Source organism: Aythya marila (genome assembly GCF_965140915.1).
Source record: "Aythya marila genome assembly, chromosome: 15".
In the NCBI taxonomy this organism is placed as follows: domain Eukaryota; kingdom Metazoa; phylum Chordata; class Aves; order Anseriformes; family Anatidae; genus Aythya; species Aythya marila.
This window is the reverse complement of record NC_139056.1, coordinates 17322385-17465155: the sequence shown is the minus strand read 5'-3', so window position 1 is coordinate 17465155 and position 142771 is coordinate 17322385. Positions and strand designations below refer to the sequence as shown.

The 142771-nt window shown below is 50.0% G+C and overlaps 1 protein-coding gene across 3 annotated transcripts; it reads right to left on the bottom strand.

Moving 5' to 3' along the window:
- Window positions 1-63410: 63410 nt before the first annotated feature.
- On the bottom strand, window positions 63411-136877 carry HS3ST4 (heparan sulfate-glucosamine 3-sulfotransferase 4). Of its 3 annotated transcripts, none has more exons than XR_014318517.1 (3): window positions 136043-136877; window positions 74729-77996; window positions 63411-63538 (listed from the first exon to the last, which is right to left on the bottom strand). XR_014318517.1 is itself a non-coding variant. In XM_082772372.1 (2 exons), exons 1-2 carry the CDS (start codon window positions 136684-136686, stop codon window positions 77360-77362), a joined length of 1281 nt encoding a protein of 426 aa, XP_082628498.1. In that variant the 5' UTR covers window positions 136687-136877; the 3' UTR covers window positions 73952-77359. The 3 variants fall into 3 exon arrangements, 1 of the variants encoding a protein (XP_082628498.1); XR_014318518.1 differs by lacking the exon at window positions 63411-63538 and having other exon boundaries at window positions 73952-75558; window positions 77211-77996; XM_082772372.1 differs by lacking the exon at window positions 63411-63538 and having other exon boundaries at window positions 73952-77996.
- Between the last annotated feature and the right edge of the window lie 5894 nt (window positions 136878-142771).

The following is a 142771-nucleotide window of genomic DNA, read 5'->3' as shown; positions in this document are numbered from 1 at the left end:
GCAAAGAACAGGTAGCACCCAAAAGGCGATCAAGACCACAAATACCTGGGTGGCACAGCTGGGTGGCATTTGGTCATCAAGGTGTGTGTGATGGGGATACCAGTGAGATGAGGAACAGCCTCAGGGCAGGGTTCTGTGAGGCATTGCTAGGCTTTGCTGGAGAAATTAATGGTTCCTGATGGAGTGATGCTGGGTGTGTATGCCTGTAGCAGCGCAAGCTCACAGCTCTGCAAAAGCTGGAGGGAGACCTGACCTGTCTCCACAGAAAAATGTGCAATTGAAGTTGCTGCTTTTGACTAAGATAGGTGATGGTGAGTGGTGTAGCTGCTGGAAAGACAGAGACTGAAAACCCCAATGAGCGTGATGGTGTTGGGGACAGCAGGCAGCTGAGGTGAAGTGCTGGCCCCCTTTGGCTGAGCTGGTCATCTGGCAGAGCTGCTTGTTTGGCAAAGCTCCTGGGGCTCCCTGCTGATGTTCCCAGGTGGCAGTGCTGGTGGACCAGGCCTGCTGGCTTATCTGCTGTGTCTTCCCAGGAGCAGCCACATTGCAGGATCCTCCCGCATGTGGGGCTGTAGCTCTCATTGGGCTGGAATCAGGTCTGCATCGAGGAGCAGATATAAAACATCCTCAGCACAATTTCCCCCTGGCAAGATACATGCACATATGTATGCACAGTCTCAGGAAGTGCCTGTACATGAGGAAGAAAATGTACAAGGCATAGTGATTTGCTATTTTTAAATCCTAGAGAGGCTCCTGGACTTTCTGGTGACAGGGCTGTGTAAGCAGGTTGGTAGAGTTGAAATGTGTGAAAGGAATTCTGTCCTTGTGCTGAATACAAGATGTCTGTGCTGAGCTGAAGTTCTGAACCTGTCACTGCCAATGAGGAAATTGGCTGTCTCCAGAAAGCAGGAGGGATCTGCTGCTGTTAACAGCTTCCAGCAGGAAACTAAGCCTAGAAATACTTTCCAAGAGTGGGCATGTCCCACAGTGCTGGCTGTGTGTGGCCCTGAGCTGTGTGGGAGAAGACAGGGCCAGCTGGGACCTGTGGCTGCAAGGAGCCCTGAACCTCCATGGAGATGCAGCATCTGATGTAAGCAAGAAGCATTTGCCCAGTTCTCCCTTGGGCAACCCCCTGGAGGCACCACTCTTTGCAGGGCCAGATGCCTCTCCTTGTTCCAGGACATGCCAGCCCTGTGGCCTCAGTGACCTACCCCCTTGGTTCTGTCTCCCCACACCCAATGTGTGGGAACATCTCCCTGTTCAGGTGTGTGACACAATGGCTTGAGCCTCCTGCTGCTGTAGAGGGAGGCTGCCTGGGGCAGATCTAGGTGGAAGCTGTGTATCGGCTTGCAGCAGACCTGTGGACTGTGCGAATCTAGCCTGGGTGGTCTGGAGGCCTGGCACATTAGGTCCTTCCATGTGTCTGTACCATACCAGATAAGTTTATTGCACGTTTGTGCATGCTGCTTGCTGCACAGTATTTGTGAAGTGCAGTCCATGGGGGTTCCCCTCACAGCTTTGCCTGAGAGGTCAACACATTATTCTTGAAATTATCAAGGGGCTGAAAGTGCATATCCCAGGATGGTGACATGAGATGGATCCCTGTGCTTTGTCTCCTTACAAATAATGATTTAGTGATTTGGTTACAGAGCAGCTACAAAACATGTACATAGTTAAATCTTAAATCTTGCTGATATGGTAGTCTTGTGGGGGAGTGAGTGTATGTTGTCCTCCTTTCGTGATGCTTTCAGTGACTTCTCACAAGTTTTGAGGAAGTTATATACACAAGCCACTGTCCTGTGCAGGCAGAAAGTTTTAACTAATTAGTGAAATTAAAACTTGAACTTGGTAGGTCTGAGAGACATTAAATGAGTTCAAGTTTACTTGCAGCTCCCAAACTCAGAGTGCAGTGTGATGTTCTGGCACAGAAACCAGCTGGCAGCCAGGTGCAGGCAGCTTAGGGAGAGTCCTGGCAACCCTGAGGCACCTGCATGTTGGCATGTTGGGCATGGTGTGTGCAGAGTGTGTGTTGGTTACAGGACTGGGTCTTGACTAGGACAGTGAAATTGAACATTCTCTAATGTTCAAAAGCAGGTTTAAATCAGAGTGCTTTCAGAAAGGCAGAAGGAGTGCTGTGCTATCTGATCCTGTACTGGCAGGCTGTACATGCGCTTCAAGTCCTGCGCTATTGATTCAGTTGGTAGGACCTGTTTACTTCTTGCTGTGCACAGTAATGCTGTGGAAACACCATAAAACTCTAGTTTCTGATTCCAAGACGCAGTTTTCACCTGTCATTTTCTTCTTGACCTCTGCAGAGTTATAGGACAGAAGTGAAATTCAAATCAGGCAGCTGCTTTATCTGCTTGCCCTGCATTTTTCCCCTCCAAACTGAAAATGAGCAAGTACTATGAAACCTGCACAGATGGACTGAGTCAGGATGAAGATTTTAAACTTTGAGTAAAGTGTTGAAGCCAACCAGGAAAATCTCCAACATGGATGCTCCGAAGTGTTTAGGGACTCGGATACATCTTCCCCAAGACTTGCAGGAATTTGTCGTTATGCCTTGTAGAAGGGACAGTGCTGACATCTATGATCAGAGCAATGTGGGGGTAATGATGCCATAGGCACTGGGTGCTGGACATATGGGCTGGCTTGTTTGTGGCTGTCTACCTCTGAACCTTGTGTTTCTAATCATCAGAAATGTGTGAGCGTGGAAGCATCCCTGGTAGGATGGCTTTATTGGTGATGAGATGAAAGATGAAATCTTATCCTTTAATGATCTGTCAATTCCAGCATCTTCTCCACAGAGAATATCTCGTATAGTGCACAGAAACAAGTACTGTAGCTCCCTGTAACTGAATTTAATTTCAGTTCATAAGCAAGAATAGTCTCATGTATATTAGGATCTAGAGATTAAGCTTGGCTGTGGTCAGGTAGATTTTTTTTTTTTTTTTTTTTGCTGTGATGGACCTCAGGTGAGGGCAGGATAGTCTGTATGTTCTATGGGAATCCCAAGGTACTATCCAGTACAAGGACAGACAACTGCACTGTGAATAGTGCAATTGCAAACACAAGGCTTGTCTAATTCTTTTTTTCTGATAAATTGTGGATTACCCCATTTTCTGAATTAATTTTGGGAATTCCCCTTGACTCCTAGCTAACCACATGTTAGCACTCCTCATCTGGTACTCTGAAGCTGTTTTTAAGGACAACAGTAATGTTCATCAAGTAGAGGAGAGTGGAAGTCCAGTGACCCTCCTCCAAGGAAGGAAGCAATGTTTATATTCTTTAGAAAGTCAGTGATGCTGAATGAGGAAATGCAAACACCAGGACAAGGGCTTTTGGAGTTTGAGTGTGGGGGAGAAGTGTGGTGAGCCCAATGTGAGTCCAGCGGTCAATGGGGTCCAGCATGTGGTGACTCCTTATGACTTTGTGCTGACAGTGCCTCAGGTTCAAATCATTAACATTAGTGAGCTGCTGCAAAGTACTGGAGTGCAGTTCTTTTGGTAGTGTCTAAGTTAAGGAAACTTCTGTAGACTGCAGGGCTATAGCCTTGACCTAGACTAAGGTCAGGCTGAGAAACAGTGGCTCCTGTGAGGGTCCCTGAGCTGTTCAATTCTGCAGCTACCTCTGGAGCCCTGCAGGATCTGCAGCAACTTTGAAATGCTATGAAAGAAGAGCCTTTCCTCTCCATGTGGTTCTGCATGTACGTGCTCTCAGATCTTGTTTCAGTACATTGATCTCACTGCTGCCTGTGCAAGGGCATGCTGACACATCAAAGCTACCACAAGGCAGACACCCTCTGTCCTGCAATCTCCAGAGGTTTGGGGATGGCAATGTTAAGCAAGCCCTATGCTGCCACGTCCTGTTGTGGGGGCTCGAGGACCTGTTGGCCCCCTCACAGGAGGGGTGAGGCAAGAAGTGCTCCCAGGTGCCTGTTCCCTTGCTGTGCCAGAGCTGCCCATGCTGCCTATGCTGCCAGGCTTTTCCCACTCCTTTGCAGACCTGTGTGCGTTGGCAGCTCAAACCTGCAACTCGCCTCCAGATGGCACAGACCAGCAGTGCGGGTGGAGGGCTGCCTGAGGCACTGTCAAAGCTGGCCTCCAGCCATGCTGCATGGAGCTGTTTTCCCTGGAGCAGAGTACTGGGGTGGAGGAGGTAGGGTGCCCTTGGGCTGCTCACCTGCAGGTGCCTGGGGCACACAGACGTGACTTATGGGACTTTCTGTGCCTTTCTGCATTTTTTGTGGCTGCTGTGCTCTGAAGTGGTATGTATAAACATATCTACAGACATGCCTCTGCACTGAAGAGGGAACTTCTTGTGTCCTTGTGCATAATGTGTCTGGATAATGATCACGGATGCCAGAGAGATCAGTGTTTCAGCTGTGATACCTGAGTAAAGTGTTAAACTTTGGGGCTACAGGTCTGTCTAAGAGTCACGTGAGAACAGCTCTGTATACAGCAAGCCTATAGTTTGGAAACAGGCACCTGAAGGTATAGCAGCTTTAGCCCTGATTCATCTGGGAGTAGTTATTTGCTATGTGCAGTGTCCTTCCCATCCCCAGGAGATGCCTGCTCTGCTGGGTGAGCTCCCGGCTGAGCCAGCAGTGGCTGCTGCAGTGAAGAAGCCCAGAAACAGGCTCTGAGGAAAGAGGTGGCAGACACCTGCATGCTAGGCTCAGTAGTCGAAGCTCAAATGAAGGTCTTCTGGAGAAGTTTTCACTTCAGATGACTTTAAAACTTTTTATGCAATATCCTCATGCTTTTTGTGGGTACAGGTATAATTATTTCATTATGCTTTCCTGTGAAGTGTGAAAACTATCTTGACCAATCCTCTTAAATTAGTTAAATATAATATTCAGTGAGACAGGAGATAGAGAAATGTTAATTGAAACTAGAGAGGTGTTTATAGGGTGATACAGTGTGGCCAACTGTGTCTAAAATTAATGTTCAGGGTCCTTGATAGTGATTCATATTTCAGAGTTTATTAAATATTTCCAACAGCAGTCAAAGCCACATGGAGCGGTCCACTACGTTTGTGAATATCTCTGGATATATGGCACTTACCAGGAGTGGGCCAGCCAAAATCATTTTTAATTGTATCAGGTTTTCCCTGGCATACTGCAAGGACACTTTTAAGTGCTTTCTGTATTAGTGGGTTTACAGGTCCATCTCATCCCATATGTGTACTGGGGCCAAATTTTTCATAAACAGTCCTTTCCATCTTTCCATTAATGGGATTTCCATGGGCTCTTTACAAGTAAGTTGAAACCAAGGTTTGTTTTTCTTTTTTTTCCCCAGAACAGAAGAGCCTGCTCATGATGTTGCAGGGTAGCATGAGCTCAGTTCCTCCTTGGCCCCACTGCAAAAGCTCAGCCTGTCCTGCCATCAGTGGAAACCATGTTTTGTATTATATGAGATGGCAAGTCCTCCTCTGAGATCATCCCTGTCCGTTCCTGCTCTGCTACATGTCCCCCTTTGGAGGGAGGACCTGGGGACAGGCCAGCATCTTCCTACATCCTCCTACTCGCAACACCTTGGCCCTTTGCCACCGGGTGCTGCTGTGCTGAACAATGTGTTTCCCTGTCTGGGGCCCCAAAACACCTGGAAGCTGCTGCTGGCTCTAGTTGCAGTGAGGTCTTGCTCGGTGCATTGCTGCTGAGCTTGGGCAAGTCCAAGCTGGGGTCCCCAGCAAAGGGGCCCTGGGCAGGGCACAGCTGCGGGGCATGTCACTACCTTGGGACCCTTTCATCTGCCAGCAGGTCAGGGAGGTCTGCATGCAGGCAGGCAGTTTGCCTTGTCTGTGCGGATGTCTGATTCTTTTAGGGTAACCAGTGATGCACTGAGTATTTCCTTTTCTTTGCACCTAGGTATCTGTTGGTTTCATACATCTGTCTCTGAATAGCAGAAATTAGACTGTCCTCCTAACATTTAGTCACTAGGCAGCTCTTGCTAGCCTGGAGATATCTCTCTAATTCACTGCTGGGGCCATTCAGTTACACACGCTGCATGGAAAGGAAGAGGAAATGCAACTTAGCAGCTGATGAGTGACAATGATACATCACAGGCGACAGGCTCAGCATTTCTGCAAATCTTCTGCTTGCCTAAGGCACCAGAAAACATTTTAAGCTATTGAATACTGCAGCCAATAAGAGGCTGCAGTAATTTATTGATGTTCCCAGCTTGCCTTATTCCTTTCATCTATCTTTGCCTGCCCTGGAAGGCTGAAATAACTAATGCTGCTATTTTTTAATGAAGTTAGGTGAGCTGTTCACCTTTCACTAGGAAGACCTGAGCTCTTATTTTTTTTAAGGGTCCTGACAATAATGAAGGTCAAGAAGCAATCTTCCTTTGCTTTTCCTTGGCAAGAGGTGCAGTGTGGAAATGCCTTTGTGGGCTAGAGCTCAGCGCTTCCATACAAGTGGGCTGACCAGCCTTCTGTGAGCTGCTGCTGCAATAGTTGCTTGTCAGAGTGTTGCTGATAGTTTCTTTATGCATGGTGCTGAAAATTCCTCCCTATCTGAGGAAGCCTAGCTACTCCAGGGATGCCCGCTGTTTGTGGAAGCTGTACTTTTTCACAATGAAATATTGAAGATGTTCAGGCTCTGTGTCTTTTTGCTCTTTACCATAAGGCTTTGAGGCTCAGATCTCATTGCCTTTTCAGTTAGGTCCACGCACACTTGTGTTTCTGGCAAATGACATTTCACACAGCTACTGAAAACCAATTGAAGTGATTGTGCATAATCCCATTGGCAGTTTGTTAAACTGATCAACACATCCCATTGTCATGGAGAAAGCCAGCTTCCATTGGAGGGGAATGTACTAAAGAAGAAATCAATTTCCCATATAGCGCCACCACAGCTGATGCTAAAACTCATGTTAGATCAATGTCCTTCTATGAACTTGTAACTGGCAGGAGCTGCCAGGGCACAGACTCATTGCTATTTGTGCTATTTTTCCATCTTTGGAACAGAATGCCGTCATGGCACTTAGACTGCTCAAGCTGTCTGGTCTTTGTTCTGGTGTCTGCTTCTCTGATTTTGGACTGTGCTATTTGTGCAACGTCTGGTTCCGTTGCTTAAAAACAATGGAATGAATTATCCTTGTCACCCTGATAAGTCAGGAGATCCGTGGTAGAGAGAAGTAATGTGAGGTTAGTGTACCAGCAAGTCCTGTCCTTCCAAACATACAGATGCAGATTAAATGATTATCTTCCTGGGCAGTGTCAGTGTCCCTTGGCCTTTGAAAACACAGATGCAATGGGATTGTTTTTTTTTTATGAAGTATTTGTTATCCATAACTTGAATTATTTTTTCTACTAACATTATGGCAGTAAGTGCTACCTAAAGAAAAATTCAGTGATCTCAAATTCCAAGGCACTTACCACTGGAATATTCTCAAATTATTTAATGGTTGTTCTCAGATCAGTAATCATTTTCAGTGTTTCTTTTGAACATGCAAGTACTTATGTCTGTTCTTCCTGATGCTATTGGTACCAGGAAGCAACCTGCATCATCACTGTACTTAGAGTGAATGGGGAGTTTCCCTCAAATTTATTGTAGACAGCTATCTACAAGAATATACTTGAGGTATTCCTTGAGGTATTATGAGGCACCATGTTTTTTCACCCATCATTCTGAGTTCTTTGCATTAATACACTAATTGCACAGGGGAAGAATACCTTTGTTACAGAGCAGTGTTTTGGCACATGAAACGTGTTTGAGCTTCTGTCTTTGCAGGTGATCATAGCCTTTTCACAAAAGGAAGCAGTCATGATATTTTTAGGCTATAAGAGGTTAAAAATCAGGTCCTTCAGGATATAGAGAAATGTGTTGCCAGATAAATTAATTTTCAAGCTTTCATGACAGAAAAAACAGCAAATTTGGATTTGCAGCCATGTTACTTTTCTTTTAGAAAAGCCTTGCCATTCTATTGTTTGAGAGTTGGATGAATGTTTTGTCTGGAAAAGTGTTTCAATACAAGAATGAAATGTCACTTTTCTACTGGAAGATAAATCAGTAGAGCAGCTGGGCTGTTGCTTTTTTTTTTTTTTTTTTTTTTTACACTATTGTTACTGCCCTCAAATTTCTGGATCTGGTATCTTGATTCTTAACCTGTGCCTCATCCTGGAGATTTGCAGCGCAGCCCCTTTTCCCTGCCAGTCTCAAGGCCCAGCCTGTGACATCCAGGTATTGGATAACTGGTGTGATCTCCATGCTCAGGACAGGGAACCTGTGAGTAACAGAAACTTGTGTAGATCTTTATAATTCTTCACTCTTACTGCATATAATACATTCTCGTTGTGGATTAGCATTAGTGGTCATAGATTAATCTGGGAGGCAGCTCTGCACCACACAGCTGTTTGTTCACTCCTCACCCAGCGGGATGGGGGAGAGAACTGGTGTGGTGGTGCGGTGCAAAATTCCTGTGTTGAGATAAAGAGTAATAAGAAAGAAGGGAGGGGAGGTGGGGGGTAGGAAGCCAAAAATATAAAAACACATACTGCAAGTGATGCACAGTGCAGTTCTCACCCCCAGCTGACTGATGCCCACTTAGCTCCTGAGCAGCGGCTGCTCAGCAGGCCAACCCTGCCAGTTTTATTGCTGAGCCTGATGTCCCATGGTATGGGATACCCCTTTGGCCAGTGTCAGTCGCTGTCCTGGCTGTGTCTCCTCCCAGCTTCTTGTGTACCCCCAGCCTGCTCACTGGCAGGGCACCATGAGAAACTGGATAGTCCTTGGCTCCATGTAAGTTCTGCTCTGCAACAACTAAAACATTGGTGTGTTATCAGCATTATTCTCATCCTAAATCCAAAACATGGCACCATATCAGCTACTAGGAAGAAAACTATCCAGCCAAAACTGGGACAGCAGTCTTATTTCATGGCAGAGGATGGGAAATGTTTAAACTACTTTCAGGAAAAGTCTTACTCTCTGAGTCTGAGTGCTGCTTTATGAATCAAGGTCAGCTCGTGTAAGCTGTGCAAATGTTCCAAGCCTCTGGAGTTTTGGAAGGAATTTAGGAGGCTTTGAAGTGCTCTTGATCTTCAGAAGGACATCTGCAGCTAATGGTCTGTACTAGCATGCCAAGAGTTGTAAGGTTACAATGTGACTGTCTTGAGCCTTCTCAGTCCCAGTTGGTTTCCAGGGCCCTTTAATGCAAGTTCAGAGAAAAGCAAGTTGTAAAAAATGCACTCTCAGCCTAACAGTGGATAATCTAGTGCTGGTTAAGTCAGGTGTAAAATGTCATACTGGAGTTTTAACTATGGTGTTTAAATGCATGATAAAGTATAGCACACAGTATTATTAGGATTTCAATGGAAAGTTAAGTAAGCAGAAACTCCATACTCTTTCCTACACAGCTCAAGATTCACTTTGTAATCTTATCCAAACAGACAAATACCTGTTTGTTAGCTATGCAAAGCAGTACAATAGTTTACTAGATTGTTTTAATTCCAAACATAATAAGCCCAAAAGACCCAAACTTTGCTGTTAATTCAGGATTGATCCAGGTTTTCAGGAATGGCTTTTTTTTTTTTTTTTTTTTTGTCTCCCTTCTCTCATTAGCTGATAGTGCCAGGATGTTCTTTGCTAATGAATGGCTGCAAAGTTCTGTGAGGTCTTCAGGTGAAAACATCTATAGAAGCCCAGCGCAGGGCATAGTCACCTCTCAAAACAAACTGATGCAAGTCAAGACGTAAAGGCTTTGTTCTGCTGGATTCAGTTCAGATATGGAGCTGTGATCATCTTCTAAGGGTGGGGGAAAGATCCTGCCTGACAGTCCTGAATGTAACGGGTTGAGTACATAACAAAGTGGCACAAGGGCCTTGCATGTGGTGTCTGGGACACAGGTGTGTCTGTGACAAAGCCTTGACTCTTAGTTGCGGTGCTGGGACAGGAGGAGAAGCCTCTGATCAGACCTAACACCCAAATCCCTGTTTCCTGTACTCCTTTTTCCCTGGCCCGTCTCCATTTCTCACAGATGGCAGGAAAATATTTCCCACCTTCCTTGCAGCTTCTGGTCCTTTGTCCCACCTGGGCCTCTCAGACAGTACGAAGCTGCAAACCCAACTTTGAAGGTTAGAAGTGAAGCAGAAGTATTAAAGCCAAGCACAGGGTCATGCAGGCCTCTTGAGGAGGATCCACATCTTCCCCAGGAGCTTGCTACAGGACCCCAGAGCTTGGCTCTGGTCCTGGCAGAGGGCTGAGGGGAGGGATGGGGAGGGAAGCGGGGGGCAGGACAGCTGCAGTCCAGCTCCTGGTAGAGGTGGTAGAGGCTGTGGGGGGGACACCGTGCCCAGCTGGCCCCAGGCAGGGGAGAGGTGCCTTTGCAGCAGGCCTCAGCAGGTCTCTTTGGCAGCCCAGAGGATTGCTTCTGCAGGGGAGGGCACAGGCAAGGCTGAGGCCACTGCTTCCAAGTCCTGCAGGGCAGCTCTGGCAAGGTGCAGCAGGATGTGCTGGGTGCTCATGAGGGCAAACATGCTGCAGAGGAGATGGCTTTTCCACCCCTCAAACCATTAAGTGTTGTTTTATTAAGTAACAAGTGTATTATAAATGCACAAAGTCACTGGACTGAGTATCAAAGTCCATGACAGAAAGACAATTTGGACAACTAATAGGTTATGTGAGTGGCAAGTTTTGGTGACAGGCTGACAGTGTGGCACAGCAGAGTTGGAGCAAATAGATGATTTGGTGGTTCCTGAAAGGTCATATCATCAGTGGGGAGAGCTGCTGTTCATGGCTGCCAAGTGGGAAGTGACAAGGGGCTTCAGTGTCTGGGATGTTAATGATGGACTCTGTTACGTGCTCTGAGCACTTGTGAGTAACAAAGATTCTTCGTGACATTTCCAAATAGCTGCTCCTCAATCAGAGCTGCTGCTAGTGCCTCTGTCCTGGCATCCTGTGGTGAGGGGGACTCTGCCCTGCTTGTCTCCCAGCACCTGCACTAGGCTGGCCAACTGAGCCAGATTTCTGGGGTTTTGACAGGTGATGGCAGGTGCTGAGTCCTTTCACCTGGTCTTCAGCTGCTGTTTTCTGCTCAATGTGTCAGCAAGCTGCTGTTCCTCATCCATACCATACTTGGGGCAGGACCCTGAGTGCTGCATGGAGGCTGCAGGTTCATGCCATGCACCAGCTCATATCTGCCAGAAGCCCCACTGCAGGAGGGACTGAACAGAACATGCAGCATCCTACTTCTGCCCCAAAGAGCTCATGTTCACCATTTGCCTCGCATCTGCATCACTCACCATGTCTGGGCAAAGCTGGTTGTTTTATGGCTGTTGCTGTTTGTTGCAGAGGGCAGATGATGAGCACGGGAGCAGGAGGCAAAGAGGGTTTTGTGCTGGTGTTGGCAAAGCAGAGAGAAGCAGAGGAGGCTGGTTGGTTGGAAAGAATGGTGTGTGAAGAATGAGGTGCTGCAGGCTGGGATTTGGATTGTGGTCTTGATTCAGTAGAAAAACAGATGCAGTGTGTTGATTATTTGGTGCTTCTTGGCTGTTTTTGACTGGGAATTGTAACTGAGTACAGCAGCAGTTGAGCCACCCTTCAGAAACAGTGCAACTAGGGGAGGGAAGAGCTTCCTCCAGGCAAGAAATAGTTGCAGGACCACTGGCCTCTCAGTGCTGCTTTGGCACCTTCCTAGCACCTATGGACTTTGCTTGGCACAACATGGGGCATCCTGCATCTGCGAGGAGCCTGGCTCCACATCTTCTCTTTCCTGCACAGCTAGCATGACCCCTGTCACTGGGCTGTTCACTTTGAGTCATCAAAATTTTAATAAAACTGTATATCTCTTGAGCTCACTCCTATCCTGCCGGGTCTGTTTGTCTCACTGGCAAACTGACTTTCTCTAGGGGGAGTTCTGTCATGTTAGCACATCGTGATCGCCACACATGACTCCTATCAGTGCTGTTTGCCTCGGAGTCTTTGAGAATTGCTGGCCTGGTACAGTTCCTGTGGCTTGGGATGGGCGAAGTCCAGGTGGTGGCCTCACAGGAGGGGTCCATCCGGAGTGCTGTGGCAGTACTGGCCTCGTCTGTGCTCTGAGTGCAGCAAAGTACACTTGGCCCTATTTTGTTTTGTTGCTGCTCAGCTGAGTTTTCATGGGGGCACTTGTTCCTGGGATGGGGGAGCCAGGTCCTCCAGGAGGGAGAATCTTTGCAGTGCTCCTGTTTACCTGGACAGGACAGGGATCTGGCTTTCTTGGTATGTGCATGTTGTAAGTGAGGACAGTCTTAAAGCCAAAGCCCAAATGGAAGTGGGGTGTGCAGGAGCTCGTGGAAGCTAAACTGAGCACCCAGAGTAATCCAGCTGGGTGTAAGAGTTCAAAGAACTCTCTAGGCTCTTAATTTTATGTCAAATAGTCACTGGAGGGTTAATGTAATTTTGGTTTTAATTACATTGCTGGAGGGCACACTTACCCAAGGGAAAAGACATAATTACCAAGACATTTTATTAAGATATTATTTAATTTTATTGATGTGTCACAAGCAAATGCGCAGGAATGTTCAAATCAATATATACTTACATCAATGTTTAATCTACTTTCAGCATTTTTGCCTGTTCTATTTATGCAGTTTCTAGCTGATAAATTAACTTACTGGGAATATGTGGAAATTTAATGAATTTCCAGCAAAATCACACCCTGTATATTTGTTTCAGTGTAAAATCAGAATAAGAACAGGTTTTCATCTTCTTTGGACAGTTTTTTTTGACAACTCCCTGTCCCCCTTTTCCTTTACGTGGTCATGTGTGCGCTCTATTTTTCCTTTATTACATTGTCTGAGCAGGCTTTTAGACCTTCCAGGTCAGGAGCACCTATGTGGGGTTAAATTAGGGCTGGGCAGCATGTCATCTTGATCTATTTCATCAGTAGGACTACTTGCAGAGCATGGTTTATCCTCTGGTTGTGTAATGGAAGGCACTATTCTGACAGGTGGTATGTCTGCTTGGGCTGTGTGGTCTTCTCCCTGCTGTACTTCATAATAAACACAGTTCGGATACTTTCTTACAGGCCACCTGGGATTGGACTTTGCTAGTAGCAAAGAGGTATTTATAAGATGTAAGCAAAAAAAACTACATTTATCTCTTACTCCAGCAGGTAAGGTCTGCTTAGATCTTAAAGGAGGAAAAAAAAAAAAACAAAAAAAAAAAAACAAGCAACCTAGGGAAGTATAGAATATCCCAAGCTGGAAGGGATCCTCAAGGATCAAGTCCAACTCCTGGCTCCATATGGTTGTGCAACGTAGTGTTGCACAGGGACTGGCCTATGAGCAGCCCATACTGTTGCCTCCAGTACAAGGGTGGCAGGGACACAAAGCCATGCGAACTGGCAGTGACAGGGAAGTGGGACATGATTCAGAAAGAAATCTGAGCTCCTGGAAAACATAAGACCAGTGTCTGACACAATCTTATTTGATCTGCTCTTGATGCTGAGGCTGATGTAGTACATGGTTCCATTCAAATAGACATACTTAAGATCATGATGGATTACGGAGCAGTGAAGTAAGAGCTTCCTTTCACCCTGTGTTTGCATCTGGGAGAAGAGCAAAAATAGCCTGAGTGGTCAGAGAAGCATACCCAGGAAGAAACATGTGGAATACTGGTGTGTTTTTCATATTCTACTTTTTTTTTTCCTGCTTGAGAAGCCTGTCTTGGCTTCTCCAGTCCTTTGGTACAGGTTATGGACAGCCAGCTCAAAGACAGACCCAGCGTGAGTGATGTCTACTTTTCCTTTCTTTGCAAAGGCAGTTGCCTCTCTATCTTCCCAGTCTTCAGGGTCCTCAGTTGTGGCTCTGCTATACATAGTTCCTTTCACACTTGGACCCTTCAGCACATTGCTGCTCACTGCCATTTGCATCCAATTAACTTGTGGGTGAGAAATCTCTGATGTAATCTCTGATCTAGCTAGCTGCTGATTTACCCTGTCTCCAAACAATTTGTCACGAGTGGAAGGATTGATGTTGGAAAGTGAATTTTGAGGTGCCTTTTATCTTCGCACATGCATAGTGCTGCAACACAATTGCTCTGTCTTCATCCATCAGCTGCCCCAAGTATATATATTATCTACTGGTTCAGCTGCTCCTGCTTCCTGCACGAGTGTCTCTCCCTGCTGCTTTCCTAGATGTGCAGATGACACTTGTCATGACAGACTGTTTCAGCTTCTCTGTGCATGGGTGGGTGTGCACTGCTGGGTCTGATTTTCATTAATGCTTCCCAGATGCTGCTTTGTATGGTCAGTTTTGAAGGAATTCTGGCTGTGTCCCTTCCCTTGCTTCCCTGCTGAATTGAGCCATCTTTTTTTCCCAGGCAGTAGCTGCCATCTGCACCAGAAGGTTAATTTGTTCCTCTTCCCCATAAGTGCATTTATCACATGGAAGTGGCTGTTGTGGAAAATATTGATCAAACACCGTCTGTTCCCTGGCTGGACTGAAACAGCGTTACAGTTACTCAATTGCTTAACATCTTGCTTTGTGTGCAGCTATAGAAGAGTGTAGGGGGGGGTGGGCATGTGGCAGGAGCAGGTAGTGGCTTCTGGGGTTTTTCACCCTCCAATGCTCCCAGCAGTACTTCTGGAGTTGGGGTATGGCTGATCCCCTGCTGCAGTGGCTTTCCTCCTGCCCAGTCTCCTCATCTTGCACTTGCTGTGCCTGCAGAGTCCTGGAGTGTGGCAATGAAGAGGGAAGGTGGCATGTGTGTTTAGAGGAAAAGGTTTCTGGTGTTTGGGAGGAGAGGATTTGGAGTGTTTCTAACTCAGTAGTAGGCTGCCACATTCAAAGCTGTGTATTTCCAAGGGCATTTGGATCTGTGTTTTGGCCAGCAAGAGTGCTTTGGCTTACTCTGCTTTAGACCTGAAACTCAATCCTTTGTTTGTGCCTGTGCCTGTTGCAGCCCTGGGCCATCACTCTGAGCTCCCTCTTGTTTCCTAGCACAGGCACAGATGATTGCTACCAGTCTGTGCACTGGAGCACACTTGTCTCTCTATTAAAGAAAAATACAATAATAACAACTCTTTGTAGCAGCTGCACAAATATATGCTGTTTTGACAGCACCTTATTTCTGCACAGTGCTCTGGAAGGCTTGTGTGAACATTTCTTGCAGGCAGCTTCACGGTGGGAGAGCTGTGGCACAATGAAAACATATGAGTCACCCATTTAAAAAACATAGTGTTTTTAGCACCAGGACCCATCTCTGCTCTTGGCCATCTGTCGTGGCCTCACTATGTCTGTGCAGTGGTGCCCAGACTGCATTCAGGTGAGGGCTGGTGTCATGGCAGGAGGAGCAAGGGGCACCCAGAAGCAGTGAGCTTGTCTGCCTAGCTTCTTGCTTGTGTCCTGGTGCAGGGAGCTGCAGAGCAAGTGGTGGGAGCATTTTTTTGGTAGGCTCAGGCCTATGCTGAGCTCTGTCCTGGCGAAGCAGGGACAGGTGTGGGACCACCACTATTCTCTGGGTTGTGGATGGCGGGAGCCAGATGCTGCTGGGGCCAAAAAAAGGAGCATGAAAAGAGCAGCTTCCTACCACATGCCCAGGACACTTCAAACTGCTGCGGAGTAGTAATGTCCCCCTGGAGTGGCATCAGCCCTTGTGGCAGCACTTTGCCCATTAAAAAATGAGCAGACAAGCCCATAGAGGAGTTCTCATTTAGCAAGCAAAAAAGGGCAGCACTATGAGGAAGGGAAAGCTAATTGGCTTCAGATACAGCATATTGGCAAGCAGTGGAGAATAAATAACAAACTGAGATGGGAAACTACAGCAGCTGTGCATGTGGCAGACCAGTGTCCTGTTAAAGATCAGCCAAGTCCCTGGCTCTGTCTCTGCTGTCCTTCAGATCTCAGGAAAGTGTACCTCTGCCACTAGAGTCACGTTCCGTTCCTGCATTGGAGTGCATGTGTCTTGTTTCCTGATTTCTTTTTCTGTGTAGACTCAGATTCCCCGGGTGGTGCATCCATGTGCAGAAGCAAGCAGCACACTGGTGTTCAGTGATGTGATGTGCTCCCTGTGCTGCAGGATGCTTTGCTAGCTGGGAACAGGCACTGGTGGCTGCAGGCAGCTCTGGGCCACTCTTTCTGCGCAGTCTGGCATACTGTTCAATGCAGATCCCTAAGAAGAGCTTGACTCTGCCAGTATATTAAAATTTAATTAGGCAGTAAATGCTTCTTTCTTCCAAGCCCTGAGGCTGAAGAAAGCCAGAATGTCTTTTTGGTTTCTTAATGGGACAACTGTCCCCTCCAATAGGCTATAAATGGTTTTAGTGACATTGGGCAAAATCCTGCCCTCTGTTTTACAGTTATGTGATTACTGGTATGCTCAATTCCTCTTAATATACCAGGTGTGTGTAGTGGGGGAAGTGACAGCTTTTTCCTGGGAGCAGCTGGGTGGGATCTGGAGGGAAGGCTGGCAATGCTGTTTTATCAGTTGCTGGGAGATACCAGGGCTGTTGTGGTTGATGATGAGGCGCTCACAGCAGTGCCAGCACGGGGGGGCTTTTACAACTTGTTCCCATTTCTGAGGGTCTGTGAAGGAGATGTGAAGGCTAAGTCAGGGTGGGGGCAGCAAACCCCAGCTCCCTGCTGCGGTTCCCCTTATTTCTAGTGCAATGCCACCCTCACCAGAGTGCTCACTGACAGCCTGGGATATTAGTATTTGTCATTACTTTAATAATCACTTTCCATGCTGTGGCAGAAGCTCATGACTCCAGCAGACAGATTTTTCTATCTTGGTCACTGTATACTCTACCCCCATTAAGTTAAATACAATTTCTTCCTCAGGAACCTCAAGGTGTAAAATAACTTAGAATGTAAAATAACACCCTCTGGTGAGGGTGGAGAGCATGGTTCTGCCAGAGCTACAGCTGAAACTTGCCCCATGCAGCAGCTTGTATGTAAGGCATCTGCTCCCAGCTCTTTTTGTGAGAACTAAGCTCTGCTATTGAATCTTTACCTGAAGAGTTGTTTGTAAATTCTGAGTATTGATTCTGAAAATGCAGCTCCTCCTTTTAATTTAAAGAAATTAAGAGATTCTTAAGCACTGAGAAAGCTGCCAGTTATTTAAAATTCAGCTTAAAGTATTTAAGAAGGAGCATTTTTGCATATTTTGGTATCTCTTTCAGTGAGGGCAAGGGAGGATTGTGCAAAGCCTTTCCAGAGGAACCCAAAGGATGTGTATTATGGGAAATTCATTTTAAACACATTTGTTATCCAAGGGCCATTCTTAATCACGCCCTAACCTGCTGCTTCAGGAAGCATTTCCAGTAGGCATGCCTCACTTCTGGGGCACTTTCTGTGCACTTCAGTGCTTATTCTCCTTCCTTCTAGGGCAATATATTGTTTGCATCTGGATTTCAAACCCATGCAAAACTTCAGAAGGTGATGCTGAGTCAAAGGCTAATTGCAAGCAGCCACTGCAGTGTGCACCCCGTGGCTCTGGGTGACCTGGCATGAAAAGCTATTGGTCCTGTGCCTGTCCTGAGATGGATCCTGCAGCAGGTGTGGTAGTGCTGCTGCTGTGCTGCCAGTGGTTTGGGGACAAGGACACCTCCATTGGCCAAAGAAATTTCTGTAGTGTGCTGGGACCATGGGTGCAGGAGTGCTCTCTTCTCTCTGCAGACAGATCTGGACTCTGTCAGCACCAGCCAATGCCTCAGGCTTGGGGATAATTGTGTTCTGGCCAAGCTGTGCAGCTACACTGTGTGCGGCTCCTTGCCAGGGGGGGACGATGGCATCAGGTGGCATGCAGGATCCCTCCCATCCAGCAGGGACAAGTTATGGACGTGCTCTCATGAACTTTAGAAGATTAAAAGGAATGTTTGGGGCTTAGGTACCCTGAGCCCAGACTTAAGTCTTGTGGAAAGATGATGGAAAGAAATGGATTTTTTTTTTTATTCAATTTCATCCCATCTCAGATGAAAGGAAACAATCCAGAAGTGTTCGGTTCAGTCAGCAGCAGCTACTGGTTGGTTCCTTTCATACCTGCATTATCCACCCCCTTGTGATTGTCTTGCCAGGCACCCCATGGAGAGAAACGCTCCGGGCTTGCAGGTTGTTGCTGGAATCCTTCTGGTCTTGGTAGGATTGTTGGGGGTGTTGTACCCTCACAGACTGTCACAGGAGAAGAATCGGCATAAGAGACAGGGAGCTGATACATGTTAGGTTGGTGGATAGAAAATTGCTACTGTTTTCTTCCTTTGGTTTAATGCAGAAAATATTTTGACCTCAGGGTATCTGGCACGCACTGGGAGGTCTGCCAATGAGGGGAATTTGGAGGTGAGTGCTGCTTGTCATTCTGGATACTGGCAGGACCCCTTTGCAGTGGTTATGTTCCCTGGATGGCAGCATCTGTTCATGAACCTTCATTCATCTTTGTCTCTGGAGCCAATAAGGAGCATCTGGAAGACCTATGATTTCTCTGCTTTGCTCTGACTAATGCCAGGCTCCTTCCTGAGGCTGTGCAGGTTGCTGCTGAGATCTCACTCCTTGCGTCTGTTCCTGAGATGTCAAAAAGACCCTCCCCCAGCTTTTACTATCAACAGTTGAGATGTGTCACTTTAAGAAATGTCTTCATTATTTTAAAATCAGGTTTTTGAGAGAAGCTGTTGTTATTTATAGATTTCTATCTGCTATCAAAGCACTTATCACTGTCATATCCCAGAGCCTCCTAGCAAATGCTGTGTTGATGGCCACTTTGGAAATATGGCTAGACAGGGAGGGTAATCGCTCTGCGCCTCTCGCTGCCAGGCAGCTGCCCCTGCGAGGGTGTGTCATCAGCACACTTCGATTTTAGAGCGGCTTTCTGTGAGAACAGAAAGCAGCTGGCAGGTGGTTTGGTCAGCCTTGGGTGAGTTCCTCACAAGGCAGTGGTTGCTGTATCAGCAGTGGTGACATTTGGGACTGCTGTAACGACCTGGCCCAGGACGCCAGTGTGGTGTGGTGCAGGTGGCTGTGATGGCTCCCCTCGGAGCTGCTGGGAGGGTGGCCACGAGCGCTGCATGTGTGATGCTGGAGGTACCTGGGGGGACCCATGTGCCTGTGTCTGTGCTTGGTGCCCAGGGCTGTCTCTGTTTGCTGCTGGGCTGTGGAGCCCAGGGTGCAGCCTGGGGTCTGAGCTGGGTCCTGGGAGAGTGCTGGTGCTTCAGCAGCTGTTTTTCATCCTGAGGCAATCAATTCTCCTCATGAAACAGCCTGTTAGTCAGTCACAGCTCTGTCTGGTTCTATGAAATTAACTGCTGTGAGAGCGACTTGGAGGGCATTTGCTGCTGCAGTGCTGCTCTGGGTTTTGCAGAGTGGGATCCCTTGACTGCATCTCATGGTAACATCTCCCTGGGGATTCCTTGTCAGAGCGTCTCAGCCCCGTGCTGAGTGTTAATGTATAATAAGGAACAATAAGCATCTGCTGGCTATTATTTTCCATTTGCATGGTCAGCTGGAACAGACATCAGTTTCGAGTAGGATTTGATATGCGTATATTGATTTTCTTTATAGATTAGAGTGATTCAAGCAGTTATAAGGTTAATTTCAGATGATTAACTTCACCATATTGTAATATTTGATTTAGATTGGCTTTCAAACACTTTCCACATATTGATTTTCAATACCATACTTTTAGCACTGCAGCCAAATGTCATTTAAATAAAGGGTTGACAGAGTAGAAAATATTCACAACAGAGTGGAAAACTGCTACATGCCAGCCTGGTCCTTTCCTGCAGGGTGCCTGATGTTCCTGCGGCCAGAGAGGAGCACAGCCTGTGTCCTCACAGCAGTGCTCAGCCTGGCCTTTGGCGCATCCCCTGTGGCGAGTGTGGTGCTGGCCTTGGAGGGTCCCTCTGATGGACGGGTCCATTGCTGCTCCTCACCAGCACAAGGATTAGCTGTCACTTGCCAGCACACCCACCACCCACATCCCTGACAAATGAACTACAGGGACCACTCCTACTGGTAGGACTGTTGCTGCTTTGTGACACTAAAACTCCTTGATAAAAATCAAACCATGAAATTGTTGGATATGAGAAGTTTAACCTGCCAGTTCCTCCTCCTGGCTTGAGGTGATCCTCCTGTCCTGGGGGCAGGTGCCAGAGCCTTCTGGTGCAGACTGAATACCCAGGTTTTATTGGCACCAACTGGAAGAGGCTGGGGATTTAGAGACTGTACGAAAATTACATTTGAGATTTCTGCTGGAGCTTCTTCCTAAAACATACACTTGAGACGCTAACATCTTTTCTTATCAAGGGATCCTCACTTCCTCACATGCCTCCCTCCCCAGGAAGAGCTCACAGAGCTAATGTTTCTCATGATGATGCCAGAGATGTGAAGCATTAACAAGCAGTGCTGGTGGAGCAGCTGTGGCCCTGTTCCCAACACCCTGCCCACTGATGTTCCTGCTGCATTGGTGTGGCTGCTGTGGGCTGGTCCCTGCATAGGCAGAGAGCCCAGTGCCAGGGGGCCATGGCCCTGTGGAACTGCGCTTCACCCCAGCACAGGAGCCTGTGGAGAACACTTATTTTGTTCTAATAATCCCAGAAGCTGACAGCACTGCTGTCTTACATTGGTGGTGCCTAACCTACCCGCTACTGTCATGTGTAGGGTCTTGCCATCCAACTATCCATCTATCCATCTTGCCACCAACATCTTTTGCTGTGGCCAAAATTTTCCTTCTCCTGGACACTTACAAATCTTCCAGCCATTTTGGTTAAGCAGATGGGCTTTTTGATGGAGAAACTTCCAGCTTGTTTGCTGGCAGATCAAAACTTCATGAGTTGCTTAGTAGCATCCCATCCTTACTGTCATGTTATTGCTCTAACCTGCTGTTGTGGGGGAACAGTAGGTATGGCTTTACTTTCAGCTGTCTTGGATGATGGTTCTCATTCCTCCATCAGGTAAAGCCAAAGCTCTGTGATTCTTCATTGTTAAGAGGGGCATTGTGCCCTTGATATCCCTTGAGACCAGATTGTAAAAACAGTAGAAAACTGGCATTTAAGCTATTGGAGGCAAGCACTATATAGATAGATATTAGATTGTTCTGAGCTAAAACGTGCAAAGGAAAAAAAATCACCAAAAATATGCTGTTTCTTGCCTATTTTACATTTCAGTATGGATAATATGTGCACATCTCAGAGAAGATTACACTAATGTTTCTGAACATTCATGAGTCCAAAACAGCTAAGAGCTGTACACAGCAGCTCAGAGGGTGTGGGAGTGACAGAGACACTGGGAAGTCAAATACAGGCAGAGAGCTGTTTGGTTTTTTTCACAGTTCTCATTTCCTCCTATCTCCCATAGTTTTATTTTTCAGGGGCTATTTTCTTCACATTTTAGTGATGTGCTGAATACAGATGAGACACAATGTACACAGCTATTAGACTGACACACTCATTTTTGTGTATCTTTGTGAGGGGAGAAAAACCAATCAGGTTTGCCTGGCATACTTTGAAAATCATGACACCTAAACACCCAAGTAGCCATAGTCCCTGAACTTGCTGAAATCTCTGGTCTGCTCATAAGTGCCCCTTCCAGGGAAATACCAGCGCAGGGGGCGCAGCATCTCTGCCAGATTTACAGGTGCTGCAGCAGGCAGCTGTGTCCCCTGGCCTCACGCGTCCCCTGCAGGCAGGAGACCTCTGCTTGTACAGGGCTGCTTCTGCTCGTCCTCCTGTGTCCTGGGCTGGGGCTGCCTTTGCACTAGGAACCTTCTTCTGGAGCTCAGAAGCCTGCTAATTGATGATCTGGCCACTTCTCTATCTGCTTGCATGTCCTGAGGTGAAGTGATATTTTTTTCCATAAATTCCATATATTTAAGGAGCTCTCGTTACAGGGTGCCTGGCTGGCCAAAGTGATTCAGACAGAGCTGATCAAATACTTATTTGTCAAATGAATTGTCTGATTTATTTCATCATTTCAAATAATTTATTTATAACTCATCTGCAATAACAAATATTTATATTGCCTCCTGACCAGCAATTACTTGCCCTTCCTGTTTATAAACTGTTATATGCTTGTGGCAGCTGATGCTAGTAGTCTAAATTTTGGAACAATATCACAGAAACATGAAGGAACATTCTGTAATTCTCTACAAAATCTGCAGAACATTGGTATTATCTTGAGCTCTTTTCCAGGATTCTTCCATGTATACTTTTTTGACAAAAGGATACTGCACAGAACACACAAAGGTCAAAGCTATTAAAAATCTTTTCAGTGAGCAGTGCTGCAGATCTCCAAACACTTGTAGCTCTCCAGGGAAAGTTTAAGCTTACAATTTTTCACCTCTATTTGTTCCAGTCCAGTCTGGCACCCACCAAAAGAAATGAGCATGGAAAATAACTTTCTCAAGCACCTCAGTCTGTCAAACCCGATCCACGGAAATAGCCATTGTACTGTACCTGTTGAACCCAGAGAGGTAAAAATCTGTTTGTGTAATACATGTGACTGGGAAAGTACAGGGCATGCCAGATGCAAGATGTAGGAAAATACAAATGAACGTTTGTTGAATATTTTTTCAGGTATGTATTGAATCTGTCTCAAACTGTAAAAATCATGTGCCTTAATATACCCTGCAATGGCTACTCTTAAGACTGCATGTATGTGGCATGATTTTGTTGCTCACCATCTTTACCTGCCTCCAGCTCATGTGGTGAGGTGCCTTGGAAGCTCCCTTCAGGCACATCTCATTTGAATGATGTAAATACTGTTGTCAGCTGTGTGCTTTGCTGAATTTTCATCCTACCTGCTGTCTCACTTGTCGGTGTGTATGTTAAAAGAAAGCAACTCCTATACAAGCTAGGATGGCACCTTGTTAATAGCCTTTGTCCTGCAAACATCTCTGATTTATACCTGCTCTGTTACTACCTCCTTGTTACCAGCTGGGGGTGGACCTTTAGGGGTGCTGCAGCACCTTGCTGCCTATGACCAGTAATGTCACATGCGTATGATGTTTCTCAGACATGATTTGAGGATGACATTGCCTGCAGCCTCTCTGTCTGAGCCAATTAAACAGAGAAATTAAACAATGTCTGAGTCAATTAAAAAGAGAAATTAAACAATGTGACAAACACCACAATGGAGGCAAAGCTCGGTGCTGAAGTCTATCTTCAGCAAGGACACAAAGTACGCGTACAGCAGTCACTGCCTAGCCCCAGCGCTGCTGTGCCTCCTTGCAGACCTTTAAAATCGTCTCATGGGAGAGTGGGAATCAGGTGGTGGTGGGGCTGGCAGCAGGAACTGCTCCATGCTCACTGTTCAGGAGACTTTGCCTCCTAGGTCTTGCCTCTGTTCCTGGTCCCTTCTCTCCTGCCAGCAGTGAAGTCCAGTAAAGTCCCTTCTTTCTAAGGCATGTCAACAGCTGTCTTCTGTTCTTGGTTTGTGTGTGGGGCTTGTGAGGGGCTCCTGGAGAAGGCTTTGGCAAAGTGGGCACCCTCCAGGCTTGTGGTAGTGAGCAGTCCCAGCTTGGAGCCCACAGTTGTAACCCTGCAATGATACAGACTGGCACTGCATCCAGAGTGACTGATGCCACATTCGTGACCACAAGCTTGATATATGTCAGGAATCGCTTAGCAATTCTTCTGGTGAGCTTGTATGTCTGGTTACACTACAGCATCTTTCTCAAAGTTAGCATTCCAAGACTAAAAACTTAAACAAAAATAAAAATCCACAGTGTCCCTCACTGATCTCTTCTCCCTGCTCAGGGAAGGGAGAGCGTCCACAGAGAGCATGACACAGTCCTGTTGTGGTGGTACTTGGGAATCATGTTTGGTGTAGCTGGAATGTACTTTCACAAGAATTCTAGGAAACATTGTAGGGAGTGGCTAAATCTGTGCTGAGCAGCTGGTACAGGTGCTTAATAATGTACTAGCAGGTGTGAAAGCTATTATGTTTCAAAAAACCCAGAACTATCTCTACCTTAGGAAATGCCAGGCAGCTCTCGGGACCTGTTTTAGAAGGCTGTTAGGTCTGCAGAACTACACAGGCAATCTCATCATTTAGATGTTTTGCACCCTCAGAAAGGAAAAGTCAGCAGACAGACCATCATGACTTCTGTCTGTACTGTAAACAATCTTTATTTTTTCCACAGTTTATTGAATGGCTTTTCTCTTCCAGAGCTGTTAAGAGAAGCAGCTAAGCCAGGCTATGTCTTTGCTGTATCTAATTGGTCCTTTCAACTGTAAGTAAAGTGATCTACTAATCGTTTTGATCTCTGTTCAGTTCTTTGATCTAGCTGTTGTGTGTATAGTGGCAGCACGATTAATTAATTGTAAGTTTACAATCATGAAGATGAAGCATTCTCTAGTTCACTCTTGCAGTTTTAGTAGTTGAAGTTCCAGGGTTTGTCATTAATTCTGGTGCAGAGACACAAAATGCCATTCCTAGACCTTTTAAATTTCCTTAAGTCCTCAAGCAGAGGGTATGCACCAGGGACAAGCCCCATTGTCCTGTGAGGTCTCCACATGGCAGCGGTGCTGCTGCTCTTGGGCACCTGGACCTCACTGCAGAGTGAGAGACCCAGAGATGGATCAGCATTTCCCAGAACTGTTTGATTATTTATCAGTAAGTGCTGTACGAAGCACACAATACAGCTTACATAGTAAGAGGAGAGAGCAGGGGAGCACTTAGGGGAATAACCCAAAGGCCTTTGCTAGCATTAACTATTCTGTATCCCTCAGTTTGGAAGGGAATTAGTCAACGCCCCTGCTGTACAGTCTTGATCAGTCCCTGCTGCAGGATAGGATGTGGCTGTGCACAGGAGCAGGATATCCTCCGTTGTGTTCTCTTCTCTGAAATGTCTGGCAAGAAAGTAAAGCAGATGCATCACAAATGTCATTTGTTTGTGCTGTTCCTCTGGCTTGTCTGTTTTCCACACCAAAGAGATAATGTTGCTCTTCTAGCTCAGCAGCAGAGGGGCTGGGATGACCTTGCATTTTGGGCAGGGAGCCACAAGATACCTGTGGATTGAGGAGTCTACATTGTGGGAAAGGGCAGGAGAACCTGTTTGTTAATACTGGTGGCTGGGGGACCTGTTAGGAGCAAGCTGCTGCCCTTTGAGGCCAGGTACACACATGGCATGAGCCAGTTCTGCCACTGTTTTCATGCTCTGACAGGGCTTGTTCAGCTTCGATAGGCTCATGCTCCAAGAGCTGTCAAATCTCTTTGCCAGGAGAGCCAGTGGACAAAGGAGTCTCATCTGTATATTTTGCTTCCCTTAGAACAAGGCAAATATTTCAGTATCTGTTGAAGAGTATTTGCATTTTTATGGATAAATTCAAGAAAAAAGGCACCACGCAATCCCAATTTGCATCCCTTATTTCCATAGAAACTACAGGAGCTTTGATTGCTTTCATGTGCTTTTGATGAAAATTGAGTGGGGTATCTTTATCCTGCCATAAGGTGGGAAGAAAAATTGGCATTCACAATAATATCTAATGGTTCAAAGGATACTTTTGCAAAACAACTTGCTGTGATTTATTAAATAACTTGGTGTTTTTCAAATAATTGAAAAAACTCAACTTTCTAGAAAACTTGTTGCAAACCTTTGCTAAACCACTGTAGATTAACATCTGCTTGTGCGAAACAAGGATTGTTTACCAGTATATGACTGCTGCTTGTGAAATTGGGGTCATCCAGCTCCCAGTCAAAGTTCAGACACTAGCATGAAACAATAAACAATTTAGATATCATAATCTATACAAATGTTTTTAAATTGTGGGGGGAGAACACAGTGGTGTACCACTGCAAGCAAACAGCTTTGCCAAACAAGTCGAGGCCATAAGCGAATGAGGGACTGCAGTGCTCACTTGGGCTCCTTGTGTCCCTCACAGTGCTGGAGGCAGCTCTGCACTGACCGAGCTCTGCGCTGGCCGCTGGCAGGGGGACTGTGGCCCAGCCTGGTGCACCAGCAGGGCAGCTGGCTGTGGGGGCTGACCACTGCTCTGGTCCCTGCTGTGGCGTGGGGAAGGCATTGCCCAGCTTCCCACGAACACCATGTCTGCTAACATGCCATCTGTATGACTCATTTTGCCTGCTGTTTGTAAATATTGATCAGGCTTTAAAAGTAATGTGCTTGTTTGTTTGTTTGACAGAAGACCCAGACCAATAAATCTCCAGACCTCTCCAGCCAGTTATGCCCAGCACTAGCAAGGAGCCTGGGGGCTGGTCAGCAAGGACAGGGCCAGGTATGCCTGGGGAGCAGGGGCTGCTCTCAGGTGGCTTGATCGTATCATCATGTCCTGCTTAGGATGCTCCTTGGACGTGCTTTGGTGCATGATCTCATTAATGTGGTAAGAGGCATCTTCACAGTTTCTGTCTCCTAGAGCAGGTTGGATTTGCTGTGCCTGTACTGCTCATCCTGACACAAGGCCATTTATATTTGATGGTGTTTGGATGAATTATGCACATAGCCACTAAGAGAAATTTAATGATGGGTTTCGTCGTCTTTTTTATAGATTTCAGCCTTTGAATTAAGCACCAGTTCACTCTAAGTGCTACAGGGGATAAAGAGAATATTCTAGTCCCTGCATCCATCACAGCTGCTCTGCCAAGCAAAGTTAACAAGTAAACAGTAATCACCCACAATTATTGCCCATTACGTGCTCTTTTCACCTGAGATCACACAACAAAGCATGAGTGTGGAGCCACAGGAGGAGCTGGGTGGCAAGGAGCTGTCAAGATGAAATAACAGCAAAAAGACCTGTCAAATGCTGGCTCTGTGAAAGACCTAAATCCTCTCCTGATGGCCCCTTGGTGCAATGTACAAGAGCTACTTCTGTGTAATTATAAATTGTCTGCAGGGCTTATCTGAGAGGTTCAGAGTTGACATTACAATAATAGGGTGGGTGAGTTTTATTTAAGGGATAATGTTCCTGGCAGTGGTGTACACATGGCAGTAAATGAGTGTGGCAGGTGATTAACACCATCGAAGCCTTCGCGGGCCCTGCTGGCTGGCCAGAAGCAGAGGAGCCTGGCAGGTCCTGGCGTGGCAGGGAGGTCCTGCTGGCCACCAGGGCTGGCCCGTGACAGCCTGCAGTGTGGCACATGCCACTTGGGGCTCTGTGCTGAGTGAGCTGTGGTGCATTGCATGGGGTGCGCGGGGTCCCATCCAGACAGGTCAGGATTCGTGTCCCCTAACTCTGGGTGTGTACCAGTGCAACGTCCCCATGAAGCTGTCTGCCTGGGCTCTCTTTATAGCTAGCAGAGAGAGAAGGGTGATCTTGTGGTGTGGTTTACCTGACCTGCTTTAGTTGCTTAACCTAAGGTGAACTGAATGGCTTCAAAATTGCCTTTACTCTCCATTTACTTTAAAAAGCAGAAGGCGATCAGCTCAGATATGGACCAGGAGGAATTCATCCCACTGGAAATTCCTTACTTGCTTTGGCCAGCCTTTTCTGAGCATGCTTCTCTTGCTCTACTTTATTTTAAGGATAAATTTTCTACAGCATTTCCATCGAAGTATTAAAAAGGGAAAGTGCAGAAAACAAGCCTTGCACCTGTCCCTTCAGGGGAATGGTTTGTCTCCTTGAGTCAGATTTGTCTTGAAGGCAGCCTGGGACAATACCAGACCTTACCCAAGGCACTTTCTCCTCTCACCCTGCTACCACCCTGCAGAAGAGGGATGGTGATGCTGAGGGGCTGCCGTGAATCCCGTCGCTCCCTGGGGAAGGTCTATGTTGGCTGGTGTGTGTGTGAGCCTGACAGCAGCGAGGTGGGGCTGGCCACCAGCCCTTCATTAGAGACAGCCCTGCAGCTCGCATGCTGCACATTCTGCCGTGGAGCCAGTGCCTGAATCTAGCGCTTTGTATTGGGGGGGGGGGGGGAGTCGATCCTCAGTCTCTGGTTCCAACGGGTCCCAAGGCTACAAGGGAGCCGGTGCCTGGAGGCCGGGGCGTGTTGTTACAGCCTGGGGCCGGGGGAGGGCAGCCCGCCCCCGGAGCTCGGAGCAGGGCGGCAGGGGGTGCAGCCACCCGCAGGGACCCTTCGCTCCTCTTTTAAGGGGAGAGAAAATGTCCCTGCTCCTGAGTGCGTCGGCCGGGGGGGGGGGGCAGGCACATGCTCGCAGGATGAGCTTCCTGCCGAGGAGGCAGGCTTCCCCACTGCCCTCGGTAATTGGGAAGCAGCAAGAAGGCAGCGTGCCCGTTCGGCGAGCTATGATCCCATCACCAATCAAAGAGACCCATTTAGATCGGTGGAGCTGCCAGGCTGGTCCCACTCGGGAGAGTTAGTGGTGATATTAACTGGAGGAAATTCTACAGAGTAAGTATTAGCCTTGTATTATGTAGAATTTTTAAGTGCTTCATTAATTTACAATTCTACTTTTTATTAAATTAATTTGCATTTTAATGAAAAAAAATAAGTGGATCTAGTTCTCTTCTTGGAGCAGCAATACCATGCGTCCTGTATGTGAATGAGTGCGCTTGAGCAGAAGGTGAGGCAGCTCTGCGTTCCTGGGTGCAGGAGTTTCTGCCCGTGCAGGGGGCCTGCCGCTCTTCCTGGCAGTGCAAGGTGCTGCGCCAGGCATGTCCCCCCTCCTCTGCCCTTGCTGAAGCCCCTGTGGTTGTTGTGGTCCCGTGCAGGGACTGTAATGCTGAGTGTCTTGCTTCAGTGTGCCACCTTCATCACGAGGGGACCTTGCATGCCCTTTTGTCTCTGCGCAGCACGGACTCCAGGTCTTCTGCCAGCCTGGAGGCCTTCCAGGCATGTGGGCTTTGTCTTGATGCACATGCTGACCCAAGGGCATCCCTAATCCCTGGAAGAGTCTTTTAGTCTCATCCACAGGCAGTCTGAGGTCTTCAGGAGAGGGGTGCTTGGCATGGACCCTTGGCTTGCAGCAGTGCTCTCAGACCATGGGAGACTCCTGGGCTTCTCTGCAGAGCCACAGCCTGCCTTCACGGTGCTGGGCCGTGTGAGCAGGGAGCCAGGCACCACAGTGGCCTTGAGCATCTGGCAGCTAATGGAGATGGGATGACACGGCCAGGGATGTGTCTGCAAAGCAGCAGGCACCTGGGGCATTTGGGCTGCTAAGGAAAGTCTGTTCCTCTGGGCACAGCAGCCTTGCCCGCTTTGATGGAGCTCTCATACAACTCTGTCATCAGGTTTGTCTCTTCTCCAAGATTTCAGGGCTGTGACAGTAAAAAGCCTCAGGGCTGAGGAGCCCCTGGGTTTTCTCCTCTGGGCACACTGGCCAAATCGAAGTATTTAGCTGAAGGTTTAAAAAAAAAAAAAAAAAGATTCTCCTCGAGATGTGCACCCGCTGTTCCTCACTGACACGTGTCAGCCCGTGGCCCTGATGAATGCCCTCAAACAGCTCTGTGTCTTTTCTTGATTGGGGACCGTTGCTCCTCAGGGAAATCGACATCATGCCACCTGTTGTCTGACGGTGATCAGTTCTGGAGCGAGGCAGAACATACTTCTACTTCTGCAAAGTACATAGCAGAGATCACTCTGAAATCACTGGTGTCAAGCAGTTTGGCTGGTATTTAAAGTAGGACAAAGGTGGCATTTTTCCCTGCAATTTTCTTTTTTTTTTTTTCCCTAGAGAGTTTCAGACATGGTTAGAGCCAGTCAAAGTGAAAAATCCACCAACCTCTCTGCCCTATGCCCCTAGCCCTCAAATCAATAAGGAACATCTCTGGTACCTCCACAGACTCCTAAACTCTTTACTGACATGACAGCATTTCCTTCAAGGCCCTTCTGCACTGCTTCAGAGAGTAATAATTTAATGATTCTATTCTTCAGGGCTTTACTAATACAAGTTAACTGAAAAGGAAATGCTTGCTGCCAAACCATCTTTGCTTCCAACCTCTTTTATCATCAGATTTGCTGTTTATCTCACAGGCAGCAATCATGCAAGTTCTTTTTCCATCTTAGATTAATTTAATGAGCTTTTTATTATTGTGTTTTTTTTTTTTTTTTTCTTTTCCAATAGCATCCACTTGTCTGCTAAGAGAACTTTGACTCTATTACCTCATGGCTTACATGCTGGGATGACTTCAATAGCTGTAAGCCACAAATATGGATCTTACTTTGACCTGTGCACCTGGTAGGTGACAGTATGCTTCTGGATTCCAGGAGCAGGCAAACCAGTTCCCCAGTTCCTTGCAACTTAGCAGAGGAACACCAGGGGCATTGTGTGTGTAGGGTGCTTTTTTTTTTTTTTTTTTTTTTAGAAAAGAAAATTGAGCAATAAACATCCAGAGAAATGAGACATTTAAACATTCAAAGTAATTGATATCAGGAAAAAAATATGATGGGATGAAATCTATTCCTGCAATAAACTGTCCATTAGTTGGGCCATCAGCATAACCCTAATCTAAAGTTACGAGGATCCATTACAGATATAATCAAATACAATTTTCTATATTCCATGAATCAAAAGCACCATATGTATTAAGAGCCTAGTTTGTCTTTTTGTTCCTGCTTTCTCCTGGAACAGCATATATCTGATTTCTTGTGTTATATTGCTCTGATGTCTGCTAAGGGCACCATGCCCTAGAAATTCACATTAAATAACTGAGAGCGAGCACTAGAAATGAAAAAAGTGAAATACTATCTAGACAGCTGGAAGTAAAAATATGAAAAGTGTTGCACTTACAGAAGGAAAAAAAGCCTATTTTTATGACTTGAATAGACAGTTTGGTATAAAGAGAAATTCCTCACCCAAGATCAGACATACAGCTGAGCTGCAGCAGGCAGACTGAAATCTTGTAATCCACAATATGCCAAGATACAGTAGAGATCTTGACTTCAAAGAGCAGGCTAGAATGTGGCACAGTTGTATGGCATGCAGAAGCACAGAGGTTTCCTTGCTTGCTGGGCTGATGACTGCTGCCAACCCAGGATGAGTTTTGGCTTCAGAGGCGGGTAGATGGGGTGAGAGGCTGCAGCCAGACGTGGTCTGCAGGCTGTGGACACATGCTCACTGACACCAAGGGATGCTCCTTTCACTCTTGACGGCCTGGCTTCCAACTTTTCCTTTCCCTCCCTTTGTTTTGTAAATTTTTGCTTTCTGTAAGGGCTCACACTTTCCATCTGGAAGCTCACCATGTCTTCATGTGGGCCCTAACACAGAGTGTTAGGGATGGGCAGCAGTCAGCAGGAGCCTGTGGTATGGAGCAGTCTTCCTGTCTTCGCTACCACATCAATTCTCCATTTTTTAATTGCATCTGGGAATAATATAGCTCTTCTACCTTCCTGACCTATCCTACCAATGTATCTCTGACTCAGTTCTTCCCAAGGGCTGTCTGTCTGCGAGAAGAGATGCTTTAACTGATTCATTACACAGGACTTTTGCACTATTTCCACCAGTATTATATACGTATTTCCACCACTGACCTGCGTTATTTAGCTCTATAGAACATCTTGGGCAGCCGCCAGCAGGGCAGCCACTCTCCAGAGGAGCAGTCTGACACGATGTTACTGCTGGAGCTTGGTGGGATTTTCAGCGAGCTTCGGCTCCATCCATTTGGCTGACTCCAAAGGGTGTGGGTCGCTGTCCTTGCTCCGGGGAGCTGCCTCACGCCTGACTCGGCTCTTGCCCTCTGCTGTGCTTCGCCTTGCAGCATGCTGCCAGTGGCCGCGGGCTCCCTGAGGCGGGTGCCCCTTTACACTGGCCTGGCCTCGCCCTGAGTGCAGCCCGTGGGGCGTTCTCTCAAGTCAGGCAGGAGCAGCAGCAGTGGGTCTTGCAAGCCAGTGCAGGGATCAGCTTTCAGGGCTTGTTGTGGGCTTGCTGCTAAGTTCTAGGGAGAGGAGCAAAAGGTTATAAGAGGATAATATTCTGCTGTTAATTAGGGCACATGTTAGTGGCCCTGTAATCAGCACGAGTAATGGATGTGAGATGCTGTGAGAGTCCCACTGCGCTCAGTGCAGGGGAAGGAAAGTGAAAGCCTGCTGAGGGCATTGGGTGGGAGACGGATCCTGTCTCTTGACTGAGCAGGATGATATGAGCAGCAAAGATGAGAAATACAGAAGTAAAAAAGAATGAAATCTGGTTTTGGGTTTCCTTCCTCAGAGATGGGGATCAGCCAGATAATGAGGCAGCAAGTTCTGAGGGCAAAGGAAGAGCTCAGGACATGGTTAGCTGCTCATTAGCGGCTAGAGACATGTTAGCTCTCAACACAGTTGGTAACTCTTTGGTCTGGCCAAGTCTTTGAATGTCCCTGGAAGGAGGGCTTGCACAGTGCGCCCTGCTGCAGCTGCTTCCAGCAGCACCGGCTGCTCACAAGCAGGCAGAACAGCAGCTCTGATGATGCTGTGCTAAAGGCTTGAGAAATTAATTTTGCCTGTCAGAGATTCAGGTGTAAGTGCGTGAACTGAGGTTCAGCAAGGTAAGCTGACCCACCTGGCTGCGGTCCAGGCCCAGGAATGCTGCTCACAACAGGGAAGGGAAGACAAGCAGTACCTGCCTGTGTAAACTGGTATTGTCTTCCACATAAAACATGCCCTTAATTAATAGCTAGGATGAACCTAAGCCACTATCTCTGTTATCAATTTGTGGATGTGGTTGGATTGTCTGTCTCCCAGGACAGTAATATCCCTTCATCTTATTGCAAATTGCTCGCAGCATCCTTCTATTACACAGGCTTAATGCTTGAAAAATAGAGATTTAATACTCCACCATATCAGACTAAGTGAGGTCAAAGCAATTCATATTCACGATCCCACAGAGCTCCCTGATAGTGTTTCCTCTGAGAAATATGTATGTGGAGGAAACAAACTAGGGAAGACCTGCCCTCTGCTTCACGCTGTCCCACGCCAACAAGCACTGCACCAGTCACCCTGTGGCTGAAACCTTTGGATACTTCTCTTGGACAGACAGCAGGCAGCTCTGGGTGCTCCCAGAGGATGGGGAGTAGTTGTGGGCCCTGTGGTGAGGCTCTGCCATCCACACCAGTGCTCCTCTTTTCACCTCCTGGCCCAGCAGCTCCTGCATTACAGTGGTAGCTTCCAAAGTGTTGTCATTCTGCAGTGGTTTGCTAGATCAGAGTGGCACCAGCATGCGTGTTTTGTGTGTGATGTTATCATAGTGCACTGTGCATGTTTCTAGGGTGCTAACTCTTCCCCAGGTGCTGGATGTTTTATGTGTGTTTAATAAGTGGCTTGCAAGGAAGTTGGGTGCAAGTTTTTCAGGAACTGTAAGTTGTCTGTTGCTTCCTGACCAGAAAGTAATAGCACGTCATGTATTTACATGTTTGTTTGTGTCCTGAAATGTATGTGTTTTGAGAGAAATTCATAGCAGGTGTGTATGAGCCTTGAGGATTTCCTCCCCAGCAAAGACAGATTTGTCTCCAGGAATGATACCTTATATAGCTGGGACGTGTTCCTTCTGCATTGCTTTTATGTGGATGCCAGGACATGGATTTCACCTGCGACTCATGAGGAAGTATCTAAGCTCGTAAAATAAATGGGAGGTTTAAGTTTGGAGGGATTTATGTGCAGAAATTAAAACTTGGGTTAGGAGAAATATTCCTTTGCTTTGCACAAAAACAATGTAACATGTAATTCTCCTGTTGTGAGCTGAATAGACCTGGAGCTACCTCCTTCCCCAAACTGCAAGAAAATAGTGGGCTGATAAACAGCCTTGCTGGCCGTATCTCACCGTTATGAGGATCTTGCCTGGAGGCATAGTTACAAAAAACAGCCTTTGATGGCACAAAACGGGGTGGTCTGTGAAACGTGTGGAGGCTTTGTATGACCGTTCGGACCATACAGAAAGACTTGACACAGATAAAGTAGGATTTGGGAATCTCAGAAATAATGAGACTCTTTGTAATAGAGCTGGAGGACTGTCATGAAAAGAAGAGACCTGAACATCTGTCAGGAATGTGCCAGACAGGCAGCGTGGCTCTCTCCATTCTGTCCACAAAGGAATGGGTCCTATTGGGAAGCATCAGTGATGCCATGCCAGAGCAAGCAGTGGGCTTATGCATGGACAGTGCTCAGCAGCAGCACTATCAGGAAAAAAAAAAAAAAAAAGGCAGTGATTGTAAAAAAAAAAAAAAAAAAAAAAAAAAAAGATTTCATTTATTTCCAGTTTTGCAGAATTCTTAAATTGGAACCACTGGACTAAAATTAACTGGGTTAGTTTGCTTGTGAGGTCTATGAAAATACCTTAATTACAGAAGGAGAGGTGGCTACAGAGAGCAACTGAGGTTTTTCCTGCTGGGAGCATTCTGCTGGTGGCAGCAGGTTACACCAACATGATTGCGAATGGCACCTGTGCAGCAAATGCTTCCAGTAAGGGAACTGTCAGGAATGTGTGGTGTCTTCTGTAGCACCATGACACATTGATGAGCTCTGACGGATGGCTAATTGCTCAGGGTACTCTGACATAATGGAGCAGTTCCGAGAGCACCTCAGCTGCAGAGGTCAGTAGTGACTCAGAAGGCATAATTTTTCATAGCGTGCTCCTTGTATCCTAGAACTCCTCCTGTAATGGACTAGCAAATTACCACACTATTTAAAAGGTAACAATTTATAACATTTTGATAACTGCATGCTCCTGAGGCTATATTATCTGTGCCTGGGGAGAGAATGAATGAGATAGCTGCCCTTCCTACAACATGGATGCTTGCATTTAGAAATACAAACATGTGTGTCTCTCTGCCATCCCAGCACCTTCCCTCCAGCACAGACCCAAGGATGATCAGGCAGGATCCTGCGGAAGACCTCTCCCTCTTTGGCACATTTGTCTCTCTTCCATTCCTGCTCCTTTCAATATATGTCTGGTTTGGTGAAGAGGGTAAGGTTCCAATGCCTACCTAGTCTTACCATATTCTAGCTCAACTCCCCGGAGTTCACGTGGGCTATACTCATTTAGGTGCATTTGGCAGCTCTCCTGTATGCAGTCTTACATCAAAAGATAATTTAATTCCCAAGAGGTGTCAAGGTAACTGCTCCCATAGAGAAACTGGAATCGTGACAAAGTGGCAGGGCTCATTGAACCATGAGAACCCTATTCACAAAGCCCCAGAGCCAGCAAGCAAATTTTTTTAAGATCTTTTCTTAGCTGTTTCTTAGCTGTTGTTGGGAACATACCTTGGGGCTCCATCCCATGCACAGCAGCCGTGGTATCTGTGTGCTGACTGCAAATGCACTGTGACCACCATGCACACATTGAGATGTCCCTTTCACCATATTTTACATATACGCTGCCCTTCTACTGCTGCTGCTCATCACCGATGTCTCCTTTGCTGCATGGGAAGCATCACTCTTCATTTCTTGTCGAGAGGAATCTGAAGAACTGAGTGCCTGAAGAATTTGCATGGAAGCATTCATCCCTCTCAAGTAAATAAAATCTCACCCCCAGGTCATGGCAGCAGGTCAGCTCTTTCTGCACAAATTGGGCCCTGTGCAATTTCCTTCACTGAAGCCTTTGCTTTCAGCAGAACTGCCAGGCTCTGTACCCAAGGAGGAAGGGAAGCAGAAGGATCAGAGCCCACTGGTGTGACGTCCAGGCAACTGGCAAGTTGCCCTGTCACACAGTGGTAATTAGCAGAGCACAGGGACAAGACATCCAGCCACACAAAGGCAGCAGTGCTTGGTGTGTGTGATGGAATGCCCGTTTGTTGGCTCCAGTCAGTGCAAGGGCTTTGTTACCCCGTGCAGAGCTGCCTGGGAGTTGTGGGGCAAGGGACTAAAGTCCCAGGAAGCAAAGAAAATTGGATGATAGCACTGGACTTGAAGGACTTCTTCTGGAGTTGTTGATGCTGCAAAACATGCAAGCCTGCAGCAATTCATCCTTTCCAAGAACGGATATGTGTTTGCCTGCTAGGTGTGCTTAACTACGTGTGTGTAGGTAAAACCATGCATCTGTGCTTGAGTAGACAATTCGTAATAAACGTGCATGTAAGCGTACGTGCTTGATAGCAAAGTGTTCCTGCATTAGTACCACAACAACACTTTTTATTAACTGTCTGCTTTCCCTCTGGAGTGATGTAATTCTGTTCAATGCAGTAGAGAGGGGTCCAATTAATCGGATGGATAAAAGCGGTTAATGCACCTTGGAGAAACGTAATTTAATTGAAATGGTTATTACGTGCTGTTCCAATGTAAAGAATATGAGAATCGGCACAAATGACTCTGTTATGAACATGACTTTTAATTGCTGTATGGTTCTGTGATTTAAGTCTTTCTCTGGATACGCTTTTGTTTCCCAGAGATTTCAGTTGGGATGCTGATTGCAATGACACGCTGGGGACAAGCAAGGCACATTCCAGCGAGTTGGGGCTGTCAATCCTGTTTGTGCTGATTCTCAGATGGAAGTAGAATTGCTGATTTGCCTTTGAAATCTGCAGAGGTTGGCTCTGCACTGTGCCAAGAACTCCTCAGAAGCAGTGTTCTTGGCTAGTGGCATGAGCCCACACCCTGCCTCCTTGCTGACTGCTGATTCCCTAGTTCCCCCTTTGCCCGAGGTGTGCTTTCTAGCAGTTCTGCCCACTGGGGCAAAAGCTGCTCTCTGCTGCGCTGTTTGCCTTGTGGGTTGGCATTGCCTTTCACACCACGTCTCTGATGATTCAAATGTAATCTGTAGGACAGTGCTCCTTCCCACACTGTGTGCAAACTGTGTTACAGCAGCATGAGCAGTTAGGCTGTGCCGAGTTGAACATGCGCTAGAGGCAGTTGTCTGTTACTCTCCCATAGGTTGTGGTTGCCATGAGATTAAAGCTGGTGAAGTTGGTAGTATTAACCAAACTCCTGTACCTCCCCTTGCCATAGTACAAATTGTGTGCAGGAACATTCACCCATGGAGCCAATAAGCAACAACTGGATGAAAGATGGAAAATTAAGCCTGTCTAACCTGCAAAGAACATAGCAAGCCAAAGAAGGGGAACTTTCTTCCCCACAGAACTGTGAAATGTTCCCAGTTCACAAGTCACTTGTGTCTTTTACAGCCCCTCAGATTTTGCTGCAACACATGAATGGTGCTTACATGGATGGTGAAGATATGTTTTTGTGAAGGCATAGAAAATGTCTATGAGTAGGCAAGATATCAGGCTGTCATCAGCACAAAGGTACTGTGCATTGTTTTCCTGTTTTTCCAGGCTCCCAGACAAATGCCACTACAACTAACAATTTTCCTGTCTTTTTTTCCCTTGCCCCTCTTTCCCAGCAGGAACAGAATGCACCACTGGGTATAGAGCTAATAAAATTGTGATTTGGGATCTCTGTTGGATTTAGTGAATGCCCACTGAGATCTCTGCGTTCCCCCTTCCCTGTGCCCAGGGGCTGGGGAGGAGCTCAGCAGCATGAGGAGTTAGGGCGCTGTGCACAGCCACCTGCTCCCCTGCTCCACTGCATCAAGTCCTGGGCAAAGGTGGGGAAAGCAACGCGTGTCTGGGACAGCCCTCGCTTTCCTTTCTCGGCTGCCTGGGATGGAGTCCCATACAGGGATTAAAACTAGCACCAAGTGCTGCAGGCTGAGCCTGGGTCATAGTAGGAGCACGCAGCCAGTACTGGGAACCACTGTCCAGTGGCTTTGTCTTTCCATTTTGTCCTCCCATGTGGAACAAAGAAGAGGTAAATGTAAAGGGGGGGTAAGAACATGCCATTGCAGGTTTTCCTTGTAGGAAAGTTCTACAATTTTCTATAGAATTGTTTTATTCACTAGAGTAAAACACACATTTTAGAGAGAGAAGAGACATTCATTTTTTTCTGCATCGGGGCAGGCAGAGGGAAGAGGCAGCAGGGGAGCACAGAGGTGACCAGGCTGGTGCGGCTGCCCCCTGGGACGTGGGTGCCTCAGCGGAGCTGCTGGGAATCTTGCATGTTGCCTGGCGTGCTTATATCCAGTGCTTTTAGGCTCTGTTTAGGAGCACTACATTTGTTCATAGATCTGAAAGGAAACAAGAGGTGCTCCTTTAAAATAAAAATGCCATTCACGGGTTCTACACTACTTACTCTATTTGAACCCATTTTAAAAAGTGACCTTTAGGTGTTTAGTTCACTCACTCAGAAGTTAGATAAAGTTCTCTCAAATAAATTTTATTTTAGCTGTTGCTTTAAATTAAGAAAATTTTACACCTTCAGGGCTGCTGGCCAGTGGACACATCTTGCAGAGATTCCTGAATTGTTCAGTGGAAGTGTGATGTGCTGATCTGTGAATTTCAGCCACCAGCTCTGAGCTTAGCTGTGAGATGAACCCTGACATCCTGGTGTGTTTGCTTTGTTATTCAAACTCAGTGCTCGCCATGTGAGAAGTGTTCTGCATTATCTCCTAAATATGTGCAGGTCTTCCCACAGAGCTTTAATTGATTTTGCTTTAATCATTTTAATTGATTTCAAATTGTTAAAAAATCATAATCAATAGTGGAGCTGCGGTCCTTATAAACATGATGTAGGCAAGCAGGTAGTGCTTTTGCTACTGAATCCAGAAACATCAAGGCTTTGCAAGAAGTGTTTCTTAATTGTTTCTTCTATATTATTTCTTAAAGATGGAGTTGTATATTGCTGAAGAGACAAAGGACATAGCTCATCTGTTCCTGTACCTAAAAAGTGACAAACATGACATATGGAGAGCCAGTGCTTCCAAAGTGCAATGAGACTTGGTCAAAAGGACTGCACTTGGAAAGGTACTCGGGAGAGGAACATGCCACAGCTGAAATAAAATCAGGAACATGGGATTTGTCTAAGCAGAAGGTGGAGAGGCTCCATCTGGAGGCAGTTGCAGACCTCAAGGCCAGGGCACTTCAGAATCGTGCTCCTGGATGCTCACCCCTTGAGCTTGCTGGGTTCCTCTGGAATCTCCTGATTGTCATCCCAAGGGCTTGTTTCTTGTCCTTTGGCAGCACAGTAAAGGCAAGAAACTTATTAGCTCTGATTCAGGGTCCCTTCTTTGACTCTTAAGATGCTCGGGGCAGCCCTTTCCCTTGGCCAGGCTCCCAGCTGTTGACATTATCCTCTTTGCTGGGCTGATGTAATTATGCCCACATCTGTTGATGAATGCACAGTGATGATCAGTGAAGAAAGAACATGCTGAGATGCATGAACACCCGTTATCACCCAGCATGGGGTGGCAGCACCAGGCAAAGGGAGAAGGAGGCTGCTGCTCCTGGGAAAGAAGAGGAAGGGCTCTCCTTGTCCGTATGTCACAGTGGCACATGTGCTGCGGCACTAATGCTGCCACTTGCAAACAGGCTCTGCCCACGCAAGGCAGGAGTAATAAGTAACAGGTAACGACCTAAGGAGAAGGTTGCACCAGCAGGGTACTTCTGTGCTTACATTTCAGATTTGTGCATTGCGAATGGTTCAGTACAGAGGGGAGAGGGAAGGACAGAGAGATGCCCAGAGATGGTGTATCTGAACTGGTCCCTGGCTTTGTATTCGTGCCCCCTCTCCTGCCATTCCCTGTCTGGCATGTTCTCTGAGAAAGGACCTGTGCAGAGGAATTATGGAAGACACAGCCCATAAATAAGAAAGCACAGGGTGTCCTGCATGGATTTAAGCACAAGATGGAAAAAGTCAGTGTGGGCTCACCATTTGCCTTGACAGTCTCTGCTCTGCACCTTGAATTTCATAAGCCATTTTTTTCCCTCACTAGTACTGATGTACAACAGAGGCAGAACGAGCAGGCTCCTTGGGATCACAGGCAGCTCTCAAAGCAGCATCTTTGCCATGCATAATCAAAACCCAGCTCTTGTTATTTATTCACCACAAAGAAAAAAGACTTCTGAACCACTGTGAGGAAAAAAGCATGTGCGTGCCTGCGTGTTCGTGCCTGTACGTGCATGACTGCATGCAACCACCTGTGCGTGCACAAGAGCTGGGAGCCATCTGCAGCCGTAGTCCCTGTGCTGCCCAGCAGAGCCTCCAAACACGTGCGGAGCCCCCAGCACTGACAGGGAGCCCAGGCAGCTCCAGGAGCTGTGGCTTACTGTCCTCTGTGCAGCCCGGCTCCAGCCCGAGGAGCTGGTTATTTATTTAAGTGCATTTGAAATGTGCACAGGAGTTGTCTGCCCAGAGCCCTGCCAGGCGGTGCCTGTGGGGGGGCAGCCGAGCACGGTGCAGGCTCTGCCCCTCCATGACATGCTGGGGCTGAGGCTCTAGGGCTGCTCGTCCAGCACAGGACACATGACGGTGTTGGGGGTGGCTGTGCCCCCCCCGCAGGGCACTGCTCTCCCCTGCTCCTGCTGGGTGCCCAGGTGATGCTGTGGTGGGCTCATCCCCCTGCCTGCTGGGCAGTGCTCCCTCCCGGCGGGCTCCAGAAGGCTGTGGTCTGGGCTGCTCTGTGATGCCACTAACACCTCCTCTGTCCCTTTATTTCCATATTTTTGCTTTTGGCTTAAATTAAAGCTAGAAACTGATGATAGATGTGTAAACTAAGCAAGCCAGCCTGCAAAGACACTGCAGCCCCTGCTGGAGGTTTAACTTAAGCGCAACAGATCTGATCTTCCAAGCCTTCCCTCTAATTGCGCTCTCCACCTGCTGTCCATGGTGCAACAACTTCTGAAGCCACCCTCAGCATAAGAGAAAGCTTTGGGCTCTTGCACCTCGGTGGTGACAGGAGACTCAAATGCAGCTGGCCCATGGCTCTGGCTGCAGGCTGAGGCTTGCAGATGCTTGGTTTCCTCTTGCCTCTCAAAATCACAGGCTGGGCAGCAGGAGGCCCGTTCTGTGCAGCCCGTTTTGTTTCCAGCATTAGGTGAGAGTGAGTGCCAGGCGCCTGGCTGCAGTGACAGCATCGATCGCTGCCCTTGGGACCACGTGCAAATAAAGACAGAGGGGAAGGAGGCAGCTGCAGAGCATGTTTTCATTCTGCTCTCGTGGACGCTGAGGGAGGAAGGTGGACAGGCTAGACAGTCACAGCGGTGTGGGGTTTACAGAGGGACACAGCTAATTGTGTCTCCAGGTCTGCCTCTTTCCCAGTGGGCGCCCGGAGCTTTCCTGCTGCACTCCCTCTCAACACAAAATCCTTTTAAAACCTGTTTCAGGAGCCCATGCAGGGAAGCTGTAACCTCGGGCAGTGCAAGCCAGCTAGCGTGAAAAGTCTTTGGTCCTGCAGCTAGGGGAGGCATCAGGAGGCTGGCTGGGGCTGGGGCAGGGGCAGGAGAAACGCAGCTGTGGCTCCTCCAGACCTGCCAGCAAAGGGTGCAGGGCAGCAGCGATGCTCCTCTGAGTACACTTGTGAACTGAGCTGATTTAATAAACAACAGGAGTGTTTTCCCAGACCACATGCTGAGCTGTATTCAAAATACATTTGTACGAACATCAATTTTTAATGCAATTTATGCCAAATGTTGTTGCAAAAGGCAGCCGTTAACATGACATTAATTCAATCACTGGAAATACAGTACGTGCTGCTAAATGAAAACATGTTATTAGTCAATTAAATTAACTAGATGTAACTCTTCCAAATGCAATGTATTATGGTTTGTATATGGTTAATTACGTTGTACAAATTACATGGCAATAAGGGTTAGCACCGGACACACATGCAATTAATACATATGCAGAAAAAAAACAGCTTGCAATTCGCAGTTGAGATCTGTCAAAATTATATAAAATATAAATATAGTGCAAGCTTGAAATAAAGAGGTAGAATTATTCTGGTATTATAAAGTGAACAGGGCAATTTCTATAAGAGCCAGGAAAATCTTTGCTGTGAGATCACAGCTGTTCACGGTTGCTTTCATAATGAGTTTTAATCTGCTTTAAAAAGACCATTTTAATTTTAAACAGAAATTCTCCTGGCCCTGGTGTAGTCCCTCCCTATGCAGGAATCTCTCGGTGCCCACACAAGCGATGACTGCGCTACCTCCTCCTTTGTTTGTGTTTTAGGATGAATTTGTGCCCACTTGCAAGGAATCGTGCCAGACTTTGGCACCAAGAACGGGCATTGAGCCTGACAACAGTGCGACACGCCGCAGGCACTACAAACCCACTGCACAGCATATGTGCCACCGTAAACACTGCCGGGGGCGGCGGCAGGCGGGCAGGCTCTGGCTCGGGCTCTTGGCTGTTTACAGCGCCCTGCAGCTCTGGAGCCGCTCATTCCAGAAGTGCCCCATGCTGAGGCCCCTGGAGACAGGAGGCTGTTTTCCTGGGGAGGATGTGCTCTCCAGGGGCTTGACGGGCTGGGTGGTTGGGCTGTGCCAGGAGCTGGGGGCTGGCTCCTGGGGGACTGCACGCCCCAGCTGGGCAGCCCAGAGCAGAGCTGGGAGTCCTCAGCCTGGTTGGGTGCTGGGTGGCTGCAGCTCTGCGAGAGCACCAGTGAGAACAAGGGCAGAGCAGAGTGAGGCTCTTGGAAAACAGAAACACAGCACGGAGCACTATGGAATGAGAAAAACACCACTGTAGCTCCTGCTTGATGGCAAAAGTCACCCATAGCTGCTTGAGTATCTCCACTGGTCAGGGAGTGGGCCCTGATTTTCTTGGACAGGGCAGGGATAAGCCTCGCCTCGCCTCCCCTCCCCAAGCTGGCAGCCTGAGTCACAGCAGTCCCTTTGCAGAGGCCACCAGCAGTGGTCGGTCCCATCCCAAATGAGTGTGAACATGCAGCTCGTGGCATTCTGGAGATGTATTTTTATTGCTATTGTTGCAATAATTACCACAGTTTATGTAAATACATTTTTTTCTCTGATACTTAGTCCATAATCTCAACAGTGCAGCAGGCAGGTGCTCCAAAGGGCGGGAGAGCAGCAGTCGAGCAGGCTGCATGTGGGGTGTGCTCTGCCCAGGCATTGGTGCCTGTCGCTGAAACACCCCTCTGCTGCTGGGCCGGTGAGGATGGGTAAATGTAAGTAAGGGGAAGAAAGGAGAAGTAGAGTGATGGGTAAATAAAATATGAGGTGCAACACGTGGCTGTTTCCAGTTTGTAAGAGGTGTGCAGCACTATGTGAGAAGGATGGAGCAATCCTCATTGTCTCCGGGTACCTTTGTGGCAATGAGTCTCTTGAGCAAAACCAGAGGCGCTGCACAGAGCAGAGTGTCAGGTGAGACGCTTGGGTGCCCCTAGGTGTGATGGGCAGCAGTTCAGTGGTGCCTGTCCCAGATCAGCCCGTGCCAAGAGTGCAGTTCTTGTGTTAGGCAGGCATGCCGTGGCACAAAGGGGTGGCTGAGGCAGAGGTGTGCGCTCACCTGGACAGGGTGTGAGAAACCTCCTCGCCCCCAGAAGAGCACATTCACTTCCACGCAAACAGCTCCCACGGGCAGAAGCGCCGGTGGGCTCGGACCCCTACAGCCGTGCTGGAGGGAGGTGGCTGCAGGCAGACGATGGGCAGCGCCCTGTGGGCCGCGGCTCCCTGTGGCTCCACTGGGCCGGCAGCTGCAGCCCCCTGCAGCTCCCCACCGCCTCCTGCCAGGCCTGTGCCCCCCCGTGCCCTCCCTGGGGGGCAGAGGCTTTGCTTCAGTATTGGAAGGCTGCTGGTGAGGGGGTGAGATTTAATTTGACATAACCACAGGGCACGGCTGGGGAGCCAAGGCGAGGCAGTGGAGTATGGCTTATTGGTTTCACCGGGAGCGGAGAACGATTTGAGCAACCTCTGTGCTCTCCGGTCCAGACACACACCACCGCACTGTTGACTTAGCAGCAGCCGCTGACAGAGAGAAGTGATAAAGCTCTTTGAGATATTCCTGTCTCATCTGTCTCGTGTAAATCAGAGGAAGGCTGGAGACATCAGAACAGACAAAATGCAAAAGCAATAAAAACCTCCTGACTCTGACCGAAGGCAGAATCTGGTCTGACATGACCACTGGCAACAGAAAGATTTCATATGAGCAGGGAGTTGCTTACTTGAGGAATTGTTGATTATTTAGTGTCTGCTTAAGGGGCTGGGAAAAAAAAAATAAAATCAAAGCTCCTGCTGCTTGCAGGTTGATGGAAGGACTGCATGCTGCCCCTCTGTAGCCCTTGTTTACCACCAGCTTTACCTGCTTAAAGTAGTCAGAGAGATTTCTGACTGCTTGCTCAGAAATAAAAGGAGCCCAAGAATCAATCGTTTGTTTACATTGTATAACTTGTTGAAAATCAATTGGCTCCACATGTTGCAGATCTGATTGCATTTTGTTAGTGGTCACAGGGAATGGTTTTCCCTTGACATGCCTATATTCGTGGTTTCTTCAATGCATCAGTTGTACCCAGCTTTTAGGATAATTGAGACTGAGCAACAATCCCCTTTATAAATATTAACTCTGATATGCTTGGGAAACTCTGCCTCTCTTGGATGAATTTTTAACTAGCTTTTTAATCTATTGCTTCTTGTTAGAAAAGCAATAACACTTCTTGGTGCTTGTTTGTGCACCTCCAGCTCCCATGTCCCTGCCCTCCCATGGGCACACTTAGGCACTGCTGCATGGGGATGTGTCTCCCCTGCCACCAGCAGGGAGGTGGCTACAGGCGGTCGGAGATGCTCAGCAATCCCCATCCCTGCCGACTGGCTTCTCCTAGAGATGGCTGGAGGCAGGGACAAGTTCCCCTGCAGTTCTTTGGAAAATGCCTTAGGTGGTTCATGGGGAAAGCAGCGTCAAGCAGACCGGGAAATCTTTGGGAAGGGGCTGACAAAATCTGTAGTCACCTGTCTCTTTGTTCCTTTCCCAGGCCCATTGCAATCTGAGCCTTGTGAGCAGTGTAACCTCACTGCCTGTATCAGCAGTGTAGCTGTGCCCAGCGCTGGATGTGACAACAGCTGATTTCTGAGCACGGAGTAGGGGGGTCCAGCTGGCAGAGCCCACCCCACATGCCTGCTGCTGCCCTCCTCTTGTGCTGCTTTTTCTGCAAAGCATCACAGTCCTTTTGCAACCTCATGTGTCTGTATTTCCGTATCTGACTTCAGCAGACAACTGCGCCATGTTGCTCAGTGGTTGGTGATCTTCCTGCATGCTGGACATCAGCTCAGACTTGGGGAAGCACTGCCAGCCCCTGCCCCTGTCTGCCCTTCTCAAGGGACACATCCCAGCGCACTGCAGCACCCTGACCTGGGCCTGGTGGCAGGCCTTCTGCAGAACCATGGCTGTGGAGGGGACAAGGGTTCGTGCTGCTGCAGGCTTCAGTGGGGAAGCTGGAAGTACCTCCCCCTATTGGAAAAATGTGAAAAACTCTGCTGCAACCATTGGACACCGTGGGGACACCCCTCGGAGCCAGAGGAGGGGTGTCCACTGGGAACACAAGCTGCTGGTGGTCAGTGGGAACTGGCCCAGCGCCACAGGCAGGGGGTGTTCTGCAGACCTGCGGGCAAAAGGAGAGCAGCGGGAAGCATCCTGGAGCACCCAGCCCCAACCGAGTTTGGGAAGTGTGGGGAGGGCTGTGGTGGTTTTGTGCCTCTCTGGCAGAGGATGCAGCTGCAGCGCAGCACCATCGGTCTTTGCATAACCACCTGCCTTCGTCTGCTGGCTTCTACAAAGCAGCAGGTCGGGGTCAAACAGTGCTAGCCCGGCTCAATTAAACTGTTTCTTTTCCCACACAATCAGATTATGCCTTCTTTAATATCATCTGAACGTCTGTCAAACTGTGTATTTTCTTGTGAAACCTCTCTATAGAAAAAGACAAAAGGAATAAGGGATGCTGTTAAAATGAAAGCCCTGCTTTACATTTCAAATACTTTAAAAGATTTTTCTCTCTCTCTCTCTTTTTTTTTTTTTCTTGGATCTTTAATAAAAGCTTTTAAAAGAACTTTATTATTATTATTATTATTATTATTATTATTATTATTATTATTATTATTATTATTATTATTATTATTATTATTATTATTATTTTCGTGGTGATTGCTTGCCAAGGGATGAGTCTATGAGGACATGGGGAAGACATTGCAGTCAGAGGTCGCACAAGTCACTGCCCCAAACTGCTCAACTTTCCGGGCTGGTGCTTGCCTGTTCCAGCCCAGCGGCTGCACATGTGCTTGTGGGGGAGGCCAGAGGAATTGCCTGGAGAACCGAGGCACTGCGGCTGCAAGCATTTGCCTAATAGGCGCCTCAGGAGTGCATCCTGGGAGCTGTGCCTCTTTCCTGAGCGGCAGCTGTTTCTCTCCAGTAACTACGCAAATCCCAGCACTTTCCCAAATTCCTGAGGTTTCTTTCAGGCTCTGGAGGCTGCACACTGCATGGAGGCTGGGAGACCCCAGAGTAAAGTGGTGCACCACAGTGTGAGCAGCACTGGGTGAAATAACTGTTCCTGGCATTAACCCGTATTTTAAATAAACTGTATCATGCTATGAATATTATTAAAAATGTTCTACCAATCAGTAAAATCACAGCTTACTCTGAACAGTATGCAGAAGTTTAAGAGCCAGCAAAACATTTAATGTTATTGTGGACTATGCTGGGGAAAGTGGGTGTTCACCGGACGGAGAGACAGACTCCTGCACAGCTGTGCTGCAGGCCGTGCTCTGCCATGCTGCTGGGAACACAAGCGGCTGCTAGGGCCGGAAAGATGCTGTGTGAAGGTGCTGGCACACACCCTGCTGCATTTGATCAATTCCTGATGTGGTGTGAAGACATCTGCGTGGAGGTGGGTGCCAGCCGTGCACATGGTGCCGTGGCTGTAGCTGGAGGGCTGGCGCTGGCAGGAGCGGTGTGGTGGCTGCGTGCTGCTGCCGGGTGCTGCTGCCCAGCTTGCGGCAGGGAGGAGGGGGCACTGCAGCTCTGCAGCAGCCATAACCCTTGGAGCTCCAGAGCCCTGGGGCTGGGGCTGCTGGTGGCTCCATGGATGGGCTGCGGAGGTTGTGCTGTCAGCAAGGGGACTGAGAAGCAGCCCTCATGTGCTGCAAGGCGGCTTATATAGACCACTCTCCCAGAGGGTCTCCAACTCCACAAAACATGTATGGGACCATGTGCAGGAGAGGGGCTGTGGTCCGAGCAGGTGCTGTGGCTCTGGGGTGCAGCCTGAGCCTGCAAGCTTGGCTGGGAGGGGATTGTTCAGCTCGGCTGGACAAAGCCTGGCTGCACTGCACAGCTGCCCCACATGCGCTGCCTGCTGGAAACCTCTCCTGCTCCACAGGGATGCTCCCAGCCCTCTGCCATGCCCCTGCGTGGAGACTGGGGAGGGGGCATCTCCTGTGAGGGGATGGAGAGGTGCAGGGGGAAATGTCATTCCTGACCAAATGAGGGCTGAAGGCCGGTCTGTGTGCTGTTCCTCAGCTCAGCTGCAGCCAGGCAGGACAGACAAGCTGCTCTCCGGCTGCCACCTAGGCCAGTCCGATCCATATTTCAGCATTTGGGAGGGCAGGTTATTTCCTGGCTGCTTGACATGGTTGCAAAATTTACTGGAAAAGCTAAAACAAACAGACTGTAGAGTGTCACATTCTGTTAGCGCTGCATGGAGAAGGGTTGTCAAACCAGCAAACAAGACATGGGAGAAGCCTGAAATCAACACAAACACCAATGTCTATCTCCATTGAAATTGTTCTGCAGTGAGCGGGAGTCAAAGCAGGCACTGGAACACCTTTGCTTGCTGCCAAACATAATGCTAAAGTCTGGAGCACTAACCAAAGCTGATGTAAGTGTATTTATATAAATTGTCAAGATAAATTAACTTTTAAAGCCACAATGAAAAAGTCTTAAAACTCTGTACTGCAAATCAGGGGCATGAATATTCAGGCACATGCACTGATTGAATTAGTTTGTTGCAAACATATTTGGAGGCAGCTGTTCATTTAATAATCAGGGATAATCACAGAAATAGACGACCAGTTACTCCATCTAAATTGCATGGTTAAAATTATAATTTTATAACTATATCTCAGCAATTAGATTTAATAGCCATGAAAATCCTGCAAAACCCAGTTAAAGGAAAGCTGTTATTCTTTTAATGCAGAAAAGCCAAGGTCAGATTTGGGCTGCTGCTACATGTAACCAGCAGCGGACTCCCCAATGTCTCCTCTGTTTCCTGCACAGCTCTGAAGTTCTGGACCAAACAGCCTAATGCTAACACTGGTCCAGGCAAGGGTTACTTTTTTGTTTGGCATTTCCTGTCTTCATTACAATATTTGTCCCAAGAACAGATTAATTCCTCTCATTCTTCCTGCCTTTCCAGCCTTTTGTCACGGGAATGCATTTCACAGGACTGTAATGTTTGATACTTGCTCTGAGTTATAGCTGTGCCGTATGCTGTAAAAATTTGACTCTCTCAGTATTGTACATTTTGATTCTACCCCTGCAGGCTATAAACAACCCAAATTACCTCTTTCTTTAGCTTCCAAGAGGACTAATCCTCTGTCTAGTGCTTTATCAGTCAGTTGAGAAAGAGTGAGACCAACCTGCCAATCCAAACAGAATATATTGAAAAAATCATATTACCACAATGCAGAACCTTGCTGTAATTCACCTAACAGCTCAGCTGGTGAAAGCCTAGCACTGTGTCCACCTCTTTTAGTGTAATGAGATGAGCAACAGATGCAATATCCCTCCATCCATCCACCCACCCTTTACGCACTGTTAACCTCTTCTAAAACACTGTACTGAGCAAGGAGGGTCTGTGGATGGCATCAGCGGCTGCAGACTGCCACCTGGGACCCCTTTTAGCATGGCAAACCCTGTTCTGATGATGGACGCTGTGCTGCTAGTGGCTCTTGCAGTGCAGCCTGCCCACATCTTGCAGCCACTGCATGCCACAGGAGTGTGGGCTGGTGCAGGCGATGGGGCTGCACAGGGATGTGCCGGGGGGAGCATGCAGCTCTCTGAGCTGCTTCACACCCTCTGTTTTACTCAGCTTGCTTTTGGTTCCCCTGCCCTGGTGAGCTGGACAAAGTGAGCCCCTTGCTGAGCAGGAATGCCTCAGCACTCGGCCTGGTTTTCTCTACCTTGCCAGCCTGAGCCTCCCCAGCAGCCCAGCTGAGGGATAGGGACAGGGGCAGCTGCCACCTGGGTATGGGGCTCTCCTTGGACAGGGAATTAGAACTAATCGTTGCTGTGCTGGGAGGGCGGTGCTGGCCCAGAAAGGTGTGCTCCAGCCAGCGGCAAGTGGCTCATCAGCTCGGCTGAAACTCAAGCACCACAGCCAGTGTGGCTTGCTTCAAGGTTTAACGCTTTATTAGAAAATGAGAGGTTAGCGCATGTTCCAGAGGAGAAGGAAATTTATTGTTGCCCTGGCCCTGCAGCAAAGCAGAACTCAAATAACCCAGGCGCAGGAAGGGCTATAAATCCCCCAATGGCAATCGTGCTGTGAAAAGGACGGTGACAGCAACAGCAAAGTTTGGCCAGTTAATATTTCTCTCATCTGAGTGAGAAAATAGCAACATTTAAAATGAAATCTCTGCTGAATTATGCAAGGAGAGAAAAAGTGAAAGCTGTGAGCCCTTTGCAGACTCCTCAGTTGACATGGTGCAGCAGGAGGCGCAGGTCTGCAGAGGTGCTCCCCAGGAGCAGCCAGGGCTCTCCTGGGCTTCCTACACATCACACTCCTCTCTTGCAGGATGCCAAGGTGCCTCCAAGCAGTTCTGGGCAGGTAGAGGCTTTCTGTCCAGCCTGCCCTCACGAGATTTTCTGCCTTGCACAGGGTGAAGCAACTCAGCCTACTCTGCATGCTTTGTGAACGTGAAAAATAAAGGGAGAGTGGGCTTAGGAGTGGAACAGAGGAAGAGGGAGCTCTCTGACAAACCCCAGGCAGGTGGTTAAAGCTCTCGAAGGGTGTGAGAAGATGCCAACACCCCGGTGTGAGCGAGGCAGCTGAGCTCTCAGAGCAGCACGAGCTGGAGCCTTCCTCACCACCCAGGTCTGTCCTGGCAAGCGCTCTTGTGCTGCCACGGGAGCTGCCTGCAGGCACCTTTCTTTCCAGTACTGCCACTACCTCTGCAGCAGGATGGAGAGGTTCGCTCTCATCCTGAGAGCTCTGCCTAGCTCTTTTTCCATTTAAAGACCAATTAATTGTGAAAAACTTTTGTTAATTTTTATTTTTTGGTAGTAGTAGTTTTGAATTTATACTTGCCCTCACATTAAAATTAAAGGTTCTTGTCTGATAGTCCTGGGAACTGTAGGGAACACGTAGCACAAGGAAACATTTCAGCTCAAAGGACCCTGTAAATTTCCAGAATATATTTTTGTTTTAAGCTTCAGGTGAAGGGAGCAGGAGTAATCAATTCTCCCTCCTGGCTGGCCCTGAACTGCTGATGCTGTGGGCAGACTAGGCAGCATCTACGCATGACACTGCTGGTGGCACTGGAGGTCAGTTAGACATCCTGGGCCATTTTGGTCTGACAGGTTTGCCCTTAAAAACTGATTTTTCATGGGCACAAAATACAAGCCAGTGGGAGCATACCAAGGGGAGAAATCTAGATCTTTCTGGTCTGGCATCTGAAATGACTAGCTGTTAACCTTTGAAATGTGGCCAGTGCTGGGGATGGGGATGGTTCACATGCCCCTGTTCCTCCCTGTGCCTGCCTGCTCCGTGTAGCAGCAGCACAATTTAAAAGCCTTCACATCTGTGTCATTAGCCCGTTAATCCAACACCTTCCTCCAGCCTGGTACCACAGTGAGGATTTATGGTTCTTACAGACCAATTTTGCTATCCCAGGGGGAAAATCAGCATCTTGTTATGGATAAAATGACAATAAATGAAACGGCCATTAATTTACGATCTTGCCACACAGTGGCACTCAAACAGATTCCTATTAATGGTTTGTTATTACCACCATCCCATACAGGGCTAATAGCAGCTCGTGGGAAAAACTGTGTCTGAGTCCAGAGACAGCTCTGGCAGCTGGGGCTGCGCAGGGCATAGCCACGTCCCCTGGGATGGCCCCAGCAGGAGCTGGGAAGGGGCTCGGTATCCAAGGGCAGGCTGGAGCTGGTCACTGTGCTACAGGCCCAGGGGCTCCCCTGACCCCTCCGGACACCTCCTGGGAGGCGACCAGGGGGTGGCAGGGTCCCGGGGCTGCCCGGGCTCTGCCCCATTTCCTAGTGCTCAGGGCCTGGCCCTGGCAAGGACCCCTTTGCTTTCTCAGGGAAGAAACACCTCAGCACAGCTCATGAAGCTGTCCTTCCCTACACAATTTGTAATTCAGAACCTTCCTTATGCAAAGGCAAACCAAAAAGAAGCTGAGCCAGCTGCATCCTCCCCAGGGGCAAATGGAGCCGGAAATGCACTTGTAAAGATGCGTGGTGGACCAGCAGGGAAACCTCGTACCTCTCTGCTCTGCTTCCCTTCACACCGTAGACAATCCCAGGGGATTACTGCCTGCTAACAAGTAGCTCTGTTGGGCAGCAGCTTGATTTCTGATGCATTTTATCCCACTCATGGTAAATGAATTTGTGGAATGTTGCAGGCGGACAGGAGTGATTCCTGCCCAGTGGAAAGATGAGGCCCGGGGCTCCTCCTGCCAGCCCTGTTGTTGCGAGCCTGGCCTCCTGCACATTCAGTGATGGTGCTGTTAGCATTGGGGCAGTCTACGTGGAGCTGGAAGCCACACTTCGGTGGATGCAGAGCTGAGGAACTGCTCTAACAAAGATCAATAGGCCAAGGATGGAGGCTGCCATATAGAAAGCAGAGGAAAAGAGGGCTGGCTGCTGGCTGGGAGTGTTCCAGAGGAGCAGCGCAAGCAGCTGATTTTTCTGTTTGCTTGCAGCTCAAAAAGCCCAGGAACATTGGCTTGGCATTAAAGAAGTGTTCAAAAACTTCAGCAAAGAAAAAGCACTGTAAAAAACTCAAAGGCTAACCTTTCTATGTGGTCAAAGTGCTTAATTTGGTCCAGAATAAAGAACAAAGTTTCCTCACTGAATGTACTTTTTAAGAACATTAAGTTGCTTCAGATGGACACCCCCTCAAAACTTCTGCCTAGAATACTGTCCTTTTTAAAGGCAAATGAATTGTCAAAACCAGACTCAATCTGTGAGAAGTTTCACTTCATTTCTTTGCCAGAAAATACTTCATTTGAAGACCATCTCCCGGCTGTTTTCTTGTGCCTGCATGGCTCCCTGTAGTAAGAGCTTGCCCGGACAGAAAGGTGCCAGCTGGACTCGGAGCTGCAGAGCTGCCCCCTGCTTCCTACAGGGCCCCGAAGGCAATGGGGGGGGCCTGGTGCTGGGCTGGGCTGAGGTCCCCGACTCAGGACCCCTGCAACATGGCGGGGCTCGGCGTGTGCCCCTGGGGCCGAGGCAGAGCTGTGCTGTGCTGGTGGCAGTGGCTTTGCACCCCCAGCCCAAATCCAGTGCTCCTGCTCCTGCTGCGTTATGTTTAATGCTCAGTTTGCCAACCAGCTTTCTTCACGACAAGGAAACGTGCTAGGAACTGGTCTTCATAAACACACTTTTGCAGTAATAGAATGGAATAAATAAATGCTCCACTATATCTCCCACTGCCACCTTTATTTACATTTTAAGTGACCTGTTATTGCTGACCCCTCTGCCATAAACGCCTAATTGAGAGGAGGCCACTGAGCAAGCAGGGCCGATGTGAAAGTGCATTATGCTAAATAATTCATAACGAGCCCTGTGGTTGTTTCAGTGATATATGTAAATAGGGGAACCTTATTTTTTAACTCACCGTCTATGTTGGTTTATGAATTTTAAAAGGAGGAAATCTTAATTCTGTAGTTCAGTACTGAAGAGTTTCTTTCTCCCTGAAGTTGCGTCCCCAGTAGCCAGCTCCCAGCTGTGAGACAGGAAAAATGTGCTCACAGACCTCTTTCTGCTTGAGCACATTTTAAATCTATTTATTCCTGTGTTTTATCTGTGACTCAGTGACAGTCCCTGCGGGTGCCACCAGCAGATCCAGAGGATAGAAACTGGCACCTGGGCTGGGAACACAGCATCTACACGCTGGGGCACCTGCAGAACACCCTTCCCTGGCTTCTGGCTGCAGAGATCACAGCCCTAAAATCCCGAGTACAGGTTTCTCTCTGGTTCAGGATGGATGCCTTTCCTGCAGAAAGGGGGCCATAAATGAGCTCAATGTGAAAGAAAAAGAAATGCCAGCCACTCCAGAAGCAGACAAGGTTAAGCACCTCTCTGCCATGATGGAGGACCTGAGTCAGGTCCCCAGACGCCCTTCACTATGTCCTGGGCCTGCAGACCACGTGGGAGCACCTGCTGCACGGTCAAAGGATACGCAGAATACTGCTGGAATTAGTTTTGTCTCCTGACATCAATGCCTGTGTTGGACAGGCCTGAACACGTGCGAGTGGACCCCCACAAATATACCAGCCTCAGTTGTTGCAGTTCCTTTCTCCACACAGGAAAGTTTCTTTCCTTACAGGGGACACTGTCCTGGTGTCCCCAAGCTTAGAGCTCTCTGGCTGCATAGTGCAGCTTGTTCAGATGCCTCTACAGGATTGTGCAGGTGATCAGGGCAGAGACACAACACTAACACAATGCTTTTGGATAAGCAGCCCAAAAAGAGGCGATTGCTGATGTGCCAGAGTCTGCTGTGCCTTGCTTCCCTGCCCTGCTCTGCTCCCTGCTGTGTCTAACAGGGAAACCACAGCACAATGGCTGGTGCGTGCCGCTGTGCTTTACAGACAAGCAATCCCACCTGCCAAGGCAGCCAGCAGCATATTGCCTACACAAGGTGAAAGTCAAACCAGTTCGGAGGCTGGACAAAAGCCACGTGAGGTTCCCTTGTTCTCCCCCAACAGCCCCCAGGTGGGGAAGCACTCTGCACATTTTGGGCAATGCAGAGCAGCCCCATGGAGCACACCTGGGCTTTGCACTGGGACCTTGTGCAGTGCTGAGACCTACCCACTTGTTACAGCTCACATAAGAAAAGTAATTCCCTTTTATCACCCTTTTATTCCACCTTTTAATTCAAAATCATGTTTCCTCTTCGTTATGTGAATGGGATAAGAGGAGCTCCCAGACTGTCTTTTCAAGACCATTCATTATTTATTCATTCTTTTTACATTGTTTTTCTGTCTGTCCTTATTTGATTTTTTTTTTTAACCCTTGGTATTATTCTTGTCCCTCTCTAGTTGTCATCTATTCCTACAATACCCTCTAGAGATAGAGTAATCACTCCAAGAAAATTGACTTACATTCAAAGGCAAAAAAAAAACAAAAACACAAAAACAGTTAAGGTTCCCAAAGGTACCTTCCATTCCTCAAAAATATTCAGCAAAACTGGTACTTTCCACAACACGAACTGAGGAGTAATGGTGCCACCCAGGCAGGGCTGCAATAGCCCTGTGCAGGTGGACACAGTCCCTGAACCCGACCGCTCTGCAAAGCACGTGGCTGGTAACTTTATTCCAGCAGCGCAGGATGCTGCGCACAAGCCTGGCAGCTCCATGGCCCTCGGGGCCGCCCAGCCAGGCAGCTGCAGGGAGAAGCGCTGCCTCCTGGCCAGGGCTGAAGGGTGCTGTCCCGGGGAGGCTGTGCTCACCCCCGTGGGGCTGCTCTGCTACTGCCAGCCTCGACTGGTGTCTGCACGTTTTGTACATCGCTGCTCGCCCTCCCTGCCCTTTACAGCTCATTAACACGTTTGTTAACAAACAGGACCAACTGCAGAGCTGACACCACAGCTGCCAACACTCAGCGAGGTGTGGATGGATGCTGCCTCCTGCTGCAGCTGCTCCATGGCCAGCTAGGGCTGCTGGTGGGAAGCCTTGTGCCTGCCCGTGCAGAGCGGGGCAGGAGGGCTGGGCCGGGGCTGCCGGCCCCCAGCACCGCTCAGCCTTCAGGGCTGAGCAGTGCTTGTGCTTGGCACAGGGAAGCAGAGGTGCAGAAGCACTTATCCACAGCCCTGAAAGAGGCTGCAGGCACAGTGAGCGTGGATCTGGTGCTTGGCCTTGTGCGGCAACCTCTTGTGCTGGCCTCGTTTTCAGCAAAACCCCCTCTGGGCTGGGAGGCAGCTGCCTGTGGTGCAGAGGGTGGGAGCCACAGCTGGCTGGGACCCTGGGGCAGCGTGACGCTGCTGCACAGGAGACAGAGAGGGGCAACTGGGAAGGGAACTACCCCCCTGCTTCTGCTGTCTGGAAGTTTTCCTCGGCTTAAAGTAACACCAGACCATCACCAGATCATGTCTCTGTGCAGTAGTGAAGTGCTCCCCTCCCTGCAAGCATGGCAAAAAAAAAAAAAAAAAAAAAAAAAAAAAAAAAAAAAAAGTGATGACAATCAGGCTGTGCATCATTTAGATACAACAAATGCTTTTATAAATGTCAATAACAGCATAATCGAAGTGTCCAGCCTGGCCTTGCCACTTCTGCTTGCCTTACTGGAGGCAGAGGCCGCTTGTCTGGCAGGGGAGCAGCTCCAGAGGGGCCGCAGCTGCTGCCTGGCAGGGCTCAGGGGCTGCAGCTGCTGGGCAGCTCACAAAGGGAAGGGGCCAGGGCCGGGTGCTGCTGAGGGTTGTGCCCTGCCCGTTCTGGAGGCTAATGGTGCTGGGGCTTGTTCTCCAGGTGGGTGCTGAGGGTGTGCTGCCATGGGTCCTTCCCTGGCATGGGGTGGGGGTCCTGCTCGTGGTACACACTGAGAGCGGTGCTACCAGCTACCTCTGATTGCTGTTGGTGGCACTGGACTGTGCAGCTTGCTTGCCTTGCTCCAAAACAGAGCAAAAACTGATATTACGTAAGTGGTGTGGGCTCTGCAATTGATGCTTTGCACACTCTGAAATGAGGATGCACTGGGAAGAAAAGAGCGTCTGTGTGTAGTGTGGCCCAAGAATGGTGAGGCAGGAAAACTTACCTTAAAATAACTTAGAAAGTCAGTCTCTTTCCTCCTACGGCAGAGGAGTAATTACTACTTTGTAAAGCTTTTAATTTTTTTTTAACACTGCATATAAATACTGCTGCTCAAGAGTTCAGAGGCAGGCATTTTAAATCTAATCCACATTTAACAAGGCTATTAAAGAAAATGTTTAAGCTGCCAGAACTTAACTGATTACAATATTTAATAAATCTTACAAAAAAAAAAAAAAAAAAAAAAAGTCTTTTAAAAAAAAAGGCAGCAAGGAGCCAAGATCACATGGCTTTTATATATGCACTACTGAGAATGCTTTAATGGGAAATGGAAACCCAAAAGATGCAATAATCCTGCCAAAAAGGCCCGCAAATGTATTATAAAAATGTTTAAAGCTCCATTTAAGTTTTTCTAATTAACTTGATAATGACACCAGCATCCCCTCTCTATCAGCCTCCTGGCAGATCAGATGCATCTTGATTGTTAGAGCAATCTTAAGAGTGTGAGAAAAGTGAGATTTTTTTCCCCTTTCCTCCAGGAGCCTAGGGCAATGCTTGCAGCTGTCCTGCGGCACTCGGATTGTGTTGGCTGCAGTTGCTTGGCTCAGGGTGGGAAGGTTTGCTCTGGGGAGCAGCTGGTGCCCTGGGCAGGGGGTGCCCTGCTTGCCTGCTGCCTCCAGCAGCTGAGGTCTTTCTGCTGGTAGTCAGCAGAAGGCAATGGCCAAAAGCTGCTGCTGTCGGGTGCTCAGGGCAGGGGCTGCGGAGCTCCGTACAGCTCTGGTCTCCAGAGGGCTGCAGGGCTCTGCTTCCTGGGGATCTCAGGTGGAGCAGGACTCCGCCAGGCAGCCACCCGTCCGCCGGAGTTCTTGGCCCACTTCTGTAGGCCATGCCCCATTCTCATGGACAGCAGGGGCCCTGAGGGGTCACTGCCACTGTCCTCAGAGAATCAGGCATAGGCTTTAACAGCATCTGTGCCTGGTTGGGCTGCTGGGGTCAACCCAGCATGTGGATGGGGCAAGGGGAATCTGGTCTCTGTCAAGAGGTGTCAGCCCCAGGGGAGCTTTGCTGCTGCCCTTGCCAGAGCAAGCCTGTTTCTGGTCTTGGTGCTGAGAGAGGGGAAAGGTATTTGAGAAAGGCATCCCAGTGAATTAGTGTAGGCATGTTTTGAGACTGCATTTCTTGTTGGCTGAGTCAGAGAAATGGCCCTGAGCTGCAGTATATATTCTGCAGGAGATATTAACTGTAGAAAATCAGAGGTCAAGGCAGAGTCATATAATTTCATGGTTGAAGACTCGTCTGTAGCAGAAACCTTGCTGATCAGGTGTTCGGTGTTGTGGGGGAGTGCCCCTGAAGGAGCACTGACTGCATTTGGGGCTGGGGTGTAGTACCAAACACCCAGTGAGCTCTGACCCTGGCAGGAGCTGAGGGCGGGGGGCATACCTGCTGCCCTGCAAATCCCATTTCAGGCCTCCCAGATCCCCGCATCTGGGCATAGATGTGCATTGCTGCTGCTCCTGGTGCCTGTGCCAGGGGAGGTGTGCTCTTGCTCTCAGCCCGGGCAGAAAATGAGGGTACAGAAGCAGTGCTGAATCTCTTCAGATGCCCCCTGGAATGGACCTGAGGTCAATAGCTGACTTCCAGGGCTCCTGCTGCCATTTGCTGCCTGGGGCCAGTCTGATCCAGGCTTTTCAGTAGCAGGTGTTCTCCTGAGCTTTTCATCTATATTCTTTGTCTCTCGTTCCCTCTCTGCAGCTTTCACATCTCAGGGCAGCACAGGAGAACAGCTGTGGTATCCTGTGGAGTCCCCCCAGAGCTGCAGGGGGAAATCCTCCTCTGCTGGTGGTGGTGCCTCTGTTTGCACACCAGCCTGCCTGGCCGCCACCTCACGCTGGGACCTGCTGCCATGCTGCTTGTCACCGTGTCCCAGGTGCTTTGTCAGGCTGCTGCCCGGCAGGCGCAGCTTCTGGAGGAGCTGTGTGTGCCCGGGCCCTGCTGCCTCTTGCCCCACGCCTGCTGCAGCCGCCGGCCCCAGCAGCGCCCTGGGGAGCAGCACCCTGGTGGGGATTCCTCACTGACAGGAGACTCGGCCGCTGCTGCATCTGTTCAGTGCGGGCTCTTGCAGAGCACGGTATTTCGATTGGAATGGCACGTGATATGGAGCCAAACAACTCGCGGAAGTCTGTTACATCAATGTAATTGCCTTAATCAGCCAAACTTGTGATCTCTGCAGAAGGAGGTAGGGACTGCTTGACAAGACCTATTTTCTATTGCTCCGTGTGAACTGGACTTATCCCCACCTGTTAAATCTTTATGGGTCCCCCCCCCAGATTTTCCTATTATTTTTCCCTTGAGACTGTGGTTACTCCCCAGTAGTTTATAAAATATCTCTGACTCCCCTAAGGGCAGATCTTCTGTTCATCCTTTCTAAATATCAAGGTCCTTGTTAGTCTCCTTATTTTCCAAAACACTAATTTATTTCCCCTTGACTCCAAACCTGAATAGAAACAAGCAATGGGGCTAGGCGCTTTGCTTCTACCTCTTCCAACGTTTCATGGAAGTGAATTTTTCAGGCACGGGATATTGTAAAAATTATCACTATTTCTGTGACAGCCTCAGCTAGTAACTGATTGCACGCACTTATCTGGGTGTGATAAATGAGCATAGTGGTTCTGAGTACTGACAAAAGTAACTGCTGGATGTGTGGAGGAGGTGCACACAAATCATGTATGTACATTTGCTGTGCCACTGGAAATAAGACGTGCCATCGCTGGAGTTCTTGTCACCAAAAGTCTGTAATCTCCTTTTCTTGAACCCTATGAGGATATGTTCTGCTATCCTATACCCTTTGTCTGCTTCCTAGATCTCATCCGCTTCCTAGATTTCCTGTCTTTGCTTGCACAGGTGATGATTTCTTTCCCTCCCATCTGTGTATACACCTCTATACCCAGTTGCACTCTCCGCATCCCTGTGAGACACACACTGTGTCTCAGTTGCACTGTGAGAGTGCAACTGGGTATAGAGGTGTACACACCTTTCAACCAATGTTATTGTTTTCTGCCTCTCCAGCCACCTGCTAGCCAGCCCAAGCACAACTGGACCAGGGCTGTGAAGGGGAGAGAATATGTATGGGGTGTTGGGACTGCATGTCCTCACTGCATGCTCTGTGGTGACAGCAGCACGTTGCTTGTGTGCCTTCGCTATTTACATAGCTTGCCTGCAGAAAGTGATGGATGTGCTTGTAATAGATGTGGGGCCTGCCAGATGCGTGGTCACAGCACTCCTGTATGCCTTTAGAGTGACAAGTACTCAGATGCTTTCTCGTACTGTACAAATTGTCTAACACTTAGATCTGTCAGACACAAATTCATTAGCCAGGTATGTTCTGAAGATATGATCTCCAGGGCTGACCCACGCTGTCTGTAGACTCTCAGGCAGTGATGATGCTGGCCTGTGGGATTCTGCTGCTCTCATGTGCTGCTGCTGAGCACAAGCTCACCCAGCCTGCCTGTTGCCTCCTGATGGGGTTTTATTTCTTCTTTCTCCTCCAGCTCAGCACAATTCGATTTGCTCTGCCACATCTCACAGCAATGTTAATCTGCGTTATTTAAACTGAGATTTACTACTACTTCAAGTTTTAATTTGGAAACTCTTTCTAGGACTATAGATTTGTTTTCTTGCTATTTTTCAACACTTCATTCCAGCAGCGATATCTTACAGTGCCGTGTGCTCATCTTAGGCTTCATGCAACAGCTCTTTGCAGTGTGGTGTGCCTGTGCCCTGGGCTTGGCTGCATGAGCTTGGAGAGCAGGGGTAGGTTTGGTCCTATTCAATCTCTCATTGCTCAGCATACTCTTCCTCAAAAGACAACTTTGTGTGTGATGAGCAGGATGGCTTGGTTCTGTGTTGTGAAGGGTTTGCTGGCTCCACAGCCATCCAGACTCTGGGTGTTTCTAAAGTGGCTTTGGAGGCACCTTTGCAACATCTCTGCAGCCACTTGAATGTACCTTCAAAAAGCCCAGAAAAATGAATGTGGGTCTGCAGCATGTGTTGCTGTAGGCTTTGGGTGAGATGCTGTCAGTGCAGGATTAGTGCTGAAAAGAGGGGAGAAAATGACTGCTGTTTATGAGTATCTGCTGTCCCTGGTCTGGGCAATATAAAGCAGCTCTGACAGCACGTGGCTGACTTGACAACCATTGAGGTATTCGCCTAATGCAGCAATTCCACAACTTCAGTGGAATTCATAAAATGTGCCTCAACAGATTCCCTGAATCATCGCAGCAGGATGCCTAACCCCCATGGAGAGCGGGAGCGCAGGCATTCCCGTTACAATAATAATTGTATTGCTGAAGCATGTCTCTCCTGCCAAGGGCCTAGCAGAGGCGATTTTGGAAGGAGGACCTAAGGAGGAGATGCTGCAGCCAGACCGGGTGGCGTGGGGGAGTGCCCTGCTGCAGCTGCACCCCTGCTGCTTCTGGAGGGGGGCTGCTGGGTCGAGGTGCTGAGGGGACTAGGAGCTGAGGGGATCACTGTTCTGGTGTATGGGGAACTGGGGGCATCCTGCTCAACAGCCCTGCCCCAAACGCCTGTTGGAGCTGCAGCTGGGAACGAGTCAGTGCCCCACGGAGCCTGGGGAGCACCAGGGCTGTGGTCACAGGGGCCGGTCGGATGTCTCTGTGTGTTCTCAGGCACTGGCCTCACATGGAGGAAAGCTCCGTTAGCCACTTCTCCGGGAAGAGAAATAAGCCTTCTTAGAGATCTACAAAATGCTGTCAGTTTATACAGAGTGGATGGTGATGTGGCTGTGCACATCTCCCCATGCTGATACTGATGCTCTGGAAGTGGCAGCTCATGACACAGAAGGGTTTTTCCTGCTGGGATCAACCCACAAGCTGGGGAACGAGTACGTTTATTTCATGGGCATCCATGAGATCCACTGCTGCTGATTTTCCCACTACTGCTACAGGTTAATCATTTTGCAGAAGCACCTTGCTGCTCTGAGACAAAGATTTTTTGCTGAAAACCAATAGAAGACCAAAAGAGGAAAAAATCTTTTTATTTTAAATAAGTTCTGATGCCAGGCTGCACTTGCTTGTTGACCAGCATCTCTGTGGGGCTGGCTCCTCTGGATGAGCCCTGTGGCACTGGGGTCTGGGCACCCCCAGGGCTTCCCGCTGCTCCCTGTGCTGCTGTGCAGTCTACACCCCCAGGCCTCCTGCACCTGCAGGGGCACTTGTGCTGCTCAGGCTTTGTTAGTGGCACTTCTAGTCTCGGTATGACCTGGGTGGTGGTGATGGGGTTCCAGCCATGCCTACATTTGTTAAAGAGGCTTCATGTATCATATGGGGTAGATACTTCGAAAAACAAGAGATCAATGTGAGTGTTGAGCTACTTTATTGGCTCGTTCACTTATTAGTGAATGTGGCTCCCTCCTTGCTGTTTGTGCTCAGAATGGATTTTTATTGCTTAATTCTCTGTAAGTGAAGTGCTAGCAAATTGTAAAATCCTATTGCTTAACATGTAGCATTAAGTATTGAACTAGCAAAAGAATCAATTACAGGTTCGGTCACTGATTAGCTTGACTTTTTATGGAATTTAACGTCAAGTCTCATTATAATTCTGCTCTTTAATTCAGCAAATACAGCACGTGTTGGAGGGATAATGGCTCGGAGTGGCTCTGCTCCAGCTCTCCTGCTGCAGTGTGCCAGCGAGATGCTCAGCACCCAGCTTCAGAGCAGCCCTGTGAAGCCCCAGGTGGGGAGACAGCAGCTGAGCCGTGCTGCTGGGCCGCCTGCTCGGGGCTCTCTGTAAGGACAGGGCTGACCCTGAGCCAGCAGCTGCTCCCCGCCCCTGGGGGCTTGCAGGTTCCCCAGCCCTGCAGGAGACACGTCCCAGCCTGAGTCTTGTTCTCCATTTCTCTGCCCTTATTTTCTTGTCTGTGGAGGAACCAGGGTCTGTCTGCAGGGTTCAGGCTGCTTGCACCATGCGCCCTCCTGCACACTTCTCCTGCTCACTCGACTCCTGGTTCCCTGCAAGCTGGTGAGAGGGGGAGCTGCTGAGTGAGCAGCTTCTTCGCTGAGGCTTTGTAGTGTGCTCTGCAAGCATGGACCAGCACCCTGCCACACGCACCGGAGAAGAGCCCACATGGTGTACTCTGCTGCAGTCAGACTTGTGGGTATTGCATTGTGGTCAAAGGCTGGATACAAAGTAATGTACATTTGGAATCTGAAATACTGATGAGCCCCCTGAGCTTCTTGTCCTTTGGGAAATGTGCAAGGAATGGCTGTGAGTAGTTTACAGGAACCTTTCAACAAAGGGCAGGGCTGGTGCCATGTGGCAGGAGACACGGGCACATCTGCAGAGTCCATCAAAGACCTTAAATCTGTCTGGCTGCTGGTAAAATATCAGCGTAATGACTCAGGGCAAGCGAGGTATGAGGAGGTATCTGAGTCCAAATTAAAAATCCTAGCAGAAACATTTGAATCAATTGTAATCGGAGTGCAGTCTCTGCTGGAAGAACTCCAAGGAGGGAGCTGCAGGAATGCTGCGGTGCGCTCTGGCACAGGGGGCTCGTTGCAGCTGCCCAGCAGAGGGCTGAGCCGTGAGGGGACAGCCCCCTCGTCCCTCTGCAGCCCTCAAGCTGCAGGTGGAGGTGACGGAGAGCTGCTCTGCCCTGCACACTGCTTGTCCTGTGTGCAGCTCCTGCCCTGCTGCCACTTTGGGAACGTGTCCCTGTCCTAGGGCTCCTTCTGGCCCTGCAGGTCGGGGCCCCCTGGGGCCAAGACACCCCTCCCCCTGTGCTGCCCTTGTTGAGGGACAAGTGCAATTGGATTTCCAAATTACACCAGCTCTGATTAGATTCAATATCCCTTTTCTCTAGCCAGACAGCCCTTTAATTCCTTTTCTTTCGATTGTGCAGGGACCCTTCTACACACCTCAGACCCTTCGGCAGGAAATCTTTGCTGTGCAGAGGCTGCTGCGTGCTGCCGCTGCAATAAACGGGAGACACGGCTCCAGCACAAGCAGAGGAACAGAAGCAGGTTTTCCCTTCCAGCACTGAGGTTTTTGGAGGCTCCTTCTCGTCTGGATGAGCTTATCCCCCTTCCAGGAGAAGCTCCTCTAGCATACTAATTTATATCGTACTCATGCAATCCCCTTACATCCTGAATGAGGATGGTTTGGGAAATTAAATTTTGTATGAAATGCATCAAAAATCCGATGTCCTCAAGCAAGACATCTGTTTTTTCATCCACCAAAAGGGAAGGCATAACCAACCGGAGCAGCTCTGGGGTCAGCAGAGGGAGAAGGAAGCACCCCTTTGCTGCAGGTGCAGGGGCCGTGGTGCTCACGTCCCAGCGAGGACAAGGTTTGGTCGGTGTCCAGCATCCATCGGAGCACGGCGCCTGCCCGGGAGCAGTGGTGGCCTGTGGCCATGTTGCACAGTGCCTGCGCGGTGCTTGGCATGTTCGTGGTTCTCGGCAAGTAATAAATAACAATAATGATTATGAAAGCATTGTGCATGTGCCCCTAGGGCTCTGCAAAAAAAAAAAAAAAAAAAAAAAAAAAACTTTTACATTGAAAGCCAAATGTAACATTTTCCCCCTTGTCTAATTCACAAAATATGCCCATAAAAACAATAATTTATATGTACAAGGGCAATTCCCTAGGTATTAAACCAAAGATTGATAGCTCTTGACTACCCTGTACTAGTAGAGAGTGAGACCCAGTGGAATTCCCTGGAACTTCGCATGAGTGCAGAAGCTTTTGGTGTTTGCATACACAAAAATCATTAAATGCAATGGTATTTCCTGCCTGGGATTAAACTCTGGGACAGGTCTGGTGCCACACCCAGCTGCATTCTCCGAGCGTGTTCATGTCTTCCCCAGGCTCAGGGACTGTCTTACCCCCAGATTTTCAGGAAAGAGCTGAGAGCAATCGCTTCTTCCTTTCTTCAGGCTTGACTTTCACATCATAGCTTTTCAATGTACTTAAATCCGTGTGGTGTTTAAAATTCAGCTATGTTTGTCGGAATTCAATTACCCCTGAAGATTACACAAAGATTATCAAAGTTGTAAACAGCAGAATATGCTCAGAGATCAATGAAGCGCAACAAAGACCATATTTAACAGGAGAAATAAAAGTAAGGGCATGCTGGCAAACTCTGACAGTGGAGTGTAATGTTGCATCATCGCGCTGAAGGTTGGAAAGTAATTGAAATCTATGTTATAGCACAATATATCCCTGCACAGATTTGCAGTCATGGAGCACAATTTCAGCTCTAATATTCAAGCAATTCATTTGGTTTAAGCAGACACAGGATCTGAGTTGTTCTTGTTAAGTGTCGGCGTGGAACATCCGTGCAGGTTGCTCAGCGGCAGCAGTGCTGCTGCCCACACGCATCCCGAATTTCCCTTCGGCCTGGCAGCCACCCCAGGGCACAGCGGGTGCCTCTGATCCCACACAGGCAGCTCCCCTGCCCTGGGTGCTGCCCTGCTGCTGCCACAGGAGCTGCTGCCAGAGGAGCCTGCCGTGGCTGTGAAGCAGCAGGTGGATGTGATGCAGGAGCCTGGCTGCCAGCCCCTCTTCCCGGCAACGCTGCGCTCTCGTAAGAGGGATTTGTTTGCTCCAGGGGCCGTGGCCCTGCTCCATGGGGACTCCTTCCTTGTCAGCACCCTTCCTGGCCACGCCAGCTGCCTCGGAGCCCCCCGCAGAGATCTCCTCCAGCCAGCCGCACCTCCTTTGTGTTCTGTGGCTTTCCATTGTCATTCTGGATGCAACGCGGCCAGCTGATTTTTCTTCGCCTTAATATATTGCCACTATAATACCAAGTCTAGCAGAACAATGAACTCTAGAGGATGGAGATACCTTCCTCCTGTTTTGCAAACTAAACATAATTTTTATTTGTGCTCAGATTTGTGGCTCCTGCAGGCGGAGCACGTGGGGCAGGAGGAGGGACCCACAGGGCAGGGAGCTGGGGCCGAACCACTGCTGCCGCCTGTCCCCGTGGTCCTCAGCAGCATTGACATTCAGAGGAGGATGCATCCTTTTGTCAAACACTACGGGGGGTTCAGAAGAAACCCTTCAACCCAGATTAATTACTGTTATCTGTACCCGCTGGGGCCCGGTCCACCTGCCTTCCTCTCGTCTGCTGCAGCCAGAACATACCGAAATTCTCATTCCCTTTCTGCTTTTCTTTCTCTCTCTCTCTCTTTCTCTCCCTCTCTCTCTCTCTTTTTTTTTCCTATTTACTTCTGCTTTAATCTGCATATTATCATCAGTGCAAAGACCTCTGAAATAACATCTGACAAATGATGCCTATTAAAAAAACCTCTGCACTGTCCTCTTTCACCGCCTTCCAATTTGGACTAGCACTATAACTATGCATCAATAGACAAGCAATATTATGTTAAGAACATGATAAAATACCAGCAGCTTCATAATGGCAGCAGCCAAATGGTAATTTCTGCTTCAGAAATTGGTCATTTATTTTGCTGGTCTGTTCTTACGTTCAAATTAGATGAAGTTTAATATACTGTAAAATTGAATGTATTCTATCCTTTTCAACAAATATGACATGTATGAAATGATTTATGGGTCTTACAAACCTTAAAATGTTAAATAATCTCCTTTTTCCTGTGCCTTAAGTCAGTGATGCCAAATACTTTAAGTACAGAGAAGCAAAACTTTATTAGCTCCCATCCTGATCATCACTTTATTTTGCTGCATTTACAGAGGCAGGAACAGTATTTAACATATTAGACTGAGTTTAGAAGCAGCCATATTAATTGGTACATTAATTTTACCCCATTAACTGTAATTGGTAGGAAAGCGATTCTTCCTGGGTGAATGTTGTAATTTTTGTTCTAAATTTTTAATAAAGTCACAATGGTTCTGCAGATGCCTAAGTGAGGCTGCTCCATGGACCCAACCCTTGCGCACCGCCGGCCTCTCCCCGGGAGGCACGGGGCTGCCCCCACGGTGCTGGCATCTCCCCAGGGTGGGAAGTTTGTCCTAGTCTGAGCTGAATTTAATCTCTGAGTTGCTTGCAGCACAGACAGGAGTAGGGGCTCCTTAAAAGCATGAAGGAGAAGGGAGACAAACACACCCTGGCTGGCAACACCCTCCACAGGTCCGTCCGGTGTCCCTGGTGCCGTGTGGGAGCCTGCAGCAAGGTCCCTGCAGCACTGCAGGGTCTGAACGAGCCCGGCTCTGACCCCCTTGGCCCACCAGTGAGCTGCTCCCCCAGCAGGTGTGAAACTAGGGTTAACTGTCTGGATGGCTTCTGTAGAAAATTACTGACAATATACAAATCCCACCTTGATTTGAAAATAGGCATTTATACCTGTTAAACTTGGTGTGTTCAAGTGTCTCGTGGTGTCCGAGGCTTGTGGCATTCAGCTTCAGACAAGGCTGGTGACAGCAGCTTCTCCAAAACATGGGGAGGCTGGTTAGATGGAGGCAGCCCTGCCCTGCCAGGTGTCTTAGCTACAGGGCAGGGAGCAATTCACCCTCTGCAGCCTGCAGCACATTAAACCTTCTCCTAAGGTCTGGCCCCAGATCCCAGGGAAGCTGCCGGGGCGGCTGCCCTGGCTGTGCGGTGGGGTGACGGAGGATGTAGGAGCAGCTGAAGGGCAGGATGAGGGTGACATCCTCCTGGCTTACAGGAATTTAGAAGCAACTTGTCTCCTTGCCCTTAGCCCCTTCTTTTTTTCCTGATCAGCAGTTTGTCCCTGAGTGTAAGCCCAGAGCAATACAGGCTCCTGCAGTCCGTTGGAGCTGCAGCCCTGTGCACCAGGATAATAGAGAAGCCTTTTATTCTGTTTATTTGCTCTATATAATTTTTCCTGCTCTTGCTGACCCTTCTGGGAAGCGTTCCACCCTTCAGTCTCTCTGCTGGGTGCCAGAATTGTTCAGCTTAGGCTATATTTGCATTTCATATCCTATTTAAACCAACATCATCAAGGTCAGAGCATACTGTCGAATCGGAATAGGCTAGAAGACAGCAGTACCTCTCCATGGCACTCGCAGGTTTCCAGGAGCAGTACAGAAACACCACTGCCTGGAGAGTGCTGTGCCTTTACCACAGCTGCTGTCTGCAAAGAGTCTGAGCCAAGCACTGCACACACACACACACACACACCACACCCGTGCCCTGGGGCTAGAGAACACACAACAGGCTCTTCCTTGCCTTACATCCCCTTGTGCTATGACAAGGCTCACTCCCAGCCAGACCCTTGACAGAGACACTGGCCCAGCCCTGGCAGCTTGCTGTTTGGCTCCTAGGTCCAAGAGCAGAGCCCTTCAGCCAGCCACCTGCTTCCTGGGCAAGATGTGGGGATTTTAAGGCAGTGACAGGGACAGACTGCCCGGTGCTCTCCTTGGAAAGGCTGGCAGCTCCGGGAGCAGCTGCTCTGCAGGATGCTGGGTGGCCTGGTCGGATGGCTGCTGGGGACAGCAGGCCAGAGGGCACATGGCACGGCCGGGCCTGGCAGCCAGCCGGGCAGGGAGGCTCACCCGTGCTGCACCCAACCCGTCCCACACGGCGCCAGTGCTGCCAAGTGGGTGCTGCACATCACGCCTGGCCCTGGCCACAGGGGGCTGTGCCCACAGAGGGGGCACAGAGCCCACGTTTGACTCCTCTGTTAAAGTGTCAGGGGAAATTGAATGACAGAGGGAATTCCAAAAAATGGAGTAACCCACCTGCCCCCAGAAGGCAGCTGCATTTATGCCCCATCTCAGAGCATTACCTCAATGCAGAGGCGAATGTGCATCTCCATGTGTGCATGTGTGTTTGTACAAGCATACAGCAGTATGCTGTACAGAGAGCTAAAATATAATGATTTTTGCATCCATGCACAAACAGACTGCTTTTCCTTTCATTAAGGAACATTTCAGATGGAAAAGTAGCTGGATTTCTCATGTGAAAAAACAATTCTGCTGAAGACTGAGAGCTGTTTAGAATAAACGCCAGACACTGTGTGATGGAGACATTGCATGGAGACTTAATGCTGGTCACATCTCTCTTCTCTGCCAGTAAGTCAAGGATGTGTCTTTGCTATTGTATTTGGTGACTCATCTTTCAAATAATCATCTCTAGGAGAATTTTGTGCCAAGATGAAAAAATGCCAGGATCCCAGAAGCATGTGTGTGTGTGTGTGCGCGTTTTCCTCTGAGCACACCCTAGGAGGGAGCTATGGGGCAGCTCTGCTCTTTCTTCCCCACTGCAGGCAAGGTGGAGGGGGCATTGTCCAGTTGCTGGGCAGCCCCTGGTTTGGGCACAGGATGGGGAGCAAACAAACACAAATTCTGGCAGAATGCATTGCTGCTTCTCAGCGGTCCCACTTACCAAGGTTTGAATCAAAAAGGGGGTCAGGCAGCCCAGGGCACCTGCAGAGCCCGTGGGCATGGGGCAGCTGGTGACACACCTGCCATGTGTGTGCATGCCCACCTGCCTCAGGGCTGGAGCTGTGACTGCAGCGAGCATACAGCAGCACCTGGAGGCTTCCCTCAGCTGAGGAGCAAAATATGCAGATTAGCTGAGTAAGTGAAGTGCAGTATGCTAATTAATTCAACAGACTCACTGTTCCATAACATCAAACCTACACAAGGAGGATGTGCTTGAATTAGCTTCCCCTGGAAAACATTTGCTTGCTGCTTAACAAAAAGTTACACAAACTTATTAAACACTTAACAAGAATGTGAATATGAAAGAAACTGTAGGTGCTGTGTGGGCTAAATCCAAGCAGCTGTCCCCAGAGGCAGAGCAGGATTCCTCAGTGGTACCGCAAAGGCTTCAGCAGCAGAGATGTGCCTGTGATCCTGAGATGTGCCAATAGCGTTTTGTTTGTGACCTGGAAGAAACCCGTAGTGTAAATGGCCAGGAAAACAGAAGCCGGGCACCACGGGCTGCGAGCACCACCTCTGTCCTCTCCCTGTCTCACTGGAGTGGTAGCCGCATGCAAAGGTCACAGGGGTGCCAGACACGTCCTTCTCCAGGAAGCTTTAGAAGCTAGTGCACAACCTGCTTCTCCTAAAGTACACGTGTGAAGTGCACTCACATCTAAAATGAAAACCAGCCCCGAATCACACCTGCTTGGGCTGCTCTGTGATTTATCAGAGATAAAGCAGACCTTAATGTGAGACGAGATAAGGGTGTGTATCCATGGTGGCAGTGCACTCAAACACAGCTGTGTGTGAGCACCACCCTGGGGCACTGCTTCTCTCCACGGCCTTCCAGCCATGCAGCCTCTTCCTCCTGCTCCATCTCTGCTGGGCTACCAGCCGACACTTCCATTGCACACAGGTCTGTCTGGACCCAGATTGTTCAATGCTTGCCCAAAGAATCCAAAGAGAACTGCAGATATCACCTGAGAGCACTACCAAAATGACTGATGGGGCTTTCCAGAGCACAAAACAGTAAAGCCCCGCAGCAGGAGCATTTGCTATCACCTGGGTACAGCCGAGAAGAGTGGATGGAAGAGACAGCTTCAAAAACAGGAAGAAAAAAGCTCTAGCAGAAAGGATTTGACAGCTGCAATCAGACCGGGAACTTAAGGAGCTGAGGAAAGAAAGATGCAGTTGGGCAGAGGAGGAAGGGGAGAAAGCAGTGCACCACTTCCAAAGGCATCCTCTGCACAAGCACATAAATCTATATCTCCAGAAGACCCGTGCTCCAACAGCGACCACTGGAGCACCATGAGCATGGAGTCGTGAGTCCATTATTTGGTATGACTCTTGGTATTTCTCAGAGGGACCAGCATCAAAGGAATTGTCACGTGAACCTGGTAAGGCCAGGCTGGATGGGGCTTTGAGCAAGCTGGTCTAGTGGACGGTGACCCCCTCGTAGCAGGGGGGTGAAATTAGATGATCTTTAAAGTTCCTTCCAACCCAAACTATTCTATGGTTCTATGATTCTGTGATTATATGATTCTGTAATTCTGCGATCGTATGAATGGAAAGATTCCCTGAAAAAAATGAATGTCTCAGAGGACTTGCTCTTAGCTGCTTATTCTGCTCAGACAAAATCTTTCAAGAGGGGAGCATGGTCACCCTCAGTGACCTGCATATTCCTTGCTCCTTTCATTAGCTGCAACTTATTCTGAGGATAGATTTCTGAGATAAAAGTGAAATTCACCCATTAGCTTTTCCTCATTAAACCAGAGTCAAGCCCCTGCTGCCTGGACCGTGCAAGGTCCTGGAAGTGCCACGAGGCCGGGGGCTGAGCACAGTCCTCAGGGAGGGCCTGGCCTGGCTGGGGATGGTGTTGGACATGGGCAGGGACGGTCACAGCCAGCACTGTCCCCCACTGGGGCCAGGCCGGCAGCTTCCACGGGCAGCGGGGCCGCAGAGCTGAGCTGAAGCCCTCACGGGGCCATCAGAACCACCCTGGAGGTGCAGCCCCGCACGTGTACGGCTTTGCAGCGCCTTGTATCCTCTGGGAAATGACTCCTGCTGCCCCTGCCGTGCATGGCTTTGCCTCTGCCAGTGCCGGGAGGCAGGCCTGACTGCTCTGTGCTACCTGCTGCTGGGGCGCCCAGCCAGAGCCCCTGCGTGCTTGCTGCGTGGCTGGCCCCACGAGCCCTCCAGACGGGCTTTGAAGGATGCTTACCTTATTAATGGGGTATATTTATAACTGTTTATCTCTGTCCGTTGGGTGGAAAATTGCCAGATGTGTTGCTTGCCTTCATTACACAGACATCTCTCTTGTTGTCTGGATCAGTGCTTTTGAGCAGTGTGTTACCACAGAAAAGCACATTTCTTCTGTACGACGTTGATATTTGTAGGATCTGCCTTACAGCAGTATGGAAAGCAACACCCATGGAGACAAGTCCCCATAAAGTACAAATCTCTGTCCCCTGCTACTCTGGATATTAATGTGGTGGGAGGAAAAGTGAGTAGCAGAGCTGAGAGCTTCCCAATTGGGGGTGCAGCAGGGTTGTTGTCATGGTCTGTAGCCCTGCCAGCCTCGTGCAGGGCCCCAGGGGGCTGGAATCAAGGAGCCCCCAGGACCCAGGATGCACTGACCCGAGGGAGCGTCTGCGGCTGCCTCGGCCCAGGGCCCAGGAGCACTCCAACACCGCCTTGGGGCCTCACACACAGCTTGTAACGCCTGTTGTGGCTTAGTGTTATAGGATTCATTATGCTCTGGGACAGCTGTAAATCTGAAATGGATGTAACTGCATATAGCAGCAATATGACAGCTCCTGTAATTGTTTCCTGGAAGCTAATACCATATCCCTGCTTTGGAAGTGTCAGGAAAACCCACTGTCAGGAAAACCCTCCATCAGAAAAACCCACCATGCTGGCAGAGCACGGCTCACTGGCTGGCCTCAGGATTGGGTTGGGACCTCCAGGCTGACTGCAATGTCCTGGGAAGCACAGAAACCCCACATGCAGAAGAGGCTCGAGAGTCCTGCAGACGTCCCTTCTCATGCAGAACCAAGGAGAATGGCAAAGAATGGATTTAATAGAAAAAAAAAAAAAAAAAACACGTCTCTAAGTAAAATGTTTTTCCTTGTTTCCCATGAAGCAGTGAAATTTCTTTATGGACAAATAGTCAGAGTGGAGTCCATTACACTCCATGCTTTTTGCCTTGAAACATAAATAGCTGCATATCATATAAGTGTTTGTTATGAGGAAATGTGTATTCTAGTATGCTAGAAAAAGTTGGACATTAAACCATTATCTCATGCAGAAAGCTATTGCTAAAGGGAGAGGATTACTTACTATATTAATTCTGTCCTTCACACTCCCATACATCTCTCTGCACATAATGACTTCAGTCACAAAGCGTTGTGTTGCAGGATCTGTGTTCTCTTCAGCTCCTGGTCCTTGGGAGTGGTGCGTGGCACCCCCTCCAGCCCTGCTGCCGGGCCCAGCCCAGGGGCAGTGGCTGTCGGGGGGTTCTTTGTGAAAAGGCTGCCTGTTCCCTCAGAGGGCGTAACTGCATCCTTGCTTGCAACTGCTGCTCTTTGAATTCAGTTTGCTTGGTGGCCAAACGTTCACACCAAAGGTTTGCTGGTGCCAGAAGCCCATCTGCAAAGTCTTCGTCTCTGATGAAAACCTTGTCCCAGGGTGAGCCTGCAGTCACATTTGCATTTTGCTATAGCTGTGCTGTGCTACAATGGCCCAGTATCTTTCTCCTCCACCATCCTAGTGCATCACCAGGTTATAGCAGAAATTTCTGTTAATTTGTATGTAAACCTTTATATGGAAAAGCCTTCTGATCTGGCAGTCTCTATCTCTGTACAAGGTGCCTATGGGAATGCCTGTGGGAAATGCTCGTATCTATTTGGCTAGTAGACCTTGTGTTGCAACTAACACTACACAAATATTCCTGTTAGTGTTTTAAAGCAACAGTGAAGTGATTCTCAGGTTACCTGAAGTTGGAAGAGCTTCTTAAAAGGCAGCAAGAATTTTCTAATCAGATTTTTTTTTTTTTTTTTCAGTGAGTATCTCATAGGGGGATAGTTTCGGAGGTCAGCAAAAAGGGGAAAAAAAAGCAAGCAGAAAGCACTGTGAAAGCTGTGGAAGCGAGAACATCAGTTTACTTCAATGTGTCTGCCTGGAAGAAGCAGGGAGTGAACCCAGTTGGCACAGGGTGCCGGGATGCCTTCATGCCAGACCTGCTGTGCTGCACAGGTGTGGAGGTTACAGGCACCTGGCAGCCATGTCAAGCAGGCAGCAGCACAGGGCAGGGGGCTGGAAAAAGCAGTTTATTCATGCCAGCAAAGTTATAACAGGTCATTTCTGGCTTGCAACCTGGCTATCAAAATAACCCTTGCATTGCTCTCTTCCCAGGCTCGGTTATTAGAGAAAAGCTCTGTTCCAGTATGTGAGAGCTAAAGGGTGGAGTGCTTGCCTGATGCTCTGATTTTGTCTGGTTGCTGATGTAAGTGCAGAAACCTCAGTGCTACACACAGGATAGAGTAAAGCAGTAAGCAACAGGGTCTTATATCATCATCTTGTATGTTATCCTTATTCAAAGGGCTCTGTTTGAAACCTGGCACCGACATATACAGAACATGTTGCATCTTTGCTGGTACCTCTTCAATCTGGTTTGCAAGACATCCTGGAGGATGTGACCTTGGAAGGCAGGCAGAATATCGAACCTGCATAATAAGAGCATCTCTGCATCAGTGGCAGCCTGTTGGGTACAGGGCAGTTAATAAATAATGAGGATGTCAAAGATAACAGCAGGAAAGTGGGATCAGGTAGCAGCTTTGCAGCCAGCTTTCTGACAGCCTCCTGGCAACGTCCAATTAAGAGGCATGCCTGCACTCGGCCCAGTGCAGAGCCCGTCCGGTGCGGGCTTTGGGGCACGGGGATGCCGGCACGCAGCGCACCCTGCAGCAGGCTGTTTTGCAGCACGTGCCCAAGGAAGGTGGCAGGGAGCGTCCAAACACTTTGCAGAGCTATGTAGGTCTCCCACGAGCCTCTCCCTCAGGGAAGTGAAGGTCTGGGCTCACCTTCTCGGGGCTTGTGGAGAGGAGCAGCAGGTGGCTCCTGGGCCCGTGCCGAGGCGTGGAGCCGCCTGCTCGGGATTGCCGCCCACGGGCAAGCAGGTGTTTGTTTCGAGGGGTGGGTTTTATGGACCCACAATTCAGATATTAGGAATCTGGCTACACTTCAGGTGTAACTGATCTACTGATGGCTTTTTAGACATCTGGTAAGATGGGACTGGCTTCCAAACATCAAAATCTGCACCAAAATGATCTTGATTTGAATAATAAGTATTCCATCATTGTTTGGTAAATATACCCAGTGTTAATGGTGCTTAATGGTGCCTGTAATTGGTGTCTAAAGTTATTTAAAAGTAAATTTACTAGAAAATAATTAGCAATTTTATAGTTCACTACTTCCTAATTTTGTTGATAAAAGTTTTTCAGTGGTTTTATCAGATGACACAATAAGACCATGCTGTCAAATAGCTTTTTGCAAGCTAACAGGAAATTGTGCACACAAAATAAGATAAAAAAATTTTCCCCCTAATTTATTTGCCTGGCAGCCAGCCCTCTCTCTGCCTTTATTATAAACTGATTTATCCTTAAGCAGTGGCGAGCAGAACTTCACAGACACTGCTGGGGCATCTGTTCCTTGTGACCTTGGCAATGAACCCTGAGCTGCGAGGCCAGCGAGTAGGGCTGCCCTCCTCTTACCCCTCACAGGACACGTCCTGCTGTCCCCAGCTGAGGCTGCACACTTTGGGGCCATCTCCCCTCCCAGGTGTCTCCTGCGGCAGTGAGAGCAGTGGCTGGCACCGTGCCTGGCCTGACCCTAACGCCCCATGGTGCCTTTCCCATGGCCTGTTTGGCATCAGGGATCCACATCCCCAGGGGTGGGGTCATGGCTGGCATCCCCCTGGGCTCTGCCACCCACGCTGGGCTTGTGCTGCTGCGGGGCCAAGGAGGGACGGAGCAGAGAAATGCAGCTGCTACAACGTTTTATTGTTTAGAGTTGTGGGTTCAAGTGTGAGGTTCAAGATGTTCATATTGTTCAGGTACAGAATGACACAGACAGACAGAGACGTATTTGGGACAAGGTGACAGCACAGCAGTGGGGTTTCAGAAAAGACTAACTCTCCATTTTCAGTCTCTGAACCATAAAGTACCAGCTTTTCCAGAACAATGAATCACCCAGTCTGTGTATAAAATTAAATATAATTTATGCTTTGCTAATTGAAATCAAATACAAAATTCAATTTCCTGTGTATTATAATGCTGACATTTGAATAGTTGAAAAAAAAAAAAAAAAAAGGAAGTATTATTAACCCGACTCTCTCTTTTGGCAGGCCACTCTCTGGCCAGATAGAAAATAATTCCTCTGTCAAAGTGCTGCATTAGCAATGCAGACACAGCCCCTCACGTGGCAGACAAGGGCCACAGGTGGGGTTATGTCTCAGAAAACAGAACAAAACCCCACACCCCAGGGAGCCCTCCCTGTGCCACTTGTAATCCCAGCTGCTCACATGCAGGGAGTGGGGCTGCTCCTGGCTGTTTAGCATCTCTGCTCAAGCTTGAGATTGCAGCGATATAAAAAATAAACCTCTGCATATATGGCAAAAAGAATGAGGATCCAGAACAGGGGCAGGAACGTGTGGTGGGGCATGGTTCATTGCAGCACCACCTGCTCCCTGCCCCACTCCCCTTGGTGAGCCCTCGCTGTGTCAGGGAAAGGGCACAGAGCTCAGCTGTGCCCTGTGCTGGGGCTTCTCGCAGCTCTGGAAAACTCACCAAGTGATGGGGGTGATTGTCCTTCATCCGAGTGCAAAATGGAAGCTCCTCGCAGGCCCAGCCACAAGCCAGATGAATTCCCTAACTGGGTGCTTCATTGGGTCATAATTCTCAGGCAAACACACATTTTCAGATCTCCTTTCCCTCCAGCAACAGGCATGATGAGAGGTGTGATGGCAGCTCGGTGGCAATCGGGCCAGAAGCCTGTTCCTGAAAGAAGCCAGTCTGAGCTGCCCCGGAGCCACGGGGCCACGGCACAATGCCAAGGGCCGGGGTGTGCAGGAAACCTGGTGGGTTGGGTTCAGTGTTCCCAGGGGCTCGCACAAACTCAAAAAGACCTCACTCAGAGACCTTGCTCCAGATGAAGCTGCAGATGGGGCTGAGAGAGTCCAAGCTTTGGCCACGGGGCAGATGCGCGGTGCTGTGCCATTAGCCACTAGCAGCCACGGTTACGAACAGCCACCAACCCGTACAGCCGATGCAGTGAGCGGGACCACGGTGCGCAGCAGCCTCCAGCAGCAGCGAGGACCGCCAGCCCAGCTGGGTGCTGGGCCACGAGAGCTGCTGAAAGACTCCACTCACGCCATCAGCCTGCACCCGCCCTGGCTTCAAGGTTGCAGCGCAGCAGGAAGAGGGGAAATTTCTGGCTGCTGGGCCTCAAAATAAAGCCCTAGTCCTCCAGCTGAATTCACCGGTCAGCTTGCAGCAAATCGTGTTACAGCAGCTTTCACTTAGGAGATGACATGGCATCTTAATACATGTGAAATACCGTAAAGTTATTCCTATTATATACTTCCAATTTTCATGTAACAATCTGGGGATTTGAGGATCTGTAAAAAAAAAAAGTTATGTCAGGAACTGTTTTTAAATCTAATTGGGGTGATAGGAACTGATATCAATTTAGCAGGGAGTTTTGTGATGCCCCTCCAGAACAGGCCATGGTGTAAATTTTCAAAACGAATTCAACTCTTTCTTCACTCAGTCCAAGGCACCAGCACCACTTTATAGTGCAATGAACCACGTGACAGAACGTGAAACCCAAAGCAGGTTCAGCTCATTACCTAATGTAACAATAATTTCATTTGGTTGGTTGGATCAATAGGGTTTTCTCCCCACCTTTACCAAAATTGAGTCTTGGTCCTCCTAAAGCAACCTCATACTGCATCTCTGCTGCTTCCGAACAGCCAGGGACCTGGCATCTGTGAGGCAGTGGGAGATGCACAACAGCCACGCTTGTCCTAAGGCCACTTGTAAAAAGAGAGTAGCTAGCAATATTTGAGTGGCCTTAGTAATCACCCATACAAAGGGAACACTTCCACAATGGTAGCTCTGCAGTTTTTTTGTTCCCTCTCTGTTTTTTTTTTCTCTCAATAATGGACACGGAAAACAGTGGCTGCTTCGAAGTGCTGTTGTCTTGCTCTCCACTGTTCCCAGCATGCAGCTTGCATCACATTGCTGGAGGATTCACTTGTGATACAGGTTTATTTTATAGTTGCTACCAGGACTTGCAAATTTGGTTGAGCATATGACTCGGTCATTTCCATTAGAAAACACACGTATGTTGTTCAGAGCAGTGCTCACCCTGGGAATTAATTGCTTTTTTGTAACAGATTCTGAAGTAGAGATGAAGGCTGCTTCAGGATTATGCAAACCCCATTGTCAGCAGCAAGCAGCAGGGATCTGATGTGCAAGGTGCAAAAGTACCGCAGTCCCTGGGCCCCGATGGCCAGACCTGTGCTGTGATGACAAAGCCGTCCCCAGCACCTGTGCCCTGCAGTGACAGCCTGGGGTCCCACTGGGAGCACCAAACCACTGGCCGGGACACCACACAGCGCCCACAGCCCAGCCAGCAGGTGCTCTGTGAATGACCTCAGGATGTGGTTTGGCAGAGAAGAACAGGGGCAGGGAGAAGGCCCCGATTCTGATCTTACTGAGCATCCCCATAAATCAGAACAAGTCTCTTCTGCCAGTGGAGTTACAGCCATCAGTGAGAGGAGAATCGGGCCCAGGATTTTGTGGCACTTGGTAAATACTAGTTTTAGTGCAACAAGTAATTGGAACATCTGGTGCAAATGAAGTTTCTGTACATAGTTCCTTTGCAGCATAACTGGCTTTATTCCTTCCCCACACAAATACCAGTGTGCATGTGAATGCACATCCTGAATTTACCAGATCTCATGCTGCTGCTTGACCAAAATCTTAAGCCAGGGCAGGAGAAATTGAATCTATTGGTTTGTCTTGTTGCTGCTGGATTTTATGTACCACCTTCATGCTCAGCAAGTGGCAGCGGGACGTGCTGGTCCCGCCTGCCTGGCCACAAGGAACACACCAGCAGCAGAACGTGGACATGAAGCATCCCATCACCTCAAGGAGCTTTGCTCTCTCCACCTTCTCCTCCTCCCACCCACTCCCTGATCCCCCAGGAGGGGAGAGCCCAGGCCTAAATGCAACCTGGAGGTGATGTGTCACTGACGTTTCAGACCTGGAAATGCTGTTCACCTCTGGCTGCAACCTTAACCACGCAAAACTCTTGCGCTTATGAGACTGAGCCTTTAGCCCTGGGTGAGTTTTGGGTCTCTAATGATGATTCACATCTCAAAACAGAAGAGCTTTTCTCCTGATTTCTTGGTTCTACTTATCACTTTCTTCCTGCTCCCACTTGAAATCTTGGCCTGTCATTTGGTAAAACATGACATTGAATGGTTTGTAAAACTTCCGCAGTCTGTGGATGACGTCAGGGTCTATTTTGGGGTGAGTTCGACCCTTGGACTTGCCCAAGCACCGGGGAGCACTACTGTCCTCTGGCTTCTTTAGACAGGGGAACCCCTTGGTTTTATTAAAATAAAAGTGTTTCTCTGTCACAATCCTCTTGAGGCCTAAAAAATCCTGGACCTTGGCCATCTCCCCAGCTGGGTCAGTGATGAGCCTCTCGCCACTGACAAAGAGGATCTGGGACAGAGGGAAATATTGGAGCCAGTTCTCCAGGTGCAGTGCATAGATGCCAATGCGGATGGCACTCCAGGAGGCATCGATCAGCCCCAGGGTCCGGTTCTTGAAGGCCAGCACCTCAAAGGTGGGGATCTCTGGCTTCTTGGAGAGCGTCTGCGTGTAGTCCGAGATGGCGCGGGTGACCGGGTTCCTCACCACCACAATCAGCTTCGTGTCCTTGGCCATGGAGTGAATGCGCCGAGGTGCCTCGTTGGTCACGAAATAGCTGGGGGTCTTCTCCATGGTGATCTGCCCATCCAGGGTCTTGGGCATCACGTTCCTGCACAGAAGCACAGGGAGGAGCGGTTAAGCAGCGGCCAGGCATGGGCAGACACCTGGGGTCCCCTCCTGCCCTGTGCAGGTATGGGCAGGACATTCAGGAGGAGGAACACTGCAGGCCCCAGGGACCAAAGCACTTGTGGTTTTGTTTCTCCTCAGCCCCCAGACACGGTGGGCACCTGAAGTGTTAAATTAGCCTTGGTAACACATTATACAGTCAATTCGCCATAGGCAAATGTAGACAAAAGTTAATTGACAATAAACCTGTACAATACCTGTCTGTTCAGCAAGCCATCTGCTTCCATTTGCTCAATTAAGTCTATTCACTTCAGAGCCTTGTACCGGAGTGGTGCAGTTAGGATTACACAAGACCTTTTTGTTATGATGACATGCTTTTAAATGTCTCAGCTAATAAAACTTAATACAGAGTAAGATCCCCTGCTTCTAGTACAATAATTAAATTTATTTACTATCTTGTGTGTGAGAAAGAATGACTTTTCTTTTATCTCTAATTCACATGCTCTGTCAATAATTAATTGCTGCTGGGTTTTGAGCTTCCTGTGCAAGCACTTTTATTAGCCAAAAGGAATTTGCCTACTGGATAAATTAGCATGTAGCAAGACTTTCCTGGATAGCATATTACCATATTGTAAAATGAAAATCCAGCGAGATAGCATTTATATCTAAGAAAATGAAGAGGTAAATGCTTGTCCCAACTGCCCCCAGTTGAAGATTATCATAGCAAGCCGGAAGGTATTAAGAGATGTCCCCTGCAAGTGCACTATAGCCTCTTTTGAGCCTCACGAGCTGCCGGGTGCCAAGGTAGCTGGTGGCAGAGCGGCAGTGAGGGCGGCCCACGGGGCGTGCTGCAGCAGTGAGCAGCGGGGGCTCCCGGCGGCCGAGCCCCATCCCACAGGGCAGCCTGGCACAGCACCCCGCAGATCGTGGCACAGCACCCTCTGCACCGAGCGCATGGGGCTTGGGTACAGCACCAGGTGATGGGGCAGCAGCCGCAGCACCCGCACATACACCCGTGTCTGGGAGCGCTTGCTGTGCTGTGTGAGCATTTGATACTGCAGTGTGTGTGTTTAAAGGCTTTACAGGCACAGTATTGACTGCTTTCTAAGTGCGTTCTAACAATATTTTTATCTAAATCTTTTCAAATACTTGTGCATATGCACACCCACATGAAGTATAGTTTGTTTAACCTTTTGTTTGCTAATTTGTCCTACGTGCCCACTGCCTTGTGGGGCTGCTGGGCCGGAGACGCAGCAGGATGGGGGGATTCAGCCTGCTCCTGCCCTGGGCTGCGCAACCCTGCAGTGCCTGTGGCATTCAGCAGGGTCTGTGGCAATGGAATGGAGGGAGGTGCTCCGGGCCTTGAAGGATTTTCCCTTCGCATTCTCACTATTTTTAGTTCAAACATATGCTGAGGAAACAAAGTGAATGGCTGGAAATGGTTCTGTGAGAGCAGCTTGGGCACCAGCGACCGCAGCAATGCTGACGTCAAACAGCAGAGCACTCGGAAGCAGTCATTTCATGGAATAACACAGCTGAAGACTGTAAGCAGAAGTGTCTGTCAGACGAGGCCCAGCTAAATTTGCCTGTCACTGTGCCTTGTATTTGTGACTGCTAAATGCTACTGGTCGCTTCAAACCTCTCCATTATTTGTGTATTTACAGCTGGTGTAATCCATCCAACTGGGCTTGTTGTGTGAGGTGCTGCAGGAGGCAGTGGGAGTCTCCTGACAGGACAGGAGGAGGTTCTGGGGCTGCCAGCAGCTCGTCCCCTCTGCCGCGGTGCCCGGCACGGAGCTGCCTGTGTCTGCAGCCCTGACTGCTGCCAGCCTGCCCAGAGGGGTTCTGTGCTTCGCCCCTGCCTTGCCTGAGAAGCAGCGGTTTGCTAGAAGTAGGGATTAGTCAAGAACAATGCATCTTGAGGTATTTTTCCTTTAAGAAAAGCCTGAACAGATCGAGAGGGAAGCAAGTGGTAGGGGACTGTAGATGCTGCAGAATCACAGAGGGGCTTTCCTGTGGGGGATCCAGCACCCAGACTAAGCAGCCCTGTAGGAAGGGAGCGTCTTTTACAGCTGTGCACATCACACCAAGGCCCACGGCATGGGCAGGGGCTGACTGCTGCACAAACAGGGGGCCCACCTGCACAGCTGAAGCCACGGGCAGTGCGGTTCTGTGCGGCCGCTCTCACTGGGCCTGGCTGCGGAGGCAGTGATCCTCCTCCTGCGAGGATGAAGGCTGTGCTCATGGGGCACCCAAGCTCAGCAGTGGCACTGCACACACCAGCAGAGCTTGAGCCCAAGCCTGAGCCAGCAGCTGACACGGCAAGCTGGGCCATCCTAAAATCTGCTCAGAGAACAGCACTGAAGAGCACGCCAGCAAGCACCTATGAGCAATGGCTCCATTTCCCTATTACAAGAGTCACCCTGCAGGTCAGGACTTTTCCCCAAAGGCATTCAGCTGCAGGGACCTCGTTGCTTTCCGTCATTACCGCCCTCCGCAGCACTGCTCCGCTGCCAGCGAGCGATGCTGGTGAGGCACCAGCTGATGCAGCACGGCGAGCGGCGGTGGCCAGTGCTCCTGCCCATGTCTGACCCAGCCTCGCTCTTACGGGGGTGGCTGAGGAGCTGCTCTGTGCTCTTTAATCTGAGGGTGCTGCTGGAGGCCCCATGGTGCCCAGGAATGCAGGCTGCTTCTGTCTAACGGGGGGAGTTGGGCGAGCAGTGCTGAGCTAACACAGAGCTGCTCGATGCCTGTTGTGCACAGATCCTGCAGCAAGGTTGTTCACCTTGATGTCTGAAGTGCCTGCACTTTACTATGGCCTCATGTCAAGTTTTGCATCAGTCCTGATCCTCAGACAAGAAGAAATGCTCACGCAGGTGTGAAACTGTCAGTTGCACATATAATACCATAGATATTCTATTTTTATCCTTCTGTGTAGTTTTCTTGTGTTGTAAGATAAGGCAAATATTTGCTTTGGCTACTTAAATATTTCTTATCTATTGCTGAAAATTGAAGCACTTGCAATTCAGTAATTGAACTGATGAAGGCAACAGGAAGTTCTGGACACCACCACAGTCAATAGGCTAGCCCAAATAAGAAAGATTTCCACTCATCTTCATCCCTTGTTCCTGTAGCAGCAACCTGTGCCCGTCACTCTGCACACTGCTGCTGCTGGACAGGGCCAAAGGCAGGGCAAGTGCTGGGCCCGCTTGAGGTCTTGGGCACCGGCAGCACTGGTGTCAGGAGAACAGGTGAATGCGGTCATTTTCTCCGGCACTGCACAGCACAGCTCCATGTCACCGCAGTGCTGTGGGCAGTCCCTGTTGGCCCTTGGGCAACTGAAGCAAATGGAGGAACCCCTTAGGCAGTTCTCTCGGGAATGCAGCGTGGGCTAACCGGCCTGCAAGGAGCCTGCAAGGAGCCTGCAAGGAGCTGAAGCAGCCAAACCATGCAGGACTGGGTGGCTGTGGCTGTGCCAGGAGCCGTGAGCAGCCTCGGCAAGCAGGGCGGAGGAGTGAGAAACGAACCAGGGAATAAAGGCTCTTCCAACCCTGTGACTTTGCCCAGGGCGTTCCCAGAACAGATTTCTATTGAACCATTAATTACCAAAATCAATGTGTTACTCTTCTGTTCCTTGCTCTACAAAATAGTTATTTTATCATCATTTATAGCTAGCAATCTCTATACAATTCCTTTTTAACTGATACAATGACAGTTTAACTACAGCCCACTTCTCACCCTGCTGCTTGCTGGCCTGTGCTACACACAGAGCACCTCAGGTGATTGGGGGGCAGCTGAACTGTCAGCCCCTGGGGACAGTGGCACCGCAGCCTGGGTGATGGCTGGGAGCTTTCCTGCCAGGTCCCCCGGCTTTGACACCAGTCAGTAATCGGAGAAGTAGCAGTGTGCAAGTCTTCTTACCTTGCAAATGGTGATGGACTGCCAGGCAAGCAGCAAACACCATTACCCCGTGGTGTTCAATTACCTTGACACCGGCGCAGAAGCATGGCACACTTGTTTATGCTTTCTCGGACAGGATAAGCTGTTTTCCTACGCAATTGTCTGAGCATAAGGAGGGACCAGCCCAGGCAAAATTGGCTGGTGTATGCTCCTCTGAGTCAGACACCCTGGCAGCAAGCAGCAGGCTGTCAAATGTCAAAATGTGGTGATTATGAGATGCTAAAAGCTCTATTGGTCTACCAGCGATGGATGCGCAGACAATAGGGCTCCAGGGGACCCTTGCCATTGTCTGGTCTGACCCTCTGCATGGCATGGGCAGAGAGCTGCCCTGCACACCCTGGTGGGCACAGCACCAGCACATCTGCTCTGCAGCACGGAGCTTGTGGGGCTACACAGCCCCCGGGGGGGCTCCTGGGGCTGGTTCATGTCGCTCGCAACTACTTGGCACCTCTGCTGCAGCGTGAATCGGTCTGGCCACAGCCACTAGACTGTTGTTTTACAGTAATATATCTTTGTATCTCGTCTCCTATCTGACAAGACGCTGTTCTGCAAATGCCTGTGGATGCTGAAACTAACAGCTCAGAGAAATGAGGGCTGCCTGGGCCCCTGCACCTTGTGTTGATGCTGTACCATCAGGCTGCAGGGGGCTGCTGACAGCAGCTGCACTGCATTTGCTCCAACACCACGAGCATTTGCAGCCCCTGGGATGTTTGGCCAGGCTATGGCGTAAGGCATTAGGGACTTAGTGCTTGCACAAGCTTTTGATTGCTTTGTATTATGGATTGTGACTGTGATTTGTGGGTTCTTAGATGACATTGCTTTAAAAGAGATGAAAATTAATCTGAATTCAGAGGAAGTACTGCTGCCGTCCTTCACCCACACTCACTCCTGTGCATCCCGACGGCTGACAAGGCTGGGAGTCAGCCAGGAGTGGAGTTTCCCTCTCCTTCCAGGCACTGAGGTGCAGTGGCAATAGCCCCTTCATAGGCAGTTCTGTAAACAAGGATTTTGCTCCCCTCTGTTCCGGGGTCAAGGGGGAGACTTTAATATTATACTTACTTAGCTTTTGTTTTAAATTATGGTTTCAATAAACTGTTGCAAAACACACACACACCAAAAAAAAAAAAAAAAAAAAAAAAAAAAGGCTTCTAAGCTTTTTCTTTGCAGTGGGGACACTTCAGACAATATACTGGAAGCAAGTTATAGTGGCTGATGTTCAAGTATAAAACCAGCACACCAGGGGGTTCTGAAAGAACCACATACAAACTATTAATTACAACAGCCCCTTCAGATGATGTTATCACAATAAACAGCAGCCAAGAAATTGCAGAGCTAATAATCTGAAAGTGTTGTCGCATTTAAGGTCTGTGTTTAATTCCGTGCACAATAAAGACAAATGGGTAGATAGGTTGGTACTAAGGAGAGACAGCAGGGTAGTAGCGATCAAGGAAAAGAGGAAGAAAAGCAGATTCAGCTTTTGCCATGCAGTTTTAAGGATAACATAGGAAACTGCAGTGTGCAGTGAGAAGCATCCTTCCCTGAGACTCCTGGCCCTACAGAGCACCAGACTACTGCAGCTTTGGGACTCACGTGCAGAAATGCTTTCTCCCGACCTCTGCCTCCTTTCAGAGTTATTTCCTAGGTGCTGCCTTTCCTGGGCAGGCATACTGGCTGCCTTGCTGGGCACCCACAGTGCAAATGCAGCTGTGAAGGAGCTGGAGCATGTCAGCCCGAGGAGCCAACGCGTCCCACACACATCCTGCTGCATGTGAGAGCTGCTGGCAGGGGTGCAGCACAGAACATGGCATGGCACCGTCTGGCAGGCGTTACTGAAAATAACAGGGCTGTTGAATGTCAAGCCCCTGGCACTGCAGCGGGTCCTCAGAACAGAAAACCTTCACAGAGCTGCTGCCACGAGCTCTGCCCTAACTGCACACACACAGAACCGTGACCAACCACTCGCTTGGGCAGCATGCGGGGCCCTGGATTGCTCTCCTCAGCGGCTGCTGCAGAGCTCTTCGCAATGCTTTGCTCCTGGGAAGGACTGTATGGCCTCTTGAGTGGTCTTTGGCTCTTCTTGCACTGTTTTTTTACTTTCAATGCCAGGCCAGTTAATGAAGAAGCAGCTGCTGACCACACCTGGCACACCAAGGCAGAGCAGCCTAAGGGACAGTGTCTGCCCTCAGCTCTGCCACTGGTCTCTGCTCACCTCCCTGGCCCTTTTCCACCTCCACTGTTACCTGCCTGAAGAAGCCAGGCAATGACAATGAGCCATGTCCCTTCGGAAGGTGCTCTACCGCCATCCAGCAGCAATGAAGCCGTCACTCAGGTTCGGGGGGGGAGCATCCAGCCCTTCATCATGCCTGTAGGTAGCAGCATCTCGGTGATGCGCAATGTCAAGATGAAACTTTTATTACCATTCCTGGGCTTGGATCCAGGAATTACCTGGTCCTCCCGGCAGACGATCAAATATGTATTATTGGGTGCTTGCTTGGGCTTTTGATATTTCTCTCCTCTCACATTCATTCCCCAGTGCTGTGGCTAGGATACTAAGGGAGGGCAAGGCCGCTCTGTGTCCCCACCACCACCCTGAATGCTCCTGCGGCTCTGCAGTCAGGAAGGGGACTCTGCCATCACCTCTGCCAGCTGTTTGCTCTGTGCATAAAAATGCCCTTCAACTGCTGTGCGGTGTGGGCAGTAAGAACCCTTTCTTCCCTCTCCCCTCTGGTTGGTGGCAAAAGCCAGCTCTCAGCCCTCACTGGAAAAATGTGCTGTAGTAATTGTTCTTAACTGCTGGCTTCAGACAAGCTCTTTATTTTCAAAGGATACATTTTATAAATTTGTGAATTTGCATGTTGCCAAAATCCCCTTGTGGTTTATTTAAATCCAGATTATCTTGTTTATTCCTTCAGTCACAGCTGTCATTTATCTCTGTGTAGGCAGCTTGTTCACGATGTTGCAGGTTTCCTGCAATCCCACTCAAAAGGAGTCTTTGTTAACTGTATTTTCACGTTCGCAACGAGAGAAAAAAAGTTCACAGCAACTCCCAGGGCTCAGAGGACCACTGAGAAGGACATTGATCTGCACAACTGCTATCTGAATGAGGCAATGGCCACAGGCTGCAACAGTGACACCTGCACATGGAGCTCGTCTCTGCAGCTCCTCAGTGTGGAGCAAACATCTGCTTTTGTCTTCAGAAAAGACAAACATGAAGCCATTTTCCATTTTATTATTAACACATTCTGGTATAATTGGTTGAGCTGTCAACTGTGACCTGCCAGTAATTCAGCAGGCGTGGGACTTTCAAGGGGAGAACAGCATTGCAACCGAAGGCTGCTATACGCATTAAAAGCAGAACCTATTTGCTGTAAGCCCCCAAGTCAAATCTCGTGTTGAATTTGTTCAAACATAAATTTACAGCTGAATTTACATAGGTTTAATGTTTTATAATCTTTTTGGTCTGTGAATCTATATTCAAGACTGAGTGCATTAGCTTAGAAATACTGTGCTTAACACTGAAAATAATTTTAATCTCTCCAAAGTCCAATCCTTTGCACATCACTAAACCTCAGAATCCAATCCCTTCTAATAAGAGACACAAAACTTGCATCTGTCGCTGCCTAATAGATTCATACTGCTCTAATTCAAATGGCTTGCACATGTGTTTTAATAAAAAAACATTAAACAAATTGCAAGGCACTTTCAGAAAAGCGTGTGCCAGTTCAGACTGGAGCGAAAGGGAAACAAAACGCCCCTGGGAGGCTCGTGGAGCAGCTTCACGGCGTGGAAGCTGGTGTGACCCTGCCTGGCTGTGGCTGGAGGGGGGGAATGCCCCATCCCCGTGTCTGGCTGCTCTGCTCTTGCAGGATTTAATGCCCTTAAATTAAAGGATGCTTGGGACTGTTTTTTTCCCTTTCCAAGACAAGAAGATTTTGTTTGTCCCAAAGTTTGTCAAGCCATTTGGTGCCTGTGCCAAATGTTCTCAGGAGTGGCAGTCTGAGAGCACCCAAGCAGACTTACTTGCACTTCCAAGTGCAAGGACACTGGCTCCGTGCCCGCCGCCTTCCCCGCCAAGCTTCTCCCCAACATCTCCTGGGTTCTCAGGAGCCCAGGGCAGGCAGCAGAGTGGCGGCACCTCTGGCTTCAGCCGCAGCCAGGCCAGCAAGCAGCCCCGGGGCCGGGAGCACCCGCTGCCTGCTGCCCGTCCGGCCGCGCTCGCCTCCCTGGGGTGCCGGCGGAGCGGTGCGGAGCGGGCCTGCGTTGCCATAACGACGGAGGTGCTAGCGCCGTGTTGACTAACTGCAGGCTGATCTGATCAGAGAATGGAAGTATCGAGTTGCTACGGTAACTGAAATGCCAAATCTGAAATTGTGTCAATAGCGAAGTTATCAAAAAGGAAACAAACACACGCAGCGGGGTACAGGGGCCTGAGCCCGGCCCGAGATCGCTGCTCGCAGCAGGGCACCACAGCTCCTGCCTCCCGGCCGGGGAGCAGCCCCCAGGTGCCACCGGGACCCGCACTCCAGGGGGCCAGGCACAGCACCCCGTGCCCCCAGCAGGGGCCGTGCCTCAGCACAACCACTGCCCTGAAGGACGGGGCGGGTAGGGCAGGCGCCTGGAGGAAGGGCGCTGCCAGCATCATCCCAGCCACGCTCCCAGAAGCGGGGAAGATGCCTTGGGAGCACAGTCTGTTTCTAATGCCATTGTTCACCATCGAGCCCAGTTAGAGTCCAACAATTGCAAAGAAACAGATTCTGTGTCTCCACAAAATGCAAAATCTTTAACAGCTCATTGGCATGTGCTTGAGTTGGCCTGGATAAGAAGTTACTCCTGAGAGTCCACTATTGATTCTGTCAGGGATTCAGAGGTTTTATAGGCATCGTTCAGGATCTCTTTAGTACTTGTACCTTCTTAATGGCTCTCATCACCGATAGAACTGAAGATATCCCTGTGCACACTGGGAAGTGGCTGAATCCATGCCAGGAGACAGCATTTTGCTTCTGCCGCAGAGAGCGTGGCTGCCCTCCAGGCGGGCAGGCAACCCTTCCAGGCAGCCCTGGGAAAGAAGGCTCTCCTGTTTCCTCTGACACGCTTCAGGAAGCAGAGGGAGACGTCGCGCCTATGGGAAGAGGTGTGTGAACTTCACCCAGGAAGGCTCCTCTCCTCCTACCACTATGCAACAAAATCAGTGGGCAGCTGGCTGAGTAGCAGACAAAAATATAAATATACTCTGATTTCACTGGGACCATCTGGCTCATGCATGATAGGCGGGTAAGAATGCTATAATCACGGAGCAGAGAACTAAGCTGATCCATTAAAGTCTTTTAGCAGAAGCAACCATGGAACCCATATTAATCCAGCAACGCTTTGTGAACAGACATCACAAGGTTAGATCCATTCAGTTGCAATTAAAAATAACCCTCACTGTTCAGGCTGGCTTGGATAGCTATTACTGCCTTGTGTTCCCCAAAGGCTCTCATGTATATAGATTGTTGATGTGAGCACAATGTAATCTGAAATTATGATCTTAATGCCAAATCTTGCTTTCTTCTGTTCTTTCCTCAAGTGGGTCTCCTTGGGAATATGTCTGTTACCTTGTGCTGAAATCCCTTGCCCATCTGACAGCACAGCTCACACAGAAATTAGAAAGTTTCAGATAGTGTCGCCATGATTTCATTGCCTTCCTAAAGGAGAGTGCCCTTAGCTACTGACCTCACCAGCAGCCATGGCAAAAGGCTAGGGGTCTGCTAACTGCAGGAGCCACCTGGCTTGGACCAGCAACTCACCTGTGATGAGGCCCTGAAACCCTGTAAGCTCCTGGCAGGTGACTTGCAGAACCACAGCCCTCAGCATCACCCAGCTTCGACTCTGCACAGCAGTCTCAGTTCTGTGGATGAAGATGCATATTCAGCATGACATTGTTTTACCAAGGATGAATTTGGCGTGATCTCTCCAGTTTTAATGTATGACTTACTATTGGTCACCACTCAGGAATGAAACAAGTAGTGAAAAAGCCCTGAAATGCGTATTTTGAACTCTACTGCAGTCAAAATTGTTTTGACTTAATTTCACTACTGTTCTCTACAGATGTGCTGTACTACTATTTGCTGGGAATATCCCAGTGTTGTCTAACAGATTTAATCACTGTATAAATCACAGCCATAGCAAAGAAACACCAGTCTGAATGCCTTCTCTAGCACATGTGCTATGAACATAGACTCATGGACAGGGGTGGTGAGTGCTGTAACTCTTGACTGCGGAATTTCAAGTCAAGGCCGTCTGCTGTTCTGAGTCTGGCTCGCTGCTTTCTCTGTCAGATCCAGGCTTCCCTCCAGTGTACGGATACAAGTCCCTCACATGCTACCTCGTCCACTGCCACGTGAAGAAGGGAAAAGGACTGGATGTCCATGACTTGCTGTAAACCCCATGACTGGGAAGAAAAGCAGCGAAACAGGGAAGGAAGCATGCCTGCCTTGAGGACTCTGTGCAGCAATGTCAACAGAGGCACCTGTGTGATGAAGTTTCACACTTGGGCTTGAAGGAGAGTTTCAGATGCTTTGTGCAGACTACAGTTCCTGAAAAAGCCTGTTTGATATGGTTAAATAAATAAATAAATAAAAAGAAAATCACACAGCTGAGGAAGTGAGCTATAGGCACAGTCCAAGCCACTCTGAATATTGATGCGACTAAACTGAGTAATTTAGACCATTCCCATTTCCCTGAGATGGGCCTTTCCTGAGAAGAAAGATCATGGAAGTAGAACATTAAGATGTAGCAAGTATGAATTTACACACTTTGAGGAGTCCTGTTTCATCTTCCAGAAAATTTACTTCTAACAGGAAAAAAAATCCTGAAAATAATGGCTGCCTAAGTGCAAGCACTGCTGCTATATCATGCTAAAAGCTTTTCAGGAAGAAAAAAAAAAAAAGAAAAAAACCAGTAAATAAATTCCACTCTTCAGATGTATCTGGATGTTATCCTAACACGGTGCCAGAGTAATAGGAGAGTCATCAACAACTAAAAGGATGGGAATTGTTATGTAAGGACAACATAGGAGCGATATCTGCAGAAGAGGTTGAATAACAAAAGTAATTGTATACATCCTGCTTCTGAGCTCTTGCATTGCTGATGAGACACGTGGTAACAAGGACTCCCACTCCACTGATACAGAAAGGTTTTGACACAAAAAAGCTGGTAAACGCTGTCATAGGAGCATCTGGCTGTTCAAAGGCAGGCGGGCAGAAGCATCTAAGTCTGTGTAATTACTTGTTTTATTTCTAGTTTTAGACAAGATTGGTCAGTGCAGACCTACTGGTGCTGAACGCACTGGTTGGTTCGAGAGGATGACAGGCTCTTGCAGTGGGGTGACCCAGGTGACAGCAGACACTGGAAGAAACAGAGCCAGTCCCAGACCCTTCCACTTCAACACCGAGTGGCCAGACCTTCCCTTTGGCATTAACCTCTCCCCTGCTTCAAAACAAACACGATGTTCCACTCATTAACCTGCATGGCTCTGCAGAGCACACACTCACCACATCCAGAGCCCTGCCACCCCCACCCTGACCCCACCATGCAGTGAGGAGCGCCAGTGCCCCATCCCTCTGGGCACCAGGTGCCACGCATCCCCCTGGGGCAGCAAGGGGAGAGCCTGTGGGGACTGAGCCTTCCTCAGAAGGGCTGCCAAAGACTGCACAGACCCGGGACTTCTCTGTTCTCATCCAGGAGCTGCTCTTCTGACCCAGATAAAAACAACACCAGCCAGGCTGTGGCTGAGTGCACAGCTATTTATTATTTGCTTGTGTTGATTATTTTGGGGTTTAAGTTCATTTATTATGTATGCAAAAATGGTAATACACTGGCATCTGAATGTCTTTTAGGCATACAATATCCTTATTATTCAAAATGTTTTTTTCCTACATAATTGAATGGTTTACCTTATTATTACTTTATGTTAATGACCCAGCATTTCCATTTTTCTATAGGATGCTTAATTGTAAGCAAAGTGCAATCAGAATCAGAGATGCCATCTGTAATTGACAGCATCATAATAACAGACAGCATTGCAGGAACAAAGTACCAAAATAAATGGAAGTAGGGAGAAAGCTGCCTCCAAAAATACCCAGGAAGCTGTTCTAGGCCAGGACAGAAAGCCCAGTCCACATAGTATCTTCTCCCGAGGCAGTGACAGTTTGGGCATTAACGCAGATAGAGTGCTATTTATATCAGTTTGTACATTTAATCAGTTTTTTGCAGTTTTCAGCGAGATGTGAACTATATCCCTGTCCAAGGCATTTGGTTCAAATCAGTTGAGACAGAGAATAATCAAGATTTATGATTCTCATTCTGACTCGGATCACACAGTCAGTGTAATTGGTACAGCAGAGCTTCCCTGAGCCTGAGTGACATCCCTTCACTCTCCCTCGCAGAACCGATTTAATGTCCATCTCGAGAACTGTCAGAACGCTGCTGCAGCTCGAGATAACGGTGACTCCGGGCTTTCCCTCCTGCCCTGCCACCGCGCAGGCGTGCGCAGACCCTCCCGGGCGAGCGGCACTGGAGGGGCACTGCAACCAGGTTAGAGCTCATTTGGCAGAAATCGATAAAATAGCACTTTGCAAAATAAAAGCGATTTCATCTTGTTCTGCCTCTCAGCACAGCTTAGAGCAACAAGGAGAATGAATCGTCTGTGGTGCATCTGACCTTCCTGGTAAAAAGTATCTTTGCTGGGGGAAGAGCACTGCAGGTTCTGCACATGCCACCGCTGTCTATAAATCACACCCACCCTGCTGTGAGGTATTCAGAAACAGAGGCACGCTGGGTCTGCAGCAAGGAAGGACCCTGGGAAGGGCTCAGGAGGCAGCTTCCAGCTGTGGTCAGGGTTGTCAGCATTTCCAAGAGATGGCTCTTTTTCAGGGGCTTAGCAGTGCTCCAGGAAGCCAGAGCTGTGCTGTCCAAGACCTCAGCTGGGAAGCAAATGTTTAGATAAAAATTAAATGATCCAAAAGCAACTGCATTAAAAAAGAGCCAGGTGACAGGAACAAAACGTTGGTAAGGCTGCCCCTCTCCAAACAGCCTGCGACAGCAGCCAGGCTGCGTGCACACAGGCTGGCCATGGCCATGCTCCCCGGATGCTCCAGCGGGCTCTTCCCCAGCACCTGCTCTCAGCATCACAAGGCAGACACGACCCTGGGCCAGGCAGCTCTGCAGCAGCCACAGAAGCACCTTCTGCTGCATCACACGAACCTGCAGCCAGACAACCCATGCCTGAGAGAGACCCCCTGAGCTGCAGGAGCCCTCCTAGGGCAGCACAGCAGAGCTGGGCTCTAGAGTGTTACCTGATAAAGCCCAGCTCCTGTTTCTGGTTCATGAAAACAGAGTGCTCTGACCCTGGTGACGGGAAGTTGACTGCATCTGTGGATTCACCTGATAAACAGGACAATGCGGAGCTCTGTCTTAATTGTAGGAGGCAGTGAGTTAGAAAGGGGAGCCCAGGCTCATCTTACCTTTTGCATGCCTTTGAAATGAAAGCAGAGAAATATGCCAGCCATGAAGAGAAAATAAATACCATTTACTTGCAATACACATACATGCTTTGTCAGTTCAGGTACATGTTAATGTTTTGTTTTCTTCAGGGCTTGTTTAGCCATTTCTTCCCCATACGCACCACGTGCAGTACAGCTCAGGTTTAGCCAGGATTCTGTCTGGAATTAACACATGCCGTATAACATTCAAGTAGGTGAAAAAACAGACTGATTCCACTCCAGTCAATAGAGTAAACAACTCCTAGTTTGGATAAACAGAATTACTAGTGCTGAAGAGCCCTGGGCAGCACTGCACACTCTGATTAGTGTAAATGCTAAACACAAGCCAATTAACACTCTAAGTCTGCTTATCTCGTGTCACTTAGTGCTAAAATAAAGCCTAACACTAAACACACATATTGATTTAGCCATTAAATCTGGCATCACTCAAAATAACTCATTATATTATTGAGGAAAAAAAAATAAAGTCACCTTAATTTTCAGAAGCTATTGTATTATGAATAGTGACTTAACTCTTCTACCCAGCACCAGGAAGCTACTCCTGATACTGAGAACAGACTAATACTACTTAACTAAGAATCAAACTAAGAATCAGAGGCACCACGAGCACATCTCTGTGCCACCTCAGCTGACTTCGCTGTGGAAACACTTGGCCCACCAGCCTTGTGCTGTGCTGTCAGGTTACAGATCCAGGTCATAAACTCTGGCATTATCGATAGAAGCATTGCTGTTCTGGTATCAGACAAGTCACATACGTTAACTGTCTCCTCTAAGAGTACAAGATTACCACATTGTCCCAGCAAACGCCACTAACTGATGGCACCCTCTCCTGAGGTACAGCTAGGGGAAACCAGCCCTCACAAAATACTGATCCCAGTCTTTGAAGAACCAAACCCCCACTTATTTTTGTTTGTTTGTTTGTTTTATAAGTCTGTTTATTTAAAAACTATTGGAAGCTCGTGTGTGGAACGTTAATGCTGAGAAAAACCCAGCTGGAGGTGGTCTACCCTAACAAGCACCAGGAGAAGGCAGGGACAAGACACGTGGATGTTAGCAGGCAGTGTGTGGTGTTTACATTCTTAATTACAAGAGCTAATTCTTTGGTTTGGCCAGGTGTCCCTTCTGCAGACAAGGTTAATAGGATGTGAGAGGCCACAGCTGCCACAGAACCAAGTGAGGAGGACAGGCGAGGGACAGCAGCATTAATCAGCCAGGAGCAATGCAGAAATGGTTATCTCAAGCTGTTTGGAGGCACGGATTAAAAATAAATCTTCCCGAGTTTAATATTCTGCCAGTCAGCTCCTTTTTGTAGGTGGAATCTATTAAAAATTATCTTTCTGCTAAAATGCTAAAGTATTTTTGACATTTAACAGCTTGCTTCAAGCAAAAAAGTGCAATAAATACACGGGATAGCTAATTGGCTCCAGCACACCAGCATCCGGCCCCTCCTGGGTAAGCAGAGCCGTGCCAGCTTACTGGTGGCTCGAGCGGACCCTTGAAAGCCTCTTCCTGATCAATGGCGCATCTGCTCCAGCCTCTCCTGTTAACACAGCATAACTGGGAAGTTCCCATCGTGATCCAGCAGCAGAGCAAAAGCAGCCGCAAAGCGAATCTTTAGGTTCAGTGGGTACCAGAGAGGGAGGCACGTGCTGTAATTTTGTTGCGCTGAAGTCTGTACTTTTGAGGTACTTAGTTTGCTGTAAGATGGAGAAGGAACTGCTTGGCAGTGTAGTCTTCTCAATAAAAATTAATGTGTTAACAAGAAGCCAAATAGCTACAGCTAATGTACTTCTGAATGAGATCTAAATTTTATTCATAAGCATCAGTGTCAGGACTAAAATAACAGTTTTATGGACACCATGAGCATAAACAGCTCTGCTGATTCAAAAACAGAAACTGCACTTCTGAATGAATCAACTCATTCACTTGGAACAAAAGCATCCGTTTTAAATACATGCCTCAAATAAAAGAGAAAGCCAGAGACAATATTCTTCTCGTGTGCCTGCTTCCAAGAAATGCAATGCAGAAGAGAAGGGAGACTAGTTCCTGGCAAGGGGATGGTGGTGAGGAATGTGCTGGCAAGAAAGAGCAGAGCTCATGCAGTAGCTACCTGGGATGTGGCTGGAGGTGGGGTGGGATAGGTCTCTCCTCCTGTATCCTGCATCATCCATGTGTGGGAAAGAATCACGGATGTGAAAGAAGGGTGCTGTACTGCTATGGAAATCCCTGCTGAGCTCCAGCATTCAGGACTTGCTGGCTGTGGTGCATGTTGAAGTGGCCTTCAATTATCTGGAATGGATTGCAAATTGTTTAGATACTTTTTCGAAGACTCCTGAGTACTGGGTGTTGAGAAATAAGAAGAAACTTAAAGCAAAACAAAATGTCGTTACTGTGGACATCGATCCCTGATGTCCCCAAACCTCTGAATGTGTGCTTCCACGTGGATTTGCATCTGTATCCCTGAGGCCATCCTAAGGGATGCAGCAATGTATGATATGGCAGGAACTGCAAAAAATCTGCGTCTCTGGAGAAAAATAATAGAAAGGAGATGACCCTATTTCTTGCAAATGTTCCCAGTCATTGCCAATCCCTAGTCTTTGCACTCTACCACTGCTGGTGCTGTTCCCCTGCTCTCTCCCAGTGCAGCACCGCAGCAGCAGTGCTCGGCCCCCCTTCCCTCCCGCAGCTGACTGTGGTTGCACCCGGTGGGGGCTGCTCCTGCCGCCACGGGGGACGCTGGGCGCCAGCCACGCTCCAGCAGCTGCTGCCCACGGGGCCAGGCGGGCGGCAGCCCCAGGGCCAGCGTCTCCACGTGCCTGTGTGCAGGGCCCCGCACTGGCTCACCGGTCTCTTCCTAGACGTGCTGTCACTGGTGCTGGCCTGAGACGGGCCCTGCAATACGCTGCGTGAAGGACTCTTGAGGAGCTTAGATGGATTTTGATGTGAATATTGTTAGCACACTGATATCCATTGCTAGACCAACAAAGAAGTCACAAATACTTCAAAGGCGCAAGTTAAAAATACTCATGAAATTGGAAAATGTGGAGAGCCGTGAAGCTAACAACTAACAGATAAAAGATTTTTAGAAAAATATGTCTCGGAGAATGTGCTCATTATACACAGAAAAGTCAGAAAGATGTCAGAAAACAGCAGCATAAAGAAAACTTCATAGACATGTATGACCAGACAAGAAAATGACAGCATTTGGAACTGGTGGCAGTTCTTGAGCTTCAAGGCCTGAAACAACGAGCTGCACGGCTTGGCCAGCTGTGGTGCTCCCACAAAGAAAGGCCGAGAAGGCCAGGGCCATGGAGGAGCTGCTGCCTGGGAATGCCTGCAGGGAGGATCTGCTGGGCACGGGAGACAGAGCAGGGGCAGTGATGCAGGAGACGGGAGACCTTGGGGCTCACTGGGCCAAGGCTGTGTGTCTGGACCCCCCATTCCCTGGGGTGCGTCGATGGGCAGCTTTGCAGTCAGGGCTCTGGCTGGCTGACAGCCACGGCCAGCTTCATCAGCCTCCACCAAGGCTGGGACAGGCGTCGGGCCAGGTCTCCCCCGCAGGGCAGCAGTGCCTTTGCAGAGGATGCTGAGTGCATCCCCCCTCCTGCTGGCTGCACCGTGCTACGTGTGTGTGGCCATGGTGGGACTGCCAGCCAGAAAGACTCCAGAGAAAAGCCAAAGTCAGGTTGAAAAACACACTGCATATTCAGGGAAACCAAAATATCTGACCTGAGATACTCTGAGCCACATCCAGAACAGCCCGCAGGGAGAAAAGCAAGTAGGTGCTAAAGAGCACATGGCTCAGCCAGGCGCTGCCTTTTGCCCGAGAAAACATTCTCAGCTCAGGCACTTCTTGTGAGAAGACAGCCAGATGTGCACCCTGGGGTACTGGACAATCTGCTCTCTGGGTTATTTAACGATGTTTTGGGGCTCTTTCAAGATAGGCTGAATTCATTGCTTCTGTTCTATGAAAACAAGTCAGGGAGTAATTGATCTTCTCCTAAAGACCCTCGGTAGTGGGACACAGCTGGTAATAAGGCCTTTGGGTGCCGTTCCAAGCAGGCGTGCAGAGCACGGCCCCCAGCAGTGTTGCCCTGGTAAAGGCCTGGCCCAGGCCCCATACCGCAGCTGCGCGTGGTCCCAGCCCCAGCGCCCTTCATCACTGCCGTGTGCCGGCCGTGTCCCCGCAGGCCGTGGCCGCTTCCTGCCCTGTCTCCTCCCAGTCCCGACGGGGCTGTGCTGTGCATGGTGCCACGCGTTCCTCCCCTCTGGCACCTTGCAGGCCTGCAGCGCAGCCACACGCTTGCCGAGGGGACGTTGCTCCTGGGGCTCCGCTCAATCCAGGTGCTGCTGCTGGGATTTTCTACGTGCCGGCTAGCTGCATGTTCTGGAGAAAGCTGAGCATCTCCCTGCCAGACGGCAGAGTCACAGGGTGAGCGTGCTGCAGGCATGCCCTGAAACATCTCCTGGGGGGGCTGGCCAGCCCTGGCCCCCTCGGCTGCGCTGCCCGCGGCCTCGCAGAAGCCCCCAGTTCCACCGCACTCCAGCCCAGGACCAGTCTGCTAGGCAGCCTGGCTGCCAGTGAAACTTAGCAGGCACTGGATGGCTTGTTTATTTTGCAAGGCCAATTAGGGACTGCTCAAGAGGAAAATCACCAGCTCCCAGCACCCCCCAGCGCTCACAAGTTTTCTGCAAGTGGAAACAGGACCAAGCAATTGGGAGCCATACTGAAGTGCTACAAACGAGATGACTAACCCAGCCCTGCGCAGCCAGAGCTGCTGGCTGGGGCAAGTCCGAGCACGGAGCCCTGTATGCACCTGGCAATCCCCAGAATCTCCTGACAAAACACAATTAACTTGGAGGTGCTCCCAGGCAGCTCTTTTTGCTCACAGCAGGGCTGTGAGCAGAGGCTGCTGTGCTCCTGCCACTGCTGAATTTCCTGTAACGGGGGTAATATATCTGTGGCCACAAATGAAAGATCAATATTTATTTAACACACACACTACCCTTTAGAGGCCCTTAATTGTAAATTAATCATCATTAACTGACAGTAATTGAACATGCTGAAAGCTACAGTCACGGCTTTCCCCTGCTTTGGGAGACACTGGGGTGGCCCTGCAGTGGCAGCAATGCGGCAGAGTGGGGAAACTCAGCCCCGCTGCCTGCCCTGCCGGGGATGCCAGTGTGCTGCGGCACCACAGCGGCTCAGGCGGCTGGATAGGACTCCTAGCAGGCTGTGACAAGGAGGGAGTCACCCCAGGAGCATGCAGGGCACCCCTTGCCACCATGCAGCCCCAGAGAGCCTTTGTCAAGACATAGTTGTGCCCTTGTCTCACATCTTGAGGCAGAATCCTTAAGACTGGACAGACCACACATGGCCCTTGTGTCCAACATAACAAGCTGCTGTGGCACAGGACAAGTAATGAAAAGTCACAGAAACTACTTGTTCACTGGTACTGCTTGACAGAAAGGACTGGCATGCAGCACGGAGTTACGCAGGACAACTGCAGGCTGTCACCACGGGTGACTTCTGCCACTGTGCACCACTCTGGATTCCCGGTCTGGTCCTGGGAGACAACAATGATGGGTCTGCATGCTAGGGACGTTGCTGCCACTGGCAAGATCTCTGCATTTGCAGCAGTGGAATCAGCTTGTTGCGGGGCTGAATCTGTGCCAAAATTGCAGAGGACTGAACAGAACAAAATGTTAGGTGAGAAGGGACTGTCCCAGGAGGAATGCAGCCCTCCTGTGGCTCATGGGCTCACATGCTGGTCGCCAGAGGCACAGCTCTGAGCCAGGGGATGCTGCTCCTTTGGGAGGGAGAAGCTGCAGTTTTTTTCTTTATGCATTTTACAGAAACACAGAACAGAAGTGGAAGTGCCAGTTCTTCTGCCTTTGGTTCCTGATCAAATTGGTTGCGAGTCTGTCGGCCGCTTTGAGTATGGTGGGAGAGCAGCCGGGAGGAGAGGGGGGACACATAGCCACCAGCAGAGCTGCTCTGGGGACTTTCACGTTTTAAAGAAACATGCCCATTGAAGGGCTTTTGATGTATTCATGGGCTCTGCATTTCTGCTGTTACAGTGATTAAGAAATAAAATGTAACTCGCTCCATGGTGGGGAGTGCAGGAGTGTGCAGCTGATCTCCAGTGGCAGCAGGCTGTGCAGAGTGAGCTGGCAAGAAGAAATGCAAATTCTCTTTCTATAAGGACAACAGAGGCACGAATGCTGACTTTATTAAAATGCAGAATTATTTCAGGTCCCTTTGTTTAGCTCAGAGCCTGTAGGTAATTTATGCGCAAGGATGGAGCAGTGAGGGCTGTGCTCAGCTGCCTGGTGCTGCCAGCATTTCTTGGCTCGTGCTCAGGTGTGAAGGCTTTCCAGCTCTGGAAGGAAGGTCTGGGAAGCCCAGAGCCTCCTTGCTTGTTCTTGTTTAAGAGGTTTTCTTGTCCCTACAGTTCCTACATACAGCTCCCGTGGACTGGGCCTTCAACAGAGGCTAATTAAGTGCTCACTCATCAAGGAGGCCGGTCTACTGCTGCTCTGCACCCGAGGCTCTCCCTCTCAGCCTGCTGCTCTCCCTGCTGCCCTGAGAACAGCAGCCTGACTGCACCGAGGGCCTCGAAGCTGCTCCACGGGACATGTCACCTCCAGGTGTGGATGCAGAGCGTCCTCGCACACCATCCCGATGGTTCTCTTAGAAAGGAGACCAGAGCATTGCCCCACCACAGCCTGACGAGAAGCCTTTGAGTGGCGGTGAGGAGGAGGACAGCCACTCTGCCCCTGCTTGGCTGTGGCTCTCTCACCCCGGGATTCCAGGTGCTGCATGGCTGGGGATCTGGCCTGGGTGCCTTCAGATCATGGACTTCCCAGCTTCTGAATTCTCGTTGGTTTTGGAGACTTGGACCTGGCAATATGAGCCAGTGCAAGCTCTGATCAAAATCTGGGACCTGTTCATCTCCTGTGCTGCTTTGGCCTCTATCAATACAGGCAGGGAGGACGGCAGGAGTTGGCTGAAGAAATGCCAGTGCCTGGCACAGAGACAGCAATTAGTGTCTTATCATGAAATATTAAAACTCAGAAGGTTGCGGCCAAGCAGTTCATTCGGCCAGGTCAAAACCCCCGCGTGCCTCGGAGTAACCATCCAGGTGCCTGGCTGGGGTCCTGGGAGAGACCTGAGGGCACAGAGGGGGCTTCCCACAAGCCAGCAGACAGGAGATGCTGCCCAAGGGCTCTGAAACGCAGGCACCAGGCGAGCTGGCTCAGCTGGGAGAGGATGCGGCCGTCGTGATGGTGGTCTGGCAGAGCCGGCAGAGGTTGGGGCTGACCCGCTTCAGAGCAGGCTGCAGGGGCGCGGGGTGGAGGCGGCACAGCCCCGACCACAGCAAGGACGTGGGGCAGGGGCCAGACCTGGCAGTGCCACACAAACGGCAGTGCCACACAAATGGCAGTGTCACACAGACATCCCAGCCTGGCCTGGGGACACAAGCAGGACGCCCAGTGGAGCCGCCCCGGCAGGAAGCCTGGTGAAGGTGAGCATCAGACGCCTCACAGACCTCACATCTGCCCGAACCAATTGCTAAAGCAAACAAAGGCTCCTGGAATTTGTTGACAGTGAGGTTTATTGAGATGAAATCTTTGCATCAGGTTATGTGTTCTTGTTTTTGAGGAGCTTAAACTATGTCCGAGATCATGCTAGATTAAATCCTTGACTTCCAGTGCCATCCAGGAAGCCTTATCTAGGCCGATTTGCATTTTCATCTGCATACTAACGCTACACTTATAATCATCAAGAAAACATTCTCAGCTCATTGGTCCAAATGTAAATGTCTGCAATGGAAAGTAAACACAGAAGAAACCTCCCTGCCATTGTGATGCTCTGAACAAAAGCTTACCTGTGCCTGCACTTAGAGGATTTGCTGCATCCTGACTGACAGAACATTACGGGCTATGCCACGTAATCCCAAAATCTGTACGTTTGGCATTAGGATGCACACTGCTGAGGCTGTGTTTTGAGAATATTACAGTGTGTTTGACACGAAGTCTACCTTCACTGAGCCAGGTTTATTATCTGATAAAAGCTAATACACCCAGGTGTAATAGTCAAAGCAGAGGGCCTGCTATAAACAAGGGGAAGGAGCAGGTTAATAAATCTGTGCCTTCTGCTTTCATGCAAGTGGGCTGTAGATTTAGGCTGAGGGATAAGAACTGTGCTCTCAGTCTGACTCCTGGGTGTAAATTACACCAAATCACTGCATGCATCGATCACGGTCCCATCACAGCATCTGGTAAAAAGCTGCAGATTTGGAAGAGTCAGAGGGAGAAATAGGGGTGCTATAAATGTGTGAAAGAGGGAGGATGGAAACCAGTCACCCCTCTGAAGACAGACACTATTCTTAGGTGGGTATTTTGAATGCAGTTCAGAGAAAACCTGCCTTTTAACATTTAAATTCCTCTCCCTGTCATGGCATGATGACAGAATCCTTCCCGTATGGCGCCGTGGGAGTGAAAGCTTCCGCCTGCCATTGTCTGCGGTGGATACCAAACGGCACGTTGAACGCGTGCCACCAGTGCCGTGCTGGCAGCCCTGCGGGGCGCTGTCTGCCTGGCAGCAGGGCCAAGCGCCCGCCCGCCGAGCACCCAGCCCCAGGAGCAAACGGAGCGCATCCCACAGGCAGCCACAGGATGAGGACCCTGACTTTGAGGCACTTAAACACAGTTTAGCTTCCACAAATGCTCTGCCTCACTAAACCTCTTCATTCCAGTTCCTCTGCATTTTGATCTCTTCACCACACATGCGGCCAATTACTATGCAAAATAATCAAGTTAATTCCTAACTCCGTTAGCAAACAGCCAATAAAATCTCCTGCATTTGCCAAGAGAAGGAGGGCTCAGCACTGGAGAGATGAGGTGCATTTCTGCACCTTGGAGAGGGCTCGGCTCACTGTGCCAGGGGAGAACAAGGGGAAGGAGCACAAGTCCTGAAGCTGCATGGAAGGAAAACCACGGCCTCAGCAGAAAATTAATTCTGTACAGTGAGCGGCTTCATTCAAACTGAGAAAGCACCACGACGTGCCCGTGGGCACGCATGCCCATCGCTGCCCCTGCACGATGCAGACACCTCGGAGCCACTGCAGAAGGGTGGCACCATGTCCCGCTGGCTCCTGCTGCCTCCACAAAGCAGTGCAGCCAGACCCCTGCCCCACCCGCAGACCCCCACCCCACCTGATTCAATGCCCGCCCTGCCCACCCGAAAGCTGGAGCCACATTCTCATGGGTCTCAAACTTCTGTAGAGGAAACATTTCCCTTCTTAGAAGTACTTAAAAGTTCCCTGAAAGTTTCCAGCAAATTGGGGTTACAACAAAACATGGTTGGGGTCAGCTTGTCCTGTGCCAGAGGTAGACGTTCAGCCCAGCCATAGCACGCAGTGATACAAGAAAATTAATCACCTTGGTTAAGCTTCTTTCCTACCGCTGTATCACAGACACACAGCCCTAATTGTGCTTGTTAAGTGGAGTGTCTTTCTTGAACTTGGTCGGGGCTGGTGCTATTTCAGATAACACAGAGTCTGAATCAATTTTGTTTGGCAGGTGATGCACTTCAAGCCAGCCTGTTCCTGGGGCCTCGGGGCACTGCTGAATATTTGAAGTACCCAACTTCTGTGTTGAGAACACAGAGCGAGTGCTCCTGCTTAGCAATGAGGGCATTTTTTCCAAAGCCAAATTACCCAAATGTCACTGCTGCTCCACGGAAAGGGGACATCCTCGGCCCTACAGGGCCAGAGCAGCTCTGCGCTTGCCCTGCTGACATTGCTTATCTGCACCACGCTTCCCATGCAGCTTCTGCTGGGAATTCGCCAGCCTCCCAGGGGAACTTGTTCTCATTGCCAGGGAAGATAAACCTTGACACTGGCCCCAGCCCTTCCAGAAAGGCCATTATTTCTGTTTGATTCCCTGCCCTCTGAGAGGCTTTGCCACAGAGGACTCTTGGCAGCAGTGCCCTTTTGTTGCTGTGCTCAGCATGGGACAAAGCTGCCTGCACATTTAACACTTATGGCATCACAGGTAATCCCATTAGATGTTTCTGTGTTATCTGACCAGTTGAAAATGCACTTCTGTACAGATAAGGTGCCTTTGCTAGCTCAGGGTAGGAATGCCCAGTGTGAACCTGCAGCCTTGCCAACCCAGCAGCCTGGTGGTGCTGGGCTTGGGATAGTGAGGGACTGGTGAGCCACAGCCTGTCAGAGCACACCTATGGGCAGGCCAGGCCCCTTGAGACCCAGTGGGGCAGGGGCCCTTTCCCAAACCCACAGCAGCCCCGGGCAGTGACTGACCCCACTGCTGAGTGTCTCCTGAGATGCCTGGTCCCACCAGCAGCACAAGCACTGCAGTGCTGGAGGACCGCAGCTCCCTGATGAGCCATGAGTTGGTGTTTTCCCAAATCCCAGGTTTTGTGCTGTGTCACTCTGAGGCTCCCAGTGTTTGATGGAGGCACTGTGACAACTTTCTTGAACACGACAGAGCTAGGGCACAGCACGCTCTGCCGGCTCTGATCTGCTTGGCTGCCAGGCACTGTGAGGACGCTCAGCAGCACTGCCCTGTGCAGACGCATCTCAGACTAGATGGCTTCTCCAGTCTGGGAGTGCCTGGGGACCAGTGGTGATGGATGGTGGTGGTGGCTGCCCTGGGCAACCTCATGCTTGTACAGCAAGTACCCCTCTTCCTACCTGAGAAGAAACAAAGCCGTAATCTGCCCCAGCTACTGCTTTGATTCTCTTATCCACCGTACCAGCAACTTGTTTCTACCTGGCTGGGGCCTGTTCGTGCTCCAGTAGTGCAGGAGCAGTGGGGCAGCTGCAGAAAAGTGGTGGGAGCACCTGGCGTGTGTCCCCTGCTCCATCCCTGCAGCAGCATGAGTCCTGCCAGCCAAAGGCAAAGGTGCATGCCTGGGGCAGGGCTCAGCATGATCCCACATACCTGGGGGGTGGCAGAGCTCCAGGAGGGCTCCTGGAGAGGGAGAGCAGACTGGAGGAGTTGGCATGGCAACAGCATCACTGACTGCTGTGCTCAGGGACAGCCTGGGAGGCGATGCCGGGGCAGGAGGGAACTGCTCGCGCTTCTTGTTTGCCGGGCACAGCCCACACTGGGGGCAGGAACCAGCCCACGGGGGTTGGAGAGGCCAAGGCAGGCGAGTGGGGTCTGCAGCAGTGCTGGCCCTGCTGCACGCCAAGGCACCAGAACCAAACTCCACAGCTACTTCTCTTCTTTGTAAATCAAACCTGGGACAACACACAACGCAATACCTTTCTCTAGATTATCTCCAGAGATGGTACCACCTTTGGGAAAGTTCAGTGCTTTCCTGTACATCTAAAAATTGTTGTGTGTTACTGTTATCAGAAATGCTGTGCTCAGCTTTCTGAATCTCAGTGTATGTGCTTACTATATCCATCACATCTCCTGTGGGGTTAAACCATAATCCTGAGCCTGTGAAACGGTGCAGCTGCGCCTGGCACAGCTGTAGGGTCTGGGCATGCCAAAGGGGTTATGCATCAACCTCCTGACTTCCAGACACACAGGCGGATACATGCCACCCCAAAGGAGCAGTAAACCATTTTGATATGGGGGTGAAGTTTTAGAAATCTCATCTCACAGCGGGGGAAATATGGTCCTGCATTTGTTTGCATATCTCCGTATATCTCCACGTCTGATTACAGAGCAAACAGCCTGGCAGCTGGCAGGTGCTGAAGGAGGCATGCAGTGAGAGTGCCCACAAAGAAGTGTGTCCAGCTTCAGAAGAGCCTCTCCTTGGGCCCCACTTCCTCCCCTGCCCTCTGCTGCGGTGCAGAGCTGCCACCTCCCTCTTCCTCAGCTGGTGTGAGGGGTGCCCGGCAGGCCCCGAGTGCTGGGACCCTTCCTGACCTGATCAGTGCCACTGATTTCGGGAGAGCAACAGCCCTGGCAGATGTGTCCGTGTTGGGCCTGGCACCCATGGGCAGTGAGGCGGCTCTGCATGGCGCTGCTGCCCCATGCCCCTTCAGGTCCCATGTCCCTTCAGGCCTGGTGCCCCTTCAGTGCAGCCTCCGGGGGTGCTCCTCAGCTGCCAGGACATGGCCTGCGGCAGGAATGAGCCCTTGGGTGTGCAGAGCACCCAGGCACCCAGTGTGCCTCCCACACACCTCCTATTTACAGACATAAATCCTTCACATACTGTAAGAAAAGGTTCAGCTTTGCAAGCCAAATTTGTTAACCACTCTACAGTAGCCCTGGTTTTTGACACGGAAGTGTTAATGTTTCAGGTGTTAGACCCACACAAGCCCTTCAGCATGTACTTAGGGACCCTTCCTGGTGGATCCTTGCTGATGCAGCTGGTGGGTCTTGAAGCTGCACTGGACCAGGATTCCCATCTGAGCCCCAGATTTGCTGCCTGCTCCCAGGAGAGCAGTAGAGAGAAGCTCAGGGAAAGGAAACATCACCTTTTTAGAAGTCAATTAGCTCTCTGTCAATTAGCTTACACTGGAGAAGGCAATTACCTTATCACCTACAGTACTCCTGTACTCCTGGAGAAAGCAAACATTCCTCCTCCCACATGCCACAAACGATCTGCCTGCACTTCACACCCAGCCTCACCGTCATATCTGTTCAGGCTCAATGGCCAATGCCATTTATTTCCATGACCCCCGGAGCTGTGGGCTGCCCCAGACCGAGCACAGCTTGGACGTAACCAAAACCTGCGCTATTTCCAGGCTGATCGGATTTTCATAGCTAACTTGCACTGACAGGGAGTGGGAGTCAGGACCACAGAGCTCTCTGTTCTGCTCTGTGGTGACCGCGCCAGCCTGGGCCAGGCCTGGGGGGCTGCTTGGAGCTTCTGTCTCCCCAGCCACGCACTGCTCTGCGCCGTCACCTTCCTCCCCTGCTTCCACAGCACTCCGTGTCTGGCCGGCCCTCGGGCAGGCTGTGCCACGCAGCTCCACGCAGAGCTCTGCGAGCACAGCAGGCGGACACAATGCTCCCAGGCACAGCTGGACGCAACGCGTTACCCTGGTCTGCGTGGTCTGCTGAGCAGTTCCTTGGCACGTGGCAGACGCTGCTGTTCCCCAGGCATTACTCCCTTCAGTGATGGCTTATCAAACTCATCACAGAAACGGTCCCAAGCTCGTGAGCTCCATCTCCAGAGGAACGCAGTCTCCTAAAGGCGGGCTTGCCTTGCAGCGTGTGCAGTGAAGCAGTGCATCACAGGCATATTAGGGCAGAAAATCTCCATTAAAAATCTCCATAAAAAATAAAACAAAATAAAAAGGTTCCACTGTAATCCTATTAATGCATCTTCACACAGGTTGGTATCTCCTGAAGAACACTTCCCATTAAAGAAATCAATTTAGTATTCGACTTTCTTCCTGTGGTGCATATTGAAGTGGGATTTGACAATGATGGAAAACAGATTTGTGTTAAATACTGCCAATAATGTCTCATAGCTCAAGGTTACAGCTTCTTGTGAGCGACAGACGCTCGTAATCCAACACGTTGAAAATACTGCACTCCACTATCAATTATCTGGAGTTATTAGGTTTTAAAATAAACTGCTCATCCGGACTCCAGGCCACACGTTTATTTTACATTTTTCCTTGCAGTTGCTTTGCTCTGCTGCGGCTTTTCTGATGCCACCCACTGCAAGCTGCTGCGGAGAGCGGGGCTGCTGTGTGCCCCCGCCGCGTGCACCCCAGCCTGCACCCACCCCAGTGCCTGCTCCTGGCGGCAGCTCTGTCTTCATGCTCTGGGCCCGCCACTTTCAGATCTGAACTGAGCTCCACACTTCAGAGGGACTTGCAGCAGACAGGTAATTTATTTGGCCTCTTCTGTTCAGCTAAACACAAATTGCAGGTTTTGGATTTACCAGTTTAGTTGGGAATTTCAAACAACTGCTTTTCTTCCTCTGGTTCCTCAGAAGTCCACAGCAAAGCAGTTTGCTTTGTGTCCTAAATCCCAGCTTTGATGCCTGACAAAAGCTTCCTTTTCTCTGATAAACAGAAATTAAGCTAAACATTAATGAGTCCTTTTCATTCGCACTTCAGAAGGCCGAGTTGCAGGGGAGTCCGAAGACCTTCCTGAGCATCTTTTCATTTCGAGGCTATGCAAGTGTCAGATGAGGCAGCTTCTGCCCCTGCGAGCTCCCTCTGCCAAGGAAATGCCCGTACAGAAACACTAAACGACACCGACATCACGGCTGTCAGGTGCCAGCATCACGCATCTGCTTCACAGGGTGTGCAGGGAATCTGACAACAACGATTCTGTGAGGACAAGTGGGACATTCTGGGAAACGCGCACAGGGCTGGGCCTCAGCCCCGCGTGGGGTGCGCGGTACTGGGTGCCTGCGGGGGAGGCACTGCTGAGTGCCCAGGAGCTAGAGCAGCAGCCATCCCTGGGGAGAGAGACCTAATGGGCTCGTCGGACAGGGGAGAAGTGCAAGACGCACACCTGCTTGGGAAAGCGGGGCCAAGGAGTCTGGATGCCCATCCACTTGCTGCTAAACATCTTCTCACTGATTCGTTTAGGCTTACTTGCAAGTCAGCAAAGCCACACAGAAACCCTGCCCCATTTCTGGATTGTGCTTCTGAAGCAGAGTTCCCTGGGAGAAGGAATCTATGGTGTGAGTCATTACAGACATCATTCTGCCCAAGAACCGGCAGCAGAGCTAACCAGCTGTGGAAAAGAGCTACAAGAGTGATCAAAAGGCTTGAATTAGCCCAGTCTGGCCAAGAGGTGATCATAATCTGGGGCATATCTGAATCTTTTGCAGACTACAAAGACATCTACTGGTCCTACGAAACCCAGGGTAATAGCGAGTATTCTTGACTTCTATCAGCAGTTTATTAAGCAATTACAGATCTACAGACATTCCTCTTCTGTAAAGTGTTCCGGCATCAATGGCAACAGCCTGCAAATATTCTAGAGGCATAAACAGAGTAATTAATCAGGGTGCTGTAATGGCAAGAAATTAACATACAGAAAACACAGACTGAATATCTGAGAAAGTTTTCTGGCAGCAGACCGTGTTAATCAGAGAATTGTCATCCTAGGGAAAGGGGGAAACTCCACGGCTCCAGATCAGAGATCCCTGGCAAACGTCCCAGCGGGAGCACACAATGCTGGCTCATGAGATGGACAGGACGACCCAAGACATGACTTGCTCTTCCTGGTATCAATCACTAAGTGCTTTCTAACGATGATTCACTGTTCTGAGTAAAGGCTCGTTCATTCATGGTTTTCATGGCAAGGCAGCAATGTACTCACGGGTGTTTTCCCTCATTTGTGAGAGCGTCTGCTCTCCAGGTGCTTCTGTGCTGCCTGTGGTCGCTGTGCACGTGCCTTTGCCACGCTGGCTCCCCAGGTGGGCAGGAGCGGCCACTGCTGGCCCCTTCACCGAGCCTGCCCCGTGGGGGGCTGCCAGGTCTGCCCACGCTGGGCACGACAAATCTTTCTGTAACTGAGCACGGGCGCTTGCACCCCCTGCAAGACTCCAGATCTCCAGATCAAACACAGTTTAACAGCTTTAATCGCTCTTCGCATATTTGTTAGCATTTCAGGGCAGAAACAGGCATATTTGCAATTCCATGGAGGAGCTGCAGCTGCAGCCTTGCCTAGGAGCAGAGGCTCACAGAAGGTGAGGCAGAAAGGACTGGTTCCAGCCAAGCTGCGTCTGCCTGACAGCTACCTGGAGCATCCCGCAGCTCCGCACCACAGGCCTGCTCCTGCACAGCAGCTGTGAGCAAGAGTGCTGGGCTTCAGCCAGCCTCTGAAAGAGAAAAAACTGCAAGGTGAAGGAACACAATTACCACAAGTCGTAAATTCTACTTTAACAGCAGCTTTTCCAGAAATTTGGACTCACAGTAAAGAGTTCAGGAGCTCTGCTGTGCCTGCACTGACCTCCCCTTAGGAGACACCAGGAGACACAGTGAACCCTCGCTACTGACCTCGCATTTCTCAGCTCGCTGTAGTACCGCATCTCTTCCCCACGTGTGGCACCTGCAGCATTTCCGACCACACTGTGCAGGGCCTGCTTGCTACATGCCACCATGCAGCTTGTGCTTTTTTCAAGGTTACAAAATATGTCCAGTGTTACTCCCAGACTTCCTTTAATCATGGAAACCTGGCCACCCTCAGCTGCAGTGCCAGTACAAGGGAGAGCTAGAGCTCTCCATGTCCAGGTGTGCTCCGCAACCATGCAAACTGAAAAAGCCCTTCACAACTGTGGCAAGGAAATTAATCCAAAGGGCTGGGACTTACTCAGCTTCTGCCAGCTATTCCCTCCATGCATCCAGAAGGCTGTGCCCTACCTCTCTCGATGCTGGAGGTTGAAAGCAGAGAAGACACTGTCTGATTTTACAGAAAATGCCAGGAACTCAGTGTAGTAACAAGTGTCACTAACACTGTCTTGGCGTGCGACTTGTGCAGCTGCAATACATGGCAAGGTTACCTCTACCTGCCATCGCAGGGGAGGCAGCCGCTTGTAGGACGTGTCCCCTCGAACACTGACAGATCATTTGCTCTGAGCGTCCTGTTGCAAACAGATGTCTCTGTGCAACAGAGCAGCCACCCGAATGCTAAAGCAGTTTGTTCCCGGCGCTCCATAAAGATGTTATATTTGTTCCCAGAAGTTAATCTTTAAAGATTTTTAGAGCGATCAATAACCAGCGGATGTATGCAGAGCAGCCTGCAGCCGCATCCAGGGGCACCTCCCAGCCAGCAAGCACCCGTCTGAGCACGGTGCTGGGTGCTGGTGACAGTCCCTGCTGGGCTGGGCTGCAGCACGGCACTGCAGGGCTCGGGGGGCTGGGGTGCTGAGCTCCAGTGATGGCACTGGGGCACCACCAGGCCAGGCCAGCACCAGGGGTTCCCTGGATGCACGAGGTCCCATTGGCACGGGGCTGCGGCATGGGGCTGAGCCCCAGCAGCACCGGGTCTCCCATGTGCCCACAGCAGCCTCGGGCTCTGCTCCCAGCCCCACGCTGCCCAAGGGAGCACGAACGTCAGCGAGGAGCACAGGAAGCTTAGCTTCAATCTAGCAGGCAGATTAGTACGGAGCAGAGTGCTCAGTGCCGAGAAATTGGAAAGCCACTTCATTTGCATTGGGCAGGCAGCGTGATGCCAGGCTGTGCTGCTGCTGGGGACGCGTGCTGAACGCAACGTGCCTCTCTCCGCAGACCACAAGGTGCATTACGGCCCCACAGGGCTGGCTGAGAGACCAGGTGCCTTTCCCCAGCCAGGTCAGCACTAGCTGCCCTCACAGAGCAAATCCAGGCACTGCCCTTCAGCCCCTGCTCGCCCCTGGGGAGGGAAGCGGCCCGGCTGTCCCTCGGCCTCTCCTCCAGCACCACGCTGCTCCCCCAGAGCCGCTGAGCGCTGGGGCCAGGCGCTGGTCCGGAGGCTGTTGGACACGATCCACGCATTGCTTCTGCACATGGCTGGAAGAAAGCCGGGATGTAAACGGTTCAGGAAAACACCCTGGGTCACAGCAAAGCCCACTCCTACCCTTCAAGAATAATTTACATATTCATGAGTCTTATCATTCCCCTCAAGCTGCTGCGTAAATGCAAGCAATTCAAAAAAGCAGCACCAAACAAAGACAGATTTTGAAGCCGTTGGGGAATCAGTAATATAGTTTCTCAAAGACTCTCTCGCCCTGCGCCTGTCCTGCCTGATTTAAGCTTCTGCTCCAGCACTGCAAGTCCCAAGGCAATGACTGAGTCCCAGCAAGACCGGCACAGGTCTGGCGTCCCTGGTGGTGCTGTGTGTGTAGTGGCTGGCACCAGGACAAATCCTTGCACTATCTGCCCTGTGGCACTTGGGCTTTCTGCATGCAAAGTATCTGCGAGAGCCAGCTCCTTGCTAAAATGAGGGTGGGAGAAGGTAGGCTCTTGCTGAGCAGTGGCTGCCAGCACGCACGCCGGGTGAGGCAGCACTAAGGCAAACTTCCCGGCTGCTGCACCAGTGCTGTGGCCAGTCAGAAGCCACCGCAGTCAGCTAGGGCCCATGACCGGCCTGCCTGGGCAGTGCTGTCGCTGGGGTGGCCACACAGCCTTGGCTGGCTGTGACTTTCAGCTGTGCCGGAGTGTTGCGTTTAGCATTTTATTAAATAGACCCATTATCATTTGAAAAAACATCCCAGACTTTGCCAGTGCTTATCCTTGTCTGACTCCACAAAGCTTGTTCACATGTTTATCTTCTGCAGACTAGATTACACAGTGCCATGGAGCTCGCCGGCGTGCCAGGAGCACCGATCCCCAGCAGCAGCCTCTGCAAGGGCTGCGCTGCCCGGCCCCCTTCCCCATGCATGCCCATGGAGGGGCAGCCCAAGGGGGCTCAGTGTGTGTCCACTCACGTGCCTCAGCCCTAGGCAGCGGCAGCAGACACCTCATCCTACTGGTGTCACTGATGGAGAAGATGACCCAGGAAACAGCGAGACAGAGATGAGCTGTCAGCCCTCTGATCAGTGCTTGCAGCTCTTATTTTGAGGAAAGGGAAGTGATAAGCAAAGAAAGTGAATTTACAGCCAGCACGGTGTAATGAGCAGGTGTTTCCAACAGGCAGCTGCAGTCAGCAGGATGTGCAGAGGCAGGCACTGGGGCAAGAGACAGGCCACGGAGGAAGAGGCTGAAGCACCCGACCCTGCCCTGGGGTACTGCAGCTTTATCAGTGCGAACCCAGTGAAGCAAAGCAGAAATGCTCGCAGCCAACAGGTTCATTTTGGCACACTGCAGTCAGTCTATCTAAGCTTGCCTGGCTCCCCCCGCTACTTATCTGAACTCTTCCCAGATGGCTTTTATCTTTAAACTACTGTACAGCAACACAAAAAAGACAACAATAATTTAAGATCCTCTTTGACTGCAGACTAATACCAATTCGCTCTGTTTGCCAAAGGATGGTACTTTCTCTTCTTTATACAGCCTCTGTGAATTTTTCCGCATATGCAGATAATCTCATGCTCCTCATAAATGCAGCCATAAACTTCCCTCCCTCTGCCCCCTCCGAAGTGTGTAAAACCTGCAGAATAACCGGCAGCAAACCCAGGAGGCCCCTCCGAGGCGGCAGCCAGCAGCCAGGCAGGTCCCAGGCCAGCCCCACACCGGCCCTGGTCACCGTGCCCTTCTACAAGCCAGAACAGAGACGGGAGGGATTCGCGCACAACAAGGGAGCGTGAATTTCCCTAGTGCACGGGTGCTGCGTGCTGGCAGCCCCCAAGCCCCTCGCTTGGCAGAGCCTGGCTGTGGGTCCGGCGGGTGGCGCAGGCAGCGTGCAGTGCCGGGTGCCAGCCGGGCCGTGGCGCGGGGCAGCTCGCCCATCTCCATGGGGTCTCAGCACCCCTGAGGCTGGACGTCGGTGCCCGTCCCCTCTGCCTCGGGCACGGCCCAGGTGGCTGCAGGTCTCCAGGGGCAGAGGCGTTTGGTCGGCTCCTCAGCTGTAAAGCTCTTGTCAACAAGAGCTCTCGGTGTAAATTTCCAGGCTCTTTCAATCGCTAGGTGTATTTCCAGCCTGGCTCTCTGCAACTGCGACTGCCGTCTGGGAAGGTCTCCATGGGCAACGCTCCTGGCTGGGTCTGTGCCGGGGAGCATGTGGCCTCCCGATACGTGGGACTGGCTGGCTTCAAATCAGTTCCTTCTCTTTCTATTTCGGAGCCTGCCCAGCTTGTACTGCTGCTTCTCAGAGGCTGTCTGGAAGGAAGGCCTGGTTCCAACAAGGAGCGGTGTTCATCTCTTGAAGAGATTTTGAAACATAAAAGTTCTTCCCATGTTGAGAAAAACCAGCATCCTGGAAAATGTTACCAGCTCTCAGTGAATTGTTTGGGGTCTATAGAAACGCAGCCGTGCCAGATTTCAGCCCTACTGGTTTGGTCTTTTTCACATTCTACATCTGAAGTACCTAAACCTGCAAATTTTGACCATCATTTTCAGACCTATTCACTAGAGCAGCTGAAAGGTGTTCTGTCAACAATGAAACTTTTACCCCAATACCTTTAAAATCTGAACATTCATCAAAAGCAACTTCAGTTTGCGAACTGTTCCAGCTTTGACTTAGCAACTGCATTTTTTTTTTTTCTTTTTTTTTGGGGGGGGGAGGAATTGGGGGCAGGTGGTAGGGAAGCACAAGAATAGCTAAGAAGCATTCCCAGGCATTTCTGCTGAAGATTCTGGGAGAGTAAGGGGGCTGGCACACATCGCTGATCCCGAGCCAATTTCTCCAGTACCGGATTATAAGCATCCTTCTTCCTCTTGTTGGAGTGCAGACAAAAACGGCATGTTCTTGTAAAAGCCTCCAACTATTAAGAAGACAAAATGATATCATGTTCAGCACCGTGTGGCCTCCTGGCTGTGGCTCTGTGTTCTTGGGGTTACACCCTGGCAACTCGGGCTGTTGCTGGCCCCCATTGCTCTCAGACACTCCTGACACGGAAATACATCTCTGGCTGAGCAGCAGGCAGGTGCCGCTGTGGAAAGCTGTGCGCATGGTCCTCAGACACCAACAGATCTTTCCGTGTGAGCAACGTGATGAAAGCAGCTTCCTTGTCAGCAGAAATCTCTGCTGGTTGCTCTTTCTCAATTCTTTGAGAGCGAGAATGAAGATGAGCACTTACGTGTACATTTCCCCTGGCCTCTCTCACTGAGACTGCCAGAAGCACGGACACCTTGCCCTGGTGGAAGGGTGCAGATACGCAGGGGCCCTGGGCTCACTGCAGGGCACGGCACCGAGATGCACGTGATGTTTTGACAGTGAGACTGCAGGTTCTTTAAATGCTCTTGCAAATGCCACGCTTTACCTTCCTGTCCCTGGAGCTGCACGTTATCCATAGTTTCAGTGCTGCACACGCAGCTCCTTCAGCAAGCCTTTCCCAGTTTGCTCCCACACAACCAGCAGCACCTAGTTTTTCCAGGAGTCGTCTCACTTGTTGCAGGTGCCTCCATCCTGCAGCTGACAAATCACTTCCTGAAAGTATGGGCTGCACAGCATGTCTCTGGTTGAGTTGAGATTTCACCCAGAACCACATCCCCAAGAGTTATTATCAGTTTCATTAGATTAATGATTGCAGAACCACCGACAGCATAGCAGATGAGGCATTTACTTCTGCATTCGCGTACAGTAGCAACCAGTTGCATGGTTTTGCTTAAATCAGGACAAGAGACTGACTGGAGACTGACACAGTGAGGCGTGATTTCTTGCTGGCTTTAGCAGCGAGAAGGCAGATTTATGATGCTTAAAAAATACAGACTGGACTGGGAAACAGACAGAAATCTTCTTGGTCTGTGTATAACGACACAAAATCTTTAACCCCTTGCATACTACAAACATCTTACAGGTCTTTTCAGATCAGACTGTTGGTAGAATGCCCCTAAAATAATGGGGTGGGAAAAGTAAATTAGAAAACATCCTCTCGCTGCCTAGTCTGTCATCTGTGCTGTTAAGCGTCACGTGTAGACCACACGGTGGGCATGCTGGGTTAAAAGGAGGCTGAGAGATTGTTTGTACTGTTAATACATCTCATGATAAATGATGTGTAAAGTTTTACTGCAAGGTCTTAAGGAGGCCGTGAGCAGGAAACACCATCTGAGGGAATGCCAATTCAGCGAAACGATCAAAAGGCGAACGTGGAGAGGCTGGGGAAGGGCTGGGAGCACCCGAACCCAGAGAAGACGGGGAGGGAAGGTTTATCCTGTCTCCTCCTGGTCTGTGTGACACTCCCAAACCAGCTGCAAGGCACTGAGATGGCAGACCTGATGGAGGCCAGGTGAAGGAGGCTGGGGGCATCACAACCACAGCGAGGCGGTGAAGCTGAGGACTCCTGCTATAGCGGAGGCTAATCCTGGTAGCTCGATATGATCTTAGTGGGCTTTCTTGCTTTATCATTTTAAACTTTTTCCTATCCTATAAGCCAGTGTTCAATGGAATAAAGTTGTTTTTTGTTCCCAAACCTTTCCCGAGGTCTCTGAGAGAGCTGACACGCTCGGACCCTCTCTCCCACGGGGAGCGGGGAATTGCCGGCCGGCACATGGGGAGCCCTCCGCAGCGTGAGCGCTCAGCTCCTGGCGTGGGCAGGACAGGCAATGTCCCTGCCGGTGCCTGCCGCCCGTCTGCAAACGTTTCTGAGCAGGGGCAGCTGTGTGGCAGCAGGGAAAGAGATGCTGACACCGCCTAGGTTTCTGTGCCCATTCAGGCTAAATCTCTGGGTCCTCGTCCTTTGCTCGTGGCTGATGAGAAGCAAATGGAAAGCAGCAAAGCTGTGCAGGCCACCTCGGCACAGCAGCGGTGCGTTGGCGTGAGCTGGGCTCTGTGCATCTGGCCAAGCCCATGTTTGAGCCTCCCAGCACTGCTCCTGGAACAACCTGAGGATCCCTGGGAAGCAGCCACCCACCTACATCTGTTTCTTCTTGCCGAGATCCTCCTGTGCAGGCCCTGATGTGGGCAGGGAGGCCTGTGAGCGGTGACACCGTGAGCCCCTCTCCCCAGCTGTGGCTCTGTGAGATTCCCACAGCAGAGAATTAATGCTCCGGCTATCTCACGAACCCCAGACAAACATGAAGAGAATTGAGCAAGTGATAAAATTGAGATGAATTTTTGGGAGCAGGGAGATTGAATAAAGAAACAAAGCATCAAAATATGCAGTTTACACTCAGGAAAGATATATCTTGACAAGGACTAATATTTCATGTGGAGCCAATAACTCGCTGGTAACAGATATGCGCATTTATAAAAGTGCTCTTAGGATGAAAGTCCTGGTTCCCCTGCTCCTTGTTGGAGCCCCCAGCCAGTACAACCCCCTGCCCCGCACTCAGCACTGCCCTGTACGTAAGCACTCCTCATTCCTGCCCTCCCCTGTCCCCAGCAGGAGCCTGGCGTGCCGCAGCCGCTCATCACCAGCCCCTGAACGTGGAGCAGTGCCCTGCGATGGGCGACACAGCCCCGTGGGCAGACCGGGGGCAGCGTGACCGGCACACGCGCTCTGATCGCCCCTCACACCTGCTGCTGGGCTGTGCCGCTGCCCCCCGCCAGCAGGGAGGGTCTCCCTGAACAGAGACGGTTCTCAGCCCAGCACTGTCAGTATGCATGCTCGCGGGGTTAACACACACTTGAGACCGTTCGAGTCCACCCCAGAGGAACAGGGCACGCTGCGGGACTCGCGGAACCCATGAAGAATGAAGGCAGGACCCAACGTGCCGTGTGCCCGGGAGCCAGGACTCCCGTTACGCTCACCTTCACGTCGTTAAAGGACTTTGCCACGAGGCAGTCAGGATGCCTTTTAGAGAGCGCGCTGCAGCAGGCTCCCAGCGTGCGTTCTGTGCCAGACCATCTGTCTGTGCTCCCCATCTCTCCTTGCCACAGCCAGAGATTTGCACAATCGAACACATTTAACTGTCACTGGAATCTTCCTACCTGCAATGAGGGCTGTAAGCCTTATCTGCATTTAGGAATTGCGCTAAGCCAGCAGATCCCCTGCATATTTGCTCTTTGAAACCATGCTATGAAAAGCTCTGGCAGCAGGGCCACATAAAAGGAAAGCCCTACATCTCCAGCCTGCAGATAAAGCTTTGCACCATACAAGACATTTTGATATTTTATGCTAGAATTTGGCATTGCACCAGAAGAGCTCTGAGAGTTATCTTAAGCTTCATAAATGCAGAGATAAAGCATTAACGGGGGAAATGTTCCTAAGTCAAGGGTTAGAGGCACACGACAAAAAGGTTCTTATGGGGTACTCTCCCAGCAGCTTTGGTGGGATAAGTGCATGCTTACACCTCCGGGAAACCGCAACACACTCGCCAGCATTTAGCTAAAGGGCTTACGGAAAAACTACAGCAAATCAATTTGTCCAAGCTCCTAAGTATGCAAAAGCATCAAAAAGTAAAAACGTATTTCATACTATGGCGATTAATTAGGATGAAGGACAGGACACAGATCTGGTTACATTGATTCCTTTGCACAAATGCAAAAGCTGCTCAGAGTGGAGGAGTCCAAGATGTTCAGAACAAAATGTTGCTCTGGCTTGCACAGTGACGGGGAGCTGCAGGAGGTGAGGCTGTGCTACCGAGAACACGCAGGAGGATTACCTCAGTGGCTCCGTGTCCCCATTAACACAGTTAGAAAGGTGGCAAGGAAATCAGCTCTGCCTTCATGCCCACCCTGGGTTGCCCATTTCTGCAGGAGCTGAACAGCTAAAATAGGCAGTCCTGAAATAATCCTGAAGGAGAGAAGCGAGGCAGCTGCTCAAAGCCTTGTGCCAGCCTGGAGCTGAATCTCACTCAAGGAAAGGTGCCGCAGCAAAGGAGACCCTGCGTCTGATCAGGGAGCTCAGTCAAGAGCTGGAGTGTTTAAACAGCAATAGCAAAGGAACCTGGAAACAGAAAACAGGAAAGAGCAAAAGGCTTTTAAACAGTGGAAATGTTCTGCTCTGGAGGAGGAGGAGGACTGAAGAGGGAGGATTAGCCATCTATAAATACAAGCAGCACTGAGTTAAAAGGCTAATTAGAATAGCAAAAAGAAATACAGCAGCACATTTCAGAGACTATTTCAACTAACAAAGAGTTTTTCAAATCTGTTTGCAAGAGTGAATATGAAAGAGAAAATTGGATCCCTATGAAATGATTTCGAGAATTGGAGGAGAAAAAGGTAATGGCAGATCCCTCAAACAGCTAGTCAGCTCCCTGACGTCTTCATCTGCTGCAAGGTAGAGCGGAGGACAATAGGCCCCAGTTCTCACGTGCTGTGGGGAAAAAAGATCTGCTAACAGTGGATCGGTCTGTGAAGACACGGGGTACAAAGGAGCAGGCCCGGCACGCGTCCCCGAGCAGCCGCAGGGGAGCAGGAACGCGCTGCTTCAGGCTCAGCTGGAAGGGGGCAAGCCGCAGGAGCCACTCCCCGGCAGGGACGTGGGTGCACTGACGGCGGCTGCCGCAGGGCGACGGCTCTGCAGCCCCGACACCGGCCCCACAGAGCCCCAACGGGCAGCGAACAGGCACGGCGCAAAGCACCTCCTGTGGAAGGGAACCTCCGAGCCTCCGGTCAGTTGTGACCCACAGCCTCAGCATACGTCACATGTCGCTTCTGGCTTCCCCAAAAGGTGGAGCAGATGGTCCTCGAGTTCCTAACCTACCAAATACACACACGGACACACGCATGTATCTGCATACATCCACACACGGCTGACTGTGCACCCCTGGCCTGTCTCAGCCTGTAAGCCCGAGTGGCTGGGCTGCAGTGCTGAGGAGCAGCGCCGCGAGCTGCTTCGCTCACCAGCAAGGCAGGAGCGGGACCCTTCCTGTGTGCCAGACGGCTCTAAACGCTCCCAAAACTGGACTGCGCTTCTGCGGAGGCAGGATGCACACTGGTTTGCAGTCTCGTAACCAGCTGTGGTTTTATGGCAACAAGCGTGGTCCCCACATGGCACCTCCTGCAGCTTTCCCTGCACTCAAGAGGATGCCAGAGTGGCTGTGAGGGAACGCCTGCCCTTTGATCTGCACGGTACACCCTGATTGTCCCCAGTTCTGGGGACACGGGAGCAGGGCAGCCCTGCAAGGAGCTAGCCTGAGACAGAGCTCGTCCCACATGTCTGCTGGCAAGAGGCAGTGTGTAAAAGGGAGACTGTCATGGGAGCAGGGACTAGTTCGTGTTCACATCAACAACGTGGGCTCCTGATAGTTCCGACTGGCACAAGGCTGTCATCCACATCCCGCTGCAGTTGGAGAAGAAGGACTGGAATCCCCAGAGCTCACATTAAGGTAAACAGCTGAGGTTAAAAGGGATGGCTTCCATTCCGCAACTGTTCGTGAGATCACTGGTGGCTGCTGAGACCAGAGCCACAGGTCACGATGACATCAGGCCCTTAATGGGACAGGAGGGTGACAACTGGGGATGATTCAGGAGCCAGGGACAGGGCTGGGGGGGAAGAGGTGGTCGCAAGGAGCAGACGCGGGCTGTGGCTGTCTCCTCGCTGCTAGACAGCGCGAGCCGGCTGTCCGTAAGCGTGCGCGCAGCAGCAGGCAGACGTTGACAGCATGGTAGCTGGGGAAAGGGCTGTCTGTCTGGGAACTTTCTGATATTAAACTAATTGCATTGCCTAGCAAATCATAACAGCAGCTATGATACTTTGCTCTTCTCCAAGGATGTAGAGTGGCTTTATGAGCGTTAATTAACTCAGCCTTGTACAACACGCCTGCAAGGCAGGTACAATTAGATCCTGGAGAGGGAAGTCGGTAGCTCTGGGTCCCACGACGTGGCAGCGCAGAGGCAGCGCACGCAACCTGGGCAATCTCACGGGACCCACAGGAGCAGCTCCTCCCCAGGGTGCAATTACAGCCCAGGAGTTCCCCCTCCCAGGGCTCTTCTCTGATTACCCATCCTAGCTCCGTGCACACTTGCATCCATATTCATCATGACTTCCTGGAACAAATATATGGCAAAATCACAAGGAGGAGTTTTGCTGATCAGCAGCCACCAGCGGCAGTCCCCTGTCTCACCCTGGTCACATCTGTAGTCTTCTCTTGATTCCCCCAGTGTGTCCATGCCTCTGTTCCTGCCTTGTGCACCCAGCCTGAGCAGCCAACGGGGCCCCCAGGCTGCACATCAGACAATTCCCAGCACGTGGTGTGCTCTGGGCATTGGGCAGCCTTGCGGAGGTAGGAGATGGCATGTGGGTCCTGGCTGCTCCGTGCCACTTGGACATGTCTGTGTCCCCGTCCTCGCTGCACTGACACCTACAATTCCTTCCAGCCAGGCACCTGCTTTCCAGGTGGTGTTCTCTGTGGTATGGAGCAAGGAGGAGAAATAGAAAAAAATCACAGACATGCACCTAAATAATTTTTTAAGTGACTTTCCCATGAGCTGTCAGCAGCTCCTTAATATTACGCTGCCTTTGCTGGCTGATGATGTTGCTGCAGCTGCCTTAAAAAGCAGGGTGATAGCAGCGTCTCCTCTCTCCTGGAGACTCGCGCTAGCTGATCCTCGAGCACCATTCTTGGTTCTAGGAAAGAATGGCTTCTTGCAGTGGGCAGCAGGATGGCAGCAAGGGGCCGGCAGCAACCATGCACAGCCACCGACTGCTGCCCTGTCCCCAGCAGAGGGTGGAGCTGCAGGCTCCAGCCACAGGGTGTGCAGGATATTGCTCAGAAATTAAGAGCTGGTCTCAAAGGAGAGGAAATGGATGCAGCCTTCTGCGCCACGCCATCCCTCCAGCCCTGCCCAGCCACCAGGCTGGGATGGCTGCCCTGTCCCCAGAGATCCCTCCCTCCCTCCCTCCTCCAACAGCCAGCAGGAAGCAAACGATAAAAGCCACGCAGCTGCTCACAGCCCTGCACTGGGTCCCTAGCTGGTCACTGTCCCAATCCTTCAGCTGAGGATGTTTGGAGATTATGAGGAAAAAACACCGGGCATGCTCGCCCTGCCCTGTCCTGCCCTCCCCAGGGCATCTGCCCGCAGCCACGGCCCGGAGCAGGATACCGGGCGCAGTGACCCAGCCCCGCAGTGACAGCTCGTGCGGTGCCATGCTCTCCATGCTGCTGTGGTCACGGCTGTCACGCTGGCAGGTGGGAGGATTTTGTACAGTGCGGGTGACTGCTGCGAATGTCAGCTTTAATAGCACATTTCACCTTAGCTGGACAAAAAACCTCTTTGCCCTGTGGCAAAGCCACTGCGGCCGAGGTGCATACGCTCACCAGGTCAAACCTGGCCATTTGCAATTTGCGCTTTCATAGCACGGGGAAGAAATAGTTATTTCCCCTAATTACATGTTAAATGCCAAATAAATGCCCTATCCTGTATGGTAATTGCAATGTCACTGTGTGATTAATGCCTGCTCTACAAGCTGAGAATCTGTACAACATTTGCAAACTGTAATAACCCAGCTCCCCCAAGCCACGAGGCTCTGCCTGGCCTTTCTGCCACTGGCCGTTTGCTGGGGCCTGGTGAGCCAACACGCAGGGAGCCTTCCAGACCTGCCAGAGAATGTCTGCAGCAGGGCCCAAGCTTACGACACGTCTGTTCTGCACCAGCGTCAGAGCTGCGGCTGTGCCCGGCTCCAGGCCTACCTGAGCACTGTCCCTTGGGCAGTGGCCCTGGGGCTTCATGGCCCCGGCCACGCAGCAAGGAGGGTGAGGAGGGCAGCGAGGAGGGCAGCGCTGGGGCGGCCCCGCTCCCACGGCCCCCGGTGCTGTGCTGGGGCTGGGGCCATGTCTGGAGCTCGGTGCAGGCTCTGGCTGCTGTGCCGGCCCCACGGCCACTTCGCACCCTTGGGGTGTCCCAGGGCAGGTGCTCCTTGAAGCTGCTCCTGCCACCGTCAAGTGACCCATCACTGCGCCGATCGATACGAGGCTGAACATTAAAATTGATTCTCCAGACGATCTCACATTCCGGTAACGAGCTGCGCCCTCGCCGTGATGATTTCTGCAGACTTTCCATTATTATTTGTAAACAACGCCATGGCACCACAAACACGGAGGGTCAGGCCTCCTCGCATCAAAACAGCCAGCCATGACGGCCGGCAGCCACGGGAAACGGGGGGCTGAGCCGCGCTCCCCTGCCCACTGCTGCTTCTGAGGAGGGCAGCTACTGGGGAGAAGAAAAGGCTTTCAAGTTTAGTTTCATATGTATATGAGGGTCTCAAATGGTGACACTTGCTAATTACATTTTAGAAAATAACAAAAGGAAATTCTAGAGAAAAGCTCAGCGTTTAGCCTTCCTCCCCACATCTACGCTGTTTTTTTCCGCTTTTTTAAAGAAATAATCTTTTAAGCGCTAAAAAAACTCCCCAGTGCAGCTGGTACAAATGCAGCATAACCTTGAATTATACGTAGCAGGGCTGGCTTTCATTATTTATTAGCAAGATCAATTAGAATATTCTGTTTGCAGAAGAATATAATCCAATATGTACTTCAAGCACTAACAGCTAAATATATGCTTATTTAAAAATCAATCTAAAAGTCAAGGTTTCCTTTGTAAATTCTTACTACAGATTTAAAAAAAAAAAAGCTTTGAGTGTTACCACCTGCTGAATACCGTAGTCTCAAGGAGACAGCTATACATTTTAAAACATCTCAGATGGGAATTGATTGTAAAAGGCAAACAGTTGCTGCAAACGGCATGGAAGAGCTGCAGGGCGAGGAGCCCAGCGCCCCGCGGGTGGGCAGCAGGAGAAGCCCCAGCAGCGTGCCAGGCGTGCCGAGCGGCTCGCCCCCGGCACACAGCATCCCGGCACAGCCTTCTTCTTCATTGACTCGCCTGGGCTGACGCAGAGCCAAAGCACCAGCCTGGAAAGCTGGGGCTGCGAGCGCCGCAGTGTCCTCTCCTTTCTCTCCCAAACAGCAGGTTTCTAAGATTAATTGTCATGTATTATTTATTGACCTCGGCCGTGACCTTGGTCCGGAGCTGGCTGCTCACAGAGCACGCCCACCCTGCGGCGGTGCACGGGGAGGCCGCGGGGACAGGAGCAGAGCCGGGCACGGGCGCTGCCCAGCCCCGCCGGCTCCTCTTGCACCCGCGGGTCCCCCAGCTGCGCGAGCACTGCCTTTAATCTCTCCCCTGCCGTAAGCCCGGAGCGGGTGTGCTCAGCGAGCTGCCAGGTTCTCCTTCTTCCTTAAGCTCTTTCTTTTTCGTCTTTCATTTCTAAATCTTATCTCCAGGTAAAGAGGGTATTTGATGGGATCAAAAGGTGACCTTTAACAAGGTTAGCAGAGCCTCAAATAATATCCTGCAAGTTCACGCACACTCGAGCATTAAAGGGAATGCTTTTCTGATCTCATGTTCCTCAGTGGAAAAGTTGTTTCACAAAGATCTCTGCTAAAAGTCCATGCAGAGCACTGAGGAAACTTTCTCAAAAAAACAACACCTAGAGTTAGGCACAGATTGTCCTCCAGCTTCTGAGAAGGTAATCATTAAAAACTTCTGAGGTATTTCTCTGCTAACATTTCCCAGCTTCTTGCCAATTTCCTGGGTCTAGACAGCTGAACATCTCGCATCTCTCACTTATCCAAACAAAATCACTCAAATGCATCTTAAGAGAAGCGTGGCTGTCACAGACAGGGGTCAGGCAGAAGCAATCAGGACCCTTGGAGGCGATCAGCGGACTGGAAATGCATCCAAACGGAGCCAGATGGGGACAGCTGCTGCAGGAGGCGGTGGCGGCACGGAGTCCCCCCGGCGCGGTGCCTACCCACGGCCAGGAGGATGGGGCTGGGGGAGCCCATGTGGGCCTCCAAACGAGGCTGGTGGTGGCGAGGCCCTTCCCAAGGAGACCGGGTCCCAGCTGATCGCTGCCCCCTTGCCACGACAAGCACCGTTTGGAGACGCTGCAAGCCAGCGGTGGTAGGACCCCGTGCCACCGGCACGGTGAGGGGCTGTGCACGGGCTGCCGGTCCATGCCGGAGCTGGCCAGCGCCTCCACATGTGGCAGGGCGCCCAAAGCGAAGCGAACAGACGGGGGTGGTAGGCGGATGGGGATGATTACCGGCGTTAATCATTTCCGTGCCGCCGTACACGAGCACAGCAGCGCAGCCCGGTCCGCTCTGCTGCCAAGCGCCGCACACGGGCGTCGTGGCAGACCAGGGCTTGGCGACTGCCCGCAAGCTGCCCCCTCAGCACGGCTCGGCCCACCCGCAGCCAGACCCCCGTGTCCCTGCACTAGGGCGAGGGACAGGGGAGGCTGACTCCCACAGCCAGCCTTGTCCCGCACACGCATCCCCCAGGAATGCCAGGGCCACCCCAGAACGGCCAGCAGGCAAGGGGCTGAAACGCCTTACTGCTCCTTTGAGACCCGGGCTCCACTTGTTTGCAGACTGAATTCCCAGAAGCCGAGGCTTTTTACTAGTGGATCTGCTGTAGAACCATGTTATTATAGATTGCAAGTTCCTTAAAGGTCAGATAACACAATACAATTGAATCATATTAGCGAGCATACCGACTTGGTATTTTACTAAGAAAACCCATAAAGCAGATTGTTTGTTGCAGAGAAACACAGGTTGTATAATAAAGTCAGCGTAATTGTCTCCAGAAACAAACAATCAGTTTACAAGAAAAAAAACTCCCTGTAATTGTGGGTCCTCTGTGCAGCTGCTGTCAGAGCAAGGCACTGGGAGGATATCGAGTGCAGATATTGCAAGTATGTATTTTACAATTTAGGTTACAGTACCTAAATGCATTGCAGAAGACCTAGTAGGGAAATAAACAATTTCCAAGTGTATTGTTGAGAGACAAATATTCAATACTTCATTTAATGTATGGTTTGCAGTTAGTGGTTAATCTAAGACAATGCAGAGCGAGCCATGTTTCACACTGCTATTAAGGAAATGCAGAATTGATTGTGAGAATGATTGAAGATTTCTAAAGAGCACAATTCCCAAGTCAGTGATGACCCCTCCTTTTTTTTTTTTCCTAATTTGTGTGTAATCTACTCAGACAAATGCTTTTATCGCATTTATTTCCTTTCCAAGTTACAACCTGTGTGATTAATTACTTAACTGTGCAGTCCTGGTTACCCTGCTGTACTGTCTAATTTTTCTTCCTTTTAAAAAGGTTTTCTACCCCAAACAGACATATTTCCTTTTTAAGCTCCTTTACTTCATTCCATTCAGACTTGCTGTTAATAACCTATCATATCAGCGAAAACCTACAGCAGAGAGATTTCCCCGCGACCTGCCCAAGAGCCGCCAGTGCTGCCCTTTGATTCCGCAGGTACTGCTGGCGGTGGTGGGCACAATTAGTCACCTCGTGTCCTGCTCAAGAATGGTGCAGACCTTCTCCGTGGTGAGACACGAGCCTTGGGGGAGGACAAGCACAAACCTCTCTCCAAAGCTCCCGGCGCTGGTACAGCTCCCCGCTCACGCAGCTCTTCTCAGCCGTCCACGGGCCTGGAAATTCTCATTTGGTTCTAGATTTAATCTCATAATGAAAAAGGAATTGGAACCAGTGCAACTGTTTTAAACTACCCTAGTCACAGAAAGAAGAGGAAAAGTCATTTTTAAAAAAAATTGAATACACAAAGCCACGTCGCCTTTCATCCATCTTTAATACCAGCGTCTGCTGTTAACAATCTGGATGGAGGCGATGGGGAACGCTCTGCGAGTCTGCCAGCCTCCTCCGTGCAGGGCCTAATCTCCCTTCCTGCAGCATGCCATTGTGTTCCAGCCAAACAGCAGCAAAATGCACATGAAAAAGCAATTAGATTTAAATCTGGTTTCCTCTTTCTACCTTGCCTTTCTCTTTTCTCTACTTAGATGCTCTTCAGTGTTGTAACTAATATGATTTGTGTATAGCACAGTGTGAAACAAAGATGATTTATAGGTCTGTTAGCACTACACAGCTACCTGACACCAGCACAGACCCCTGAAAGGGCACTCCAAGAGCAGATTGCTAAGAGAATTCTAGCATTCTGTATAATTATTTATGAGCTCAGCCCACATAATCACTGCTATTCCAACTCTCACAACACTTGCATGCTTTCTTTATGCCACGTTGTGCATTTTTGGGTGAAAATGCAACTACTGTCCTTGACCAAGCTCCAACGCCCTGAACACCACACATCCAGCCACTGTCAAATGCCAGCTCTATAAACTGGTGCTTAATTCAATACATTGATGTTTCAGCTCAAATTAACTTGTGTCTAAGCTAAAATAAACGTGGGTATAGTTTCTGCCTTTCATTACCAACAGCTAATGAAGGGCTCTGAGTGCTTAGGAACCATCATAAAAGACTCTATCAACAGTTTCAAAAGGCCAGCATTTTCAAGGCCACCTAGGCGACTTGGGTGCCAAAGTCATCTTTGACTGGTCAAACTTTACCTGTAGCTTCGAGACCGGCTGTGTCAATGAGGATCTGCACTAGCAAATGCCCTTCATTAATTCTTAATGCTGCCCCAAGTATATCCAGTGTCCTCATCACTTGGCAGCCCTCTCCCAGCAGAGGGGGCAGGCTGGGAGTAGAGCCTCCTCCCTTCCTTCAACATATAACAAGAAGCCAAATGAAATAATGAAACAAACTCATTTTAATGCCACAGAGGGAATTGTTTTATTGCTAAAGCAGCAAATAGAACTAATTGAATCTGCTGGAAAAAAAAACGGAGAGAAGGAAAAGAAAGGATAGGTACAGTGCACAGACAGAAAGGGCGAATTGGGGTCTGAATATTCATAGACCTGGAAACTGCAAATCCTTGAATGCAAAATATCTTCATAACTGATAACACTGCCACAGGCGATGCATGCACAGCGCTTGGAGAGAGGAAGTCTGCAATGTTTGCTTTTACCTTTTATTTTTTTTTTGAATTAATATTATGGAAGAAATCCTCTGGTTCATTAAGCCACTTTGTACCCCCTTCATAAAACATAACATGCTGAGAGCGAGCACTGCGGGCTGGTGCCGCTGCCCGTCCATGGCTGGGCTGAAGCTGCTCTTCCCAAATCACTTCCAAATCCACACGTAGTTGGCTGAACCTGCCACACGCTTTTAAACTCGCTGTTTTCAGCAAACCTTAATTTTCAGTAGCAACATATATATTAATGTAGGGGGTTCGCATTTTAATTAAGGCAGCGTACGTGTTCTTCAGTACAACACTAAGTCATCCAGCAAGAAACACGAAGGATATAAATCCTGTTAATGAAGAAGGAACTACGTATTCTGAGCTGTACATTTAAGCACCAACATACCAAATGACTGTTACACAAAGTGCAAGGGAGTACTCTAGGAGGAAGACTGGGCTAGAAATGCAATTTATGTTCCGGAGGGCCACACAGCACTCATATGGCATCATTGCAACTGCAGGCCACAAATCTGCATCCCAAAGGATCAGCAAACTAGCCTGCTGTGCCTCTACTTCTTTGCAGAGTGCCCTGGCTTGTCCTGTGCTCCCCAGCGCCCGTGAGCACCGAATGGCAGCTGCAGGACTCCTTGGAGCCACTCCTGCTGTGGGAGCCTCCTGAGCCATCCTGCATCTTGTTCGGGAACAAAGCCACTGAGCTGAACCTCCTCTGCAGAGCCACTCAGCCCCTTCCCTACCCCCAGCATTCCAAACCGCTGCCCTCTGGATGCAGAAAGAAATACATTCACTTGCCAGCCTGTGACGTGCTCCAAGAATTAGCAAAAGTTAATGGGGGGCACTAGCAGAGCCACACTGCAAAGCACCTTGTCGGCAACCCTGGGCAAGAACCTTGAGCCAGGCAGCAGACGTGCATCTGCTGTGGCACGCTGAGGTGCCCCGCAGGAGCCCTGGCCAGCAGAAATCCTGGCTCCTGAACACATTACCCTGATGGCATTCAGCAGGTTTAAACTTAAACATTAATAAGTGAGCTCCTTGAGCACTCTTGCAATGAGAAAACATTTTCTCTCCATTGACTGTATCAAAAAAAATGGCTGAAGAATTTCTGTTCAAATTTTCCAAATTACCCAGTCCATGGCAGAGACATGGATGATCTCCTGCAGAGACGACCACATCTCAAGATGAGAGTGTTTGAGAATATCATGTGGGAATGGGGTAATAATAAAGCACCTTGATGTAACTTTACCAGCAGTGGCTCTAGCAGAAAAGACTGTAATGATCTAATAACACATTTCCCCTGCTGCCATTCCAGCCTCAAGAAATCCAGAGTAGTTCGAGCCTTAAATCCATCCCAGTCTTCCTTTGTCACTAATTGTTAGGCTATTTGTATTATGCATTTTCCATACTGAGTAGACTCCAATTTCATGGTGGACTAGATTGCAGGAATGCCTCTTTTAATCTTTTTAATTCTAAAGTAGTATAGAACTTTAATATTTTCTAATCGAGTGTGCATTTACTCACATCTAACAATATCACCACAATTTAGGAGCAATAAAAGTCAAGCTACTGTCAGTATGATAAGCTTGCCGCTTTATTTCCAAAGTTCAATCAGTTAACCTAGGAGAGCAATAGCTTTCCTACAATGAGTAACGATGCAGAATAATATTTAGACAGAGATAAACCCTTTTTGCATAGGAAATTGCATTACGAGCTGCCGGGTCTTAGAAATTTTCAGCTAGCTGCGTTAGTTTACCAAGGAAGTTATTGCCTCAGGCATTTTTCTACTGTGCTTTGATTTTTTGGGGGGTTTCTGGAGGATTTAGAGCCGAGTAAGGAACTTTTATTGTTCTTGATCTAGGCATGTGTAGCACACCCAGCAGCACAGCAGCGCTCCCTCCTCCCACGCTGGCTCACATGCAGCGGGCACGGAGCAGCAGATGGGCAGAGCGGCACACGCAGCGGCCATGGCAAGGGACCAGACCTGGGCTGCGGTGGGGATGGCACAGACCGTGGCAGGGTGCCCATGGCAGAGCCCCACGCTGCTCCCCGGAACCCCCCAGCGGCTGAGGAGCTGGGATTAACGTGGTTCAGATCAGCAGCCAAGAAACCAGCTGGTAGCGCTGACAGTGCAGGCGATGCCCGCGACCCCTGGGGGAAGACCAAGCAGGGATGAAACAAAGGCCACATAAAGACCTCTGGCAGCAACGACTTCAGGACCCATGGTCAGCCACCAGCAGTTCATGAGTCATCACTCTGGATGTGAAAGGCCTGGCATGTGTTTAAACAGGTGGGACTGGAGCTAAGGAAATCATAATTAGTAACTTGCCCTGATGAGGCGGCCCCTGTAGCCCCAGGCCAGCCAGGAGGCACCTCCCCGACGCGAGCTCTCAGGAGGAGGCCCTGAATGTGGGGGTGACAGCCGAGCAGCCCAGGGGAGCTGATGGCACACCACTGAGCCCTGACTCCTTTCGGAGCTATTGCCTCCTCATAGCTGGCATTACACAGATCGTATGTTTTTGTCTTTTCCTTGACTGGGTGATCGCAGCTTGTGCTGTCAGCTGCTGAATCCAAATGCGAATTTAACACACGCTTCTGACTCTGACGTTTGCTTTCCGTGAGCGTGCTCGCCTGCTCAGCTTAATTATATGAATGTCCATCAAGAACAAATACAGAAAGGGCAGAGCTGAGGCTGAAATAAAGTTATTTGCAGATGTGGATGAACACTAATAGAAAGTATATTATATTACTGTACCCATCTCCATGCAAGATGAAAGCATCTATGTTCTAAAACAAAGGAGAGCTCTGAACTCAGGCTACCAGAGCATCGCTGCTCTACTTGGAACCAAAATGATTGCCCGCTAATAAAGGAAGGGGCCGAGTCCACTCCAGACTGGCTCTGGAGGGAATGGAAATCAGATTTTAAGCTCGAGATGTGCTACAGCAATCTCCGTAATACAAAATAAAGTCTGGCAGATAGAGTTATTTTTACCCAAAGTCAGTGCTGTTTAGGAGGTTCATGGCTTTAACTGATGTCCCCCTACTATTTCCTCTTCCCCCAGGCCTCCCTTCCTCAGTTTCTCCAAGGTACTGACGAGATTGGACCAGACAGACTCGGGGATATTTTGGGAGGATCCTATGTTACTTAGCTGTGAAATCAATTGTGAATTTTGCATCCACCCTCAGCGTTTGGCCTGTTTATATTGCCAAATAAATTCTTTAAAGAAGTACTGTACTTCACAGGAGAGCTTGTCAAGGTAAATACCTTCATTTACATAAAATGTGACTAGCAATTGAAATGTTAAAGCCATAAAGAGCAAGTTTATGATCCATCCTTGATGCTTGGATGTATAATATGACAAGGGGGAAAATAGTGTGCCTTGCAACATTTACTAAATTGGTATGTTGACTCTGGGGATGGAAATGGGAAATTTGAAAAAAATAGGTATTTTTCCCCATAAATATGAATCCTTTCCACAGCCTTCAGATACTTGCCTTTTGAATACCCTCGCTCAGCTTGGGAACAGCAGCTACCCAAACAAGCAAGCAGGCGGGAGCGTGTCGGCAGCAGCCGCAGCCCCCAGGCACCCCCACACACCAGGGTCCCAGACCAAAGCACCAGGGACCAAAGCCCCATGCTGTCCCCCTGGCCCCTCCGCCTCCCTTCTGCTCACTCCAAGACACCGTGCCGTGTTTCAGTTCGCTGAAAGCCACCGCGCCATCAGCCCCCTGAAGTCTGAGGAAGGCGGCCCCCACACACAATTATTGTTAAAGCAGAGATCCGAGGAGTAATTCCCACAACACCTCTCTTGTGGCTGGCTTCACCCCCACCTGGCTGAGAAACCCATGGGGCAGATCCTGCCCAGGGCTTTCTGCCTCCGTACCCCAGGAGCAAAAGCAGCAGAGTCACTGAGTCACTGAGTCACCACGCTCTGCTGCGGGTGAGCCTGTGCTGCTGATCTAAACAGTAATTCCTCTCTGAGATTGAAAAGACTCTTATAATTTAGGGTTTTGTTTTCAACTTTTAAAAAGGGACTGGGAACCAATTTAAACCACTTCAAACCCTAAATAATACTTTTAAAAATGTGAATTAAAGGGTAAAATGGACTGCTGCCTACTTACATACCACGGTGAAATTATAATATCCACACTTAATGCTCTGGAAAGTTTGATAGTGTACGTTCTTCACCTGAACTCAGCACTAACATTTCAGCCATTCATTCACACTCTTACCCTTCTCAATTCATTGAAACTACTTCAAGCAAAAATCATTTGAAAGAAATTACCTCTGTGTATTACACCATGAGCAGTGAGAAACGTCCCACATGAGCCTCTCCAGCCCCCAAAGCAATAAAATTTCTGCTGAAGTGCATGATATAATAACTCAGGGAAAAGAAGTCCCCATGACAACAAGAGGTAAGAGAAATCCATGAAAAGCAAAAGATTCAAACCTCTCTCAACACAAGGTGTCACCAATTTGTACTGGAATTTGCACTTTGAAAATCAAAGGCTTTGTCCATAACTTTCTCTGAGAACCTGTTGTTCCTTCACCACTAGTCTGTGCTTCTAACAGAACAGAACAAGCCTCTCTAAATCAAAAAAAAAAAAAAAAAAAAAAAAAGCAAAGCAGGGGTCAGACTCATCATTTAAAGCCATGAATGCAACCAGCTGACTCTTTGCCTTTCTCTTTTCCAAGGCAGCTGTTTTTCCCCAAGGCCTATTTTTGGATTTTCTGTAGTATCTACGTGCTTGAGTGATACTGCCTTCACACACTGAGTGAAGCTCACCAACTTTGACACTACAAATAATATTTAAACTATTAGAGGCAAAGTACTGTGGTATTTACGTAAGTGGGTTATTGAGCAAAATCCTAGAGAAACCCTACATCTTGAAGGCACAGTGCAATAGTAAGATTATTTCAGGCCTGGAGACACGCTGTGGTTCCCCCTGTGCCCTGAGGAATGCTCCAAGAGCCATCGCAAGCCTCACCTCTGCCTGGCTCGGCTGTTTTTCTGAGCCTTGGTTTCCCTCCAGGCCTTCTGAGCCTTGGCGTCCCTGCCCTGGGAAGTGCCGAGCTGCCCCAGCCGCAGGGTCCCTGCCCACCACGAAGGAACAGGAGCGAGCGGCGGGGGAACACGGCCCCCAGCCTCCAGGCTGCCCCCGAGCTGCAGGCTCCGAGCAGGGCGGGCAGGCTGCGGCAGGCGCCCGGCTGCAGGTGAGCACCTTGCAGCAGGACACCTTGCAGCAGGAGGCAGGAGCAGCCAGCCGGCAGCTGTCCCCTGCCAGTGCGTTGTCCCTCGCACTTATCTCGAGCTCTTTGCGAGAAGGAGCGAGCGCAGCGTGGCGAGGCTGGGTGCTGAAAGCCGCTGCCATTCCCATGGCTACAATCAAGTAGCCTGTGGTTAGCCATCATCAGGTGATAAAACACTGCAAAGAGGCCTGATTTATTTCCGCATCCCACCCCTAGATCTGAAACAGAGCAGAAAAGCTTGGAGAAACTGCTGACAAACACGGGTGGCGAGCGGGCTCCCCTGGCACAGGGAAGGGGCAGAGGCCGGGTGCTGGCACACGGTGGGTTCACCCTGGTAGCTCTGGGTGCAGAAGAAAATCCAAGCCAATGATGCCGGCCTCTCTCCAGCCTCCAGAAGGGTGAACTGCAGGGACAGAGTAACGGGCAGCCTGGCCCTCTTCTCACAGCTGCCAGCCCACAAGTGAGGACAGCACCATCAGCTCTGCTGAGAGCTGGGTGCCGGCTCTGCCAGGGCTTAGCAGATGTGAAATGGACAAAGTACTGAAAGAGCTATGTTACATGGAAATACTGGTGCAGTCTTCAACCCTGATAAATCTCAATATATTGGATCCCCAGAGGTGGGAGGGCAGCTGAGTCACTACATTTCAGCAAAAGCCAACTCACAGCAGGTCCCAGACAGAAAAAAAAAAGTTAAAAAAAAAAAAAATCGATACACTTTCCCTAAGTTACCAGAAGTGCAGAGGGCACAGTACACCAGGAAGGCCTTTTACTGAGAAACACAGCAGCTGCCAGGCATCTGCAGTGGTGCCCGTCATTAGAAGCAAACCCCAATCTATCCTGCCACTGTAGGTGTTCCTGGAGTGCCCATCAGCGCAGAATGGCAGCACTGATGGAAGCGGTTTGATTTTCTGAATATCCTGAACGGATCAGAGTGGCATGAGTATTACCCAGCAACACAATTACATCTCACAGCAAGGCTTACACTGCATGAGGCCACGGCCAAAACGGCCCCGAGCTACTGCTGTCCAACAGCTGCTAAGGGATGCTGGAAGGGGGTCTCATCGCACATCCTTGGGCGCTTCCAGTGCCATTTCTGCCGGCAGCTGTGGCGGCGAGGGCACAGCACTCTGCAGCAGGATCAGCTCCTGTACAGCCTCCACAGAGGAGGCTGTGCCACACCAGCCTCCAGATGACAGCAGGAGGGAGATGAGACCGCAGGCAGCGCCCCAGGAGGAGCGGAGCCTGTTACAGGGATAACCATGCATGACAGCAGCTTCCCAAATACAGATGAGTTTAATGTCCACAGGGACATGACAGAGCGTTGGCTCCCCAGCCACAGCCAGCTGCTTCTTGAAACTGCTGGCTCAAGAACACGTTTATTCTTGGGAAAAGAGCTCCCTGTCATGGTATTCATCATTTGTATGAGGGTAGTTGCTTACAGAGTAACACACCGGCCTGACTGTTATGGAGAACACAAAAAAAAAAAAAAAAAAACCACCATACAAAACAGACAGGCAGTGAAAATAGCATTAGACATGCAAACCATTTCATTGCTTGTCATGGTGACTGCTCCCTGCAGTGGCTGCAATGGGACTACTCCACGCATAAAGCTACACCCCGTATAACTGCTTAGCATGTGGAAGCCTGGGGCAGAGTAACAGGAACGTGGTCTAATTACAGAGACTTTGCCGCAGCTTCTTGGGGAAGGCTCCACTGAGAGGGAGGCAACGAGCAGAGCAACGTGCATGTACACAAAGAATTTAACTCCTGAGGTGAGGTTTTGGAATAACCTTCAAATCAGTGAACCTCAGATGTCCAAATGTAAGTTAACCACTATCAGACATTCTCTTTGCTTTATGGACATCATATTTTTGTTGAAACTACAAAATTGACTGTTATGAATCCTCAATTTTCTGCTAAACATTGGATGTCCAGATAGCCTTCAAAATGCAAACGGAAGGAATTGAACCATCTCCCATTCCTGAGCCTGCAGGCTGACGGAGCTGGTGGTCTGAGTCCTGGACTGTCCTATTCAGTGAGCCTGGGAGATGCTGAAAGTGCTAAGATCTTCTCTTTTGGTCATTCACACAAGCAGAGCAACCCAGCTAAGCACCGTCTGTTCAGGCTACTTCTCCCTCCCCATGCACTGCGAGCCTCAGCCCCGTGTTCCCTGACACCTCCAGACTGCAGGTGTAAAGCGATCCCAGGGCTCACACAGCTGGCAGAGGGCAGGGCTGTGCGAAGCCAGCAGGACCAGGATCACCTCCTGCTTCCCTCCAGTTAAAGCTGCCCAGGACCACGCTGACCAGCGGGGCTCTGCTGCAGCCTCCAGGTCCTGCCCTCACTTACGCTGCCTCTCCAAGCTGGCTCAGCACACACCAAACTGAGGCTTCCAGCACTACAAGGTGACAAATCTGTCCGAGGGTCAGACACCGTGGGCAGCTGGCAGTTCCCTTTATCCACAAAATCCTCTTGTGCTCATTTGCAGTTTTTTCTTGGCCAGGCAAGGAACTCGGGCATATCCTGGATGCTGCTTCAGTTGGTAATGAGCATTTGTAGGTGTAAGCTAACTTCCTTTACTGCTCAGAGGCCTCTAAGAGCTTCCCCCTTGTTCTGGTGCCCTTACTGCACTCTCAGACAAGTCCCTCAATTCGTTTCCAACTGCAGGACAGCTCAGGGCAGAGCTCACAGCGTGGGAGGTGCCCATGGAGGCAGGAACATCGCGCTGGGGAGCACGTCACCCACGCAAGCACCAAGGGCTTGCCCGGTGCCTGGGCTGAAGGGGCAGCGGGCACAGCCCTGGGCGTGCTGGGGGCACACAGACACTCAGGCACTGACTAAAACCAACTGCAGTTTGACAGGGAACAACGGCACATCCTGTGCTTTAGAAGGAAGGAGAGCGTGGTAGTCACCAGTGACTTCCCAAGGAAAGGCAGATAAACTTGCCAGAACCTGACATGTCCACAGTGGGACAGACTTGTGGTGTGCCATAAGGACAGTGTCAGCCTCCATTGCCCAAGGTGGTACTTACTGCCAGCTAACGGGGTCCCAGACTTGAAAGAGAACTGAAGATATGCAAGGAATACATACACCAGATATAAGTAATGCCACACTGTTAACAAAATAAATGGTTAAAAGTCACTTCCACCTACCCTTCTACCTTCTACCTTTAATAGCAGTCAAGTTAATTTAATAGTAGTCAAATTAAAATCTACATTAAGAAAAAAAAAACAAACGAGGTTATCAACAAAAGTTAATGCACATCAGGTATTAGGTGCAGCTTAAAGAAAGTTCAATCACTGAGCTGTGCTTCAGACAGACAAACATTAAGATGTATAGAGTCACAAATTGGAGTCACACAAACAATGCTGGCAGCATAGCACAAAACAACCGAAACAAGCCTTGAACTCAGTTTGCAACAGTACATGTGTAGGAAGACCGGTTCTGTAATTTCTACATAAACTTTGACTGCAGAGTTAAAGCAATGACAAACAGCACAGCTTTTCCTAAAGGTTACCAGGAAAACAGAACAGACTGCAGAGAGCTGGTGTAACAGGCTTCCCAACACCGCACCATCCAACACACAGAAAGCTGTATTTTGCACTAACTTCAGCCTCTGAACACTGTCCTGAGACAGATCCTGGACACAGTGCTTACGGTTGACCTCAAGGCAGAAGAAACCCAAATACGTTGGACACACACAACAGAACTGGTAGCCTTTAGGTACCATCTCCATTTCACACATGGAAAAACTAAGGTGAGGAAGTTGCTGCAAGACCAGCCCTTAGCTGTATTAACAGCAGTTGGACTAAATGATAAGCCTCTCTTCCCAACCCTGCTGGACTACCCAAAGCCATTCTCAGAAGTGAATGAGAAAGCAAGGAACACTGAGACGGATATTTCCTTATTTCATTACACATGAAAAATGAAACTCAACCATATTAAAAACTAACAGCTTATAGTTCATAAAAGGAAGTGTTATATGTGTAATGTAAACAATTGATAAAAGTCACTGTAAGGAGATGCTGGTATAAACACTTCAATAGCTGTCTTTTTTTATTTTTTTATTTTTTTTAATAATAGGCATTTCCATTGAAAGGAAAAGTCTCCAGTTACTCTACCTGGTACACAGCTGCAAGCAGTCAGCCTTCTTAGTGCACCCAGTTAATATCAGAGAGGGTCAGGAAGAAATTCTTGTGAATGTGGGTGGCGATCCCCCCCCCATGCTCTGCAGCTCTGTACAGCATGGAGCAGGGCAGCCTCCTGATCTGCCACAACGCGACCCACTAGCACAGCTCAAGGCGAAGGCAGCCTGTGGCTCCTGAGGGCCGGTGACACCGTCACCTGCTACCTTGTTCCAGCAAGGCTGAAAAACTTTTACAAGGAGAATGGAAAACAATGCTGTCTGTGAAGATGGGATCAGGTTAAATAATCAGGGCAAATGCTCAGGGCCACAGTGACAATTAAAGCAGCCAAGTCATTTATTTATCCCCTGACCAGAGAATCCATCCTCCAGCCCTGCCAAGGAAGCTCGCAAACCAGCTCTGACCCACTCTTTTCATCTTACACCTCTCTACCAGAGCAGCACATCACTAGCGCTGGAAATCAGCTAAGCAGACCATAGAGCTACTGCAGAGATGAAAAATTTCAATGCTTTCTGTAAGCGAAAACATGTGTGCACCGTATACTCCAGGAGAGGAGTTGCACCCACACTCTAGCCCTTTTCTTGTAGCACGATTTTAAAGATGAAAAAGCAGCTGCTTGCCATATTCTGTGCTTGATCTTCTTCTACCGATTTTGAATAAAACCAAACCCATCTATATGCAAGTCTCTAGCCTCTTCCAGCAAATTTTCTACACGTATTTTTCAAGGCAAAGCTTTCCTGCAGAAAAACAAACAGTAAAAAGAAAAAAGACCACGTCTGAAATTATTGTATTAATATAAATAAAATGACGTTAGTCAACCTTTTATTCTTTCCCCATGTTGGTACAGAATACTAAAAACACTCTCAGAAACTAACATACTTTCAGAGTGCTGATCTCCACTTTACTGAAGTCCCTCAAGAAAATCCCTCAGCATTTTAACAAAGCCAAGTGGATGCTACACCAAGTATTATGAGGACTTGGCTTCCACAATTTCTGTAAGAAGTTGCCTAGAGTTCCTCAGATTTGCATGCAGTTCTCATGAAAACTGTGTACACTAATGAAGAGCATCCAGGTAACCCATGCAGTAACCAACTTGCAGCCCTGGTATAATTCCTTCTTGATTTTCAGAACACACATCCAGCAAAGATGCAGAACTTCATCTGCTTAACCACAGACTGCTTCTTGGAAAGAAATTAGTATGGGTTTCTTTTGACCATAAACCGGAGAACCACGGTAATTCGCAAGCTACACTAACATGCTACATTCTTTTTAGCTTAAGACTAAAAAGAAAAAAAAAAGGAAAAAAAAAAAAAAAAAAAGCCAGGGGGGGAAGAGAAAACCAAAACACAAGCAACAAAACCCCGAGCCCTCACAATTCATTGATTTGCTAAACCTGCCAAGGCAATTAACGCTTCCTTACTGCAGTTCAGGGTTTTCTAGTAGTCAGAACTTTTAAGATTCCCTAAAAACGTTACGCTATCAACATTCAGAGGTTTTTTCACGAATAGAATTAAACCTTGTCAACGGAAAACAACTTTCTGACGTGGAACTTGTTGAATAAAGAGTACATCTCATTTGCGAGGTGCAGCATGCAGCGCGCACCAAAGCGGGCATCCCCGTCCACTTCAGCACCCGCAGCAGCCGCCGGCACAGCCCCCGCTCCTCTTCCTTTCGGCAGCTCCGGACCCGTTCCGACGTGCCCAGCACCGGGCGCTGCGCTGTGCCCCCGGGCAGGGCCGCGACACCTCCCGCGGCTCCTGCCCCTCGGCCACGGCCCCGCACCGAGGGAGCTGCAGCCGCGCGCCCCTCGCCCGCCGGGACCCTCGGGGGCCCCGGGACCTCCCGTCCCGGCCCTCACCTGTACCACTCGAGCCCCTTCTCGTAGTTCCTGTCGAAGAAGTGCGGCTCGGTGCCCACGGCGCGCACGTCGGGGTGCGCGCGGATGGCCTCCAGCAGCGCCCGCGTGCCGCCCTTCTTCACCCCGATGATGAGGGCTTGCGGCAGCCGCTTCTCGCCGTAGTCCGGCGTGGTGCTGCCGCCGCCGCCGCGGCTGCCCGGGCTGCCGGCCCGGCTCAGCTCCTCGTCCGTGGTGCTGGACTCCTGCGGGTCCCTCTCGAAGGCTCCGCTCTGCGCCGCGATCGCCTCCCCGGGGGCCAGCGGCGTCCGCGGCCAGGCGCCCGCCGCCGCCGCTTCCCGGCTGCCGTTGGCGGCTCGCGTCGGGGCGGCGGAGGCGGCGGGGGCTCCGGTGCCGGCCGGAGGGCTGCCGGCGGAGCGCGGGGCCGCCGAGCCGGGCGGCGCGGCCGGGGAGCGCGGGGCCGCGGGGGCCGCCGTGCCGGGCAGCGCGGCCGGGGAGCGCAGGGCGGCCGGGCCGGCGCCCCCCATGAGGCTGTAGCACAGGTAGGTGAGGCAGAGCGAGAGGCTGCACATGCAGAGCAGCTTCCGCGCCGGGGGCACCTTAGAGCCGCGCCCGCCCGGCACCCCCGGCTGGGCGGGGGGGGACATGGCTGCTCCCCGCTCCTCGCCCCGGGCACCGGGCGCACATGGTGTCAGCCGCCGCCCGGCCGCCCCGGCCGCATGGGGCGCCGCCGCCCTCCCGCCCCGCCGCCGCCGCCGCGGGGGGGGAGCCCCGCATGGCACGCTCGCCGCCGGCCCCCGCCGGGCACCGGGGCGCCGGGACTCAGCGCGGCCGCGCGCCGCCGCCGGCCCCGCACTGTTGCCGCCGAGTTGCGGCCGCGAAACTTTGTGCCGGGTGGGCGGCGAGATGCGCGCTCCCGCGCCGGGAGGGGAGGGGACGGCCCGCCCCCGGCCCCGCCGCCGCGCCGGGAGCGCGCCCGGCCCCGCCGAGCCCGGGGGGGGGGGGCAGTGGCCGCTCGGCACCGGGGGCGCCGCCTCGGGCAGCTCGGTGGGTTCCCCCCCCTCCCCGGCTGGCAGCCGGCATCCCCCGGAGCCCCCGCCGCGTGCCTGCGCCCCCGGCCCCGCGGGGGGTGCGTGCCGCCGGCCGGGAGGCAGCGCTGCTGTGCGCGCCCCCCTTGGCCTCGGCAGAGCCACGCCGCAGCCCCTGGCCCCTGCGTGCATCCCAGCGGGTCCCCCAAAACGCACTCCGTAGTGGCAGCCCCTCGGCCCGGTGCCCCCAGCCCACGGCCCCTGCCCGAGTCTCCCGGCTCCCCCACGGCTCCTCCGGGAAGCGCCTCTCCCGCACAGCCCCTCGCAGCTGGCCGCGTCCCCGGGCCCCGTCCCTCCGGGCAGAGCGCGGGGGCTCCGCGGGGACGGCTGCTGGCACCCGGGGAGAGGCGAGGGGAGGTGAGAGCCCACGGCAAGGGGCAGGCAGCAGCTGGTGTGCGGGTGCAGCAGAGCCGAGGGCCCTGGGGAACACGGAGGACCCACGGTTTAGGTGCCAGGAGCTGCACCGCCCGGCGAGGCTGGCCACAGCGCTCAGCCAGGTGTCCCCAGCCTTGGTGGCACAGGATGGGCCCGACAGAGCCTCCCTCCTCACAGCTTTTCCGGATCTGCCACCGTCTCTTCCCAGCTGAGCATTTCAGCACTTCCCACCTCCAGTTCTCAGCTTTGGCTTCAGCAAGGATTTTGTGAGGGGAAGAAATGCATTAATGTCTTTCAGCCCCCTCCTGCCCCTCATTCTGGGGTCTTCTGGGTGTCTCCCTCACAGGTATTGCACTAGGGCATTGGGCACCTTGCAGCTCTTGATGTGTGGACCATCTCGGCCCCTCTCCGCAGGGCAGTGCTGGTATTGCCATGGTACAGAGGTCAATGGAGGTACCCGGTCATTTGCTAAAGCCCTCACAGGTGAACGAGCAGAAATGTAACCCCTTGCACACGCTGTCCCCAAAGCACCAGCACCATCTGGATGCTGCAGATTACCAGCAGAGCCAGCACCTGATCTGGGTGACAAAAGCTGTGGAGATGCTGCATGTTAACCCTCCTACACGAGGGCCACAGCTGGGCTTCTGAGCAAGTGTTAGGGAACTGCAGACTCCAGCAGGGTACATTTCTAGCCTCATGTGGCTGTGAGTTCTGGGTACCTCATCCTGCCAGCGAGCAGAAGGCGTGCTTGGAGGCAGTGACCCTTCTCCACCCATCTCCATGTGGGGATCTGCAGAGCTGCGCGTCCTGCCGTGCAGGGGAGCTCTGGGCACGGGCAGGCTGGGCTAGAGCTGGCTGAACTCCCTTGTGCTTCCCCAGCTGATGAGCTGTGGCCTGGATTTTGCAGGGGAAGTCCAGGGTTTGCTCCAAGTCTTGCTGTTGCTTTGTGAAGCTCAGCAGGGAACACCTCAGAGCAACACACCATTGGAATCTCAGCTGTGCTTGATCTCATGGCAAAAGCAACATTTGAAAAAAAATATTGAGTGCCAATATTAACTAGATACTGAGTGCTGGGAAAAAATATTCATCAAATAAGATGAAGAGCAGACTTTCCCCATAATGAACAAAAGCTCAATGCTGCTCTCAGCTGGACATGTGTTCTCTCTGTGCAGTTCCAGTTCCGATAGAGATTATTCCTTTATAATATATTTTTTATGGTACACATGAGACCTCTGAAATGCAGCGTCTTGTGTCCTGTAAATCATTTCCTGTAACTAGTGGATTCCTTTTCAACTGCATTACAGTAATGTGAATGTTAAGGGACTAACCTGAGCTGGCAGCAGTCTCACATCCCCCCCTCCCAGCCTCCTCCCCTCGTACTGCCAGGCAGCCAGCGGCTGGTGCCCTGGGCTGCCCCCGAGCTCCGCGGAGCCAAGTGGGGAGGCACACGGTCCCCACCTGGGACAGGCAGAGCCCACGGAAAGGTTCCTATGAATTTAATGATCAGACATGAACCTGAAGTGAGAACCCAGAGTAACTGCAGCTTGGGTCGCTGGGCAGGGGAGCATGTGCTGCAGCACTGGGGACAGGCTCGTGTTCTCAGGAAGCCCTGGGCAGCACGGGTTCACTCTGCTGCTCTCTTCAGCTCATCTGTATGTTCTATATGTCACATGGCTGTTATAAATATAGATCTACCCTGAGAGGAATCCTCCTCATACAGGAGATACATTTGTTTGGAATTGGAGAATCCACCGAGCATCTAGTGAAGTCAGTAAAGCTGCTCTCAAGCTTGCCAATTCATGCTAATGCCATTAGCCCTGCAGATTCAGGACTTTCCTTTATGACAACACATCTGTGTGAAAAACACACCAAACAACATTGGCTAACAGTAGATAACAAACCAGTTCAGTGGGGTGACCTATTCTCACTATGCAAGAGTGTTTCCCTTCCCTCTTTCCTTGAAAAAGGAATTGTTTGGAATTGAAAAAAACCTTTTCAATTCCAAACATATAAGATGAACCTCAAAACAGACACCATTTAATGAAGTCACAGTGCTTTGGTCTTTCTTGTACCAAGCACACATCTAAAACACAGTGCTTAGCAATATGCCCTGGTCTGACATCCTAGCGTCTCTTCTCCTGTGATGTGCTGCGCAGAAGACTAATAGGATTTGCAGGCAAATCATACGTAACAGAAAGAATATTTCTTCTTGGGCACCAGCTTCCAGCCCAGAGGAAATTTTACAACCAGAATGTAAAGCCCTCTAAAACAAGTGGTTTAGCCTTAAATACCTGCTGCCTGGGCTCTGGCTCTTTTTATTCATCATAAAATGTGTATTTCTCCAGCATGGATGTCAAACGCATCCATGAGCAGATCTGAGTGTTATCCAAGCGTCTGCTGGTGTTTGGCGAGTGGATGCAATAGGAGCTGATGGAGTGTAACACTTTATTTGACAGTTCTGTTTTTAAAGGCTCATGTATTTACACTGCATACCTGCACACTTCCATTCACATTCGTTAGCCGCAGGAGTGTTTCCCAAGCGTTCAGAAACATCCAGTCCAGCTGCTGCTGTTAGCCCCACCTGGGAGTTGCCAGGACAGGTCAGCATCCACCTAGTTCCCTCCCCGTATTATGGCAGGGATCGAGACTGGTTGCTTTGGAGGCAGGTGGAGGAATCTGGTGGGTGTCCATGGAGCAGCCTTTGCTCGGGTGCGGTTTCCTTTCAGCCCCCCTGACAGGCTTTGTGTGACTCGTGGCTGCCCCAGCCTGCGGGACCTGCCTGTGGCATTCACCTCCAGAGGCTGAGCGGCGCTGGGACTCATGCTGAGCTCTGGGTTGTGGGGACGTGTGGCAAGAAGTCCTGGCAGGCAGCTGGGAACGCTTCCCTGCACCAGCTGGGAGGGCTTGACTCTGCACGTACTAAAGGCAAAACTCTAAGCAGAGTGTTTTTTCCCCACATAATAGACTGGGAAGCCCCTTTGGAGGTGTTGCTGTGTCTGCCGTCAGCACAAGGGACTCGCGCCTGGTGGGTACCATGCAAGGCTGATGCCTGGCTCGTGAAGGGGAAGCAGGGAGTTTTGAGGAGCACTCCGAGGCAGGAAAGGGTGAGGTCTGGCTGGTGGTTAGTGTGGAATTGTCTACTATTCTCATCACTTCTTCTCCAGGAAGATAAATCGGGAGTGGGATAGGGGAGAGCCAGACCCCAGGGACAACCTCCAGACCGAAGAGCCTGTGCGAGGGACCTGGGCACACTTAGCCACGTGAAAGGAAGGCTGGGGAGCATATGCCTGCTGTCTGAGTGCAGTGCACAAGCAGATGAACACCGAGGAAGGAGGAAAATGGCCTCAGATAACAGGCGGTGCTGGCACAAAAACAAATAGGTATGAATTGGCACAAATACATTTTGGCTGGAAATTAAATAGTTTCTAACTGTGGGAGAAGTGTTGTTCTGGAACAGATTCCTGAGAGAAGTATTGGGGGCAAGACATGCAATTAGTTTTAAGATTGAGTTTGAAATGGACTTTATAACATGGTTGCCAGCAATTGCAGGGAAATGGGATTTGATGGCCCAAGCTGTCCCTTCCAGTTCTACGCTCCTGTTGTGATTCACAAGCCGAGAAGAAGACCTCTGACAAGAAAGGGCTCTTTAATCTATCAGATAAAGGCTTAACAAGGCTTGTTGATGGGAGGCTGGATGTAGACACATCTGAGTGAAGTGAGTAGCGTGCATTTTTAACAAGTACGGTAATTTACTTTTGTTATAATTTGTGAAGGGATATGGCAATTACCTGCCTTGGAATACTTCATTCTGAGGCTGGAAGAACTTTAAAGGAAATGATCCTGCTGGACCAAGCTATAAACTGGGGATGTGGTTCCTGCAGAAAAGTCTCTGGCCTGTGAATCTCTACACGCTACTATCCCAGTTACCGCTTCTGTTAATAAGTAAGCTTTTACAGATTATCACCTTTACTTCCAGGCTTTTGCAAACATTTTTTCAATATAATAATTCCTAGAAATATATTTTTCAGAACACCTCAAAACTTCCATGATTTTTCTTCATTATTTACCTGTCAGCAGAAGCAGTGGAACACCTTGAAATGAGGTAGATTAATTCATACGGAGCTTTACCTCCCTCAGGGAATGAATGAAGTCTGTAAATATATACTGAATAGAAAATAAACAGTAAAAATGCAATGTCATTTAAACTCTAGTCCAAGAAGGCACTCAAGATGTTTTTCGGTGGCATTCCACAATGTCAAAGCATTTTTCCATTCATGGAGACAGCTTCAGGTTTAGACTAAATGCCTGTTCTGACAGCATTTAGCACTTGCTCCTGTGGTCTAAACTGTAGATCCTAGGAACCTACATCCACCTTTGCCACCTACAGTTAACAAAAGGTGGAAGAACAGCATCTCTGAGCAAGGTGCTCGGAAACCAAATCCCCCGTTTTACTGATGCATCATTACAGCTGCTATAAAAAAGGGAACACGCTGGAGCTCTCTCAGACTCGGAAAAGTGTATGTGCAGTGAATACGTGGCCTGTGATTTATACAGTGAATAGTTCTGAAAAGGCTGAAGCCAGAGGGAGAGCCATTTTGTCTGAGAGGTGTATGCTGGCAGGAGGCAAGAGAAGAGGTTAGACAAGGGACAGTCACAGGTGACACGTGCACAGGAAGGAACTAGATGTCCCTTCAAGGTCCCACCAGCCCTTAAAGCCTCTTTCTGTACAGTCTGTAGGGCCAAAGATTGTAAACCCCCGAGGCCCTGCCTGTATGTGTGATCGGACGGGTGGTGGCAAACAGCTGGGGGAAGCAGGGGCTTCTGTCCGTTTTAGTTTCTGCTGTAGCTGTTTTGATAAACCTGCCCTTCGGAAACAGCTGTGAAAAGACTGAAGCCGGGAGTTTTCCTTCCATTGCTAAATACCTGAATTACTTATCCACCCCCTCCAATCCTTCCTGGGCATGCAGTGGTGGGGCTCTCCACTCCTCCCCCTTGCTTTTCCTACAAGTCTGCCCTTGCTCGTCTCCACCGAGCAGCCCGCTGGCTGCCTGGATCTGCGCAGCATGTGAGCAGAGCCGGCCTTGCTTCTCTTCGGCGGAGAGCTGGTGTGCAGGAGGCAGGGATGGAGAAACACAGCAGCTGCAGACACCAGGCTTGCAGCATGCCCAGCCCTGGGGCCTCTGCCACCTGTGTCACCAGTGCCGCAGTTTGGAGGAAAAGCATGTGCCAAGTGCTGGCAGAGCCCCCTGGAGACACAGCCCAATGCCGT

What these genes read in the sequence shown, in the direction of transcription:
- HS3ST4 (XM_082772372.1), bottom strand. Translation starts at nt 136,686, where the DNA reads ATGTCCCCCCCCGCCCAGCCGGGGGTGCCGGGCGGGCGCGGCTCTAAG. An exon ending in AAGGGGCTCGAGTGGTACAG is followed by an intron (nt 77,997 to 136,042) that starts GTGAGGGCCGGG and finishes GCTTCTGTGCAG; the next exon opens with GAACGTGATGCCCAAGACCC.